Source organism: Ostrea edulis, chromosome 2, assembly GCF_947568905.1.
Source record: "Ostrea edulis chromosome 2, xbOstEdul1.1, whole genome shotgun sequence".
Lineage (NCBI taxonomy): Eukaryota > Metazoa > Mollusca > Bivalvia > Ostreida > Ostreidae > Ostrea > Ostrea edulis.
In genome coordinates, this window is record NC_079165.1 from 64,117,584 (window position 1) to 64,261,762 (window position 144,179).

Genomic DNA, 144,179 nt, shown 5'->3' on the forward strand with positions numbered 1-144,179 from the left:
ACGCCTTATTTAACCGTGGTACGGCGATCGTTTGTGCAAGGGAGATTATTCGTCGAGATAATACTGGATAGGTGTGAAGCTAAGTTTCGAAAGTAATTTCGTACGTAAATATAAAGAAAAATCACTGTCCGGGTAGGAATGTTGCTGAATTGGTGTGTGGAATTGGCGCAAATCTTGTTTATATTGCACTAAAACAACTCACAAGGTAACTCACAACCATACACAAACCGTAGTGTACTTTCAACCCCCCCCCCCTCTTTACCAATTAGCGTTTTTCCTGATGACTATGAATGGGATGGAACGGCCTACGATGCTACATGTGTTTGTGTTATATAATAAGTGATGAATAATATAATTACAATGAAATTATATTAATATATTTAGCATGCGATAATTCATCCTGTGACATAACATTTGTATGAAAACTCAGACGTTAGAATCAGAAAACAACAAAAGGATATAAAATTTAATAAATTAAATTTTACAGATTTTTTATTTGAGTACTGAGGGAAGATGGTACGAGTACGTAATCAAGTTTGTGGACGACGCCGTTGGTAGCGCTGATGTCGGCCTGATGCACGCGGTGTCCATCTACCAGTACACTTCCTGTAAAATGAATGTGGATATTTTAAAAGTTAAAACCGAGCATTTCGGAAGTATCACTACCTTTGGCAACAGCTGTATTGGTTTTCCCTTTTGAACCTGTAGTATATGAAAGAACCATTTCTATAGTTGTATGAAAGGGGAAGTCAATCCAAAAGATTTCTACATGATAAATGATAGGATTAATTATATGATAAAGATTTGTCATACTATTATGTTGATATACGGCCTAGATAAGCTTCAGTACTAATTTGGAAACGTTAAAAAATTAAAATCCCCACTATCTATAGAGGCTGCCATGATGTGGAACTCTTTTGTATTCAAGACCACAAAAATCAATAATTTTGACGTCACGCCGTCTGTTCCGGTTTTGATGAGATGCTAAGATCACCAAAGATGTGCATGTGGTAGATCTTACGAATAAATAGGCTGATGCCTTCCTGTCAAGCTGTTAATTACTCTAATGCGAAGGGGAGATGTGAAAAAAGTTTTTTTCTCGAAATTCCCAACCAAGTCATTTGAAGAAAAAAACTACGTAAACTGTGGATCCATCATTTGCGTAATGACAAGTTGAGATTCAAGACATGTTTACCGTCTGCCTGGTCTGCGACCCGACTGAACGTCTTCTTTTCTTAATTTCTTCTTGCGAAAGAACGGGCTCAAATCTATACGGCACCAAACTTAACTGTTCGTGACTTGTCATGTTTACAGTGCTACTGATGAAATAAACCGGAACAGACGGTGTGACGTCTTAAATTAAACACCAATGGCCGCTCTCTTAGAATATACAGGTCTGCTCCGAGAATCGGCGAAGGCAGAGATTATGGCAATGACAGCTATTCTTAACTTTTATTTTCTAGTGACCTTGGCCTTGGTTGTACGACCCCTAAGGAGGCCCATGGGTCACATGGCTCACCTGAGTCACCCTGACCTTGCCATTGTTAAGCTGTTTTGTTTTTAAAAGGTTCTTTTATCGATCTTTATTCCCATGAAAAAATTGACCCATATTGTGGCCCTGACCTAGCTTTAAAGGTTCACAACATAATTGAAAATCAATTCAAATAGCAAACAAATCCCTCAACACCAACATGATCTTGCTCATGGTATGATATGAAGACCTTATCATAAGAAATCTATATACAAAATATGTAAGCTCTATTTTAAATAGTTCAGAAGATATTAAATAGGTAAGATTTTTATTAAGATAGGAAGGTCACAATGTCAAGCTTCACAAAATAAAAAGGTCTTGCCATAAAGAAACTGTATACAAAATATGAAAGCTCTACCTTAAATAGTTCAGGAGATATTGAATAAGTCAGGTTTTTTTTTTAAAAAGTAGGTCAAACTCCAAGGTCAAAAGATCAAACATCATTGTGTACAAGATCTTGCCATAAAGAATCTATATACAAAATATGAAAGCCACACCTAAAATAGTTCCAAATATATTAAATAGGTTATGTTTTCTTAAAGTAAGTCAAACTCCGAGTTTTGAAGGTCACAGGGTCAAAAATCATGATATCAAATGAAAGGTCTTGTCATTAGAAATATATATACAAAATATGAAAGATCTACCTTAAATAGATCAGGAGATATTAAATAGGCAATATTTTTATTAAAAGTAAGTCAAACTTCCAGGTCTAGGTCACAAGGTCATACACCATTGCATCACATGAAAGGTCTTTTCTGGCCCAGTGATTCTTGGGAAGATGATTTTTAAAGATTTCCCCATTATATTTACATGTAAAACTTTGATCCCCTATTGTGGCGCCACCCTGCACCCGGGACCCATTATTTGAACAAACTTGAATCTGCTCTTTATCAGGAAGCTTCCATGTAAGTTTCAGCTTTCTGGCCCAGTGATTCTTAAGAAGAGTTTTAAATGACCCCACCCTATTTTTGCATTTTCATGATTATCTCCCCTTTGGATGGGACACGACCCTTCATTTGAACAAACTTGAATTCACTTGGTTTATATTGTTTAACGTTCCTCTCGAGAAACTGTTACCCATATGGAGACGTCACCATTGCCGGTGAAGGGCTGCAAAATTTAGGTCTATGCTCGGTGCTCATGGCCATTGAGCAGGGAGGGTTCTTTATCGTGCCACACCTGCTGTAACACGGGACCTCGGATTTTGCTGTCCCATCTGAAGGACCGCCCCATTTAGTCGCCTCTTGCGACAAGCAAGGGGTACTGAGGACCTCTAACCCGGATCCCCACGGGACGAAAGACTCATAATAGTCGAGCGTTTCGATAGGGACTAGTCATATTCAATGTAGTTTTTTGCTGACCTTGATATTGTCTAAATGACCTTGGACGGGGATCACGGCACATCCTCATGTATTTATGCTGGGAATACATGTATTACTAGTACATGTATGTTAAGGCAGGTAGGATTCAACGAGGGAGGGTGGGGGTGACTGGCTGTCCCACTTTGTTGACAACGATCAATTTCCTTTATTTTCATAAATGCAAATAGAGATATAATGAGTGATTCCACCTATTATTGATAGTAGTAGTGAATAAGAAGAATGTAAGATTATAGTTAGCGAAGTACCCCCCCCCCACCCCCCCCCCCCCCCCCCCCAAGTTCAGTGAATAAATTCGTGGCACCTTTATTTGAAACTCCGTTTACCTGTTCAAGATATAGGGCTCAAGGCGGGTGTGACCGGCCGACAAGGGATGCTTACTCCTCCTAGGAACCTGATCCCACCTCTGGTATATCTCCAGGGATCCTTGTTTGCCCAACTCTCTATTCTGTATTGCTTACAGAATTTATGAGATTGATCACTGTTCGTTATCTTCACCTTTCATGAATAACTCGCCCACTTCTCCCCTCTCCGGAGTTACAATTTTGTAGTTTGAACAAAACACCTTTTTATGCAAGTTATCACCTGCAGCCCCCCCCCCCCCCCCCCCCCCCCCCCCCCCCCCCCCCATGAAAAACGATGCTACGGTCCAGTATATGTTTTAAGAATCTACAGATTATTTCATAGTAATGAATCTTTAAAATATTAGGTGCACTATTTGCATTGCATGCAACATTTAAATACATAGAGTTTGGACAAAATCCAAAATCAAATTATATCTACGGAAATACAGAGGACCGGACAATATGGTGACATCAACATAATCCCCTCCCTTCGTTTTTGAGAGTAAACCAATGTTTCTACGTACTATCATACTTAAAATAGTACAAAAATGCCATTAACTACACTGACCGAAGAATGATTGATAAATCCTGACTCTGTCGGCCTCTTCTAAAGTATGGAAAGAACCACTGTGCATTCCTTTAGAGTACAGAGTACCGTGTAGAATGTGGTATTTTAGAACATCTGGAAAACAAAATGATGTACATTTTATAAAACTGTTTTTAAACATAAACATGTCCGTTATTTCTATACTATACCAGTTCGGACACCACGGCATACACTCATACATGTAAGTAACACCCAGTAATTTACTGGTATCAATACTTGTTTTCCTGACTATTGATATTCAACACTAGTGGAGCAGAGTTGTCTTCAGAGTTCACTTCTATGTTGTTACAGACCTATTTCGTTCTCTTGAGAGTTTCTACCTATGGCCTACTGATGACGTTTACTACTAGTAATTTGGTGACATGACCCAACTTGGGTAATGTTGCCTTCTCTTTATAGCTTTTTGACTGAATTGATCGATCAGATCGAACAACACTTACTAAAAAAGTCTGCAAGAAGATATCTGCTTCTTGACCCGCCCCAGATTGAGCGGTGTGATAACATTGGGGATGTTCTAATCATTTCCCCACACATTTCTGACTAAATCATGTCTGACTCAGTACCTCTGTTGTGATGCCTTCGTCACACCTTTAACCCATGACATGCAACTACGATGTAGAGAAAGTTGTGGGGGAAATGATTTCAAGAAGATTTGGTCATTTGGCCATTTTCGAGTAGTCTAGGCAGAATAATCCAGCAAAGCATGCCGGTTGTTTGTTTTTATTCAATAATATGTTAATAACCATCCACTGGTGTTTGAAACAATTTCTCAGGAAGCAAGCTAATCGAAATCCATTACACAGGCACGATATGTCGTCGATTTCTTTAGAAAGTAAAAATCAGTGCATGCAAAATGACGTTCAAGGAACATATTCAGTCGCTTCTCATTCAGATTTCACAAACGTGATTGCCAAGCATCAATTTGCAAGCATCACGGGATATGAGTCTATTTCACATTAGGCATTGACAGAAAGAAAAACCCTCATAGCTTAACGTACGACATGCCATGCATCGGTCAACATTTGCGACACGTCAACGATAGCTGATGACGCCTCTACATGTGTAAAAAAAATAAATAAATGGGACGCAAAACAAAATAAAACGTTCGGATTGCTCTGAAAGTACATTTGTAACAATATTGTTTTACTCGAAAACGGAACCGGAATTTTGTTGACTTGGCAATCAGCCATCATGGAGGAAAAAAAGTTGACATCATTGAGAGAAAAGTACAAAAGATACACATATGTCTCTTTAAACTCCTGAAATCACAAACTTCACATCCTCAAATACTATAGTTGTTTGCATGTTTAGCTGTTTTCCGCCGCACTCAACAATTTTTCAGTTATCTGGTGGCGCCCAGTTTGTATTGGTGGAAGAGAGAACCCAGACACAATGTACCTGGGAAGAGACCACCGACTTTCCGAAAGTAAACTGGGAAACTTTCTCACTTACCGGCGCGAGCGGGATTCGAACCCGCGCCGACCAGAGGTGAGAGGCCGTGTGATTTTGAGCGCGATGCTCTAACCACTCGGCCACGGGAATTATAGAACAATTGCTAAATCTATTAGCAGTAGACACGTTCATCGACTACAAGAATAAACAGTTAGGCTATTTGGAAATGTATTTCTAATATTGAAATCTACGACTAAAAAGTATCTGGGGAATTTATAACTTCATAAAATACTACGAATACACGGTGGAATAATTAAGAAATTTGAACAAGAGTACCGCAAATGCGCCCGTCGGAAAGTGAAAGGCATGGAGGCATATTGTGAATTCTGAATTGATACAACACACATTCTGAATAGAAAAGCCTTAAAGTAGGTCATGGTGCACCAATCCATCTGACATATGAACTGATTATGTATTTCGCTGAGAGTGATGTTGTGACAAAATGTCGGTGAAATATTTACCATTCTATGATGATAAAAAGTCCAGGATACCATTTGATCTACTGTTAGCCGTAAAGTAGGTCATGTGCACCAATTAAGTTGAAATGTTTAAAATGTGAACTCATTACGTATTTCTCTGAGAGGGAGGTTGTGACTAAATTTCAGAGCAATACATGTAACCATACAAAAAAAAAATCTGTAAAACTGTTTGACCTACTTCTGCCCATAAAATACTGTAGGTCATAGTGCACCAATCCAGCTGAAATGCTAAATGCACTTGTCTTCCTCCAAGAAGGAGCCTGAGACCAAATTTCAGCGCATTATCTGTATTCGTAATGAAAAAATCCCGGGAAACTGTTTGACCTATTTTTAGCCAAAAAGTAAGTCAAGGACGGACCAATCCAGCTGAAATGCAAACTGAACTTGTAATCCTCCTAGAGGAAACCTGTGACTAAATATCGGGGCATAATGTAAAAAAAGCCCAGAAAACTGACATATTTTAGCCCAAAAGTAGGACAAGGATGGACCAATACAGTTGAAATGCAAACTGAACTTGTAATCCTCCAAGAGGAAACCTGTGACTAAATTTCAAGGCAATATCTGTATCCATAATGAAAAAAATCCCGGAAAATTGTTTGACCTATTTTTAGCCCTAAAGTAGGTCAAGGATAGGCCAATCCAGCTGAAAAGCAAACTGAACTTGTATTCCTCCAAGAGGAAACCTGTGACTAAATTTTAGGGCAATATCTGTACCAATAATGAAAAAAGCCAGGAATACTGTTTGACCTACTTTTAGTTCTAATGTAGGTCACGGACGGACGGACCAATCCTGCTAAAAAGCAAACCGAACTTGTATTCCTCTGAAAGGAAGCTTATGTGTAAATTTCAGGGCAATATCTGTATCTGTATGAAGAAAGTCCGGAAAACTGTTTGACCTACTTATAGCCCTAAAGTAGGTCATGGTTGGACTAATCCAGCTGAAATGCAAACTCACTTTTACAATTTTTGAGGGAGAAATTATTACCAAATTTCAAAGTTGTACATGCATCCGTTAAGGAAAAAAGTTCGGAAAACATGACACCTTACGGACGGACAGGCAGCCAGACGTATGGGCAGCGCCATAACGTCTAATGACGGGCGTATAAAAATGCATGTATTAAAAGCACAAAGATTACCTCCTAAAAGTGCAGGGTTCTGTAGAAGTTTGTTTACAGTGTCGTTGCCAAGTCTATTGAAAGCAGCATCAGTTGGTGCCAACAGAGTGATTGGTCCATCTACAAAAAAATTAACATAAATATAAACATAAACAAACATAAACAATGCAATACTCTGAGAGTATTGCATGGCAATACATAGTCCCCTATTTTTCTACGTCCAAGGGCCATAACTTAATGGAAAATCAACGGACCAAAATAAAATTTGAACTTGATCTGTAACTTGTTATGACAAAGCAACGTACCAAATATCAAATGAATATCTGCAAGCACAACCAAAAAAAGTCCAGAAAACTGATAATTCATGCTATTTTTCTTAGTCCAAGGGCTATAACTAAGTGAAAAATCAACGGACCGAGACGAAATTCAAACTTGATCTGTAACTTGTTTTGACAAATAATGTACCTAATATCAAATGAATATCTGCAGGCACAACCAAAAAAAGTCTGGAAAACTGATAATTCATGCTATTTTTGTAAGTCAAGGGCCATAACTAAGTGAAAAATCGACGGACCGAGACGAAATTCGAACTTGATCTGTAACTTGTTATGGCAAAGCGACATACCAAATATAAAATAAATATCTGCAAGAACAAAGGTGCGGAAAACTGGACTGACGGATAGAGGGAATGCAAACCTAAAGTCCCCTAGACTTCGTCGGTAGGGGACTAAAAATCAACGGACCGAGGCGATATTCAAACGTGATCTGTAACTTGTTATGACAAAGCAATGTACCAAATATCAAATGAATATCTGCAAGCACAACCAAACAAGTTTGGAAAACTGATAATTCATGCTATTTTTCTAAGTCCAAGGGCCATAACTAAGTGAAAAATCAACGGACCAAGACGAAGTTCGAACTTGATCTGTAACTTGTTATGGCAAAGCGACATACCAAATATAAAATAAATATCTGCAAGAACAGAGAAAAAAGTCATTTCAGGGGGAGACATATTGATTTTGTACTTTCTGTCTGTCTGTCTACCACAAAATCTTGTGAACGCTTCTCCTCCTATATGGCTTATCGGATAGGCTTGAAACTTTGTACAATGCTTCATTGCCATATTGGTGGGACAGGATCCAATTATTTTCCTAAATGTTATAGTGGATCTACATTGTAAGAGGGGTGTAGGATATAAAATAGCTTGTGAACACTTATCCTCCTATATCACTTATCTGATAGACTTGAAACTTTGTACAATGCTTCATTGTCATTTGTAGATGTACATATTGGTGGGACGGGAAGATCCAATTATTTTCCTAAATGTTATAGTGGATCTACATTGTAAGAGGGGTGTAGGATATAAAATAGCTTGTGAACACTTATCCTCCTATATCACTTATCTGATAGACTTGAAACTTTGTACAATGCTTCATTGTCATTTGTAGATGTACATATTGGTGGGACGGGAAGATCCAATTATTTTCCTAAAAGCGCTTGTGATCGCTTCTCCTATATCGTTTATCCGATAGACTTGATATTTTATACAATACTTCAATGCCATTTGCACATGTGCATTTTGTAGGGGCAGGGGATTCAATTGCTATCCTTAAAGTAATAGTGGATCTCATATGCAAACGTCACCATTGCCGGTGAAGGTCTACAAAATTTAGGCCTATGCTCGGCGCTTACGACATTTGAGCAAAAAGGGATCTTTACCGTGCCACACATGCTGTGACATGGGGCTTCGCTTTTTGCTGTCTCGTCTGATGGACCGCCCCATTTAGTCGCCTCTTATGACAAGCAAAGGGTTCTGGGGACCTATTCTATCCCGGATCCCAACGAGCCTTTGTTGCCATATCTTACTTTATTTAGTTAGTAGATAGTGCTGGTTTAAAATATCTAAAATATGTGGATGATTAATGTTTATTTTGCTTATTGACTGCAGACAAGACAGGGAATGAAGAATGTAAGGTTACCAGTGAGGGCAGTAACTAGTCCAGCTGCCTTGGCAGCAGCGATGAGAGTGTTGAAGGAGCCATCTTGAGAAAGGACCTCCACAATATTTCCAACAGGTGGCATTAAAACCTTTTCGATACGATGGATAACCCCATTGGACGCCATCTTGTCGGGATAGGTAATACGTGCTCCCTCGACGGTGAGTGCGTGCTACAATAATATTTATGAAAGGTGAAGATGACGAACAGTGATCAATCTCATAACTCCTATAAGCAATACAAAATAGAGACTTGGGCAAACACGGACCCCTGGATATACCAGTGGTGGGATCAGGTGCCTAGGATGAGTAAGCATCCCTTGTCGACCGGTCACATCCGCCGTGAGCCCTATACTTTGATCTTGTAAACGGAGTTATCCATAGTCAAAATACATTTCCTTAATTAACTTATTTGTATAATAGACGATGCGTTCAGTGGACAATGCGTCGTAGACTTTAAAACTCGGAATGAAGAGAACTGTAACAAAGATTAGCTAAGCAATATTTGTTTTAGACACCTACTCGTGCTGCATAGTAATAGTTGACACGTAGCTTGTCTCCCTTAAGACTGTCCAACATTAACTCGTTCACATATAGGTCGGGATTAACTTTGTACTGTCCGCTGACTACGTGGTATTTCAAAATATCCGCCAGCTTGTCAGTGTCCGCTTTCAAATTATTGAGGGTATCATTGCCAAGCAAATTGAAGGCGTGATTGTCTGGGGCAAAGATGGTGAAAGGACCTGAAAAAGTAAACTATATTTTAATAAATACGATGGTTAGAGATTTCCGTTGTTTTCTACTTAACGAATATTGTGAAGGCACAATTTATGAACGTCAATTACCAGATTGATAAGTATTGAAAACAAATCAAACGGGATTTCTCACCACAGATATATAAATTACAAGGAACACGTGGTGGTAAAATGAAAATGCGACAATAAAACATTCAGTGATATGAATTGTATAACAGCTTCTGCTGTTCTATTGATTTAGAAAGCCCATTTATGAAAGCCAAACTATGAAATATGATGGTATAATCACACGAAAACGCCTTCTAACCTCCCTGGGAGAGAGCCTCGGTCAGACCGGCTGCGTCAATAAGGTCCACCAGGATACTCTGTAGTGAACTGGTCTTCAGGGTGTCCACGAGGTTGCCCAGGGCGGTGGGAGAGCCCTGCCCAAGGGCCAGACCTAGAAGAGGGAAAATGAAGAGGTAGTTCATCACACTAACAATGTGCTGACGTTTGGACAGAAACAGATCGAAAGTAATGGGAAAGGAAAGATTAAGCCCACGTGTTGGATTGGCTGATAAGGACCACGATATCCACGAACAGAAGTCCTGAACAGTTACATATTTTACTCCCTTCTTGTCCTCCTTCTTCACGATTTCAAACGTGGAGATATCGATTCTTTGGATCTCCATTCGTCAGTCAGCTTGTTTGTCCGTGACTCCGCCACAAACACTTTAATATGGCCCGTAACTTTGAATCGAGCTATACATTTCTTCTGTCTACACATTTCAATTGATACCAACTTGAAATGATACCCTCAAGCCTCACAGGGGGCATCTTTGAAACTGTTTGTTTACTTGATTATGGTTTGATTTTCTATATTATAATTATGTCTGTAAAGCATTCTACAATATATATAGCAATATCATTGATCGATTATTGTTTACACCGTTCTGGCAATATTTCAGCCATTTTACGGCGGTATAGCAATATGTATTTGATTGTAAGTACTATTAAGTAAAATATGCGTTAACGGTAGTTGAAATGATTTTTTTTTCTGTTCTGGTACATCTTATGCAGTGTCGATTTATCAGTTGGCAATAAATAAAACAAATAAATAAAACATTCTAATTACCACACATATGTTTTAATATACAGATTTATTACGGTTCACCGTTTGCTTTTATTTCGCCTCCACAAAAAGATTTGCCAAAATGAAATCATTCAGTTGTTTTCATCGAGCGATGTCTCCCATATATTTTCTCGATAGGTCTTCCAAGCCACATACTATAGATCACTTATTTCGCCTGACCATATTTTTACGTGGATACAATGATGTATTTTTCACGCGACAACTTTCGCGAATCATTATTTAATGTCCTCTATATATAAGACCTCAATTTTCGCGAATTGCTAGTCTCGCGATATTACGCGTAAATGTTCTCGGGAATGAAATGCGATTTGCAGTATGTGGTTTTCTTAAGTGTTAATAATATTCTTTCACGTCTTTACTGCCTTGTTTATATTTATGTTTATTTATTCTATGTAAAAACGTTAAACCTATGAACTGTATGGTTCTTGGTAATAAACAATACAATACAATACTGCATTGTATTTGTATAGCTATATAGTGTTTGAATTAGAGTAATTACTTTAAAAACAGTTATGGTGCTTTTACTCAAATGTTCTCAACTGCGCCCTTAGAGGTCAAGTTATAGATCTTCGAAAACCTTACGCGTTATCAGTCATGACAGATAAGACAGCCCAGGATAATAAAGTGCCACTAAGAGTACAACCAAGAGCCATGAAGCTGTTCATCGTGTTGTCGGTTTGCCTCGCTGTTTCCACAGCATACCCCAACCTTGTGGACCTTGCCAACGCAAATAATGCTACAACGCTGGTGGGCCTCCTCAACAGTGCCGGGTTAGCCGATATTCTTAAAGACCCAAGTCAAGGTATTTGAAATTGGTGGTAAAGGAAAACGTTGACAACTTATTTTAAAATGTACAGCCGCTACGTTTGGTGATCATTATACTTCTAACATTCTTATTCGAATACTATCACATTGATCCACATTTTCTGATATTTTAATTCCAAAGACATTTCTCGATAAAACGTGAAGCAGAAAAGAAATCTCTCTTTTTTTTTTTATACCTTCCAATCCTTCATATTACAATGTATCAATATTATATTCACAACAGATGCCGTCTCCATATGAGTGAACGATTCTCTAGAGGAACTTTAAACAATATAAAATCAATATTCACAGCAGTATTTAGTAGTAAAATTTGTTTTAAGTGTAATATAGCTATTTATCTTCTCAAATAGATTGAAGAATCAATTGCAAATTCTTAGCACATCCTCTCGTGTACACGTATACGTGTACATACATTTGACCTAAGGACATGGTTCATTTATGTAATTTTTACCTGGTAAATGAAAGTATGCCAATGCAGCTATAAAACTATAGATTTCTAATCAGGTATATGTTTTAAAAATGGACAAGAAGGGTGTATCTTGAACAGCATGTTTTCCCTATTTTTTCAAAAACCTCCAGTGTCTCGTTTGTGCAGAACTATCCCGATTTGTGTAGCGCAATTTCACATTCCCTGCCTTGACCACCAGTTTAATTTCATTTAGATATATTAAATCCCTTCTCGCGTTCTTCGAGGTAGAAGGTTTTGAATTATCTACGAATCGGAAGGTGTAAAGTCTAATACTAGTAGTTAAGTTGTCTTCAAGACAGTTTTTAACACATCGTAATCCAATTGTGTCATGTGGACAAGATGTGTTTAAAGGGAATAATTCTGCATATGCTGAATTTCTAAATTAATTCATTTATTCAAGAATTATTAGATATTAGGACAGGAATTCATCTACGTGTAACCTTTTAAATGCATGCGCTTTTGTTGAATCAACTTTTCCTACGAGTGTATAAGTTTATTATAGTTTTCACACCTTTATAGAATGGTAAAATGAAATGCTATGTGTATTGGTGAATTTTAGGACCGTTCACACTGCTTGCTCCATCTGATGCAGCTTTTGCCAAAGTTCCATCAGCAGATTTACAGGCTTTGAAAGCAGACAATGCACAACTTCAGGAAGTATTGAAATACCATGTGATGAAAGGCGAGGTCTTCGAATGGGATCTTGTAAACCATGAAGTCATTCCAAGTTTGAATGGACATTCCATTCGTGTCTACGTGCGATCATCTTCAAATGCTCAAGTAAGCCGTTAGTATTAAGGATATTTTATGTATTCATTATGATTGAATTTCTATTCATGAAAATACGGTTTGCGTTAATTATTGTATGGTTTTATAGTCAACTTACTTCAATCAAGCAAAAGTTGTGATTTCGGAGTTACAAGCCTCAAATGGTGTGCTCTACCTTATTGATGAAGTACTTAACATGCCAGAGGGAACCATTGACGATATCATCATGAACCCAGACTATTCCATCAACAACTTTATGGATTTCATTAAGGAGGCTAAACTCACTAACATATTCAACAGAACTACTGGTGAGAGAGGAAAACAAAGAGACAAAAAGACTGACTTCACATACGTAAATGAGCTCATGTTTTAGAAACTGACACATTCTTTTTCCTCAGGTAACAGATATACAATGTTTGTTCCTACCAACCAAGCTCTTGCTTCTATGGACCAAGGATTCTTGACTCAAATTAAGAACAGTTATATAAATGCACGACGTAAGTTAATTCCTAGATGACTGATGTCTTCTACACGAACAAATATAATCCGTATTGCAGCGTATAGTGTACAATTTGAATAAGCAACTAAAAGTAAGTGTTCATTTGGACATATTTGAATTCAAAACCACACAGCTTGTGTAAAGCACTGTTGTCTTGCTTTTCCAGACTTGGTCGACTACCATGTCCATCCTGGAACCTCACACGCAACAAGTATTCTAGGATTTTCTGGTCGTTTGTCCACAATGTACAGAGGACACTATATCAATCTTTCACAAGATGGTTAGTATAAACAGTTGATGTATAGACAAAATATTTAGTCGTGAGTATATTCTCGAGAGAAGTTTTCTCATTAGTGCAACAGCGAATTATGGAGAATTTCTCTAAAACCAATCATCTTATACCCCTTTTCTAGAACAACATGATGTTTGAGTACATGTTATCATTCAAATAATTTAGACTTAAAAGTAAACGATGCTTGTCAGTGGTAAAAGTATCGAGCTTCAATTCAAATAACATTTACTCTTCATTTACTTCCAGCCAACAACAACACAGTACTGAATAATGTAGCCAAAATAATACAGGCTGACATTGAAGCCGAGGATGGAGTGGTCCACATCATATCTCACGTACTTATTCCCTCTACTCTGTCTTCTGGTCTAGGCGGTGTTGTCGGATAAATTAATCATTCAAGAAATATATTGGAAAATGTCCACAATAGTCCTGAGTTATTATTTAGATAACATTGCTAGGTTTGTCGGTCGATATAAAATCAAAAGTAATACTTTATTATGTGAGCACAAAGCGCGACTAGAGACTTATAGATATATGATTTTAGCGACAAACTGAAGTTTTGTGATATTACTTGATCGAACAATCGTTTAATTCAGTAAGCGATATTAATTGAAATCAAACGATTTGTTTGAAGTGACACCACATCCTCAATCGAATAAATGGTATTACTTTAATGATACGCATATAAACTTCCTCTTTTTAAAGACACATGTAACACATATCTAATCAGTGTTTTCACTAGATGACTGAACAATATCTGTTCATCACATGAAAATGTAAAGATAACCAACAATGATCAATCCCATAACTTCCATAAAGAATATAAAATTAATAAGACAAACTCATACCCCTGGACATCCAAAGGTGGGATCAGGTGCCTAGAAGGAGTAAGCATTCCCTGTCGACTGGTCACGCCCGCCATAAGCCCTTCATCTCGATCAGGTAAACAGAGTAATCCGAAGTAAAAGTCAGTGTGCAAAGAACGGCATCAATTGGTATGAAACATGTCAAACAGCATTTTACCCTATGGCAGGTTGTATTGGTAAATTAGATCGTCATACCGACCATAAAATGTGCAGAATTATGACTTTAAACGAGAGTAATGAAACCCTTGTAACATCAACTTATTTATCAGTATCCTACCTCCTCGATTTAAAAACTGATCATATGTAGAACAAACTCTTTCGTGTCGAATCAGTTGACCATGTAGTTTTTAGTTTTCACATGTTTAGGGATATGTCGGAACCACAGGCAATTGCATCGCTTGGGGTCGAATTTACTATATAAAGAGTAAAGGTACAGAACTCTAAATATAGGGTACCCAAGTTAGCTGATGTAAAAACAATACATTAATTGATATAAAATTCTACTTTGTATTTTAATTTATTCATACATAATCAATCTACATTACTACCTAAGTTCATCCCGAAATTCTGTATATTTCCCAAGATATGCAGAAATGAACTCGGAAAAATGCCTATTATTTTTTGGTTGACTTTTAGCTGGGCCCTGACACTATACGACTACACAGAGTGTTTGAGCATTGCAACAAGCTATCAAATAGAATGTGCAGCATAAAATATCATTTCTAAAATGAATTTCTTACCCCAATTCATAAAATGAAGTCCGTAATAGCTCCAAATGACTGAAATGTTTTAAACCGTCTGTACTTTCACAATCCCAACCATTAACGGTAGTTACGACTAATTACCCAAAAGAGATGGAAGGACCCATAACGATTTAGAGATTCAAATACTAATATTTATCAATATTGATTCATTATAGTACATAAATTATGCTAATAACAAGTCTTTATAAATATACAAATGTCTTATTATGTCTATTTTTATCTAAATCACATTAAAACAGGTGTTCGACGATTGATAATAATGATGTCAATGTGGGTAGTTAGTGGCACCGATGAAAATGCCTGATATTAAAATGAAAGTACAGACGGTTTAAAATTTTCAAAACCAACTGTACTCACCAGCTTATCAAACTGAAAAGTACATGTATTTGATGGAGAATGGAGATTTTTTTTATTTGAGCGAGCGAGGTGCATGTTCATTGTAATTCATATGAGAAGCAATATGTGTCATATACACGTATAAGGTACCGACTCCGTACTAAAAATAAAACAAACCCACACACACTCTACAAATTTCCTGACTTTTAAAGCATGAAATATTCGTACCAAATTCATTCCCTCTCCTCTCTATGATACACACTGCTACACAATATAACACGTGTAGTTTTTCCGTTCTAAAGATGTCTTTAATATTGTTAGAAAGTTAACTGGTAGTCCAGATGGAATTTTACATATCTTCAATCGAAACGTATTTCAGACAAGGTTTTTCCCCCAGGCGGTCACAATTTCCCCCTCTAAACTTTTTCTATCATTGTATCCTTTACATATGACTACATACTATATTATGTCATTTCCTCTTACCTTTGACTTCCCGTTGGGATCCAGTTTAGAATAGGTCTTCAGTATTCCTTGCTTGTCATGGGGGCGACTAAATGTGGTGGTGCTTCGGATGAGACCACTAAAACCAAGGCCCCGTGTCATAGCAGGTGTGACACGAAAAAAATCCCTCCCAGCTCAAAGGCCGCAAGCGCCGAGCATTGGTCTATATTTTGCAGCCCTTCCCCGACAACGGTGCCATCTCCATATGAGTGAAAAATTCTCGAGTCGGATGTTAAATAATATTCATCCATCCAGTCAGCTTACGTTTGACTCGCGAGTGTCAGAATAAAGTTCTGTTCATGCGTGTCTCTGTGCCGTCCAATCTAACCGTACTCTATCTCATCACCATCGTCGTCATCATTATCAACAACATCATCAATGTCACTTTTGGTTGTTTCTTGCGTAACGTCTCACTCTAAAACTTTTCACTCATATGGAGACGTCACCAAGACCGGTGAAGGGCTTTAAATTTAGGCCTATGCTCGGCGCTTATGGCCATTGCGCAGTGAGGGTTCTTTAGCGTGCCACACCTACTGTGACACAGGTCATCCGTATTTAAGGTAATCTCCGAGGACCCGTGACATCCACACCTGTTGCCGAGCGTTTGGCGATGGAACTGTCACTACTTGTTTTAACGACTTAGGTCTGTCGCGGCCGGGATTCGAACCCCGGACTTCCGTATGCGGGGCGAACGCTCTAACCTCTCGGCCACCGCGGCGGTTTGTCACTTTTGGAATCTGAGAGTTAGAAATATCACTATTTGAAAGAAAATTTCACTTTTGCTAAATTAATATGAGTGTACCCCCCAAACTACGCTTACTACTGTCTATTGCCATATTTTCTTCATCTATTCCTTATTTTTTTAACTTTCGGAAATATTACATGTATGATACATATATGTATATTTAATTGCTGTTACAAAATTTAGAAATTCATTTCAAAACTAGTTCTAATTGTAACGGGGACCGTTACAGATGTTCCCCAAACCTCCCCCAATTAAAAAGTGATGTCCTTGTGAATCTATAGGAAAAAATCATTTTATTTTAGCCTTTAATTACATGTAGTACGTTCAATATGGTCATTTCAGTACCAAGAAATGAAAGAAAGCGTTGCACGTGCATACACGCGCACGCGTGTATGATTCCGAATTTTTGTTGATGTCGTTCAACAGGCATTTGTATCATATACCCACAGTATGAATTTCATAACGTTTCCACCAAATATAAGGAAGCTATAGCGATTTTAAAATCGTCCAATCAGAAATCAGCACACGTGCATGCACGTGCTGAGCAGTAATTCTAACCACAGCAATTTGTAAGGAGTACCAAGATACATCTAAACCCCTAATATGAATAGAATTTGATGAAAAACAAAAACGTTATCGTCCTTTAAAAATTGAACATTTAAAAAACGTTGCACGCGCATGCGCGTGTGCGTTGGCATTTTTTGTTACACCAACATATAGATACACATATTGTCTACATATGCTGTGAATATCATCTCATTCGCTTCATAAATAAGATAGTTACAAACGTTTTAGCATTATCCAATCAAAATGAAGTGCATGCGCGTGCAAATTGGTAATTTTGACCATGTAAATCAGTTAAGGGTCTCAATATCTACCTATGATATGAATTTCAAGCCATTTCAATGAACAACAAAAAAGTTAGACTGATTCCAAAGTTAGCGTACAAATTTTGTAATGCACGTGCACGCGCATGCGTGCGCGTGCTGGCAAAATAACTATTATTTTTCATATGTACAAATGATATACTATCATCCTATTTAGGTTTTATATCGCTTCCTTCAATATTCTGATTTTCCATTTTTTGTACCAAAATTGCAATGCACGTGCGCGCGCGTGCATGCACGTGCAAACAAAATGACTATCACTATGCACATCTACAAACGCTATACTATCATCCTGGAAAGTTTCATATCGATCCCTTTTGTAGTTTCTGAGAACACTACCGGACAAAAAAGTACCGGAGAAAAAGAATAATAATAATAATAATAACTAGTTCTAATTGTAACGGGGACCGTTACATATGTTCCCCAAACCTCCCCCAATTAAAAAATGATGTTTTTGTGAATCTATAGCAAAAAATCATTTTATTTTAGCCTTTAATTACATGTAGTAAGTTCAATATGGTCATTTCAGTACCAAAAAATGAAAGAAAGCGTTGCACGCGCATGCGTGTATGATTCCGAATTTTTGTTGATGTCGTTCAACAGGCATGTGTATCATATACCCACAGTGTGAATTTCATAACGTTTCCATCAAATATAAGGAAGTTATAGCGATTTTAAAATCGTCCAATCAGAATTCAGCACACGTGCATGCACGTGCTGAGCAGTAATTCTAACCACAGCAATTTGTAAGGAGTACCAAGACACATCTAAACCATTAATATCAATTGAATTTGATGAAAAACAAAAACGTTATCGTCCTTTAAAATTTGAACATTTAAAAACCGTTGCACGCGCATGCGCGTGTACGTTGGCATTTTTTTGTTACACCAATATATAGATACTCATATTGTCTACGTATGCTGTGAATATCATCTCATTCGCTTCATAAATAAGATAGTTACAAACGTTTGAGTATTATCCAATCAAAATGAAGCGCACGTGCATGCGCGTGCAAATTGGTAATTTTGACCATGCAAATCAGTTAAGGGTCTCAATATCTACCTATGATATGAATTTCAAGCCATTTCAATGAACAACAAAAAAGTTAGACTGATTCCAAAGTTAGTGTACAAATTTTGGAATGCGCGTGCACGCGCATGCGTGCGCGTGCTGACAAAATAACTATTATTTTTCATATGTACAAATGATATACTATCATCCTATTTAGGTTTTATATCCATTCCTTTAATATTCTGATTTTCCATTTTTTGTACCAAAATTGCAATGCACGTGCGCGCGCGTGCATGCACGTGCAGACAAAATGACTATCACTATGCACATCTACAAACGCTATACTATCATCCTGGAAAGTTTCATATCGATCCTTTCTGTAGTTTCTGAGAACACTACCGGACAAAAAAGTACCGGAGAAAAAGAATAATAACTAGTTCTAATTGTAACGGGGACCGTTACATATGTTCCCCAAACCTCCCCCAATTAAAAAGTGATGTCCTTTTAAATCTATAGCAAAAAATCATTTTATTTTAGTCTTTAATTACATGTAGTACATTCAATATGGTCATTTCAGTACCAAGAAATGAAAGAATGCGTTGCACGTGCATGCACGCGCACGCGTGTACGATTCCGAATTTTTGTTGATGTCGTTCAACAGGCATTTGTATCATATACCCACAGTATGAATTTCATAACGTTTCCACCAAATATAAGAAAGTTATAGCGATTTTAAAATCGTCCAATCAGAATTCAGCACACGTGCATACACGTGCTGAGCAGTAATTCTAACCACAGTAATTTGTAAGGAGTACCAAGACACATCTAAACCATTAATATCAATAGAATTTGATGAAAAACAAAAACCTTATCGTCCTTTAAAAATTGAACATTTAAAAAACGTTGCACGCGCATGCGCGTGTACGTTGGCATTTTTTTATTACACCAATATATAGATACACATATTGTCTACTTATGCTGTGAATATCATCTCATTCGCTTCATAAATAAGATAGTTACAAACGTTTTAGTATTATCCAATCAAAATGAAGCGCACGTGCATGCGCGTGCAAATTGGTAATTTTGACCATGCAAATCAGTTAAGGGTCTCAATATCTACCTATGATATGAATTTCAAGCCATTTCAATGAACAACAAAAAAGTTAGACTGATTCCAAAGTTAGTGTACAAATTTTGGAATGCGCGTGCACGCGCATGCGTGCGCGTGCTGACAAAATAACTATTATTTTTCATATGTAGAAATCATATACTATCATCCTAATTAGGTTTTATATCGCTTCCTTCAATATTCTAATTTTCCATTTTTTGTACCAAAATTGCAATGCACGTGAGCGCGCGTGCATGCACGTGCAGACAAAATGACTATGACTATGCACATCTACAAACGCTATACTATCATCCTGGAAAGTTTCATATCAATCCCTTTTGTAGTTTCTGAGAACACTACCGGACAAAAAAGTACCGGAGAAAAAGAATAATAATAATAATAATAACTAGTTCTAATTGTAACGGGGACCGTTACATATGTTCCCCAAACCTCCCCCAATTAAAAAGTGATGTCCTTGTGAATCTATAGGAAAAAATCATTTTATTTTATCCTTTAATTACATGTAGTACGTTCAATATGGTCATTTCAGTACCAAGAAATGAAAGAAAGCGTTGCACGTGCATACACGCGCATGCGTGTACGATTCCGAATTTTTGTTTATGTCGTTCAACAGGCATTTGTATCATATACCCACAGTATGAATTTCGTAACCTTTCCACCACATATAATGAAGTTATAGCGATTTCAAAATCGTCCAATCAGAATTCAGCACACGTGCATACATGTGCTGAGCAGTAATTCTAACCACAGCAATTTGTAAGGAGTACCAAGACACATCTAAATCCCTAATATCAATAGAATTTGATGAAAAACAAAAACGTTATCGTACTTTAAATATTGAACATTTGAAAAACGTTGCACGCGCATGCACGTGTGCGTTGGCATTTTTTGTTACACCAAAATATAGATACACATATTGTCTACGTATGCTGTGAATATCATCTCATTCGCTTCATAAATAAGATAGTTACAGACGTTTTAGTACTATCCAATCAAAATGAAGCGCACGTGCATGCGCGTGCAAATTGGTAATTTTGACCATGCAAATCAGTTAAGGGTCTCAATATCTACTTATGATATGAATATCAAGCCATTTCAATGAAGAACAAAAAAGTTAGACTGATTCCAAAGTTAGAGTACAAATTTTGTAATGCACGTGCACGCGCATGCGTGCGCGTGCAGACAAAATAAATATCATTTTTGATATCTACAAATGATATACTACCATCATATCTAGCTTTCATATCGATCCCTTTAATATTCTGATTTTCCATTTTTTGTACCAAAATTGCAATGCACGAGCGCGCGCGTGCATGCACGTGAAGACAAAATGACTATCACTATGCACATTTACAAACGCTATACTATCATCCTGGAAAGTTTCATATCGATCCCTTTTGTAGTTTCTGAGAACACTACCGGACAAAAAAGTACCGGAGAAAAAGAATAATAATAATAATAATAATAATAATAATAATAATAAGAAACAGAGTAAAAACAATATGTTCCCAAACTTTGTTTGGGGAACATAATAATAACTAGTTCTAATTGTAACGGGGACCGTTACAGATGTTCCCCAAACCTCCCCCAATTAAAAAGTGATGTCCTTGTGAATCCATAGGAAAAAATCATTTTATTTTAGCCTTTAATTACATGTAGTACGTTCAATATGGTCATTTCAGTACCAAGAAATGAAAGAAAGTGTTGCACGTGCATACACGCGCACGCGTGTATGATTCCGAATTTTTGTTGATGTCGTTCAACAGGCATTTGTATCATATACCCACAGTATGAATTTCATAACGTTTCCACCAAATATAAGGAAGTTATAGCGATTTTAAAATCGTCCAATCAGAAATCAGCACACGTGCATGCACGTGCTGAGCAGTAATTCTAACCACAGCAATTTGTAAGGAGTACCAAGATACATCTAAACCCCTAATATGAATAGAATTTGATGAAAAACAAAAACGTTATCGTCCTTTAAAAATTGAACATTTAAAAAACGTTGCACGCGCATGCGCGTGTGCGTTGGCATTTTTTGTTACACCAACATATAGATACACATATTGTCTACATATGCTGTGAATATCATCTCATTCGCTTCATAAATAAGATAGTTACAAACGTTTTAGCATTATCCAATCAAAATGAAGCGCACGTGCATGTGCGTGCAAATTGGTAATTTTGACCATGTAAATCAGTTAAGGGTCTCAATATCTACCTATGATATGAATTTCAAGCCATTTCAATGAACAACAAAAAAGTTAGACTGATTCCAAAGTTAGTGTACAAATTTTGTAATGCGCGTGCACGCGCATGCGTGCGCGTGCTGGCAAAATAACTATTATTTTTCATATGTACAAATGATATACTATCATCCTATTTAGGTTTTATATCGCTTCCTTCAATATTCTGATTTTCCATTTTTTGTACCAAAATTGCAATGCACGTGCGCGCGTGTGCATGCACGTGCAAACAAAATGACTATCACTATGCACATCTACAAACGCTATACTATCATCCTGGAAAGTTTCATATCGATCCCTTTTGTAGTTTCTGAGAACACTACCGGACAAAAAAGTACCGGAGAAAAAGAATAATAATAATAATAATAATAATAATAATAATAATAATAATAAGAAACAGAGTAAAAACAATATGTTCCCAAACTTTGTTTGGGGAACATAATAATAAGAAACAGAGTAAAAACAATATGTTCCCAAACTTTGTTTGGGGAACATAATAATAACTAGTTCTAATTGTAACGGGGACCGTTACATATGTTCCCCAAACCTCGCCCAATCAAAAAGTGATGTCCTTGTGAATCTATAGCAAAAAATCATTTTATTTTATCCTTTAATTACATGTAGTACGTTCAATATGGTCATTTTAGTACCAAAAAATAAAAGAAAGCGTTGCACGCGCATACACGCGCACGCGTGTATGATTCCGAATTTTTGTTGATGTCGTTCAACAGGCATGTGTATCATATACCCACAGTGTGAATTTCATAACGTTTCCACCAAATATAAGGAAGTTATAGCGATTTTAAAATCCTCCAATCAGAATTCAGCACACGTGCATGCACGTGCTGAGCAGTAATTCTAACCACAGCAATTTGTAAGGAGTACCAAGACACATCTAAAACATTAATATCAATAGAATTTGATGAAAAACAAAAACGTTCTCGTCCTTTAAAAATTGAACATTTAAAAAACATTGCACGCGCATGCGCGTGTGCGTTGGCATTTTTTTTGTTACACCAATATATAGATACTCATATTGTCTACGTATGCTGTGAATATCATCTCATTCGCTTCAATAATAAGATAGTTACAAACGTTTTAGTATTATCCAATCAAAATGAAGCGCACGTGCATGTGCGTGCAAATTGGTAATTTTGACCATGCAAATCAGTTAAGGGTCTCAATATCTACTGATGATATGAATATCAAGCCATTTGAATGAAGAACAAAAAAGTTAGACTGATTCCAAAGTTAGAGTACAAATTTTGTAATGCACGTGCACGCGCATGCATGCGCGTGCAGAAAAAATAAATATCATTTTTGATATCTACAAATGATATACTATCATCCTATTTAGGTTTCATATCGATCCCTTTAATATTCTGATTTTCCATTTTTTGTACCAAAATTGCAGTGCACGTGCGCGCGCGTGCATGCACGTGCAGACAAAATGACTATCACTATGCACATCTACAAATGCTATACTATCATCCTGGAAAGTTTCATATCGATCCCTTTTGTAGTTTCTGAGAACACTACCGGACAAAAAAGTACCGGAGAAAAAGAATAATAATAATAATAATAATAATAATAATAATAAGAAACAGAGTAAAAACAATATGTTCCCAAACTTTGTTTGGGGAACATAATAACTAGTTCTAATTGTAACGGGGACCGTTACATATGTTCCCCAAACCTCCCCCAAATAAAATGTGATGTCCTTGTGAATCTATAGCAAAAAGTCATTTTATTTTAGCCTTTAATTACATGTAGTACGTTTAATATGGTCATTTCAGTACCAAGAAATGAAAGAAAGCGTTGCACGTGCATACACGCGCACGCGTGTATGATTCCGAATTTCTGTTGATGTCGTTCAACAGGCATTTGTATCATATACCCACAGTATGAATTTCATAATGTTTCCACCAAATATAAGGAAGTTATAGCGATTTTAAAATCGTCCAATCAGAATTCAGCACACGTGCATGCACGTGCTGAGCAGTAATTCTAACCACAGCAATTTGTAAGGAGTACCAAGACACATCTAAAACCTGAATATCAATAGAATTTCATGAAAAACAAAAACGTTATCGTCCTTTAAAAATCGAACATTTGAAAAACGTCGCACGCGCATGCGCGTGTGCATTGGCATTTTTTGTTACACCAATATATACATACACATATTGTCTACGTATGCTGTGAATATCAACTCATTCGCTTCATAAATAAGATAGTTACAAACGTTTTAGTACTATCCAATCAAAATGAAGCGCACGTGCATGCGCGTGCAAATTGGTAATTTTGACCATGCAAATCAGTTAAGGGTCTCAATATCTACCTATGATATGAATATCAAGCCATTTCAATAAACAACAAAAAAGTTAGACTGATTCCAAAGTTAGTGTACAAATTTTGTAATGCACGTGCACGCACATGCGTGCGCGTGCTGACAAAATAAATATCATTTTTGATATCTACAAATGATATACTACCATGATATTTAGGTTTCATATCGATCCCTTTAATATTCTGATTTTCCATTTTTTGTACCAAAATTGCAGTGCACGTGCACGCGCGTGCATGCACGTGCAGACAAAATGACTATCACTATGCACATCTACAAACGCTATACTATCATCCTGGAAAGTTTCATATCGATCCCTTTTGTAGTTTCTGAGAACACTACCGGATAAAAAAGTACCGGAGAAAAAGAATAATAATAATAATAATAATAATAACTAGTTCTAATTGTAACGGGGACCATTACAGATGTTCCCCAAACCTCCCCCCATTAAAAAGTGATGTCCTTGTCAATCTATAGGAAAAAATCATTTTATTTTAGCCTTTAATTACATGTAGTACGTTCAATATGGTCATTTCAGTACCAAGAAATGAAAGAAAGCGTTGCACGTGCATACACGCGCACGCGTGTATGATTCCGAATTTTTGTTGATGTCGTTCAACAGGCATTTGTATCATATACCCACATTATGAATTTCATAACGTTTCCACCAAATATAAGGAAGTTATAGCGATTTTAAAATCGTCCAATCAGAAATCAGCACACGTGCATGCACGTGCTGAGCAGTAATTCTAACCACAGCAATTTGTAAGGAGTACCAAGATACATCTAAACCCCTAATATGAATAGAATTTGATGAAAAACAAAAACGTTATCGTCCTTTAAAAATTGAACATTTAAAAAAACGTTGCACGCGCATGCGCGTGTGCGTTGGCATTTTTTGTTACACCAACATATAGATACACATATTGTCTACATATGCTGTGAATATCATCTCATTCGCTTCATAAATAAGATAGTTACAAACGTTTTAGTATTATCCAATCAAAATGAAGCGCACGTGCATGCGCGTGCAAATTGGTAATTTTGACCATGTAAATCAGTTAAGGGTCTCAATATCTACCTATGATATGAATTTCAAGCCATTTCAATGAAGAACAAAAAAGTTAGACTGATTCCAAAGTTAGCGTACAAATTTTGTAATGCGTGTGCACGCGCATGCGTGCGCGTGCTGACAAAATAACTATTATTTTTCATATGCACAAATGATATACTATCATCCTATTTAGGTTTTATATCGCTTCCTTCAATATTCTGATTTTCCATTTTTTGTACCAAAATTGCAATGCACGTGCGCGCGCGTGCATGCACGTGCAAACAAAACGACTATCACTATGCACATCTACAAACGCTATACTATCATCCTGGAAAGTTTCATATCGATCCCTTTTGTAGTTTCTGAGAACACTACCGGACAAAAAAGTACCGGAGAAAAAGAATAATAACTAGTTCTAATTGTAACGGGGACCGTTACATATGTTCCCCAAACCTCCCCCAATTAAAAAGTGATGTCCTTGTGAATATATAGCAAACAATCATTTTATTTTAGCCTTTAATTACATGTAGTACGTTCAATATGGTCATTTCAGTACCAAAAAATGAAAGAAAGCGTTGCACGCGCATACAGGCGCACGCGTGTATGATTCAGAATTTTTGTTGATGTCGTTCAACAGGCATATGTATCATATACCCACAGTGTGAATTTCATAACGTTTCCACCAAATACAAGGAAGTTATAGCGATTTTAAAATCCTCCAATCAGAATTCAGCACACGTGCATGCACGTGCTTAGCAGTAATTCTAACCACAGCAATTTGTAAGGAGTACCAAGACACATCTAAACCATTAATATCAATAGAATTTGATGAAAAACAAAAACGTTATCGTCCTTTAAAAATTGAACATTTAAAAAACGTTGCACGCGCATGCGCGTGTGCCGTGGCATTTTTTTGTTACACCAATATATAGATACACATATTGTCTACATATGCTGTGAATATCATCTCATTCGCTTCATAAATAAGATAGTTACAAACGTTTGAGTATTATCCAATCAAAATGAAGCGCACGTGCATGCGCGTGCAAATAGGTAATTTTGACCATGCAAATCAGTTAAGGGTCTCAATATCTATCTATGATATGAATTTCAAGCCATTTCAATGAACAACAAAAAAGTTAGACTGATTCCAAAGTTAGTGTACAAATTTTGTAATGCACGTGCACGCGCATGCGTGCGCGTGCTGACAAAATAACTATTATTTTTCATATGTACGAATGATATACTATCATCCTAGTTAGGTTTTATATCGCTTCCTCCAATATTCTGATTTTCCATTTTTTGTACCAAAATTGCAATGCACGTGCGCGCGCGTGCATGCACATGCAGACAAAATGACTATCACTATGCACATCTACAAACGCTATACTATCATCCTGGAAAGTTTCATATCGATCCCTTTTGTAGTTTCTGAGAACACTACCGGACAAAAAAGTACCGGAGAAAAAGAATAATAATAATAACTAGAAGAGATCTCGTTGCGCACAACGAGTAGGTCTTCCGTCAAAATTCAGAAAAGCTGAGACATGACGGTAAAGTAAAATTCATGCACTAAGATTTCTAGTTACAGCATTTGACGAGAAAATTCTAGTAAGATGACTAGTATTCTGGCCAACAAAATCACAAATTACACAATATACGCCTTTAATTCTGGCAATAAGGAAATGAAGATGTAGATGAACACGTTCGCTTCTATGACTTATTACAAAATATTAATAGTTTCTGAGATATTCTCTTAAACCTTTGGACCCTTCTGGGCCCCTAATTTAAAGGGCCAGCCCCTTTTGCTTGATATCGTAAGAAAGGCCTTGTCATTTTAAACATTTTTTGTTCAACAAGTATTTAGAAATTCTTTACCGTTCTCGAGTTATCTTTACAAGAAATTTTTAGGGGCCGATCTGTAGCTCCCTAACGGGGCCACATACGGAAAAAACGAAATGTACATATTGTTTAGATCATCATTCTGAACAACTTTTGTTCAATAATGCTTTTCAAAAAATATGTCGTTTTCAAGATATGAGGCGTCAAATATTTACGATTTTGGCCCTTAAAATCTCTAATTACGTAACATATGACCTACTTTTTGATTTGATAAGATCAAGCTCGTTGAGATGAACATTTCCGCTTCTACAACTTATTATAAAATATTAATAGTTTCTGAGATATTCTCAAAAACATTTGGACCCTTCTGAACCCCTAATTTAAAGGGCCAGCCCGTTTTGCTTGCTATCGTAAGAAAGGCCTTGTCATTTTAAACATTTTTTGCTCAACAAGTATTTAGAAATTCTTTACCGTTCTCGAGTTATCTGTACAAGAAATATTTAGGGGCCAAACTGTAGCTCCCTAACGGGGCCACATAGGGAAAAAACGAAATGTACATATTGTTTAGATTATCATTCTGAACAACTTTTGTTCAATAATGCTTTTCAAAATATTTGTCGTTTTCAAGATATGAGGCGTCAATTATTTATGATTTTGGCCCTTAAAATCCCTTATTACGTAACATATGACTTACTTTTTGATTTGATAAGAACAAGCTCGTTTAGATGAACATTTCCGCTTCAATGACTTATTACAAAAAAATAATAGTTTCTGAGATATTCTCATAAACCTTTGGACCCTTCTGGGCCCCTAATTTAAAGGGTCAGCCCCTTTTGCTTGATATCGTAAGAAAGGTCATGACATTTCAAACATTTTTTGTTCAACAAGTATTTAGAAATTCTTTACCGTTCTCGAGTTATTTCTAGAAGTAATTTTTAGGGGCCAAACTGTATCTCCCTAACGGGGCCACATAGGGTAAAAACGAAATATGCATATTGTTCAGATCATCATTCTGAACAACTTTTGTTCTTTATTGCTTTTCAAAATATTTGTCGTTTTCGAGATACAAGGGGTAAAAATTTTATGGTTTTGGCCCTTAAAATCCCTTATTACGTAACATATGACCTAAATTTTTATATGAATAGATTTGAATTGTTGAGATGAACATTTTTTGTTCTTTGACTTATACCAAAATATTAACGATTTCTGAGATATTTGATCTAGACTTTGAGCCCTTTTAGATCCCTAATTTAAGGGGCTAGCCCCTACATCTTGATATTTTCGAAAAGATCTCGTAAATGTGCACAACTTTTGTTCTACATGTCTTAACAAAATATTTGCAAGAAAAAAGATATTGGAGATCAAAGGTCAAAAATCGCCGAAATCGGCGAAAAATTTTGGCATCCATTTTTTCAGGTCCAGGCGAGCCTTTAGGCAAATCGCCTCCGGTAAAATCGAATCCCCCACAAATCTTCTAAAATGTTTACTCTATCTTGTGTAGAAATTTCAAAACTCTAGCTTCAAAGCTAACGGAGGAGATGCGTGGACAACAAGGCCCTTCAAAAAGTCACTAAAAGAGAGATAACTCCTGACCGGAAGTGACGTCAAGCACGAAATTTTGCAAGAAAAGTCTCGTCACCAAAAGACATCTTTCCTGAAAATTTCGTGAAAATCGATCGAGAAATGGCTGAGAAAAACGCGTGTACTACCAAGGAAAATAATAATAATAATAACTAGACACGATCTCGTTGCGAGCAACGAGTAGGTCTTCCGTCCGATTTGTTGATGCACTCGGAGTTAAAAAAAAAAAAAAAGACAAATGAGTCCCAATTTAGTTTCCGACTTTAAGACACTTTAGATATAATCAATTTTTCATATCATAAGCTTCTGAAGCAAAGTTGCGGTGAAATTCGTTTGAAATTCGACTCTCCAGGCGAGCCATAAGGCCCGCGGGCCTATTTCTTGATGTCATTTGTTAGCCCTCTATAGACTCAACAACATTAGTTCTATATGTCTTTACAAAATATTTACCTGTAAAAAGTTATTGAGATCGACCGATATCGACAAAAAATCGACTTTACAGGCGAGCCATTAGGACCATAGGCCTATTTCTTGATATCAATCGATAGATCTCGATAAACTGAACAACTTTTGTTCAATATGTCCTTACAAAATATTTACCAGTTACAAGTTTTTGAAATCGACTGATATCGACTAAAATCGACTCTACAGGCGAGCCATGAGGCCCACAGACCCATTTTTTGATATTCATCGATAGGTTATGACACATTGAACAACTTTTGTTCAATAATGCTTTTCAAAAAATATGTCGTTTTAAAGATATGAAGTGTCAAATATTTACGATTTTGGCCCTTAAAATCTCTAATTACGTAACATATGACCTACTTTTTGATTTGATAAGATCAAGCTCGTTGAGATGAACATTTCCGCTTCTACAACTTATTATAAAATATTAATAGTTTCTGAGATATTCTCAAAAACATTTGGACCCTTCTGAACCCCTAATTTAAAGGGCCAGCCCGTTTTGCTTGATATCGTAAGAAAGGCCTTGTCATTTTAAACATTTTTTGCTCAACAAGTATTTAGAAATTCTTTACCGTTCTCGAGTTATCTGTACAAGAAATATTTAGGGGCCAAACTGTAGCTCCCTAACGGGGCCACATAGGGAAAAAACGAAATGTACATATTGTTTAGATTATCATTCTGAACAACTTTTGTTCAATAATGCTTTTCAAAATATTTGTCGTTTTCAAGATATGAGGCGTCAATTATTTATGATTTTGGCCCTTAAAATCCCTTATTACGTAACATATGACCTACTTTTTGATTTGATAAGAACAAGCTCGTTTAGATGAACATTTCCGCTTCAATGACTTATTTCAAAATATTAATAGTTTCTGAGATATTCTCATAAACCTTTGGACCCTTCTGGGCCCCTAATTTAAAGGGTCAGCCCCTTTTGCTTGATATCGTAAGAAAGGTCATGACATTTCATACATTTTTTGTTCAACAAGTATTTAGAAATTCTTTACCGTTCTCGAGTTATTTCTAGAAGTAATTTTTAGGGGCCAAACTGTATCTCCCTAACGGGGCCACATAGGGTAAAAACGAAATATGCATATTGTTCAGATCATCATTCTGAACAACTTTTGTTCTTTATTGCTTTTCAAAATATTTGTCGTTTTCGAGATACAAGGGGTAAAAAATTTATGCTTTTGGCCCTTAAAATCCCTTATTACGTAACATATGACCTAAATTTTTATCTGAATAGATTTGGATTGTTGAGATGAACATTTTTTGTTCTTTGACTTATACCAAAATATTAACGATTTTTGAGATATTTGATCTAGACTTTGAGCCCTTCTAGATCCCTAATTTAAGGGGCTAGCCCCTAAATCTTGATATTTTCGACAAGATCTCGTAAATGTGCACAACTTTTGTTCTACATGTCTTAACAAAATATTTGCAAGAAAAAAGATATTGGAGATCAAAGGTCAAAAATCGCCGAAATCGGCGAAAAATTTTGGCATCCATTTTTTCAGGTCCAGGCGAGCGTTCAGGCAAATCGCCTCCGGTAAAATCGAATCCCCCACAAATCTTCTAAAATGTTTACTCTATCTTGTGTAGAAATTTCAAGACTCTAGCTTCAAAACTAACGGAGGAGATGCGTGGACAACAAGGCCCTTCAAAAAGTCACTAAAAGAGAGATAACTCCTGACCGGAAGTGACGTCAAGCACGAAATTTTGCAAGCAAAGTCTCGTCACCAAAAGACATCTTTCCTGAAAATTTCGTGAAAATCGATCGAGAAATGGCTGAGAAAAACGCGTGTACTACCAAGGAAAATAATAATAATAATAATAATGAAGAAGAAGAACGCGAACAATAATAGTAAGGTCTTCCGCAGGAGACGGAAGACCTTAATAATAATAATAAGAAACAGAGTAAAACCAATATGTTCCCAAACTTCGTTTGGGGAACATAATAATAATAATAACTAGAAACTCATTACTAGTAATGAGTAGGTCTTCCGTTAGACCACTTCCGGTAAAGAGCTTTCTGTTCCTACGAAAACCATTTAAATATATCAGAAAATGTGCCTTAAGAATGAATGAGAAATGTATTATCGAATTTTTTACTCATTTCTCGTAACTTCCGGTGATGACCGGAAGTACTTTTATGATGCGTTTTCCTATAAATGACAGCGACTCTTTACTGTCTATATTCCCTGAAAATTTCACGTCTCTATCTGAAAGAGTTCTCAGCAAAAAGAAGTAGACTAAAGAAAGAAAAAGTAGTAGGTTACTACCGACCGGAAGTCAATTTTGAAAAAGAAAATGATCCAAACTCTAGAAGTTGATACTTTTATTATGACATGTGAAAATCATATGAAAGACTTCAAATATACGCAAGATTTATGGTGACAAAGAGATGAAAAGTAAAAAGTTATTTTATCAAGAAACCGGAAGTAGTTGTTTTGACTACCAACGGAGTCAATATTCTTTTGACACTTTCAAAGAGACTTAATAAACTAGTATAGGTTTCAATTTACAAGAAAAAGTTTGAAATTTGCGATTCTTTCAATCACTTCCGGTGACAACAGGAAGTGACGGTCGACATGTTCAACCCTCTACTGCACGACTGCAAACAGAGATTTATAATTCCTGAATAATTGATGAACCTATATTTTACCTTTTCCAAGAAAAATGCTGGACAAAATTCCTTTTGAGAAACAGAAAATCGCCCATATTTTCCGACCGGAAGTGAATTTTGTAAAAACAAAAATAGTTATAGGAAGGTCCTTTCATAAGACATTATTCCTGAAAATTTCAAGAAAATCTATCCACCATCTCTGAGAAATCACTCGAAGAAATCGGAAAATCGACATTTTTCAAATACTTCCGGTATAGACCGGAAGTGACAGACGAAAAAATTGAATGTATGTGTACAATGGACTAATGTTAGTTGATCAACTCTACAAGTTTCAAGCATCTATCTATATTCATTATTGAGAAACTGAAAAAACAAGGTTTGAATATGTCCACCCCATATCTCACGACCGGAAGTGAATTTTACAAAACTATTTAAATTTGCACTAGACATTTATAATGTCTATAACATATGTAAAATTCAAATCATTAACTTGTTTTATGACCGAGATTTATGGCACTGAAAAATGAGAGAATGAATAGTTTTTCTTTCATATAACCGGAAGTTGGAGATTCAACTTCCGGTGGGGTCAATAGTTTTTGAGAATTAGAACGAGACCTAATAAACCGATATAGGTTTCAATTTGAAAGAAAAAAGTTTGAAATTTATGATTTATTAATCACTTCCGGTGACGACCGGAAGTGATGGCGGACATTCTTACCCCCCTACTGCACGCCTACAAAGTGAGATCTATTAAGTCTGAAATTTTGGTGACTCTATCTTTTACCGTTTCTGAGAAAAACGATTGACAACGCAAACAGCTCATAAGCCGTATTTGCCGACCAGAAGTGAATTTTACAAAATTATTTGACGTTACTCTAGACATTTATAGTGACTATAATATACGTAAAACTCAACTCATTAACTAGTTTCATGACCGAGATTTATGGCACTGAAAAATGAGAGAATGAATAGTCTTTCTTTGATATAACCGGAAGTTGGAGATTCCACTTCCGGTGGGGTCAACATTTTTTGAGAATTAGAACGAGATATAGTAAACCAAAGTAGGTTTCAATTCGAAAGAAAAAAGTTTGAAATTGATGATTTATTTGATCACTTCCGGTGACGACCGGAAGTGACGGCGACAAAAAATATTACGTGCATGCACCATAGAGAAAATAGATCTATCATCCCTGAAAGTTTCATTCGATTATCTTTAGTGGTTTTCAAGTTTACCCCCGGACAAAGTTTCTTTCAAAAACCGGAAAATCGGACGTATCTGACGAACGGAAGTGAATTTTGAAAAAATGAAAAAAATGCCTCGAGGTACCATCGTTCCCTATAACCTGTGAAAGTTTCAGGTAAATCCATCCAACGGTCTCGGAGACGAAAGGGAAAAAATAATAATAATAATAACTAGTTCTAATTGTAACGGGGACCGTTACAGATGTTCCCCAAACCTCCCCCAATTAAAAAGTGATGTCCTTGTGAATCTATAGGAAAAAATCATTTTATTTTAGCCTTTAATTACATGTAGTACGTTCAATATGGTCATTTCAGTACCAAGAAATGAAAGAAAGCGTTGCACGTGCATACACGCGCACGCGTGTATGATTCCGAATTTTTGTTGATGTCGTTCAACAGGCATTTGTATCATATACCCACAGTATGAATTTCATAACGTTTCCACCAAATATAAGGAAGTTATAGCGATTTTAAAATCGTCCAATCAGAAATCAGCACACGTGCATGCACGTGATGAGCAGTAATTCTAACCACAGCAATTTGTAAGGAGTACCGAGATACATCTAAACTCCTAATATGAATAGAATTTGATGAAAAACAAAAACGTTATCGTCCTTTAAAAATTGAACATTTAAAAAACGTTGCACGCGCATGCGCGTGTGCGTTGGCATTTTTTGTTACACCAACATATAGATACACATATTGTCTACATATGCTGTGAATATCATCTCATTCGCTTCATAAATAAGATAGTTACAAACGTTTTAGCATTATCCAATCAAAATGAAGCGCACGTGCATGCGCGTGCAAATTGGTAATTTTGACCATGTAAATCAGTTAAGGGTCTCAATATCTACCTATGATATGAATTTCAAGCCATTTCAATCAACAACAAAAAAGTTAGACTGATTCCAAAGTTAGCGTACAAATTTTGTAATGCGCGTGCACGCGCATGCGTGCGCGTGCTGGCAAAATAACTATTATTTTTCATATGTACAAATGATATACTATCATCCTATTTAGGTTTTATATCGCTTCCTTCAATATTCTGATTTTCAATTTTTTGTACCAAAATTGCAATGCACGTGCGCGCGCGTGCATGCACGTGCAAACAAAATGACTATCACTATGCACATCTACAAACGCTATACTATCATCCTGGAAAGTTTCATATCGATCCCTTTTGTAGTTTCTGAGAACACTACCGGACAAAAAAGTACCGGAGAAAAAGAATAATAATAATAATAATAATAACTAGTTCTAATTGTAACGGGGACCGTTACAGATGTTCCCCAAACCTCCCCCAATTAAAAAGTGATGTCCTTGTGAATCTATAGGAAAAAATCATTTTATTTTAGCCTTTAATTACATGTAGTACGTTCAATATGGTCATTTCAGTACCAAGAAATGAAAGAAAGCGTTGCACGTGCATACACGCGCACGCGTGTATTATTCCGAATTTTTGTTGATGTCGTTCAACAGGAATTTGTATCATATACCCACAGTATGAATTTCATAACGTTTCCACCAAATATAAGGAAGTTATAGCGATTTTAAAATCGTCCAATCAGAAATCAGCACACGTGCATGCACGTGCTGAGCAGCAATTCTAACCACAGCAATTTGTAAGGAGTACCAAGATACATCTAAACCCCTAATATGAATAGAATTTGATGAAAAACAAAAACGTTATCGTCCTTTAAAAATTGAACATTTAAAAAACGTTGCACGCGCATGCGCGTGTGCGTTGGCATTTTTTGTTACACCAACATATAGATACACATATTGTCTACATATGCTGTGAATATCATCTCATTCGCTTCATAAATAAGATAGTTACAAACGTTTTAGCATTATCCAATCAAAATGAAGCGCACGAGCATGCGCGTGCAAATTGGTAATTTTGACCATGTAAATCAGTTAAGGGTCTCAATATCTACCTATGATATGAATTTCAAGCCATTTCAATGAACAACAAAAAAGTTAGACTGATTCCAAAGTTAGCGTACACATTTTGTAATGCGCGTGCACGCGCATGCGTGCGCGTGCTGGCAAAATAACTATTATTTTTCATATGTACAAATGATATACTATCATCCTATTTAGGTTTTATATCGCTTCCTTCAATATTCTGATTTTCCATTTTTTGTACCAAAATTGCAATGTACGTGCGCGCGCGTGCATGCACGTGCAAACAAAATGACTATCACTATGCACATCTACAAACGCTATACTATCATCCTGGAAAGTTTCATATCGATCCCTTTTGTAGTTTCTGAGAACACTACCGGACAAAAAAGTACCGGAGAAAAAGAATAATAATAATAATAATAATAATAAGAAACAGAGTAAAAACAATATGTTCCCAAACTTTGTTTGGGGAACATAATAATAATAAGAAACAGAGTAAAAACAATATGTTCCCAAACTTTGTTTGGGGAACATAATAACTAGATACTCATTACTAGTAATGAGTAGGTCTTCCGTTAGACCACTTCCAGTAAAGAGCTTTCTATTCCTACGAAAACCATTTAAATGTATCAGAAAATGTGCCTTAACAATGAATGAGAAATGTATTATCGAATTTTTTACTCCTTTCTCATAACTTCCGGTGACGACCGGAAGTACTATTCAGATGCGTTTTCCTATAAATGACATCGATTCTTTACTGTCTATATTCCCTGAAAATTTCACGTCTCTATCTGAAAGAGTTCTCAACAAAAACAAGTAGACTAAAGAAAGAAAAAGTAAAAAGTTACTACCGACCGGAAGTCAATTTTGAAAAAGAAAATGATCCAAACTCTAGAAGTTGATACTTTTATTAAGACATGTGAAAATCATATGAAAGACTTCAAATATAAGCGAGATTTATGGGGACAAAGAGACGAAAAGTAAAAAGATATTTTATCAAGAATCCGGAAGTAGTCGTTTTGACTACCGACAGAGTCAATATTCTTTTGACACTTTGAAAGAGAGTTAATAAACTAGTATAGGTTTCAATTTAAAGGAAAAAGTTTGAAATTTGCGATTCTTTCCATCACTTCCGGTGACGACAGGAAGTGACGGTCGACATGTTCAACCCCCTACTGCACGCCTAGAAACGGAGATTAATCATCCCTGAATATTTGATGAACCTATATTTTACCTTTTCCAAGAAAAATGCTGGACAAAATTCCTTTTGAGAAACAGAAAATCGGCCATATTTTCCGACCGGAAGTGAATTTTGTAAAAACAAAAAGAATTATAGCAAGGTCATTTCATCAGACATTATTCCTGAAAATATCAAGAAAATATATCCAGACTCGAAGAAATCGGAAAATCAACATTTTTTCAAATACTTCCGGTAGAGACCGGAAGTGACGGATGAAAAAATTGAATGTATGTGTACATTGGACTAATGTTAGTTGATCAACTCTACAAGTTTCAAGCATCTATCTATATTCATTATTGAGAAAGTGAAAAGACAATGTTTGAATATGTCCACCCCATATCTCACGACCGGAAGTGAATTTTACAAAACTATTTATATATACTGTAGACATTTATAGTATCTATAACATATATAAAATTCAAATCATTAACTTGTTTCATGACCGAGATTTATGGCACTGAAAAATGAGAGAATGAATAGTCTTTCTTTGATATAACCGGAAGTTGGAAATTCAACTTCCGGTGGGGTCAACATTTTTTGAGAATTAGAACGAGACCTAGAAAACTGATATAGGTTTCAATTTGAAAGAAAAAAGTTTGAAATTTAGGATTCATTAATCACTTCCGGTGACGACCGGAAGTGACGGCCGACATTCTTAACCTCCTCCTGCACGCCTACAAAGTGAGATCTATTCACTCTGAAAATTTGGTGACTCTATCTTTTACTGTTTCTGAGAAAAACGCTAGACAACGAAAACAGCTAATAAGCCGTATTTGCCGACCGGAAGTGAATTCTACAAAAATATTTGACGTTACTCTAGACATTTATAGTGACTATAATATATGTAAAACTCAACTCATTAACTAGTTTCATGACCGAGATTTATGGCACTGAAAAATGAGAGAATGAGTGGGCTTTCTTTGATATAACCGGAAGTTGAAGATTCAACTTCCGGTGGGGTCAACATTTTTTGAGAATTAGAACGAGATATAATAAACCAAAGTAGGTTTCAATTTGAAAGAAAAAAGTTTGAAATTGATGATTTATTTAATCACTTCCGGTGACGACCGCAAGTGACGGCGACAAAAAATAATACGTGCATGCACCATAGAGAAAATAGATCTATCATCCCTGAAAGTTTCATTCGATTATCTTTAGTGGTTTTCAAGTTTACCCCCGGACAAAGTTTCTTTCAAAAACCGGAAAATCGGACGTATCTGACGAACGGAAGTGAATTTTGAAAAAATGAAAAAAATGCCTCGAGGTACCATCGTTGTCTATAACCTGTGAAAGTTTCAGGAAAATCCATCCAGCGGTCTCGGAGACGAAAGGGAAAAAAAAAAAAATAATAATAATAATAAACAGTAGAATCACTAGAAGGTCTTCCGTTGGAAACGGAAGACCTTAATAATAATAATAAACAGTAGAATCACTAGAAGGTCTTCCGTTGGAGACGGAAGACCTTAATAATAATAATAAACAGTAGAATCACTAGAAGGGCTTCCGTTGGAGACGGAAGACCTTAATAACTAGATGCGATCTCGTTGCGAGCAACGAGTGGGTCTTCCGTCCAATTTTAGATGTGATGAGATAAGAATTTGACTGAGATTTTCGTTCATAAATAATGATACAAATATATTGTCTAGACGTACAATTTAGCTTCGGTAATGTTTTACAAATATTGATCATTTAAGTGCTATGAATTAAAGAATCCCTGCCGCTCTCGGCCACTAATGAAAGGGGTCAGCCTTTTTTTCGACAAAAAAGTTAATAATGTTATTTACTGCGATACAAATTCGACTGATCAGGCAAGTCATGTCGCCCGGAGGCCTTTTTTTTAAATATCATTCTAGATATACCTCGCAAAACTGAACAAATTTTGTTCTACATGTCCTATTAAAATTTTCTTGAGAAAAAAGTTATTGATTGCGACATTTATCAGACTGTTAAGGCGAGTCATAAGGCCCGTGGGCCTTTTTCTTGATATCGTTTGAAAGATCTTGCAAAACTGAACAACTTTTGTTCTACATGTCTTATCAAAAGTTTTTCGAGAAAAAAGTTATTGATTGTGACATTAATCAAACTGTTCAGGCGAGCCATGAGGCCCGTTCGCCTTTTTCATAATGTTGTTCGAAAGATCTTACAAAACTGAACAACTTTTGTTCTAGATGTCTTATTAAAAGTTTCTTGACAAAAATGTTATAGCTTGCAACAATAACCTAACTGTTCAGGTGAGCCATGAGACCTTCAGGCCTATTTCTTAACATTGTTAGTTAACGCTTGCGAAACTGAACAACTTTTGTTCTACATGTCTTGTCAAAAGTTTCTCGAGAAAAAAGTTATCAATGTTATTAATTGTGATACAATTCGACTGTTCAGGCGAGCCATGACGCCCTGAGGCCTAGTTTTTGATATCATTAGATAGATCTTGCAAAACTAAACAACTTTTATTCTACATGTCTTATCAAAAGTTTCGTGAGAAAAAAGTTAATCATTGTAACAGAAATTCAATGGTTCAGGCGAGCCATGAGGCCTATGGGCCCATTTCTTGATATGACACGAAAGATCTCAATAAACTGTACAACTTTTGTTATATATGTCTAAGCAAAATATTTACGAATAAAATGTTATGATTTAAAACGTGGAAAAAAATGGAACACTTTTTTAAACTCCATTTTCGACCCCTACCGAGCTTCCATACTAGGCACTTCCGGAAATTTTTAAAACCGATGTGCACAACTACAACATGTCGTCTAACATCACTGAAAATTTCAGCACTCTAGCTTTTATCGTTTTTGAGATTTTGGCTGGACAAAATGGTCATCTGAAAATCGATAAAAGGGGGATAACTTCCAACCGGAAGTGAATTTTCAAAAATCCAAAAAAAAGATATAATCTTCAAATAGCAATGTAAAAACCCTTAAAATTTGAAGTAAATCGGTCAAGCCATCTCTGAGAAATCCTCTGCACAAAATCGGTAAGGAAAAAAAAGAATAATAATAACTAGATGCGATCTCGTTGCGAGCAACGAGTGGGTCTTCCGTCCAATTTTAGATGTGATGAGATAAGAATTTGACTGAGATTTTCGTTCATAAATAATGATACAAATATATTGTCTAGACGTACAATTTAGCTTCGGTAATGTTTTACAAATATTGATCATTTAAGTGCTATGAATTAAAGAATCCCTGCCGCTCTCGGCCACTAATGAAAGGGGTCAGCCTTTTTTTCGACAAAAAAGTTAATAATGTTATTTACTGCGATACAAATTCAACTGATCAGGCAAGTCATGTCGCCCGGAGGCCTTTTTTTATTTTTATATCATTCTAGATATACCTCGCAAAACTGAACAAATTTTGTTCTACATGTCCTATTAAAATTTTCTTGAGAAAAAAGTTATTGATTGCGACATTTATCTGACTGTTAAGGTGAGTCATTAGGCCCGTGGGCCTTTTTCTTGATATCGTTTGAAAGATCTTGCAAAACTGAACAACTTTTGTTCTACATGTCTTATCAAAAGTTTTTCGAGAAAAAAGTTATTGATTGTGACATTAATCAAACTGTTCAGGCGAGCCATGAGGCCCGTTCTCCTTTTTCATGATGTTGTTCGAAAGATCTTGCAAAACTGAACAACTTTTGTTCTAGATGTCTTATTAAAAGTTTCTTGACAAAAATGTTATAGCTTGCAACAATAACCCAACTGTTCAGGTGAGCCATGAGACCTTCAGGCCTATTTCTTAACATCGTTAGTTAACGCTTGCGAAACTGAACAACTTTTGTTCTACATGTCTTGTCAAAAGTTTCTCGAGAAAAAAGTTATCAATATTATTAATTGTGATACAATTCGACTGTTCAGGCGAGCCATGACGCCCTGAGGCCTAGTTTTTGATATCATTAGATAGATCTTGCAAAACTAAACAACTTTTATTCTACATGTCTTATCAAAAGTTTCGTGAGAAAAAAGTTAATCATTGTAACAGAAATTCAATGGTTCAGGCGAGCCATGAGGCCTATGGGCCCATTTCTTGATATGACACGAAAGATCTCAATAAACTGTACAACTTTTGTTATATATGTCTAAGCAAAATATTTACGAATAAAATGTTATGATTTAAAACGTGGAAAAAAATGGAACACTTTTTTAAACTCCATTTTCGACCCCTACCGAGCTTCCATACTAGGCACTTCCGGAAATTTTTAAAACCGATGTGCACAACTACAACATGTCGTCTAACATCACTGAAAATTTCAGCACTCTAGCTTTTATCGTTTTTGAGATTTTGGCTGGACAAAATGGTCATCTGAAAATCGATAAAAGGGAGATAACTTCCAACCGGAAGTGAATTTTCAAAAATCCAAAAAAAAGATATAAACTTCAAATAGCAATGTATCAACCCTTAAAATTTGAAGTAAATCGGTCAAGCCATCTCTGAGAAATCCTCTGCACAAAATCGGTAAGGAAAAAAAAAAGAATAAAAATAATAATAACTAGTGATCCTAATTGTTCGCGAACAATTAGAGGGCTTTCCACCTACAATGATTTAAAAAAAGATATTTAAAAATATTTAAGATGATATACGAATCTCAAAATGACCAAGAAAATATAATTAATAATTTTAACGATGACCTTGACCTTTGACCTTGACCTCATTTTGAAGGTCAAAGGTCATTGCTCTTAATGCAAGTGATCCCATGTCTCTATCTATATTAATGTAAAAGCTATAAGCTTAAAAAATGTTAATCAAGACATTCAGGGGCAATAATTTGTTTAGGGGTTTTCGGTTACTTTCGGTTAGCTTATCAATGCTAAAAATACTTTGAAAGACCTTGAAAATGGAAAAAAATTAATTTTGATGATGACCTTGACCTTTGACCTTGACCTCATTTTGAAGGTCAAAGGTCATTGGTCCTAATGCAAGTGGTCCCATGTCTCTATCTATATTAATATAAAAGTTATAGGCTTAAATAATGATATTGGAGACTTTCAGGGGCAATAACTATGCTTAAGGGTTTTTGTATCCCTTTGATTATTTTTTCTTTGCAAGAAGGTTTTACTGTGAATTCATTAGCGAAGGTTTCATGTTTCTATGACTTTCCGTTAAGTAGGAGTAGCGATAACAAGGTTTTCGACGCGAGTCTCCGAAATTCACAGAAGGGTCAGAGTTCAAAGTTGTAATGCATACTATCAAAACCAATCAAGAAGTCAATACTTACCCATATAATATTTCAACGCTATCTTAAGCAGGAAAAAGAGTATAAAAAGTGCTATTTTTTCCTCCTTTCTGATGACCTTGACCTTTGACCTTGACCTAATTTTCAAGGTCAAAGGTCACTGATCCTATTCCAGTTGGTCCCATGTCTCTACGACAAACCGTGCTCAAGCTCGACATGTTTTACGAATAAATCGCAAAACATAGAGAGGCATTAACTCCCCTTAGGGGACACCGAATCCCTTCATTTTAAATTCTTCGCTTCTACTAATTACCCTCTATGTTTTAGAAAAGGTTTCATCCTCCTATCATTTACGGTTACAAAGTAGAAGTGCTAACAATGATTTCTGCGAAAGGTCAAATAACTCCGTAAGGGGTCAAAGTTCAATTACGCAGGGTGAACTGTATTCGTTTCTCAAGAAGTACTATATGATGGACTATAAAGTTTTTCGATAAGTCTTAAGACGAAAATTTTTTTTGACGGCAGGAAAATAATAATAATAACTAGTGATCCTAATTGTTCGCGAACAATTAGAGGGCTTCCCACCTTCTAGCGGTTTTTCAGTAGTGTTGAAATGCTAAAAGCCCCCCCCCCTACCCCATCCCACCCTTACCCAAAAAAAAAAAAAAAAAAAAAAATTGATTTGGCTAGAAAAGAAATTCAAATTTGCCGCCTAAATTTGAGTGTTGAGGTGTGTTCAATGCTTGGTTTCGCATTAAGTACCCGTCAAATTTGAGGGAGAAAAGGGGTGTGGGTGTTGGGTAGCCAGCACATATGCACATATCAGGTAAAAGTGTAATGGGACTTGTGCAGGTGTTTGGGGTGACTTTAGACCTGTTAGATGTGATATTTGGAGGTGCAAAGAAACCGGATGTGCCATTTTCCTAGATTGTAGTAACTGCTGGTGCATGCTGGGAGTCTATACAAGCCTCATGTTGTCAGATGTTGTGAAGATGCACTGGATTTGACCGTGTGTGTTGTGGATTGTGGAATTGAATATACAGTTTGTAATGGCTCATCCTATGTGTTCTAATTCACGGAGACAATGTCTTTCAGTCATTTCACCCAAGGAGGCATGCATATACGGATTGATAGGCTTTGACAACAAACAACCAAAATGGCGGCCGGTGAATTAGAAAGTGTCTGAGTGCATGTAGGATATCTGAACGGAGAATAGGAGTACTGCATCCCATCTGATCCTGCAGGTAAGTGTTTATTTGTTTACAATGACAGTCGGGATGGAATGTCAATGAGTTCAACTGTCAAGTAAAGTTGCATCATCATTATAAAAAAAAAAAACTTAGTCTTTATGTTGATGCAGGCAGACAATTGAATCTGGCCTATGTCTTTTCATGAATGTAAATGGAATTCATGTTTGATTGACAAGACAGTCAAGAAATGGAAGAAGTGGGTGTAGGTCAGATGTGTAGGTGTAGGTCAGATTAGCTAGAATCCTGTAATTGTTGCATGGCATGAGACCGGTCAAAATAGTGTATTGAAACAGCTGATCACAATCAGATCACTTGAAGGGTGGGGGATTTCTTCCTTGGGGACGACAGGCGTGATGGGTGGGTTGGCCTTACTCGTGGAGACTGGCCCCTGGATGCGTGACCTTGACCTTTGACCTTGACCCACTTTCAAGGTCAAACCTCAAAAATCCTGTTGTTGGGCATGAAACCGGTCAAAATAGTGTATTATAAACAGCTGATGACAGACAGATCACTTGAAGGGTGGGGGGTTTCTTCCTTGGGGACGACAGGCGTGATGGGTGGGTTGGCCTTACTCGTGGAGACTGGCCCCTGGATGCGTGACCTTGACCTTTGACCTTGACCCACTTTCAAGGTCAAACCTCAAAAACACATGGGGGAGAAAGTGTGACCTTGACCTTTGACCTTGACCTCATTTTGAAGGTCAGAGAGGTCACGGGGCTTCGTTTAAGTGGTCCCGCATCCCTATCTACATCCGTGAAGAAGTTGTGGGCTCGAACGACGACGTCGGAGACTTTCGGGGGCGAGAACCGTGCTTCGGGGTTCTCGGTTTCCCTCGGTCAACTTTTCTGTGCGAGAGCGTTTCATCTGGAATTCGTCGGCGAAGGTCTCGCCTCTCCATGACTTGCGGTCTAGTGAGAGTAGCGATAACGGGGTTTTCGACGTTAAGTCGCCGCCATTCGCAGAGTGGTCAAAGTTCAGAGTTGACATTCGTGATGCCGAGACTGGTCCAAAATTCCTTGCTGACCCATGTGATATTTCGATGCTATCTGAAGCGTGAAAGAGCGTATAAAAAGTGCCATTTTCTTGCCATTCTGGATGACCTTGACCTTTGACCTTGACCTACTTTTTCAAGGTCAAGGTCACCCAACCCGTCCCAGTGGGTTCCGTCTCTCTACGACGAAGACTTTAGGAGTCGTCAATTTGTAGGGGACAAATCGCAAAACATGAGGGGGCATTGACTCCCTTTAGGGGACACCGAATCCCTTCATTTGAAATTCTTCGCTTCTACTAATTACCCTCTATGTTTTAGAAAAGGTTTCATCCTCCTATCATTTACGGTTACAAAGTAGAAGTGCTAACAATGATTTCTGCGAAAGGTCAAATAACTCCGTAAGGGGTCAAAGTTCAATTACGCAGGGTGAACTGTATTCGTTTCTCAAGAAGTACTATATGATGGACTATAAAGTTTTTCGATAAGTCTTAAGACGAAGATTTTTTTTGACGGCAGGAAAATAATAATAATAATAATAATAATAAACAGAACAATAACAATAGGACTTTCCACTGAAAGGTGGAAAGCCCTAATAAACAGAACAATAACAATAGGACTTTCCACAGAAAGGTGGAAAGCCCTAATAATAATAAGAAAAGTGAAAAATCAACAATAGAATAATAGAAGGTTCTTCCGCTGAAGACGGAAGAGAAGACGGAAGACCCTAATAATAATAATAAGAAAAGTGAAAAATCAACAATAGAATAATAGAAGGTTCTTCCGCTGAAGACGGAAGACCCTAATAAGAAACAGAGTAAAACCAATATGTTCCCAAACTTTGTTTGGGGAACATAATTAAGGATTATCTCCCTCATGCATAGCTCTTATCCTTGGACGAATTTGGCTCCACTTTTTTGGCACGCTGCTTTGGCTATATTTAGCTCTAAAACTTCATAGTTATTTCGGATTTCAAAGATTTCGGTTGAGCATCACTGAAGAGACATTACTTGTCGAAATGCGCATCTGGTGCATCAAAATTGGTACCGTATAAGTTTTACATATATACACTATTGCTAATTACCACAGGAACAGTTACAAGCAAGGTGAAGATAACGAACAGTGATCAATCTCATAACTCCTATAAGCAATACAAAATAGATAGTTGGGCAAACACGGACCCCTGGACACACCAGAGGTGGGATCAGGTGCCTAGGAGGAATAAGCATCCCCTGTTGACCGGTCACACCCGCCGTGAGCCCTTTATCCCGGTCAGGTAAACGGAGTCAAAATTAGTGTGCCAAGAACGGCTTAACAATCGGTATGAAACACGTCAGACAGCATTTGACCCAATGATAGGTTGTATTGACGAACTAGATTGTTATAACGACCATAGAATTTGCGAAATGCTGACTTAATATTGTGTTCTCCAAAGATCCCCTCGTTTACTGAGAGATTCCATTTTCAGAAAGTTATATTGAATTGTACAATGGGTACTTGAATTAGATACAGTGAAAATTTCACTTTATTTCCTCCGTTTATTTGAGAGCCAAGTGCACGCTCGATGTCAGTTATTTTGAGAAGGCTACGCATCTGGTGCATCAAAATTGGTACCGTATAAGTTTTACATTATGACCCCTGGGTCGAGGCCTCTGCTGGTGGACTGTTAGTCCTCGAGGGTCTCTACAGCCCAGTAGCTAAGTACTTCGTTACTAACTTGAAAATACGGATGCATATTTAATTGCTGTTATAAAATTTAGAAATTCATTTCAAAATTAAGGATTATCTCCCTCATGCATAGCTCTTATCCTTGGACGAATTTGGCTCCACTTTTTTGGCACGCTGTTTTTGGCTATATTTAGCTCTAAAACTTCATAGTTATTTCGGATTTCAAACATTTCGGTTGAGCATCACTAAAGAGACATTATTTGTCGAAATGCGCATCTGGTGCATCAAAATTGGTACCGTATAAGTTTTACTTTGTGAAACGTCTCATGATGTACCTATATCGCAACTTTCACACCATTGCATTAACAAACAAATCTGTTGTAGAAATATAGGCCTCATCTAATCAAAATTCGGCACAATTGCATGTGCGTGGTTGTGAGTACCCTGACCATGCCGATATGTTACAAGTCTTAATTCATAGATTCCATCATTTTAAAGAAAGTTATGGTAATTTTAAAATCGTCAATCAGAACTGAAAATGAATTTAACCATAAGAAAGAGAAAGAAATACTTGAGCAGTTTCTGAGAAACCCCGGACGAAAAAGTGTCAGAGAAAAATAAGAAATATGATATGTTTCCAAACAAAGTTTATAATTATATCAATCTCAGATAAGGTTAAATACTTTGGGAAATATAAGCATACGAATCTTATAAAAAGTTATTCAATATTAATGTAGAGGCAATTTGTTTTTCTGTTCAATTGTACTATATGATATCACGGCAAGAAACAATACAAAACAAAAACATGCTAAATTCAGGTTCCAAATGTTACCAAGTACCAAAATCGCCTTTGTCTTCAAACATTGCTTTTCAGATGACACAGTTTACACCTTATACAATAGGTTGATATTTGCTATTGCCTCAACTCGTCTTTTAGTCCCCTACCAACGAGGTCGAAGGGGGCTTTAGGTTTGCGCTCTGTCCGTCAGTTCAGTTTTCCGCACTTTTTTCTCTGTTTTTGCAATGAAGTTACCAAATTTGATATTTGGTAGGTTGCTTTGCCATGACAAGTTACATATCAAGTTTGAATTTCAAGGGCCTCCGTGGCCGAGTGGTTAGATCATCGCGCTCAAAAATCACACGGCCTCTCACCTCTGTCGGCGCGGGTACGAATCCCGCTCGCGCCGGTAAGTGAGAAAGTTTCCCAGTTTACTTTCGGAAGGTCGGTGGTCTCTTTCCAGGTACATTGTATCTGGGTTCTCTCTTCCACCAATAAAAACTGGGCGAATCCAGATAAGTGAAAAATTGTTGAGTGTGGCGGAAAACATCAATCAATCAATCAATCGATCGGTGTGTTGATTATTTACTTAGTTATGACCCTTGGACTTGGAAAAATACGAGGGTTCTTCGATATGTAATGTGTATTGTACCACAGTGCGATAACACTTTGCACGATGTCGTGGATGATGATACTCTTGAATAGCTCTATTTAATACCTTTCCAACGGTATAAACACTAACCTTTCGCTCCACATAGTTTTTAAACTTATAGTCATTTCAATAGAGCCAGTCCATGACCACTGTTGTAAAATGGTTGGGAAACGGGTTGAGAATATTGAAGAAATTAGAGCTTATATAAATGTTCGCACAAAAGTCGCTCATTCGGTAATGCAGATTTTTACTGAATTGGGGGAAGTTTATGAGTCTGATAATGTATCTTATGAGACAGTTCGTAGGTGGAGAAAGAAGTTTCTGACTGGCACAGAGTCCGTCAAAGATGCAGCAAAATCAGGCCGACCTGTGACTGTAACAGGCAAGGCAAATGTCTCAAAAGTCAGGGAAATAATTGAAAGTGATGGCAGATACACGATTCGTGATATTGCCAAAGCTATTGGCATATCGCTATCGCGGGTGCATTTCATTTTGAAGCGTATTTATTAAGTACGAAAGATTTCTGCCAGATGGATACCACATATTTTGACAAATGACCAAAAAACGGGTACGAGTACAAACCGCTAAACAATTGCTCAAAATGGTTCCCAAATTCAATGAAAGACAATTCACTCTTCCACGCCCCGCCCACCGATGACAACGAACGTCACATGTTTTCAGATTCCGTCAACTTATGTAAACAACATGGCGGGCGATTTCGATCTTATACAGGATACCTTTTCAATCGCCTCGTTTACTCGTGAATTTTCACAGAACAGTCCGTCAAAGGGTTTGACATACTTCAGAGAAGGTTATGTTCACATAATTTCAGTGGGTAAAAACGCAGAAGAAACAGTAATTATAACTTATTTGTTAGCGCTAGATGCTTTCGCTGCATTTGAAGTAAAGAAACACTACATCGTCTAACCATCGAATTGCAGGATTCGGCTGCCATCGATGCTTACTGTTCATGCACAGCTGGGTTAATATTACGAAACGTTTTCCGAGTTTTGAATAATTGTTTTGTTACGGAATTGACGATGTTTGTTGTTCGGTTGAAACTGAATAACTATATCATATATGCTGCGTTGACCGGTTCAATAAAATGTTTCATCTGCTTGCTTGCTTTTGCATCTTTTATTTTACTATTATTTATGATTTACTTATGAAAAACAGTTAAATATTATCAAGAATTTACATTGCAGCTCAAATACCATCTGTGATCTCCATTAAATGTTCAACTTCAGTTATACTTGAATGGATATTGTAGATCTAGATATCTACATTGAGATATTTACATGCATATTTTTTTTTAATGGTAATGGGTTAATTAGATCATTCCGAGTTTTTATTCCACGTCCACCCAAATATCTATTTCTATTTAAAAAAAAAACCAACTTGCAAATCAACAGAAAGAATGTGTACAATGTTTGATAGACATCACCATTTTGACAGTACAGTCAAGAACATGTTAAATGACACACAATAGAAAACTTGGATTATAAACAAGAATATTATAAAGACTCGGACCAAAAAAAACAATTTCCTGTTCGTAAAACATCTGTTTTAATTAGTTACCCAACCTCTTGTACTATAGTACATATTGTAATTACATAGGATCAGCAACACAATATAATACTTAGTTAAAGGAGTAGTTTATCATAAATAGGACAATAAATTAAGTACCACATGGTTTTTTTATTTTCAACAAATAATTCAAAACTATGGAATAATCATTGTTCTTTAAGAATAAATGGTTTACAATATCTGTCTATTTTAATTGTCAATGAATCAGCACAAATTCGTACATTTTCTTAGTTGTGAGCATTCACACATTTCGAAGGAAAATTTAAGTAATCTACTATTTTATATTCATCATAATGTAAGTTTTCCCAAAGTTAGACATAAATTTACCCTCTTATAAAATGTTTATCATTTTAAATAAATTCCTCACATTGTATACAAGTAGTACACAATGAATTCACATGCTCTACAATTTTCTCTTCAACCCTGGGTTTGCCCAAGAGTTAGTAGGGTGCAAACTATCCAACTTTATTGATGTCTCCATATATATATACATATACTAACTGGTGGGAATACACCGACAGAGATACAGAGGTGCAGACATATTTCCCCTGGTTCTTTGGATATCGTGTAACCTTTGTCTGCCATAATGAATTCCCCTTCCAGAATAATTCAACCCACCATCAGTTAACAAAGGAGTTTGTAAAATCCACTATTCTCTGTAACAGCAACATCTGACATAGATCCAGTAAATAATTCACCAACAAATATGATAATAATAATAGCCTTTATTTATCCAAGATAACACAAATTAGCATACAGCTAGCTTCCATTGTGTCCCCTAAAGGATCACAATCCACAAGTCCCCTTTAGGTTGTAGCTGATTTGTAGTCAAAATGTATAATTTGTAACTGTAGTTTTAAAGAAGATTGTTTCTGTGATTTCCTTTCTGCACAATCAATGATAGCGATGATTGTTGGGAATTGAGCTTTTATTCAGTTGTCATGTTGTTAATATCATTCCTATAGGACTATATTGAAACACAACCTAACACAACATAAGGTCAATTCAGGCACAGAATATATCACTGATACACTGTGTTGAAATACAAAATCTTGATGCCAAGTCCTTGATTTCAAAATTATGTCTCAGCCTCATCAGTGTTAATAACAACTGCGATTGTTTTGTCATATTTGTTATGTCCCTCCTTTTTTTACACACTGGGGAATTTGCTCAGATGTATAAAAAAAACTCTAACAAAGTACAAAATGTGGCATGTCTGAAATTGATATAATATAAAAACAACCCTGGTTTTTTTTTTCTCTTGCTGTAGAGTACTGTTAATGTCAAAAGGGGTGGCCTGTTGGTGGGGTTAATCTTGGGCTTCCATTGATAACTGGAGTTGCAGATGATGATTAAGTATGCTCTGTTGATGAAAGGCATTTTCTGCTGTTGTTAACTGGTTTTGTAAATTCTCTGACTTGTGCTGTTGTTACAAGTATATCCAATGAATCTATAAAGAAACAACAACAATTTTTTTTAGCATTTGGAAGTAAAGCATAGATGATGAGAGGGGCCATGGAATTTTAAAAGGTGACCTGACCTATTACATGAAAGATCCTATGCATACATTACACCCAACAATTTATTAGCTACTTATAAAATTTCAGTTTGCTCGAATTATTATGAAATCTAAATTCGAATTTAAAACCATTTATTACAAAATATATATGGACATAAATTCTATTGATATTTAAAAACTTTGACCACGGGATTAGTCTGATTACTGAAACTTTAGAACTTTATCCCCTGGTATGATCTATTGTAGGAATTATGGAACGAAAACCTTGAATATGGCGCTCTTACAGTCATGTTATGATATGTATGGCTGAGCAGGGAAAATTTAAGACATAAGACCAGAAACTGCATATATATTGGTGTAAACATTAAATTAATTGACCCTAGATATGAAAATAGTTTAGATAGGGGATTCTTTTTAATAGATAATATTATAGTAAAAAAAAAAAAGTATTGTGTAGCTCTTAGCACAGGTGCTTGGGTTCATGACCCCCCCCCCTCCCTTGAATAACCTAGCTACACGAATTGTTATATTCAATGGGGGAAATTCTTAAAAAGAGCTATTTTGGGGTATGCATGACATTGTTGACATGCATTAGTAGGATTTTCAACAAGAAATAATTTAAATCAAGTCGTGCAGGTTATTCGGCCAATTCGGGAGAAGGGGGGGGGGGGTCCTGAACCCAAGCACCTGTAGCTCTTAGTACATGTATACACATGACATGGGCATGTATTATTATCAGTCCCTGATTTAACTATTACTATTAACTAATACATAATTGTCTGCTAAGAATAACTTACTTTGTGTGCCGGTCCATTCTGCTCTTACTGTGGGGCCTACCGCACGCCTTTATCCAACGTAAACATTAATCTTTATGTGATTTTGGGTTTGGAAATGGGATAAACATTACTTCTAGTATCCTTTCTGGGTAACGTGAATCACTGTTGCATTTCCCCGATGCACACAATTCCACCAATTTTATGAGAACTCGAAGTAATCAGGCTAAAACATCTGTACCTCAAAACCTCCGTCATCATAAGTTTTGACGGAGGTAATGGCGGACATTTTCTTCCGCGATTCTGATTGACTGTGCGGAGATGATAACCGCACCTCCCCTGACGACAGTGGAAGCGTGAATTTGCAAACATTGTTACTGATGACGAAACATGGGTTCACTATTTCGAACCACTAAGAAAAATTTGGAAACAAAATATGGCTAACTAAACACGGTAGAAGGCCTGTAATTACCGAAAGAACCATAAGCACAAAGAAGGTTCTTTATTGCATATTCTTCTCGTGTGATGGTATAGTCGTACAAATTCCGGTATCGAAGGGCAAAAGTGTTACAGGTCGGCATTACCGAGATGTTATACTAAAAAGCTCTAGAAATACTATCATAAACGACGCCCTGTGTCAGGATTTAGGCATGTTCGTCTACTTCATGATAATGCTCCATCACTTACATCTGAGCTTGTGAAGCAATTTTTGAAGTCGGAGAAGGTCACCGTCTTGCTACACCCACCATACTCTCCAGATCTAGCCCCATGTGACTTTTTCCTTTTTCCAAAACGTAAAAAGTTCTCATCTGGTCGTCGTTACAACTCTTGGCTTGGCAATCAGTCCGTGCCTCAGAGATCTACCTAAATCAGCGTACCGTGACGCATTTCAGAAATGGATTCAGAGATTGAAATTATGTATTTCAAACCGCGGAGAATACTTTGAAGGGATGTAATGTTCATTTCACTATTTGAGTCGACTGCTAATAAACATTATATATCGAACAACCCTCGTAGCATGAATATAAGTTTTCCTAGACTTTTTTTTTGTTGTGCTTGCAGATATTCATTTCATATTTGGTACATTACTTTTCTATAAAAAGTTACAGATCAAGTTTGAATTTCGTCTTGGTCCGTTGATTTTTCACGAAGTTTGGTCCTTGGACTTAGAAAAATAGCATGAATTATCAGTTTTCCGGACTTTTTTTAGTGTGCTTGCAGATATTCATTTGATATTTGGTACATTGCTTTGCTATAGCAAATTACAGAACAAATTCGAATATTTCGTCTCGGTCCGTTGATTTTTCATTAAGTTATGGCCCTTGGACATAGAAAAATAGCATGAATTGTTAGTTTACATCCAAGTTTCTTATTTCTGTAGATAAGAGTGCTACACTCATTAAGACTTCTAGCATAGTAATACAACAATGTAGCTAAATTATTCATGATCACCTATATTTCACAGTTTATTGACTTGATTAAAGACCTAAACCTAATTATAAATTTGTCTTTTTTCCTGATCTAGTCTCTACTGGAATAGTAGTTAGTTTCCAACCATTCCTATCCTGGTTCCCCAATATTCCCTTTTACCATAATTTACATAGTGAACTTTGAATATTGTTGTGGTACAGTGATTTTTGCAACTGGTAGGGGACTACTTATTGCCATGCAATACTATCATTATACTTGTTTTCATAGCCTTTTGAATATACCATATTCCATTTGCTTGTATTAAATTTGACAATATCTTGCTTTAGTCATTTGATGTCGTTTTGCTCACCCATTCCCCGGGATTATTTTGTTCGTTGTTTAAGTCCCAGTTGAGAATCTTTTACTCAAACAGGGGCATCATTAGCTGTAGGTAAAATACCGCAAAGTTTGATCACATCGAGAAAGTAACAAATGCATTATGCAATTACATTTTGAATAGACAATATGAAAACAGTTCGCATATTAAAGCCATTTTTAATAAATCATTGGTGAGTTCAGCTCACCTGTGAAGGACATGGACATTTGTGTTTAATTAAATGAGAACAGTATTTATTCGTACAGGTATATACTTTATGTGAATATCTGTGATTTCTTGTTGAATCAACAATGGGTGGAAGAGAAAGTCGTACAGAAGGATAACAAGCCCTACAAACAGTCTGATGGATTTCGATTTGCATCGTACTTTAATTAATATGACAAACTTAAATCCTCGGAAAGAGTCGGACCGAATTCTAACTCGGACTTTGATACATGTATCATCTAAGAGAGATCTACGTACTATGCAACTACATATGCCACAAATGGTGTAAATCAAATGTGGATTCTAAAAAAAAATCTAAGGAACTTTTTAGTAAACTTGAAATCGCAAAACTTTTCTCAAATCAACAACATCAAAACATGTGACTTTTCAACATTTTACACGACCATTCCTCACGATAAATTAAAGACTAGACTTTTTGACATCATAGACATTTGCTTCTTCATCAAAAAAGGAAAACGTTGTTAGCTGACATTTTTTATATTCATATGAAGCAGAATTTATTAAAAAAACTTCTACGTGAGAGGAAAATAATCTATTGCTGTGGGCTTCAATTCGACATTTAGATATATTGACGACATATTATATACATGTATTACCAAAAATAATTTTCATTCATATGTCTCTTCGATATATCCCAGTGAACTCGAAATAAAAGACACAACAGAGTCGTCCACTTCTGCTTCATACTTAGATATTTTATTGAAAGTAGATATTAACGACAAACTAACAACTCAACTTTATGACAAAGGGATGATTTCAGCTTCTCCATCGTCAACTTCCCATATTTATGTAGCAATACTCCATTATCACCTGGATATGGTGTTTATATCTCTCAACTGATTCGATACGCAAGAGCTTGATTTGCTTATGGTAAGTTTTTAAATCAAGACATGCTACTGACTAAAAAGTTGATGGTGCAGGGGTTCCAACAGTCTCGTTTAAAGTCAACATTTCGCAAATTCTATTGTCGTTATAATGATCTAATAAAATCTATCATTGGGTGACGTGTTCATACCGATTGCTAGGCCGTTCTTGGCACACTGATTTTGACTATGGATAACCCCGTTTACCTGATCAACGTATTGAACTCACGGCGGGTATGACCGGTTGACAGGAGATGCTTACTCCTCATAGGCACCTGATCCCACTTCTGGTATATCCAGGGGTCCGTGTTTGCCTTACTATCTAATTTGTATTGCTTATAGGAGTTATGAGATTGATCACTGTTTGTTATCCTCACCTTTCATCCACGTCAAACGAAATGATTGATTGATTGATTGATGTTTTCCGCCACACTCGACAATTTTTCACTTATCTGGTGGCGTCCAGTTTATTTATTGATGGAAGAGAGAACCCAGATACAATGTATCTGGGAAGAGACCACCGACCTTCCGAAAGTAAACTGGGAAACTTTCTCACTTACCGGCGCGAGCGAAATGAAAAAAAGAGTAATCATTCGGATACAAGATGACTACATGGCACATGGACTGTGAAACAGATACGGACACTGAAAAAGTTACAGATTGCTAATGTGTAGCAACCATTTTGTGACAATCGGGTAAACTCTTTTAACTTCTATTTTGCTTTGTGTTGAATTGGTTTACACGAAAAGTGAAGACAACGAACTTGACGTTCCCTACGCTCATCTTTGTCATATAACTTTTCCTCCTTTTGTTCTTTTATCTGTATTTGAAACGTTTTTCCGATTCCATTTAATTTAAGAAATAAAGTTCACGTTTTTGTGGTTGTTGAAAGATAACACCGGAGGTCGATAAATGTTGCTTTTCAAACAAAAGAGCCGATACGTTACAGAAACAAAAAACTTTTTTCAATTTTACTATGGTTCATAAATATACTCTATGCAGCTACGGATTAGGTCTCGTCGTGGCAGCTTCCAAAACGGAATACATACATGATTTTTTTTCTGAGAAGAAAGGTGATATTATAGAATCTACTATTTTGAAAGATATTTTAAATATTCAATTTTATGTTGACGGATTATGTCAATGAAAGGTGAAGATAACGATAAATAATCAATCTCTTATACGATGTAATTATCTGTTCTGGTCCAACTAAAGCGGTCAACTTGTCTTTACAAAGATTGTTTACACTTGTATCGATCCCGGAACGCAGATGATTGCATTTTTGTTGAATTCAAATATCCTTCAGTCATTTTTAAATTTGTTTGTAACATACATTGATTAATTCTTATAATCGTAATAATGTTATCAGTTTTGAATTTTAAATCGTTGTATCAGCAAAATACGAATTTTAAAAACAATAGGTTGAATGGCGGTAAAGGTATAAAACAGGTTTACATCTAACAGCTGTTTTAAGGCAATACACTACGCCTAATCAAGTCGAAGACATGAAACTGATATGGTCTCATTAAGTGTTAATTCTAAATTCTTATGTTTATTTTTTTCTCGTGGAAGTTTGATATGTATCACTGTTTTTATGATATATTTATTAATCGGTATGTATCGGAGAATAATGCACGCGACATTTATTTTATCTCTGCAATAACCATGGTAGAACTGTATTCAGTTTTCATGCTCTTACATGTGTATATACCCACAACTGTCAAAAATTGATTGCAAGTACATTGTAACGTCGCCAAAATTATAAAAAATTAAATAAAAGACAATTTCGGCACACTACAAAAACACCTCAGTCAAAATAGATTTTACATCTTTAATCTTGAACAAGCATCAAATCATTTTCATAAGTTTCTACATTATAAACATGATAAACAATAATGGCGTACAGTGGCTTCACTACAAACCAGCGAAATCCCAGTTCTCACAGTTAATCACCGACTCCAAACACATGTTTGAACCCCGAAACTGACACGCATACATCGCACGAACGTCCCCGCCATCATCAGATTTAGATCTGATTATGCAAAGTTTTCTACAGACAGTCCCGTGTCATGTCGATCTGCTATGGCCGCATCTTGTGTCGAGTTTTCTTCGTCTGCCAGATGCTGCGCGTAGCCCCATGACAACGAGCAAACAAATAGAGTGGTGGATCTAATTACTTTACGTTTCAAATAAATTATCAAATGTTACAATGCAATCACTTCAGATACAAATTGTTAAACATTTAAATGTAATTATCCTCTACATATCGTAACAACATGTATATTGAATCAACTCACTGTATTTTTCCCATGGTAACCACTCTATTGACAGTTATGTTTGAGTGAGAATTTCGTTAAGTTGATACAACTTGTGTCCATACCTCCTGTACATGTATTTATACAATGATATTTACATTTCCAATGTTTGTACCTTTGATATGTTTACAAATTTTGAAATTAGTCATTCCCTAATGAATAAGCTACAGTTGTTAACAATAAAGCCGTCGAGAAGCGTCGCAGTTTAAAAAATGCAATTTATTTCTTAAAACTAATGTATGATTAAATCTAACAAATTTTGACATATGTAATTTTCTTTATCGTGCGAACGCTAACTGTAATATAACACCTCCGTTTTTAATATAAGTGGGTTTTTTTTTCACTTCTAACATCATGCGCTTGGCAAATAAACAGTTCTCATTTCAAAGTTCTAATGTCAGGCACTTGACAAATAAACAGTTCTCATTTAAAACTTCTAATGTCAGGCGCTTGGCAAATAAACAGTTCTCATTTGAAACGTCCTAGCTTATGCAGTTGCCTGGGATCCAACCCATGGCCTCCCGGTTTCCAAGTGAGCGCTCTACCTACAAGGCTACCGCAACCAGTTCAGTACTACCGTTCCGATAACAGCGTGTCACTTAACTGGATCAGTATTGGTCGATCGTGCAAATGCTTGGACTAGGCTTCTTATAGATATCAAAGACACTTGTTTTTACATTTGTTCTCAATGACCAATCACGCATAGCTTATAGCGTGGTAATCCAAACTCACTTTTATTGAAACCACACGGCCAGTCAGTGAGTGAAATTTGCACGCTCGATCAAACGAAGTGGCAGACTGTTACTGGAACAATTGTTAATTCAACATATATGTAAATCTTTATCATATATGTTAATTGCTTTTTTTGGTATAATACGTTTCAAGTCTTGCTCATATAAAACCAATGTCAACCTACATATGTACATCGATGTTCTGAGCTTAATTGGTTTAAAAAGATGGGTGGGTGGGTATCCGTCTTGTTGTTATTTAGATTTTAATATGAATATACTGCTGCATGAGCTCCATTTTGACATGGATGGTCTGTATTCATGATACATATATTCTATTTTGCTTGCTTCTGAATTTCTTCAAACTTGCTCGTTTATGTAACGCTGATAAGGCTTTCAAATCAACGTGTTCGTACATGTGAAAAACAGGCTATATAAATCGCCACCTAATAATAATGACCAGTATAACGACTTAAAAATGGAGACAATGATTATAATCCAGGTACGTGACTTTGAGTTTGTAATGCTTATTTGGGGGTGGGGTGGGTGGTGGTGGTCGTGGTACAAAATTAACTTTAAAAAAGTCGTAACGTTGATTACATTATTTTGTCAATATGTACTACTCTTGTTATCAGTGATAATGAGATTTTCAGGTTTTCTGTATATTCCTGTAAATCCTATATATATCACACTTTGCACTGGGAGCCATAGTTTGAGTAAATTTCCAATAGAATCCACATTGAATAAGCTTACGTATTTGAGAAGTTGTACCATATTCATCAGAATTTCATGAATATATATTTCAATAGTATTTAAAATCACGCCTATAATAATGTACGCAATGAACGTGTAGTCTTACTTTTGCCATAGCGATGATTTGAACAGAATATATTGACCGTATACTGAAGAGTCTTGGATAAGAGTACCACAGGGACTGTTTGTTTTATGTAAAAGATTGGTAAATATTCGTTCTTGTAAGATTCACACCTCTGTTGTGGCGCCAGCCAGGTTCCAAAGGCCATGACCTGAACACTAATACAATGAAAATGTGACACGTGTTCTGAAAAGATTTTTCAAAGATACTTTTCGATAAATGGTATAGTGATACTAACTTTAATGGCCGATCCTGATCCTCTGTACCCTAACTAAATGCTATAGAATAATTAGGCCTACACTGTACATTCATACCTTGTTTGATTTCTAAGTCGAAGATTTTTGCAATTTCCTGAACATCTCCCTCTGAAAATGAGTACTGTCTGTCTTTTGAGCAAATTGGAATCCCCTTTGCAAAATTGTGCGTTAAGGCTAGTTAAATAGGCCAAACTATTTTTGAGAAGTCGAAAATGTTACCGTTCACCGACCGTCAGACAACTAACAAACTTCGATCAGAAAACATATTAAAGATTCAGATGTAACCGCCAAAAATTTACAACGAGTTTCTTAGTTTAACGCTATAAATAATGTCTTTAATTCGATCACCCAAAATTGAAATACTTTTAAGAATTTTTGTTGAAAACATTCGATCTATAAAATTGTACTGCAGTGCAGGACACCCTATCCTACATGTAGAACATGTTTACATCTTAAACGAACTTGGTTTTAATTCCATTTAGAAATCCATTTTATACTCTAAGTTTTTTTTCCAGAAGAAGAAATTCTGCAATTTACACATAATTTCATATCCCAGTCAATTGGACAAATAACTTTGAATTACCGTACCTACATTGTATACTGGATTCCAAAACTTAACAAAAATCCTTACAGAGATACATTACAAGATGAAGGAAATGTTCTATCAAACCCCTATATTTACTTCTCGCAAAAGTATTTTAAAACTCCTGTGAAGGAGAGACTTCAGATGTATTGAGCCACAACATATGTGAGAAGTTGTGTAAATCAAATGTGGATTCTCAAAAATTCCAAAGTAATTTGAGTTAGTTTAAAATAGCAAATTAAACTTTTCAAAATCAACAACAGCGTACAAATTTTCAACACTTTACACAATCATTTCTCACTATAAATTAATATTAGGCTATTTAACATAGTAAATAACTGCTTCAATAAAAATGGGAAATATTTATATTCATCTGATTCTACGCACTAGTACTCTGAAATTGATATTGAAAATATGCTGGAGTTCTTTATTGGCAATATATATCTACGTGGTCTTTGGTGATCAACATTCTGTTGGAATTTCCATATCTAACTGCGGCCTTCAACTCGGCATTAAGATACACCGACAACGTTTTATCTATAAACAATTCCCACTTTCATTAATATGAACTCGAAATAAAAGACACTCAGATTCTTTCATATTTGGATATTTTTATTTAACATGGATGTCAATGACAAACTAACACCTCAACTATATGACAATGGATGACTTCAACTTCTTCACCGTCAACTTCCCATATTTATATATCAATATTCCATTATCACATGTATATGGTGTTTATGTCTCTCAACTGATTCCATACGCGAGGGCATGTTCTGCTGATGGTCTATTTTAAGTGAAGGAAATCTGCTGAGAAGAAGTTTATGTTGCAGGGGATTCCACAATCTTGTTTAAAGCCAGTATGTCGCAAATTCAATGGTTCTCAGATTTAATTTGCAAAATCAACCTGTCATTAGGTCGAATGCTGTCTGACGTATCTCATATCAATTGTTAGACCATTCTTTACATACTAAGTTTGACTTCGTATTACCTCGCTTACCCGATAAATACATAGGGCTCAAGGCGGGTGTGACCAGTAAACAGGGGATGCTTACTCCTCCTAGGCACCTGATTCCACCTCTGGTCTTTCCAGATGTACGTGGCTACCTTACTCTCAATTTTGTATTCGTTATATCTTCGAATTTTCACTATTATCCCCTCGCAATTTATAACAAAGGGGGGATTTAGTAACAAGACCGTTCTTTTGTGGTTGAACATAACGCTGACCTCTGACATACGCTAGAGGCTGGAATGTTTTGCTTAATGGATTTGATACTTCACATAAAGCTTTCTTATCAAGAGGGGAATGATCTCATTGATTTTGGGTTCAAAGGTTAAGGTCATTAGGAGACTTAATAGACAAAACCTACATAGTGAAGGCTTTTGATTTTTAAATACAGTATCGGTTTTATCATACTTTAATGATTTTATAAAGTATATCAAGAACATATGTTTGATGTTTGAAACACTATCCTACTTTGTATTTACATGTACTTCCATATGCAATGTTCATCATGACCATTACTATTGTATTGTGACTAAGATCATCTACTTAATTAGATATACTACTCCATAACGTATTGCTTTTAGATATTCTTGTTTGGAATAAGCAAAGCGTTCATGTTGAGTGCTGATTCTTGTAAGTCTCCGCCTGTAGCCAATGGATACCAGAACACGAGATACAACGGACTCTGGTATGAGGTATCTAAGGCCCAGACAGCTGGCGGAGCGTTCTTTGAGAAGGACTGTGTATGTACGACTATCGACGTGCAACCTGTGCCCTCAGCAACCAACGGAGATTCTAAAGCCATCAACAGCTGCCGGAAGATTACACCCACGGGGAACTTTATGAATGCGACAGGTCCGTGTCTCTAACAAACTTCTCAGTCTCCGGACTGTCATAATATAATATTTGCATAGATATACAAAAATCCAAACAAGTTTAAAAAGAAAGAAATTGGGATCTGTACTAGAATTGTGATTAGATATTACATGTACTGATTTGCTCCTATATAAATCATTTGCTTATTCACGGATGAAAACATTTGATCTTCTATAGAATGAAACCTGTAAACTCCTGTCTGAGTTTATTCTTTATAAAAACAATTTACGCTTGAAATAGTATCAAATATTTTAGAACACCATGTATAGTATTTCCTTTCACGTTGAAAGTCGTATATGACAAGCAGAAAAAAACACATAAAATCATCGGTATAGTCTTCCGAAATAAAGCCATTAAGTATGATGCATTTTTAAAGCGGTTTATACAGCACAACAACACCAAAGCCATTTACATCTTTTAAATTGGTCAGCCATTGATTTTATTCTCTAGATTTGCTGTTATCTACTAATATTTTCACCATGTAGTTAAAGAAACAATTAACGATGATTACAGGAACATTATCGAACGAGGGTCCTTTGGGTCACTGGAAGGAGGGTTTCTTCCCCGGAGCTCCTAAGGTAAGCTATTGACCTTAACCCAGAATTTTCATTGGTAAGTTATTGAATTTAGTAAATTAATGACTTCTTTCCGGGACTCCTTAAGGAAGCTTATGACTTTCCCGAAACAGATAAGCTCAGAGGACATTTTATTAAATATTACCCACTCCAATTAAAACTACATCTTATATGGAAAGTTTTTCCCTCCCACTATTAAACATTTGAACAACTTGTCAGACCACATTTCAAATGCTTCTGGATTTCATTTAAACGTCTCTTGAAAGAAAAATTATCAGAAACTCAAATGTGTGATAACTATTAATTCTGTTGAAAATGCTTATCAATATTTTTTTTCCTACTTGCTTTATTTACTTTTCCCTTTCTAGTGTAACTATATCATGAGTTAAATCCAATTTACATATGACAATTGCAATGATATACTTGTACATGCAAGTATTTCGATGTACAGACTTTATGAAATTATTTAATTATTTATGAAATTATTTAAACAATAAAATGTTCTCTTTGTTGTTTCATCGGGTGATGAAGGTAGCTAGCATTGCAGAAAAAATTCATAACTCACATAAGCGGGTTATGCAAAAATTTTATGCAATGATTGATACCTTCATCACCCAATAAAACAGCAAAGAAAGACATTTTGTGTTAATATCTATATTTCTATGTATTTGTTAAAATATAAATTAGAATTAAGCTATAAAATATTATATGGTTGACACATTTGTTACATTAAACGGAACAGTCAATGCACCCTTTGACCTTGATGACGCTCCATATTTAGTAATGATTATGCAGACGGGTGGTACTAGAAAAACCGGATCGAACTAGTTTGCAACAAACATGTATTCAATGTATGATGAAAGCAATGTCAATTTCAAAAGAAATATAAGAGAAAAGATTCAATGAATATAAATATTACAACATGAATGTATACGTTGTATCCTTAATAAGGAAAATACTCGTATAGACATCGATGCCTGCTGCCATATCCCATTATGCATTCAGTACATACTGAAATATGTTTTTAAAAAAGAATTCTATCTAGGAGAACCTGGTAAGATTATCGTTTCTTCTTGGGAACATCTAAGGAAGCCAATGGCTACTATCCCTAGGTAAGCTAACTGACTTCTTCCCTGGAGCTATTAATTAGATAAACTAACGTCTTGACTTCTTCCTGGCCTGGACATCCAAAGGAAGTTAATGAAGTTTTCAAAGTATACCTCTACTATATGAAAAGGTGAAGATTACGAATAGTGATCAATCTCATTACTCCTATAAGGAATAACAAAATAGAGAGTTGGGCAAACACGGAGCCCTGGATATACCAGAAGAGAGACCATGCGCATAGAAGGAGTAAGCATCCGCTGTCGACCGGTCACACCCACCGTGAGTCCAATACCTTGATAAGATAAACGGAGTAATCTGTAATCAAAATCAGTGTACCACAAACGGCCTAACAATTGGTATGAAACACGTCAGACAGCATTTGACCCAATGACAGGTTGCATTGACAAACTATATTACACATGTATTATAAGACCATAGAATTTGCTAAATGCTGACTTTAAACGAAATTGTTGAAACTCATGTAACATCAACATGTTTGTCAGTAACATGTTTCGATTTAAAAACTGATCATACGCGGAACAAGCTCTTGCGTATTTAATCAGCTGAGAGATATAAACACCATATGCGTGTGATAATGGAATATTGTGAAATAAATATGGGAGGTTGATGATGTAGAAACTAAAATCGTCAGTAAGTATTATCTAGTAATGTCTAACAGGGTACTACAGATATATTACCCCATAACGTGTCATACACTTTTATCAAAATGCATTTGTAGAGATGATATTTCAGAATTGTTCTAGGTTTATTGGGGTGTTGATCCCATTTTCCTTTGCAGGGAATGGTAAGAGTTCTGTGACATGTAGTGATTTATAATTACAGGCAGATTACACCATCATTTATCTGACAGACAATGTGGCAGTGGAGTACGATTGCAGTTCCTTCCTGGGGCTTTATACGAACTATTGCATCCATATTCTGTCACGAACCCCCACCATATCTTCTGACGAGGAGGACGCCGCTATCAAATACGCCGAGAGTTTAGGATTAAACACTCAAAATTTACCATTTCACAAAACCTTACAAGAAGGATGCTGGTGAAGATTAGATAGACAGTTATACTATTATGTATAATTACAAGATATACTCATTTGTAGAATATGACAAAAATCGCAATGAACATTTCCTTGAATGTCCTATCGATAAAGTTTACTCATTTTGTGTAAAAGAATGCAAATAATATTTTTTGTCTTGTGTAATATAATTGCACAAAGCGACTCATTTCATTGTAGCATTTAAGGAATAAAGTTCTAATTCGATTGAATCACTCTTCGTTATATATCTTCAATTTTCGTTAAAAGGATATATACAATGGTATCGCGAAGTAATTTGTACACATATAATCGACGAAGGCGATGACGCAGAAATCATTCCAATCTTCAATTTCTATATAACATCATAATACGAACTAAACCTGCAGTCCATGTATTTTGTAATTTACTCCGTTCCTCTTTAGTCCCCAAACGATCAAGTCGAAGGGAACTTTTGGTTTGCACTCCGTCCGTCTTTCTCTCTGTCAGTCAGTCCGGCAAATCAGTTTTCTCCACTTTCATTCGTTTTAGGTCACCTGAGTTTACTCAGGTGACCTCTTGCAATTGTTTGTCGTTCGTCGTCTTGCGTTAACAATTGAACATTTTAAACTTTTTCTTCATAACTACTATTCCAATTCTTTTCAAATTTAGTATGAAGCATCTTTAGGACAAGGGGGCATAAATTGTACATTTCAGGACTCCTGGAGCCCTATGGGCGGGGAAAAACTGCCCAAAACTGACCAATTTTAAATAATCTTCTACTCTAGAACCACACATGTTTAAGAAAAATTAAATGCATAGTGATGTGGAGCAGGAAGGCCTCTACCAAAATTGTAAATTTCATGATCCCCGGGGTAGGGGATTTGATTCCAGGGCGGGACCAAACTTACTATATATTGCTTATGTGTAAAACACTTATATAGAATCTTTAGTGCTATTGGTACTAAATTGAAACTAAACGGATATTTGGAAAGAGCAGGTAGTCCTTCACCAAAATCGTAAATTCGATGATCCCAGGGGTAGAGTTTCGGTATTAGGGTGGGGCCAAAATGGTCAATTATGAAATGTGTGAACACTAGAATTTTTTTAATTCTTCTTCATAACTACATGTACCATTCCACTTTTCAAAATTGATATGAAGCATCTTTGGAACAAGAGAGACATGAATTGTAAATTTCAGGATTCCTGCATCCCTGGGGCCTTAGGGGCGGGATAACAACTGCCCAAAATTGACCAATTATCAAAAATCTTATTCTCTAGAACCGCACATGTTTAAGAAAACTAAATGCATAGTGATGTAGAGCAGGAATGCATCTGCCAAAATTGTAAATTCATGATACATGGGGTAGGGGTTCTGACCCCAGGGCGAGGCCAAACTTACTATATAGTGTTTATATGTAAAACACTTAAATGACATCTTTAGTGCTAATAATACTAAATTGAAACTAAATGGATATTTAGAAAGAACAGGTAGTCATTCACCAAAATTGTAAATTTTATGACCCCAGGGGTTGGGTTTTTTTAAGTATCGGGGTGGGGCCAAAATGGTCAGTTGTTAAATTTGTGAGTACTAGAAATTTTTAACTTCTTGATAACTACCATTCCAATTCTTTTCAAATTGAAAAGTTGACTTGTTTAAAATTCTTGACAAGTAAATAAAAATTGCAAAATCTTTAAAATCCTAAATCGAACAAGATTGGCTTCAAAGTAGTTGTGGGCCAATACATTTTTGCGAACGGTAGGGAAATTTTGTATTGCCATGTAGTACTCTCAAAATGCTTGTTTGAAAGTAAATCTTTCTGGTATAACTTGAACATTTACTTGCGTGTCACAGTTTATATCGAAAATTATAAACAATAAATCATGGAAGAACAAAACATCGATAAATGTAAATATTACTATACAGGATATTGTGAAAAAACATTTCATAAAAGGGTTAAAGGTCCATGTCCGGAAACTGATTCACTTTGAATGAGTTGGATGAATTGGTGTGGTACTCAGATGGATTAACCCCCTTGATGGTACAGCGCTATGCCGTTCAATTTACCAAAGGATGGTGGTCCCACTGGGGTCTCTCCAGAACCGTCTTTATTCAACCTTACAACTCCACTGAAATGATAGATTAATACTTACTTTCAGATTTTCTACTGAAAAAGGCATACTCAGTCGAAAACAGTAAATACATTTACAGTAATTAATTTTATGAATGTTGCTAGTTTCAGGGCTGCTATAGCTAAGAGGAAGGAAGTGGGGAGTACAAGTATGTTTGAGTCCCAATCTCTTAATCTTACAAACCTTAGAAATGAAACTTATATGCATGCACAATTCACCGAAATTTGCGTGATGCCCCCATTAGTTTTGAGCTTCTGAGTTTCTTTGGCGGCCCCCAACTACTAAACATTTATGTTGAATATAAAAAACTTACTGCAGAAACGTATTATGTTAAGTATTAAAGAGCAAATAGACTTCTAAGATGGTCGTTTTGCCACACATGTGTTAAGTGAGAGATCATTCTTGCACATACCCTACATTCAGTGGAATTTAAATGCCTACAAGTGAGGGTTAATAGGTAAAGAAATTAACAATGATTTAATCAAATGAATGAAACAGTTAAGATGATGTAATGTTTAGGCTTTTCGGGATATTTTTATGGGTTTTCCCTTCCTCTTGCCATAGTAGTATACATGGTTTTTCAAAAAGCATAGTGTAAAGTCACCATTAAATTTAAAGGTTGGTTTTCAAAACACACTTCAAATTGCTCTGACGATGTTCATACATACTCTTTGGTCCAATCAGAGACATATAGATATTGGGAGTCAACATCGATTCCAAAGAAGTGGGCCCCTGCATCTTGAAAAATCATCTTCCTGTTTTGTCCATTGGTGTCCATTACCTCAATTTTATTTGTTCCAGCATCACACAGATACAACTTATTTGCTGTAAGAAGATTAAACATCCTTATTAGTATCTATTGTCTGAATGTTCTGCATCCGCAGAAATTAATTTTGAAAAGAAGGCTAGCACTCACTACTTCCGTCATAGACGAGTCCATTGGGATATTTAAGCCCCGAGTCTATAAGAGTTTGACGATTCGTGCCATCATAGTTCGATTTTTCAATCTTTGGATGAACACCCCAGTCTGTCCAGAAAACGATTCTAGATAACACAAACAAAACAATTCTAGATAACACAAAACAAAACAATTGAACATAACACAAAACAATTCTAGATAACACAAACAAAACAATTCTAGATAACACAAACAAAACAATTCTAGATAACACAAACAAAACAATTCTAGATAACACAAACAAAACAATTCTAGATAACACAAACAAAACAATTCTAGATAACACAAACAAAACAATTCTAGATAACACAAACAAAACGATTCAACATAACACAAAACAATTCTAGATAACACAAACAAAACGATTCAACATAACACAAAACAATTCTAGATAACACAAACAAAACGATTCAACATAACACAAAACAATTCTAGATAACACAAACAAAACGATTCAACATAACACAAACAAAACAATTGAACATAACACAAAACAATTCTAGATAACACAAACAAAACAATTCTAGATAACACAAACAAAACAATTCTAGATAACACAAACAAAACAATTCTAGATAACACAAAACAATTCTAGATAACACAAACAAAACAATTGAACATAACACAAAACAATTCTAGATAACACAAACAAAACGATTCTAGATAACACAAACAAAACAATTCTAGATAACACAAACAAAACAATTCTAGATAACACAAACAAAACAATTCAACATAACACAAACAAAACAATTTAACATAACACAAACAAAACGATTCAACATAACACAAAACAACACGATTGATTAAAACATTTCTGCACTCAAATCAAACAGTATATGATTACAAACCTGCTATTAATGTGTGATGGCACGACTGTTTTTGCCAAAAGAAAAACTAATGTAATTATTTGTTTAGTAAAAATAAGCAAGTGATTCACTAACTCACGGGCACCAGAAGCTCAATGACCAAAATGTTCATCTGAGTCACTTTAGTCCAGCTGTTCTTTAGATGACTATATAAAAGATGTTTATCCTCTTCGGATGAGACCGCAAAAACCGAGGTCCCGTGTCACAGCAGGAGCCGGTTTGATACGATAAAGATCCCTCCCTGCTCAAAGGCCGTAAGCGCCGAGCACAGGCCTAAATTTTGCAGCCCTTCACCGGCAGTGGTGACGTATCCATATGAGTGAAATATTCTCAATAGGGACGTTAAACAATATTAAATCAATCAATTAATCTTTATTCTCACAAAAAGGTTTGACACCATAATCCACCTTACTTAACTGAACTTAAATCCTCATCACACAGTGGTGCTTCAGTATCAATATTGTTAACACAGCCTTGCTGTTTTGGATCAAATCTGTATGACATAGAAAAATCGGACCGACATGCTACATGTATATGGAATCTTCCGCAATCTGGTTAAAATCAGATCCTTTAATCCGTTCACATAAATTGCTACACAAGGATCTGAAGTAGCCCAACAGAGGGTCACGTCCGCATGACCTTTTGTTTGTAATATTAATGAAAACTATCAGCCAATCAGATTGCGACATATAGATAATGATGTCCCAATTCATTTGTAAACAAGTCAGTGATTCTCTCCCACAAAGTTTACTCCACAGAAACTATGTGCTGGCATAAGGATTTTCAAAATTTTTGCAATTATGTCTAATTTATTCGATTCATAAGCAACAAAACGTACGACATGAAATACAACCAAATTTGATAAGTTATCAATTAAGATTCATGTATGAATAGTGATGGGTACAATTTAAATAGTTGTCACGATGACTGATGAAGTGATATTTGGTCGACTGGTTGTATATAAAAGGTCCCACTATATTTTTGCTATTTCTTAATTATCAACCCTTTGAAAAAGGGGTGATCCTTTATTTGAACAATTTCAAATTCCCTTCATCCAATAATGCTTTATGACAAGTTTTGTTGAACTTAGCCCTGTGGTTCTGGAGGAGTTAAAATGTGTAAAGTTTATAGAGGGACATACAGACAGAGAGATTGATGTCGGACAACAGTTGGTCAGAAAACCTAACTTGGGATGATAGCTCAAGAGAGCTAAAAATATATTTCAGTATCTTACCAAGAAAATATAGCAAACAAAGAAAGATAACATAAAGTGAAGTTGGGCAAACACGGGGCCCTGGATATATAATAGATTGGGCGGTCCTTCGGATGGGACCGCAAAAGGTACTATAAAGATATTTCCCCGATCAAAGGCCGTGGGTTCTGAGCATACATGTATGCCTAAATTTTGCAGCCCTTCATCGGCAATGGTGGTGTCTCCATATAAATGAACAATTCTCGAGTGGGTCGTTAAACAATATATACCCAACCAACTACACCTCCAATGGAAAAGGAACCGAACATTCATGATGAAAATATCATACGAGGTGTTTATAACACAGACAGGTTTGTAAAACTATTTTAAGGAATCTTTTTCTAAGACAAATCGATCATGTCAATATAATCATGATTTTTAAACCGTTTGGATTATATTGCATGAATATGAGTGCGAACTTTCAAAAACATAAAAACATGCAATACTACCTCCTTCTCTGCCCATCAAACATGCACATGTAAACCAAGTAAAAAAGAAAAAGAAAAATCCTTACCGATTAGCCACATCTAAGGTCACAGATCTAGGTTCATCAAGATTTGTGTTGGTGACATTGACTGCATTAGAACCATCCATTCCCATTTTAACAATTACATCATTTCCGGTGTCAGTATAGAATATCAGTCTGTTTTGTAGATCTAAAGTTAAGCCATCAGGTACGGCAGCTGAAATAAATGGACAGAAATTGCAGAAAATGTATGTATTTTTTGCGAAAGTATACAGTTACTACGAAAGTATATGTACATTGAATTGCAACAATTACCACTATTGAGACGTCTTAGGATCTTTTCGTTGGTTCCATCTAACTTGGTGCTTTTAATCATGTGCAGGACTACGTCTGTATAGTATACTATGTGTGCCAATGGGTCATAGTCTATTGCTATTGGGGTGCGCACTGCAGACTGAGGAATAGCAGAGTAACTACCGGTCTCTAAGTCCATCCTGTAAATCTCCTGAATATATGAGTCCGCCACCAGCACAAAGTCTCGAATAGTGTTTAGGTCTAGAACAATATATCAATTGAATGAAGCAGAAGAAAGGTAATGCAAGACAAATATAAACAAACGCAAAATATTCCAAGTCGATTGCATAACAAAAATTAACCCGAATCTTCGATCATCCTAGATTTTGATATACATGCAAGTATTGGTGTACTTGGGCTGACAATGGAAACTCAGTCTAGATGTTTCAACACAGGATCTCCCGATGCAAACTTACCAAATGTACAGTTCACCCCTGCGTCCTCGTTATGACCGCAGTTGTGAACACCCCAGTCACCGATGTGTGTACACTGAGCGATGTGAGATTCCTCCCCTGTGCAATTGACGTCATCCAAGAAAATAATGATAGAGCTGTCTGTTCCATAGTACGCCCGAGAAACGGCCTTCGCTCCAGTCCTAGTATTTTTTAAAATTCATTTCAGTAAGGTATTAGTTTGATCATCATCCAAAATTAACAAACACTCCAAGTTAACTATAACTATAATCTTCTCTAACCCACGTTTATAAAGCCGTTTCGCAATAACGATTGTTTCAAATCAAACGAACATTACTAGATTAAAACCTATAAATTATCTATACATGGTGTCAACAACGTGAGGGATAGTAAAACGTAAACTTACTTTCCAAATCCCATCATTTCGCAGACGACCTTGGCCTCTCTGTCATCCCACATGTCGTCACAAATCGTTCCCCATTCCCCGTTTATGTAAACCTCCACCAGACCTTCATTGCTGTACCCTCTTCCAACAAGACGGACAAAAATATGACTCTCGTCTACTATTATAGGTGAGGGAGTGACTACACCTACAAAGTAATTGAAGTATATATATATATATATATATATATATATATATATATATATATAACTTTTATTCTAATACCATTCTATAATTATGTTCCTTTGAAGTGTCAACCCTGCATATGGACATATATTGTAGGTTGTGGGAGATTTTTCTCCGTAGTTTCACTACCTGATATTGCATCATGATATCAAATATATCATCTAGAACATTGCAAATCATATACTGAGATGTGGGGACACTGCTGTTTCTTTATAGATATTAAACCTATCGCATCTGCTTAATTTTTTCTTCAAATTCCCGGCTGCACTAAAGGACTGACATTTACTTATGTATTAGAGATTTCAACCTTTAACTAAATTTTTCATATCAGAACAATTTCTGTTTTTGAGCTTTTGTCCTTCTTTGTGTATCACACACCGAGGATCTCGTTGCAATTCAGATATGGGAAAACCCCACCTGGTATTCCATATCCGTATTTGTGGACCTTGATGTCCGCCAGCTGTCGGAACCCACGGGGTCCGATTTGTATCTGTCCGCTGCCATCTTTGTTGACCCTCATTACTGTTCTGGAAAATAAATGCAGAAAACGAGAGGTAGAACCGACACAATGCTACCCAAGTGGCTATTAACAAAACGACATATATATATGAATGTATTCACTCTCGATTCCAGTCAGTGTAATATAGGTATTGTTGATAGGGTGACACGGCAAAGAAGTGTGCTGCTGGATCGGTTAATATGACGGTACGACTGCTTCCATCTGGTTGCATAGCTTCGATTTTGTGTGTACCAGCATCCACAAAATATAGGCGATTCTCTACGAGTATAATATCACAATCACTCAGCTTATCTTACACAAAGCTATGAGTATACTGTGGAATAATCATTGTTCGTGGGGATTGATGTTCGTGGATTTAGTAGGTCACTCTTGCCTACGAATTTAGGTTTCCTCGAACATTTTTTTTAAACAGGGTAGATTATCTCTCCTAGTGACATCGTATCGCTTAACCACGAAATTACGTCCCTACGAACCAACAAAATGTTGCTTACCCACGAACATTGGGCCCCCACGAATTAGAATAAATCCACAGTAATACCACAATCACTCAGCGTATCCAACACAATACTATGATAAAAATGTTATGATTGGTTTCATTTCTTTGAATATTTACCTGTATAATCGTATGCAAGACCATTTGGCCATTTTAAATTGGTTGATGCAAGTGTTTGTCTGCTGCCACCGGCATAATTTGCCCTCTCGATCTTCGGACTTGAACCCCAGTCTGTCCAATAAATCATTCTGAAATAGATTTGTTCAAAATTCTAATAAATGCATACACTTTAATCAGAAAATCCATATATGATATGATATTGCTTTTTCAACTTTGTGATATCTTACTGTGTGGCGGGAACAAGAGCCAAATCACGTGGCTCGTCCAAACTTTGATTCACGATTATTTGATATCCGCTTCCGTCCAAGTTAATCGAGGCAATGAGATTATTTCCTGTGTCCGCATAGAATAGCTTACGATTGATTGGGTCGACCTGGATTTTTTCCAAATCAGCATCTAAGTAAATTGAGATGTGAAAGTCAGATATATGGTTTTTAAACTCAGTCTTCTTTGACGGATTGCAGGAGTTCGTCGTGATGGTTGTACTATGTTTGTAGGGATTTGGATGTTGTATTATTGAATATGTACATGTTACTCGAGAGTTCTGTTCTGATTAGAATGCGTGTAATGGATCTTGCATTTAAAATAATTTACAGTTTAGATATGAATTCTTTGAAAGTGGTAAGTAATCACGTGATTATCTTTTTTTGTTGAATTACATGTTTATGTGAATGAGTCAGAGTGTGAAAGTAGTGCGCGTGTTTCTAAAGAAGTTACTTGTTACATTGCGATTGCATTCATTGTGTGTGTGGTATATGATAATAAATGTTTTTGTTGAGATAACAATAAGAGCAGTAAATGTATGATTCCAAGTAAAGAGAGTTTGACATAAACAACCCTGTTAGTTTGAGTTTTATTGTCTGTATAGTGACTTATCACACTAAGTAAAATTATGTTGATTTAGAGCAATTTACTGTCAACATTATGATGATGCATTTTTGAAGTGATTCATCGTATTTTTTTCATATAATATTGTTGAATCTTGAATAAATATGATCTTTTTACGATCTCGCCAATGTAAACTAAGAATAGAATAAGAATATCACACCCAGCAGTAAAGTACTTTCGGTGCAAATCCAAAGTCATTGAAAATATCAGTAATTTAGATTTGATGACGCAGATGCAGATCCATTCGTTCTGAATGGAAATGAGTTCAATCTACCAATGTTTGCCAGATAAGATAACAAAGCATTAAAAAGTGAACCCCTGCTACATGTATACATGTAGGGAGTAAGTGTGAATATGTAACACTCAATGGTTAAATTGGAAGAGGACACACACACCCATCACACGATCATGTAATGTGGATGTTCGGACCTAGTCATAGATACGTATTTTTATATATTCTGCTCACGGCGGGTGTGAGCGGTTTACAGGGGATACTAACTCCTCCTAAGCACCTGATCCCACCTATGGTATGTCTAGGAATCCGTATTTGCCATCTCTGAATTTTGTATTCTCTATAGGATTTATGAGTTAATCACTGTTCGTTATTTTCCATTATTCATTTTAGTCATTTTTACAGCTTCCAGTGTATAATATGCCATTTTAAAACACCTAATGTTATAAACATTGATAGGTCATAGTGACGTTATTTTGAATGATACAATATTTTCACAAAGCTATCTGCGCATGAATAATATTTTTGTTTGTTTATTTATTTACGTGAAAGGGTGAAAATGGCAAACTGTCAAAGGAATACAAAATTGAGAGTTGGGCAAACACAGATCCCTGGATATATCGGAGGTAGAATCAGGTTCCTTGGAGGAGTAAGCATACCCTGTCGATGGTTCACACCTGCCGTGAGCCCTATATCATGCTCAAGTAAATGGTGTAATCCGTAGTCAAAATCAGTATGCCAAGAACCGCCTAGTAATTTATATGAAACCCGTCAGACAGCATTTGACCCAATGGCAGGGTGTATAGAGTTTTTCACAAACGTAGAGACGTCTTCAGTTTCAAGTGAAATGCCTTAAAATTTAACATATCCATGCACATACGATCGTAGCAGAAAGGGATCTTTAACATACCAACGCTGACCTTGACATTGGACCGTTTTAAGGCCATATTTGAAATACCCGTGATTGTTAATACCGAGTACTTGGAGATGGAACAGTCACAACCTACATGTATGTTAGATGTCTAAGGTTTGACGCGGATTCGAAATTGAGAATCAAACCTAGACCTCCCAGTTGCAAATCGAGTGACCTAACATATAGGCTACCGCGTTAAAACAATAATACCATCATAAAATTAACAACTCAACTTCATGAGAAACGAGAGGACTTCGATTTTCCATCGCCAATTTCCCATATTTATGTAGCAAAATTCCAACATCACCAACATATGGTGTTTATATAGCTTAACTGATTCAATACGGAAGAGGTTGTTCTGCGTATGATCAGTTTTTAAATCGATTGCTTGATTTGCTGTTTTCCGCCACACTCACCAATTTTTCAGTTATCTGGTGTCGCTAAGTTTTTATTGGTGGAAGAGAGAACCCAGATACAATGTATCTGGGAAGAGACCACCGGCCTTCAGAAAGTAAACTGGGAAACTTTCTCACTTACCGGCGCCAGCAGGTTTCGAACTCGCGCCGAGCAGAGGTGAGAAGTCATGTGATTTTGAGCGCGGTGTTCTAACCACTCGGTTACTGAGGCCTGCAGTTTTTAAATCGAGGCAGGCTACTGACAAATAAGTTGATGTTACAGTGGTTTCAAAATTCTCGTTTAAAGACAACATTTTGTCAATTCTTTAGTCGTAATAACCATCTAATTTACCGATACAGCCTGTCCATGGGTGAAATGCTGTCTGACTTGTTTAATACGAATTGTTAGGTTGTTCTTTACATTCTGATTTTGACTATAGATTACTCCATTTACCTGGTGAATATATAGGGCTCACAGCGGGTGTTATTGGTCGACAGGGGATGCTTTCTCTTCCTAGAAACCTAATCCTACCTCTGGTATATCCCGGGGACCGTGTTTGACCTGCTCTTAATTTTGTTTTCTTCATGAAATTGATTACTGTTCCTTATGTTCACCTTTTGATGTACATGTATTTATGGTAAATATTGGTCAGTTTGTTGATTATTTGGTGTGTCAACTAATCTTATGTCGAAATTCCCAGACATTGCCTCGAAAGTTTGATATCTTTTTTCGTAATATGGAGATGAAATGTAGCAATAACGATATTTTCTCTTCTCTCATAAAACAAGATGATTATGAGACGAAAAAGGTTTTACTTGATATTAATCGACTTTCGTAGAAAACAATATACTTTCACAAGCTTTCGTATAAAAATACCACTATATCATAAACATTCATAGGGGATCCATTCAGTGTAATTCAAGACGTGTACCCGAAAAAAGTATGAAAAATTGTTTCAAACTAGAAGCTACAAAAGAACGTACTTGAATCTAGTTGTTTCAGTTCTCTCACGTCTGTACCACTAAAATGCACGCTCATCAGCTGTTTGAGTTTATAATCCACAAAGTATATTCTTCCATCGGTCGCATCATAATCGAAAGCTGTGGGCGTGTACAAATTGTTCATTGGAATGGGGACGTAACTCTGGGTGTTCAAGTCCATTCGAAAAATAACTCCGCCAAGACCGGTATCCAGCAAGAATATTATGTTGTCTTCTCTGCTTGCTAAAATGAAGACGAACAAAATAAAAATATCTGAAATGATTTCTAACAGACAATTATCTTTTCGTATATTATTTAATTCAACATAGTGACTACTTTTTCAATAAGATGCAACAAAGATGTAATTACAGAAATGTTACAAACACCGATATAACATCATTGCTCGATGTGTATACATGTATATAAAGAAAACACATTCCATGTACATAATCACACTAAATTAATTGACCACAACTTATAGCCCCTAACACTACCAGATGTACCCATAAATCTTCACCCACCAGAGTTACAGATGACTCCTGCATCTTCGTTGTGTCCACAATCGTGAACTCCCCATCCATTGAAATGACACAGGTCGATGCTTGCTTCTGTTCCTGTACAGTTCACTTCGTCCATAAATATCTTGGCATATTGTGGAGCCCCTCCAAACAGTGTGCCCTGTGCCCCACCTGATCCACTCCTGAAAATTACTAATATATACAAACATGTTCCACAATTTCGAAATCTACTTTCGGCATTCTGAAAACATGTACGACTTCGAATTTTGAATTGCCGCATAAGTTGATGGAGTGTTCTCTGTGGATCGGGAAGCCGACGCTAAGATTTGAATTCAAACTAGGCCATATCTGACATATCCATTTAGATAGTTACTGTTCCTTTGCCAAGCTTCCAGCATGAGAATGAAAGTCATGAGACTTTCGGATGAGACATTAATCAAAACAGTAAAACATTCTCTGATGTCATGGCATACGTGTAAGTAATTTGACATTCTAATACAACAGGTATGTTTAAAATTATTCTTGGATTCATAGAGGAATCCGGAATTTTTTTTACAGAAAGAAAGCACGTTCTGTTCAAGTACCTGCTATATCCCAGCATTCCACAGACAACCTGGGCTTCATTACCGCCCCATCCATCATCACAAATTGAGCCCCATATACCACCATGGAAAACTTCAACACGTCCCTCATAAGCATTGGATCCACCCAGTAAACGAACGTACGTGGGACTAGTTGTAGCTGCCGTTGGATTGGTGGTTCCTGTGGCTGTGAATTAATATAGCCTCTACTGGTTAGTTGGAATGCGATAAACTAATTATATTCCAATAAGAGCAATACTTTTATGATTAAAGTTTTCAACAGTTATGGTATAATTAAAAAAAAAAAGCAAACTGAGCCTGTGTGCTATAACAAATGACATAATGCAGCGGGAACTACAATATCGTCTTCTTTTTTTATATAGATTATTTCTGGTGCGAATGTTTGGCACACAAATTCGATCATAAAATTAAGAAATGGACATATGAGTACATACTTGTACAATTACAGACAAAATATGCGTATGTAGACAAGCACAGAGAGCGTACTACGTCTATTCATTGTTATATTTACAGAAGCGAAAGGTGTCTGGTGACTGTTAATTAATCGAAATTATATATTATGATTACCATGAAGAACTACATTGACATTCGTGATTTTTACTATAGCTTTATACTTGAAATAAGAAAGGTAGCATGAAATTTTTATGCCCCTGTATTCGAAGATTCTGGTGCATATAGTTTTGGGTCTGTCTGTTGGTTCATAAAAACTTAAACGCTTAGACCGAAGGCTTTCATATTTCATCTCATGACCTTTACCTTGGAGTTTGACCTACTTTCGAAAACCTGAACATTGGCCATATCTTTTTGAATATTTAGTGCTAGGGCATTCATATTTCACATGTATATTCCCTGTGACAAGCTATTTATTGTACCATTTTTACTTTGTCATACGGGAGCATCAGTGTTTCACAAACACATCTTGTTCTATATGTTGTACCACCGACTGCTCCTGTAAAATGCAGATTTCAGTAAGCTGTCAAAATACACTTTAAACACACTGAAAATGGGCGGATACATATATACAAGACGTCTACAGGCCTTATCAGTCACCTGAGTATTAGTTAAAAGTATATTTAGCCCCAAAGGCTACAAAATCTAGACAAAAGGTTCGTGATCTACTAAATTCTAATATTTGACAGCTGTATAAATACCCATACTGATGAGAGACTTTACATAATATTAATACTTTATGATTATTCAGAACCCTAAGGTTGCAAAATTCACAATTTTGGTACATCCCTCTTTGCTTTTCCTAAATATGCATTTAGTTTTATACAGTATCAGCAAAATCAGAGAAGTCTTTCAAAAGATGAAGACAATAATTACTGATAATTGTGGCCGCACCCTGCAACCAAGAGCATTATCCCTGGAATTATGAAATTTACAAGTTTGTTAAAAGGCTACTTGCTCCATCTCAATATTCATTTACTTTCAATGTATAATCAATAGCATTAAGGATGTTATTTAAATGTTTTAAACAGAAACACTTTTTTTTTTTACCAAGTTTGGCCCCACCCTGGAATCAGAACTTTAACACAGGGTGTCATAGAATTTGTAAATTTGGTCGGTGTCTCCTTGTTCTAATTGACTCTGTATTTAGTTTTTCTTACATGTGCGGCTGTAAATGAGAAGATTTGTCAAAATGGGTCTATGTTTGGCAACTCAACTGCATGACAAACGGGATGATTTCAGCTTCTCCATCATCAACTTCCCATATTTATGTAGCAATATTCCATTATCACCTGCACTTGGTGGTTATATCTCTCAACTGATTCGATACACAAGAGCTTGTTCTGCGTATGGTCAGTTTTTAAATCGAGGAAAGCTACTGACAAGTTGATGGAACAAAGGTTTCAACATTCTTGATGTTTGACGTGTTTCATACCGATTGTTAGGCCGTTCTTGGCACACTGATTTTGACTACGGATAACTCCGTTTACCTTATCAGGATATAGGGCTCATGGCGGGTGTGACCGGTTAACAGAGGATGCTTACTCCTACTAGGCATCTGATCCCACCTCTGGTGTGTCCAGGGTTCCGTGTTTGACCAACTATCTATTTTGTATTGCTTATGAGGACCCCTGGATATACCAGAGGTTGGATCAGGTGCCTATGAGGAGTAACCATCCCCTGTCAACCAGTAACACCCGCTGTGAGCCCTATATCTTGATCAAGTACACGGAGTTATCCGTAGTCAAAATCACAGAATCAAGAACAACTTGTTTGTCAGTAGCCTGCTTTGATTTAAAAACATAAGCAGAACAAGCTCTTGCACATCGAATCAGTTGAGAGATATAAATACCATATGCAGGTGATAATGGAAAAATATGCTTAAACATTGCACATGCGTAGTGCATTCAACAAAAGAATCATTAATTAAAAAAGATGACACATTAGCAGATCAAACTAAATTTTGTAAAAAGTGAAGCTCGCCACTAGGCATCAATTCCGGTATTGCGAGTTGGGGGCCGTGCAAAAACTTAGTGGGAGAACACGTACGTGTACTTATAATGTCCATTATCATGTCCAAATTACAACTCGCTGAGCACATGTAAATACACTTTCAAGGTTATATACTCAAGGTATACATACATTATGCGTTTTCAGCGTTTTTTGGGAACATGACCGGGTATGCATACGTGAACCGTATTAAGTGTTTCTTGGGAACACGAACAGGGTATCTTCTTTGTTCTACTACCCACAGAGGTTCACGTCCTCAGAGATTTATACCACTTCTGCTTAAGTTGACTATAACATTTTCATTTGTTTTACTTACCTTCACAAAGTTTCCTGTCAAGCTAACTATGTTCTATTCATCTTCATAGAGTCGACTGTTACAGTTATTTGTTTTACTCACCTCCACATAGTCGACAGTTACAGTTATCTGTTCTACTCACCTCCACAGAGTCGACTGTTACAGTTATCTGTTCTACTCACCTCCACAGAGTCGACTGCTACAGTTATATGTTCTACTCACCTCCACAGAGTCGACAGTTACAGTTATCTGTTCTACTCACCTCCACAGAGTCGACTGTTACAGTTATCTGTTCTACTCACCTCCACAGAGTCGACAGTTACAGTTATCTGTTCTACTCACCTCCACAGAGTCGACAGTTACAGTTATCTGTTCTACTCACCTCCACAGAGTCGACTGCTACAGTTATTTGTTTTACTCACCTCCACAGAGTCGACTGTTACAGTTATTTGTTTTACTCACCTCCACAGAGTCGACTGTTACAGTTATCTGTTCTACTCACCTCCACAGAGTCGACTGTTACAGTTATTTGTTCGACAACATTTGTTACAATGGGTATCCAATGCACGGACGTTCCTCCTCTTTCCAACAGCAGCACCAGAAAGGGCGTCACATACCTATATCAAATTGAGTACATTACATGTAATGCATAAAAGAAAGGTGGAAATAACGTACAGTGATCAATCTCATAACTCCTATAAGCAATACAAAATAGAGAGTTGAGCAAACACGGACCCCTGGATATACCAGAGGTGTGATCAGGTGCAAAGGAGGAGTAAACATACCCTGTTAACCAGTCACACCCACCATGAGCCATATATTTTGATTAGGTAAACGGTGTTTCTTCCTAAAAATCTAAATCTCAATCAGATGTTTCACTTACCGCTGATGGACGGCAGCCCATGGAGTACACAGTGGATTGGAATATTAGGGATGTGGTGTGAGATTGTGTGTAGCATACCTGTAAGAGGTAACGGATATACACATTTGTAGCTACTTCATTCATTCTACAGCGAAAACCAAGGTATCAACAGACTATTTCATACATATATTATATAAATATACTTACACTGTATATAGATATAATGATGTGCTTAAAATATGCTTTACCTCGTTAGCCTGACACGTGACAACACGTGAACATTGTGCCGGATCTGCAATGTTGCTGCATTCATAACATGTTTGTAAGGCGGCTGTAATTAACAAGGATATTTTACCATCATTATTGCACCTGAAATTGTTGGAATTTTCTATTTTCCTTCGTAAATCATTTATTCATTTGCAAACTTCAACACCTTAGGTGAAGTTTCAAGATATTGACTGATTGACTTGTAACTGAGATGAACCACCACCGGACTGACACAAAATACGTAAGTGTGTATGTAAAACTTATACGGTACCAATTTTGATGCACCAGATGCGCATTTCGACAAATAATGTCTCTTCAGTGATGCTCAACCGAAATGTTTGATGAAATCCGAAATAACTATGAAGTTTTAGATCTAAATATAGCCAAAAACAGCGTGCCAAAAAAGTGGAGCCAAATTCGTCCAAGGATAAGAGCTATGCATGAGGGAGATAATCCTTAAATTTGTAATGAATTTCTAAATTTTATAACAGCAATTAAATATACATCCGTATTTTCAAGCTAGTAACGAAGTACACTGTACTTAGCTACTGGGCTGTAGAGACCTCGGGGACTAACAGTCCACCAGCAGAGGCCTCGACCCAGGGGTCATCATGTAAAACTTATACGGTACCAATTTTGATGCACCAGATGCGCACTTCGACAAATAATGTCTCTTCAGTGATGCTCAACCGAAATGTTTGAAATCCGAAATAACTATGAAGTTTTAGAGCTAAATATAGCCAAAAACAGCGTGCCAAAAATGTCTATCTGACTTATAACTATGTTACCATGATTACCAAAATGAATATTGCAAAATATGTCAGAAATAGCGGCCACATATTTTCTCAAATAAGTAAATAATACCCAATGTGCAACCTATGGTATATTTTAGATTGCACCTATAATTTTGCTCAATCATAAAGTGGGGAATGGTCTTCAGGGTACAATACAACAAAAATTAAAAACGTTCGACTTTGCTAGGTTTGATTGCATACTACTTTGTAAAATTGAAATAAAAATAATGACAGATATTTTCCGAACTCATATCCATAGAAGAAAAGGGTTTAAATAGATATACTCGTCAATGACAAAGGTTCTTATCAATAACTGATTGGTACATTCTATACAGACTGAAACATATCCATGTCTAATTATGACAAGCAGTGGTGATCATGATAGTCGATAATCAACAAACTCTTGTCTTACCCTTCTTGTCTCTTGATATGGAAGCAGAACAGGATATAAACAATCCTGAAAATAGGAATCAGTAAAGCATATTGAGAAAACAAAGTAAACTCTCAAACATAATAGCAAAGAAATTGTTCAAAGCAAAAATAATTTCTCGCAAACCTGCTAGTAAGATAATGGAACTTTGTCTCATGGTCATCCAATCTTCAAATGTTCCATCTGACGCTAGCCAGAAATTTTTATGCTAAGATAAGAACTTCAGTGTTATAGTCGTGTGCAAAGGTTATCGCTACTTTTTGTACCATCTTCTAATAAACAAATGCGTGTAGTAAAACGATCTAAATCTAAACAGTTCATATCAAAGCTTGTCATCAAATATTTGTTAATTCATCATCATTTAAAAGAATCTGGATGCTTACATAATCGGTGATTTAAGTAGCTACAACGTACTTCATTGTAAGGTTATTTAGTAAGACCTGACATTTGTACTGTAATGTACATATTATCAGACTGTTCTACGGTGAACTTCCTCAATGTGGACATTCTATCTGTTGTTGTCGTTGTAGGAAAACCCCAAAATACACTACATCTCGGTCAAGTTTGAAATCCTGATTATTATTTCATCGGTGCTTTTATTGTAAACATTGTGCACAATAATATGAAATAAATAAAGGCATATAAATGAAAATAAAAACACCTTGATCATAACACACTAGGTTGTTTTTACATTAAAGAGGTTCGCACCTGACATTTGGAGTAATGAATAATTATTGTGTATTTCATTTCTATGTTGAAGGAGAATTAGGAAATTGAAAAGAAATACTGGGGGTCGCAATGCTTGTTACTGAGCTACAGTGTTCTAAAGAAGACCTTTTTGCATTTAAAATTTATTCAATTAATCTTCATTTGTCTGTTGGTGTCAACACAATATAAGCAACACAAATCAATCATTACATACAATAGATTCATAATCATGTCTTCTAACAATACAGATTTTTTTTTTTTAATTTAATACACGTAATAGAAATAAATAATGATATTTTTGCATCTGATATACGAAAACAATCATGATATCAAATTTGAGAGTTTCAAAAGATATATCAGGAGTGATGTCAATTTCTAAAATTTCACATAATTTTCAAGGTCTTGTCTTAAAATTTAAAATAGAACTAAAAAAGTGGGGGTTGGAGACCAATTTTTTCTAATTATTGGCAAAAATACTGAATTTTCATACAAAATTTCGAGTAAATTAATATAAACCTTTTTAAGAATTGGTGTTCTGTTTGGAAAAATATATCAATCAATCAAATTAATGAATTACAACATTTCATATAGTTTCAAATCTCATTTACTTGTATCAAAATTATAAAAATGAAATACACGTATAGGAGTATAAAAATAGAAGATATATTAGATGAAACATAAACTGTACTATCACGCAAATTTAGAACTTTTTTGAGTGATCAATCCTTCCGCCACAAAAATATAGTCCCTGCAAAACCCTTTCAAAATGTGAATTGACACAATTTTTTTCAACTGGAAAGGGTTCAGTAATAGATGTGTAATATATTTGCATCAATGGGACCAGTGTTGAATCAGTAAATGCGTAATTGCATCATGTGCAGTTGTGCTCGAAAGCTAAGGAGCAATTTTCCTTAACAACGAATATTTCATATATGCTATGCGCACACATGCATATAAAATGCTGTCTTTGCTGCTGCAAATATAGTTAATTTAATAGATCAAAAGATGCCTCTGTATTTTCTCCGTTCTCATTGCGGGCTTCTACTCTAAGTTCAGTGTTGCTGAAGGTCATGGAAACCGTTGCTAACCGCTCTAGCCCCCAACCAGGAACGTCGATGCCCAATTCACCAAGACAAATGCATTCATTTTCTTCGTCAAACCAATCGATCTCTGAATCATCGCTGTCTCCTTCATCTTCGTCGATGAACATTGGATCAGGGTGTTTTGAAATATATACTTTGAAAGTAATTCTGGTTTGATCTGGTTCAGTGACAACATATTCTCTATCTATCTGTGGGACCCCAACTTTAATCTGCTTATTGATTTCAACATGCTTATCAAACACTCCATTGCATAACACATCCCCAGTGCTTGTCTCAATTCGTCTAGACAAATCGTGTTTGTCTTCATCAAATGGAATCATCGTTGCGATACCATATGTATATTTGCTAACCCTGTACTCAATGGTGATTGGATCGTGGCCAAATATCACCGCTCCTTTCAAAACAGATAGTCCAGCCTCGTTCGGGACAACTACTTTCTTATTCTTGAATGCTCTCGTTATCGCGTTACGAAGCATCGGTGATTCGGAGTAACCGCCAACCATCAGAATGTAAGTTGCTTTGTTGACAGCCGGAATCTGTGCAAGACGTTTCAGACGATCCACGATATGGTTCACAGAATTCGCAAAAAGACCTTTAGCAATATTGGCACTCATTCGGAGTTTGTCTCCCATCCAAGATACTTCAGTTTTGTATTTCGAATTTTTCTTCAGGGCGTCTTTGATGTCGCACTTTTTTGAAGCTTTAAATGTTTCATTCAAACTGATTGGAACTTTAAAAGTTATTTTCTCCTCTGAATCTGGTGTAATCGTGCGCTTTTTCACTTCAAAATCTCTAAAAAGTTCTAGCATGTCGTACTTGTGTTCCTTGCAAAATTCATCCATGACTTTCTTTCCAACAATATCTTGTAGCAATTCCCTGAATGCTTCATCAACTTTTATTCCACCCCAGTCCCCTCCATTTGCTTTGTGAATTTCTTTAAGACTGCCATTGTGTTGCACCTGATGCACGGTAATATCAATGGTACCACCTAGAAAAGTGATAACAAAGACCCGTGTGTAAGTGTACAAAGTATCAATACGAAATTTTGCATTCGAAATAAAGGAAATATGTAGTTTGGAATACCCCCTGCATCAAGCACAATGTAGGTTGAACCAGAAGAGAAAACGTTGAATCCCTTCTCGGAACCGGTCATTTTCTCTATAGGCACGTGTTTGCAAAAGAGGGACGCAGCTTCTGGCTCTAATGATATAATCAACTGATCCTTTCCGATCCCTGCCTGATAAGTAATGAATATGATTATTAGACAGAAAGATCAATTTTGATTCAACAAAACGGTATTCAGTTTTGGTCGCTTTAAAAGCGTTAACATTTTCAAAAGACAACAAAGGGGCGTTTCTTTCATGTTTTTGAACAAAGTTGCCCTGTTCGTGAGCGCCCATCAAGAACATGTGAATGTGTATATGTGCTTTGAAATAAATAGCTTCATGTAATTTTCGCACAACAGAAAGATGGCATGTAAGTTAATGCATCACATAGGCTATCGAAAACGTAAACATGACTCAAACTGTTTCCATTTAATTCGAAATCTTTATTCCCACTACACTATCGAGTAGTCTGAGACTATATTCCCCTATGATACCAACAGATGAAAATGTGAAGATAACGAACAGTGATCAATTTCGTAAGAAAGAATACAAAATTAAAGATAGGACAAACACGGACCCCTAGACACACCATAAGGATAAGGTGCCTTAGAGGAGTAAGCAATATCCTGTTGACCGATCACACCCGCCGTAAGCCATATATCTTGATCAGGTAAACGTAGTAATCTGTATTCAAAATCAGCATAAAAACGGTCTAACAAATGATATGAAACACGTCAGATTGTATTCAACCCAATGACAGATCGTATTTGTGAATAAGATCACAATAACGTTCATACAGTTGTGAAATGCTGACTGTTGAAACCCCTGTAACATCAACTTATTTGTCAGCATCCTACCAATATGTAGGTTTTTCGTTTTGAAAACATGTATGCGAGAGAGTATTGGCATTGTTTTTTGGTCATCCTAAGTCTTAAAGTGACCTATTGTAATTGCTCTGCATCCGTCGTCGTGCATCATCTTTTAACAATTGAACATTTTTAACTTCTTAATTATAACTACCACTCCAATTGTTCTCAAATTTGGTATGAAGTATCTTTAGGAAAAGGGGCATCAATTATAAATTCCATCACCCCTTCAGCCCAGGGGCCTTCGGAACTGCCACAAATCGTCTCTACAATCGCACATCTATAAGAAAATCTAAATGCATAGTCAAGTAAAGCAGGAAGGCCTCTACCAAAATTGTAAATTTTATGATACCCGGGGTAGCGGTTCTGACTCCAGATCTGGGCCAAACCTGGTATAAAGTGTTTATCTGTAAAACATTTCAATAACATTTTCATCAATGTTATTTATATACTTCATGTAAATTGAAATTAAATGGATATTTAGAAGAAGGAAATTGTCCTTTACGAAAATTTTAAATTTCATGATCACAGGGAAAGTGGCTTTAGTTTCAGAATGGGGCTAAACTTATCCTAGTGATTATTGCCTTTATCATTTGAAAGACTTCTTGAACTTGCTGACACTATATAAATACTAAATGCATATATAGGAAAACCAGAAAAGGGTGTTTCAAAATTATGAATTTCACAACTCCAAGGGTTTTAACTCTAGAGCGGGTCCAAGATAGTTATATAGTGTTATGATATATATTACAATATGTAAAGTCTTTCATCAATATGGCCACTCGGGAGCATTTATGCTTTTTAAAAGAACACACCTTGTTTTATACTGCTACGGAATATTAGAATTTAGCTTAGATATGTAGAAAATGAAAAGTATTCTAGATTTCATAACCCTTTGGTCTAGTAATTATTTTAAGAAATACTTGGGTGATCTATAAGGTCTGCGGGTCTCCTGTTTAGTCTTAATTAACGAACGTAAAAAATACTACTTTATATACTGTTATTTCATAGAACATTCAAGAAAACAATGTGATAATGTTCGGGCATCAGTTCTGGACAGGAATCAATCTGTTTATCCCTGTATACTGTTAATAGTACACCACACTAGAATGAGTTTGAGATTTAAAGGATGTGTATCTGTGTAGTTTAATCTAGAACTCTCAAGAACAAAAATAAACTCGAGTATAGCACATTTCCCCTCATTTTTAAAGTTGTATGGTCCGAATTTTGACATTTTTTCGATCTTGTAAAACCGCTGTTAAATCATCACATGTACGTATTTATGAGGCTGTACGACATGTCTTTCATTACTTTACCTGTTTGAACCAGAATTACTTGATTTCAAATCGGTGTTTACTAACAACCGTCACTCGGCCATTTCAAGTGTCAGTCACGTGTGTAGTTCAAACTTTCAGATCATCGGTGATCTTACCTGTGTAAAGCTGTGTATTTTGTTACAACAGTACCGTGCCACAAGTTTAATAGAAATAAAAATATCAAATACCTCTTCGTAATTCGTTGTTTTACGCTCTTTCAGTCTTAAAATTAGACAATTCCGTGTGAGCATGTTGAAATTCCCCGACACGCGCTTGGAGCTATTTATAGACGCCTAACAGGCAATGTATAATGCGTCATCCAGAACACATCGGGCCTTTCACCGAAAAACACCGTGTTTTGGGTGAAAGGCCTGAGGTTTTCCGGATGATTTATATATGTACCACACTATATTTACTTTCTAAATAATATTCTCACTGTTTTCTTTTACATGCAGATGTTTTCAAGCATGTAATTAAGGTAAAGTTAATAACTTTAAACACTAATTAATCTGCTTGATTATGTACAAAACTAATACATGAACATCGGATCATACAACTTTAAGATACTGTATGTTTTTGAATAAGTAACATAAAAGACAATAAAACGTACGCCTAATTACATCTATCTTTCTCTATAGTGTATTCTTTGTTTTCTAAACACCTGATTATTCATGAAAAAGTGAAGAGAACGAACAGTGATGAATCTCATAAATCCCATAAAGAAGACAAAATTGAGAGTAGGGCAAACATGGACACACCAGAGGTGGGTCAGGTTCTAGGAGGAGTAAGCATCCCCTGTTAACTGGTCACACCCGCCATGAACCCATTATCTTGACTAGGTAAACGGGGTAATTCATAGTCCAAATAATTATGCAAAGAAATACCTAACAATTAGTATGACAACAACGTCAGACAACATTCGACCTAACGACAGATTGTATTTGCTAATAAGATCATTACTACGACCATAGACCTTGCGAATTACCTAATTCAAACAAAACTGTTAAAACCCCTCTAACATTTAACTTCTTTGTCAGTAGCTTGCCTCGGTTTTTAATAATCACACGCAGAACTTGTTCTCGAGTATGGAATAAGTACAAAGACATGAACACCATATACAGGCGATAATGGAATATTGCTTCATAAATATGTGAAGTTGACGATGGATAAGCTGACGTCATCCCGCTGGTTATAACGATGATTTGACAATAATATAATATTTTACCATCTCGGCTGCCTCCCTCATAAATTGTTTGGCAGGGTCAGTCCAAATGGCAGGAACAGTGATTACAAACAGAATATCTTCTATATCCAGTGACGTCTGTTGACTTTTACATTTATCAACCAGATGATTTTTTAGATGTTTGATAACCTCTGAAAAGACTTTCATAGCATCCATTTGTTTACCATTATCAGCTTCCAGTTTGAAGTCTCTTCTAATTCCCTACAACAAAACATCCAACCGCTATTAATTGATCAATTTTGTGTTCTGTGATAATACGTATTCAATATTAATCTACAGTATTTAAATCTTACTATTTGTTTGTAAAGATTCATCTTAAATCTCTTGAAGAACATCCAGTCATGATGTTCATCGTCCAAGGCAAGTTCGGAATATTTGTCCTCTGCTTCGAATCCACACTTATGGAAGTTGCCATATTTGTCAAACAGGACACAACTGGATGTTTTCAGTGACTGGAGACCGCCACTCCCCGCCGTCCAGGTGAATGTGGAACACTTAGTGGGATCCTTCTCGTATTCATGGAGGAAGGAAAAGGCGTAGCCAGAGTACGTTGTACCAAAATCAATGGCTGCCACAATCAAATGATTTCCCGATGCCATAGTGGGGTCAAAATTCTAAAATCATTCAAAGTGTATATTAACATTAGTTTTTATCTCACCAGATATAAGAGCCCAAGAGAAACTCAACGTTTTATAGTACACATGGGAATGAGAATGCCTGGGAATGGGGGTGGGATGAGGATTCATTTGAAATGTATAAGCAGTAGAAGCTTATACTTTTTACAACGGATCCACATGACCGGAAAATGAACAAGTGAAGATAACAAAGAGTGACCTATCTCATAAATCCTATAAAAGATGAAATTAAGAGAAAAGAAAACACGGATTCCTGGACACACCAGAGGTGGTATCAGATGCATAAAAGGATGATTAAGCATCCCCTGTTGACCGGTCACAACCGTCATGAGCCCTCAATCTTGATCGGGTAAACGGAGTAATCCGTAGTTAAAATCAGTATGTAAAGAATGGTTTAGCAATTGGAATGAAACGTGTCAGACAGCATTCGCATGAATGCGACGTAACCATGGACTAATCTCAATTATATAAAGTCAATGTCATTTGAAGGGGGGAAAGAATATTTCAACTATGAATTCCTGATATTACATAAAACACGAATTTACAGGACTTTTCTTGAAATAACGATTGTATTTCACAAGAATACGTCATTTATGAATCTAACTAAAGATCATTTTGACAAGATAGTATTACCAAAGTACGAAATTCTAGCCTGGCATATGACTTTGAAACTTAGAAACAATGAAAGTTTACATGTGATTCTAATGTTGCTAATGACCAAAAACAAACTTGTCACGATTTGCGGAAGGCACAGGGTTCTCCATGGGTCATTTTACGTGGCGGCCCCGCCAATGTTAAATATCTTAGCGCCACATTTCAAAAACTCCCGCCACAGTTCCCCCATATAGTATAATTTCAGCGCCATAATTAGATCCACCAGAGCGACAGTAAGCAAAGGTCGTAACTCTTCATGCTTACACTGGAGACGGTTATCTTTTTCATTTATTTCAATTTAAACAGTATTTTATTATGAATAACATAACAAGGATTAGGCAGCAGGCAATGCCTATATAAGCCTTCTCCTTTAAAGTACAAGGTAAAGTCCACATAATTATACACACAAGAAATTACAATATACATATGAAGTAAAAGGATAATAAGTCATTCCAAATATAATGATTATATAAGTATTATGATTTCTTGATATGAATAATAGGCTAACAAAATAGAAATGTGGGGTGGTTAATGGGATCTAAATGACATACAAAAGAGAAAAAATGAAATCAATTAAAAATAGTGGAAGAATTTTTTTTATTTATCTGTTTGTAGTTGAAGCGGAACGTAATTACTCTAACTGCTTACGGAGGGATCGTTATCAGTAAGTTGGTCAGTGATTACTGTGTAAGCATGAAGTATAAACTGTTTTCATTTTTACTTCTGCATTACATTTGTTTCGGTCGAGTTAAATAGTGCAATCATCTGGTAGATTGTACAACAGTCGAGTTAAATAGTGCAATCATCTGGTAGATTGTACAACGCTCACGAAATTTATTGGAAACAATTTGTAGTCTATCAAAAATTAAGTTATCATAATTACACAATTTATTTAATAAGCCAGTGTATATATACATGTATCTTATAGATATTTAAATATGCCTGCAACTTTTTAAATATATTTTAATCTATTGTAGATCGATTCTCATTTTAACCACAACAGCAGTGTTCTGGAAGAAGAACAGACAGTTTCCATAGAATTCTCTTATGGACACAGATATGTCTGGAATCCTTCTAAGAGCATAGGTTAGAACTACAATCACATATACCCAAATCTCACTCAAACTGTCACACCTTCGCATGGTTGTACCAGCTTCAACAGCAGGTATGGCTTTGCTACATTTAATAAATTAATGTTTTTCAGATTGTGAGGGAGGGTTGGTGTCATTAATACAATAAAGGGCCCTTGAAGGAACAGCCACAGCAATAAAGTGTTGAACTGTCTCATGCTTGTCTCAACACAAAGACCTGGTGTTGAACTGTCTCATGCTTGTCTCAACACAAAGACCTGGCTCCGTTGAATTTTCTTTTGAAGAACCTATCACAATTTTGAAAGGACATGAAGTTAGACTAATCAATGTTTATGTTGTTTTAAACAATTAAATAGTGTGAGTAATGTTCAATACTCTTGTTTAATATGTTTACTACAGACCTGATCTCGACAAAATGTCATGAATATAAAAACTCGGACCTGCATGTGTACGCGCTTTCCTCCACAATTAAATTTCAGATGATGGAGAGCCCTGGGGCATATTTTGTTAGTGTACAACTGCCAAATCTAGGATATAGGATTGGTGTAAGGTCACAATAAAAGAGTTTTATTCTAAACGCAAAATAATTCATTTGAACATGACCATAGGTCTATTAAGCAAACTGGACCCCCATCTCATCACCCTCCATGCTCTAACTTACTTTTCATTTAACTTTTCTGTAAGACATGAATTGTTTAAATCCAAAATAAACCCACGGAGGGTTGTCACAGTAGGATGCCTCAGTATCCAAGCATTCGAGGCATAAACTGCTGAGTTAAATGTTTATAATTCATCCTCATAACATTGTAGTTTGTAAACTCTATTTTACTATATACAGTAGGTCTTCCACGTATGTCACATTAATATCATTATCCACATCCATCGTGAACAAACATAAACTTTAGATACTAGTATATTGATTAAAAATGCAGGAGTTTTTGTCAAATGGCCGTCTTTGAGGAAAGACTGCAATCACTAAACGAAATTGTGTGCCAAGAGACAATTAGAATAATAACTTTATTATTTAATAATCAATAAAAGAAAAGAAAAATAAACAACCAGTGATGATTATGACGCGTTGTTATAAATGATTTTGCTTATACACGCAGATTAAACATAGATAAACTCTCTTTCTCTGTCTTTCTCTCTCTCTCTTCGATTCAGTGAGGCCTTTGTACTGTGTATCTTTAATTGAAAAGAATTTGTTTTAATCAATTTCCTGTATATTCCCATATAAAACTTGTATCCTATCCTACCGCCGGGCCATGATTTGAACAATCTTGAATCTTCTCTGTCTGAGTGTCAGGAAGCTTTCATGTAAATTTCCACTTTTCTGGATCAGTGATTCTTGAAAGATTTTTCTTATATAACAGCATGTAAAATGTTTACCCCTATTGTGGCCCTACCCGTGGTGACCATGATTTGAACAAACTTACGTCAGGAAACTTTCACGTAAATTTCCACTTTTCTGGTCAAGCGATTCCTGAGAAAAAAAATTGAAACTAGAGTTTTGCTATACATCAGCATGTAAAAATTTGATCCACTATTGTGGCCCTCCCTATCCCCGACAATCATGATTTGGACAAACTTGAATCCACTCTATGTCAGGAAGCTTTCATATATATTTCAATTTTTCTGGGTCATTGGTTCTTGAGAAGACTAGTTTTAAAAGATTTTCCTATACATATTCGCATGTAAAACTTTCATCCCCTATTGTAGCCCCACCCTATGTCAGGAAGCTTTCATGTATATTTAAAATTTTCTGGTCCAGTAGATCTTGAGAAAATTTTGAAAGATTTTCCTATATATCAGCATATGAAACTTCCATCCCACATTGTGGCCCCACCCTACCTCCGAGGCCAATGATCTGAACAAACATAAATCCACACTATATCAGGAAGCTTCCACTTTTCTGGCCCAGTGGTTCTTGAGAGGAGTTTAAATGACCCCACCCTATTTTTGCCTACTCTTGATTATCTCCCCTTTGAACGGACATAACCCTTCATTTGAACAAACTTGACTTCCCTTTTCCCAAGAATGATTAGTGCCAAGTTTTTAGATTGAAATTGGCTCAGTGGTTCTAGAGAATAAGGTATAAATGTGAAAAGTTAAAGGACAAAAAGATTTCTTACTCTCAACGCAATATCTATATTACCATGAAAGGTGAAGATAACAAACTGTGATCAATCTCATAACTTCCACAAGCAATACAAATAGAGAATACTACATGTAAGTAATAATTATGAACTCGATTTTGTTCTTTAATTGATGACTGATAATAATTATGAACTCGAGTTTTGTTCTTTAATTGATAATTGATAATAATTATGAACTCGAGTTTTGTTCTTTAATTGATAATAATTATGAACTCGAGTTTTGTTCTTTAATTGATAATAATTATGAACTCGAGTTTTGTTCTTTAATTGATAATAATTATGAACTCGAGTTTTGTTCTTTAATTCCGGGTAATGGGGAGAGAGAGCTGTATTATGCTCTTAATATGCTTTGAATATAATAAACATTTACTTATTGTAGTTTTCATGTTTAAACCTATTTTTCATATATTAGAGTTGATTAATTAATAAATCGAGTCCACAATTGCTATATAGTAGTATCGATAATCCTGTTATATAATAAAATAGACACACAAACTAATTCCGGATAAAACCGAACTCAACCTCGATCTTATTTTGAACATATCACATTAAAAGAGCTGCAATTTAGGTCACAAAGGTTATAAAATTTAACGGATTTATCTTCTTATTTAAATCTTGCATTATCAAGGTAAATACGGGTATACTCTACCATGCCTCCCTCAGAGGGCCGCTTCATAACATTGCATAATTTTGCTGAGTAGCCGTCCGGGGAACACATCTTCGTGTTCCATATTTTCAACCATTTACCGACATTTATCCTTCATTAGTATTTTATTGTATAATACCATCTATCTATTCTGGATTTCATCGTTACTCTCTCGCACAAAACATACTTTATATAATTCAATGTGATTTTCATATTTTCATTTGTCAACAAATGTACCGGCGAGTGGGAGTGAGTAAGAGTGCAAATGTCCGGTGCCTGTGACATACCCCGGTAGTACTGCGTTGTGAGCGCAGATATTCACATGATTAAAATAATGCGTCCGTTTAGGTCAGAAAATATGTTGTTTAGCTATGTGCATTCAATTTTACAACGATCGGTGTGTTCATGTTTTTATATAACGTTTATATTGTAAATCAAAGACATATATATACACTATAATGCTCTCATTAAAATTCTTATTTGCTTTGACATTATGTCGCAGGATAAAGAAATTGTTTCGCAATTGCCTTGATGTTTGAAAGGTATGAAAATTTTATAGAAGCGAGAACAAGAAGCGAGGGTCGAAAACGTGTACAGGTTAGAACCCTGCCCTCTATAACGTTTTCTTACTTTATCCAAATAACACTTGCAAGTTACTTGTAATATTCAAAATCAATTTTTTTATTAATCCATTCTACTTTCATTTCTGTCTGAATTCTAAGCTGTAAAAATAGACGTGCTAAATCTATCAAGATTCATATACGTGCATTGTTCATAACTGCACCGCATTCATGAACGAATGGCGATGAATACAATTTGTAAAGACATCAAAGGCAAAATCATTGAAAATGTAATTTAAAGATACATGTAGTAATAATATATTTATTGGATAGCGTTTTATGCCGATTTTTGTGATATTGCAGTCATTTTTCTAACTCTTAACAGAAATACAAAATACTATCTCCATTACTTTTTTAAAATTATTTCATGTACCAATGTATGTTAAATAAATATAGGTAGCCGATTATTCCACGGACACCTTATAATTCAACAATGCTGTACACGGTCAAACTAAAACGAAAGTTCGTAAATTTTTGTAGTTTACAACAATAACAACGCAATGATACATGTAAATGTCTTATACATTGCACCTTAAATGTACATATTGCTGATGATATTATAACGCAGATGTAAGGTTAAATAAACATGGAACAATATACCTACATTTGTGCAATACCTACCACTTTATCAATCAATCCGGAAGTTCTTGGCAGATTCTCTGAATTCTATTATAAGAATGTCTATTTTATCGACGCTGGTTCAATAGATTTAACACACTTGACAAATACCCGCTCAAGCGCGGGTACATGTAACATTTACCGCCGTTGTGTACCCTAATATAGAAACAGGAAAACCCCAGACTGTATAGCAAGGCAGAGACATACAATTGTATGTTATATATGTGATCAAGGGTACAAGAATGTTATTTGTTTATTGTTACTTGTGATAAAAGTTTCTATTTCATAAATTAGCCTGGTAAAATAATACAAGTGGTATATATATATATATATATATATATATATATATATATATATATATATAATCCAAATAGAAAGAGTTGATATCACACAGTCAAATTAATTCAATGAAAAAGCAGGAAAATATGCAGTTCTCAATAAAAAAAAAAAAAAAAGCAGGAAAATATGTATGCTCTTTTTTTATTGAATAATATATATATATATATATATATATATATATATATATATATATATAGTATAGTTTATTTATTTATAGTGACATGTGTATATTCACAAACATTATGTTAACAGACAGTGTAAAAATAAATCGGGCCTATATGCCACTTTAAACACAAAACTTACATGCAGTACATAAAGAAGAGAGAGAAAAGGACAGCGTTAAGAAATCAAGGGAAAAACATGAATATATATATATATATATATATATATATACATGTATATATATATATATCGTTCGTCTCGGTGTAGTGTGTGTACAATGTACCGTTTTAAAGTTTTCATTAGACAATGGTTGTACACACATTCATTCCACAAACCACGTGATTCATGTTTTGATCTCTGTTTAAATAACATCAATTCAATGTAACCTGTGAAATGATTCCCCTGAAAAAGATATCAATTCAATGATTCCCCTGAAAATGATCATGTTCATCAATAGTCACGGCTTTGTGAAGGTTCAACATAACGTAACAACTAAGTACTGGATGTGAATGCATGTGTTAAAACAAGAGTGAAAGTGTATTTCATCAAGAACCTAATAAAATCTGAGACGTTAGTTAGAGCAAGCCTGAAGGAACGACAACTCCGGATAGAAATTGGATCAAACCCATACGAATCCACGTCACAAAGGCGTCATAAACTACATACCTCTTGTGAAGTGGCGAAAATAAATTATCGCACAATATTTGCGATGCACAGCTTTCCATATTTTCAACATCCTGGATCTGAAACGATGCTCTTATAACACCACAATGATTTAGAAAAAAAAACCTAACGTTTTTTTATCACATCTATAAAGAAGATGCTGCCGAGGCAAGATGCTATTGTCAAATACAATTGAAAATCAAAATTGAAAACAAATGCCTGAAGTGAAATTGAGTTGCCTGCGATTCCCTCGGTTGTAAGTAGAGAGAATTGCGATGAGGATTAGATATTTAATATTGATTAAATTAATCAGTATCCAAACTTTTTTCTTTAAAAAATATAGACACCAAATGATTAAAACAGTGTTTCTTACTGTAACAGAATGCTGGATTAAGAATGAGGTTAATAGCCCGTCTATTCCAGTGAAACAACCATCACCCAGAAGATGACATTTAATTCTAAAACATAATGGCAGCATTATCGCATTTGACGGGGAATGACCTCCGGGATCGAGAAAAGTTGTTTTGAAAATATAAAATGCGAGGCGAAGCAAACGTCCTCGACCTCAGAGGTCATTTCTCATCCATTGTGATGACAAGACTATATACATAAATTCACACACTGAACTTAAAGATTGCCTGAATTTGCCATATATTGATTTAGACAGCGTTTGAAAGAATATTTCCATTGCATTAAATGTTCTTTGTAAACATTGATATCGAATAAATAAACAGATAAAGATTTCTGACGATAAACCATACTGACGTGTGTTTAAAGAATAAGTAATGGTCATCTTCTAGCATCCGAGTAATATTCACATTATCAAATAGATGGGCGGTCCTTCTGTCACGAGTGCGCAGAGCGCACGAGTGAGAGAAGGACCGCCCATCTCTTTGATAATATGAATTTTACGAGGATGCTAGAAGATGACCGACTTGTCACATATTTCGAAAGCTTCTCATTTTACATTATTGAACCATGCATTCAATACAATGGTAGATTGCCATATACATGTACATTTACCCGTAAAACAGCAAAACTAACTTAACGAAAACTGATTATCCCTGTTATTATCAATTACATATTGGTGGCTTCATAAATTATTTTTCAGGAATGTAATTCTATACATGCATTTGTACAAATGTTTTAAGAAAACATGTATAACACAGATATTAAAATACGAAAAGGATTAAAGACTTGCATTAGCAAACTCTTTTTATATGAGAGAGAGAGAGAGAGAGAGAGAGAGAGAGAACTATTTAACATTGTCACATATTTAGTGATTTTCTTTTGTTGTTCAGGAATTGTATCTGGTTATCATCAACAGGGTCTTGTTATCGCATATGTGATAATACGAGCTCCTCCCACCTTGTTATCGCATGGGCGGTACTGACATCAGAATTACACAATAGAAACAAGACAGGGATAATCAGTTTTCGTGAAGTTACTTTTACCGTTTCACGGGTAAAGCTAGCTGCAATAATGTAGCCCTATCAATTTTTTTTTTAATTCTGACGTTTTCGGGATAGGGCTACAATTCCATAGGATCTCCGTAATGGTGCAAAATAATTTTATGAATAACCGATAATAAACTCTGTGTATTAGTCCCAAATGTTGTTTACACCAAAAGGAGTACCAACTTTGTGCTCGGGCATGTCTAATAAAGGTGTTTTTCATTAAATACAATGTACAGCATGCAAAATTCTTCGTCTGCTCCGCCATGCTTGTTATCGCGAGATCTCGTAGGTGGATCTAATGAAAAACCTAAGCATTGACAATCAGCGCGAAAATGTAGTTACTCGAGCCACTTCGACAAAGAAAGGAAAATCATATTGTTGCAGAAAGAATTTACACTCTGCTGTTCGGTTTTTAACTTGATATTAAATTCAAACCTTTTCAATACCGACGAAATAGCTTTCGCCTCCATACTTTTCCATTGATGTAAATACTACCTTATATGGCGTATGCAAATGACTTGACAATCGGAAGTTTATACTTCAGTACATCAAACATGGCGCACAAATATAAATCGAGAAATTGGAATTTATCGAAATTGTTGAAAACGGTAGAATAGAGCCTCACAAATCTTAAGTTGCAGGTTGTAAATTTATATATTGACTAAGAAACATAGAATATCATTTTATTTACGTAAAGAAAGTCAGGAAATGTTTAGAATGAGCGCAAATGTTGCGGGAGTGAATCACTCCCGCATTTGCACCATTACGGAGATCCTAAGGAGTTGTAGCCCTCTCCTAAAAAAAACAAAACAAAACAAAATCAGAGAGGGCTACATTATTGCAGCTAGGGTAAAGCGTGCGCCGATCGATGTCTGGGGCGTTGAAGCAGACATGAAGTGTTATGTAACAGATATAACCTGTGACTGTTTTTTAGACAGTAATATTAAATAGCTCGCTCTCTCTCTCTCTTTCTCTCTCTCTCTCTCTCATTTTATAAAGAGTTTGATAATGCCAGTCTTTAAATCCTTTTCCTACTTTAATATTTCTGTTATACATGTTTTCTTAAAACATTTGTACAAATACATGTATAGAATTAAATTCCTGAAAAATAATTTATGAAGCCGCCAATATGTGATTGATACTAACAGGGATAATCAGTTTTCGGTAAGTTAGTGGTGCTGTTACACGGGTAAAGCGTGCGCCGATCGATGTCTGGGGCGTTGAAGCAGACAGGTTGATTGATTGAGCAAATGTTTAGAATGATCGAAAATGTTGCGGGAGTGAATCACTCCCGTATTTGCACCATTACGGAGATCCTAAGGAGTTGTAGCCTCCCCCCCCCTCCCCTAAAAAAAATCGGGAGAGGGCTACATTATCGCAGCTAACATAAATGGTGTCAAACCCAAATCTTGCATGCATCAGCAATACTGCAGATGGACTGTTACATAGATTTACATAGATTCAAACGGTCTTTAAAAGATCTCTCTCTCTCTCTCTCTCTCTCTCTCTCTCAACAGTCATATTGCTTACCTTAAGATTGATTGATTGATTTTATATTGTTTAACGTCTCTCTCGAGAATTTTTCACTCATATGGAGTCGTGCGTACTTTAAGACAAATATGCCAACAATATACCTAACCAAGAGCAAACATCTTTCCAAGACACACTTATCAAATTGAATAAATTATGCAATGTCTTAGGCTTAAAGTACATTTGTATATTTAATAAGCAGGTGAGATTTTATGCATACGTAACGCGGGTTTTCTGGTCAATGGTATGATTTAAGATAGCTTACCAAAAGAAATTCACGATATAGACACAAAATGCCATTTTCAAATATGTTTATATTAACAATATAGTACAATGCGGTACAACACAATATATATATTAAAGATTTTCTTGCACGCTTTTAAGGATAGCCCTCACTAAAAAAAAAACAACTTTACAGAGGCACACTACTTGTTATACAGTCGGGTCAAATCAGAACTTTCGATTGCTCTTTTTAAAGCCTTTATCAAAAGTTCTTCATAATTTCTGTCATAACAATACATGCATTATAAACTTCTTTATTTGCGCGCGTCTCTCCTCGCTGTTATCCATTCGGATACCGCCTTGTCATAATCTACAGTATCTTCCGTGATACCCACTGTTCGTAACACCTCGTTCAAATCAGGCCAATCAGCTGGATGGTTTTCAAGGTGCTGAAAAAAATATGTTTTTAAATCTATTGTATGTAGATAGATAACTTTGAAGATTTATTCAGTGGCTACCAAAATTTAAAGATAATTATCTTTTTGATATGAATATTTAGCTTGCGTGGTTTATCATAATAAGTTAAAAAATTGAAAGAGAGAGAGAATACGAAAACGGTTGATGAACATTGTTATACCTGGAATAATATACGTCCATCCTGATCAAGAAGTACTGTACCCCCTTGCATCCAGCTATCCCCTGCCAAGTGCGATGTTTCTATGCCTAGCCTGAGTCCTAAAATTATTGAGAGCGAGTTTAAACACTCAAATCCGTAAATATCATTGGGTAGCACCATGAACGAATCCATCGAAACACAATGCTGACGAATATGACGGTAAGTTATTTAGATGATGGTGAAACCTACATACAATAAACTAAAATCATCTTTGGATGCAGAAAGGTTCTCGCCTTCACATCAGAAAGTCCCATTGTACGTTTTTCGCAGAAAATATACGTAGGCAGAGAACTCCGGTTTCCGAAATAAGAGTATCATGTATGTGAGCTAATTATACCTTGTAAACATTATGATTATTTCAACTTTTGATACGGAATTTCCATACAATATATTTGCCTTTACATGTATACTCTGTGCAATACATGTGCATATTCATAAATGACAAATAGAGTCCATTAGTACGAATTTAGGATTGGGAAATTCCACTGATGGAACAAGATTCGCAGCTTTGTCAAGTTTTAGACAACGTACTTGTTCTAGGGGTGGGATTTCCCTATCTCACACAAATGAATAATGAAGGATTATTTTCCTCATATTTAATTCACATTTTTAGCACATTAATTCAGAAGCTTTAAGAAAATTCAAAATCCGCATTTGAACGTAAATGCAAAAACTAATTCAAAATTAGAAGAGAACAATTTTCCGATTTGGTCGCAACAACCAATCGGAAATCTTCGGATGCCTCGAGTGTTCGAGAATAGTCCCGATTGGTGTAGGACAGAGAAATCTCAAAGGATAGAATTTGTCAGTTTCACACTGGTAATGATGTGAAAATAATAAAATCCTTTATTTGATAAGTGGGTATATATATAGATTATATTCCACTAAGGAGAAAGATTCGCAGTCTAGGACTGTCCTAGACAGCGAATCGTGTTCAAGAGGTGGTATTTTCCTAACCCATTACCATATGAGTAAATAAAGAAGGGTTTTTTCTCTCACATTTTGCCCAGTGAAGTGCATTTTAGTAACTATGACAAATTTCAAACTTTTCAAATTCCTCATTTGAACTTGAAAACAAAAACTAATTGCACAAAAAGAGCATAAAATGCAAAGTAAAAAACCCCAAGACTGTCCCCAGAAAGCTTTATCAAATCGCAAATATGAACAAAACAATACAGAATATTTTACTTCATCATGCAATGTAAATCATAGAAAGTATATGACATCGAAGTCAGCAGAGAATCATCAGGATTGTCTTGCACCGGGAAACATTGTCCTACACTGGTAATTATATGAGAAATAAAAGTATATTCGTAAAAAGAGATTGAAATCTGTACTTACCCTCCATTATACCACCGAAACCGTATCTCATTGCTCCCTGCCAAAGCGGCATGACAAGGGAGCGAAAACGCCCACTTTTCATTTGAAATAACTTGTACAGGGCTATTGTTGGATCTGTGTATAATTCACCAGAAATAGGAACTGTAGGGCTACGAACAAATTCCTCCAGTTGTTCGGCGGTGGAAGATCCGACAAACACAAGCCTAGTCTGGTGTTTCTCCAACAAGTCTGCTAGAGGTGACAGGGCTTGCATTTTCAGCTGGCTGTTAGTTAAAATGACATCAAAGATTTGTATAAACATTTCACAAATGTACTGTCGTACGCTGCTCGATGTATTAAAAGTTTGGATGCATGTTCAAACTACATGTACATATCAATTATGCTCTTAAAGGCACATGCTAAGTACTCTAAATTTTGTATATGAGATAGACCAATGTTCGTTATCTTCATGTTTTCATTCTGTTAGCAAACTATTCTAATTTTACATGTAAATAACTCCTCATTTACCACAATTATATCTAGAAATTACAAATTGTTACAGTAACAAACCCACATTTTGACTATCTTAAAAGGTCCAAGTTTTCATTTCTTTTTGTTTGAGGGGATATTTGCAGTCAAAAGTGCATACATATCCAATATAATAATGGTCTTACAGTTGGACTGCGTCACTTTTCTTCCTACTTTCGGACATACCTATACCCATGTTTACCTTTAACACACAACTGTCACAAGTGATTTCGGGGGTATTTTGTAAAACTTTACAAATAACTTACCAAGCAATTCACGCAAAGTTTCGAAGGAATACTATTAGAGAATATTTCATGTCTCCTGTAGGCAATATTTCGGCTCCATTTGTTGCCCCTTTATTGTGTTTGATAAGTGAAAGTTCTGTTAACGCTGCGACAAACGAGTTCGCCATTGCTCACTGTAGACTAATCTCTACAGCTTCGCACAAAAGTGGTATCGACACGACGTATGTACAAGTGAGAATTGCCAATTTTGTACATTTATGTTTATGTTTCATAACAATTGAATCCAATTCATTTATTTGAATATCATCACAATTTTACAACGGTATACAGATACTTGCATGTAAGATGAAACTTGAAAGCACAAGACATCATGTTTTGCCACTATTCTCTTTAGAGAAGCCGAGAGGCCTTCTCTTCGCAAGCATGCAATTTATGTTTTGATTCTGCAAAACATGTAAATGCCGGAGTCGGTGACGGTTTATGCTTTGACCTACCTTTCGACTCAGATGTACCTGGATTTACGCAAGTTAGTTTCCTTTTTATTATTATTAATTATTTGAAGATATCTTTAATTGAATTCTTGCGCGCACCAATGAATTGATATTTCCAAATAATTTAAGATATCTTCAATTATTTGAATTTATGTTAATTTAGCACATAAGTTCATGTACCCATCTACCGGCGGGTGTGTATAGATCTACCGGCGGGCGTGTATAGATCTACCAGCTCAAGAGTCTGTTGTCGTATATATGAAAATTCTAAAGAAAAAAAAAGTATATACTTAAATTTCTTAAGCACATTCTTAGCTAAGTAAGATGATTAAGTTCCGTTGAATAAAACTTCTAAGCAACATGCTTAGTCATATCGTACTCTATTGAACTACGCCATTGTTATGTCAATAGTCACTTCCGCTTTCATTTAAATGTAAACAAAAGCATGTGTAAATTGGAAATCATAAATAAATAAGCTTATTATATACGGGAAAATAAAGTATTCTCCTTATTAAATCAACCATTTTAAGATCTATTTTGATCAGAATTTTTGTTTATTATCGATGACGTGTCTACTATCGTCTGCTACAAAAAAAAAAAAAAAAAGAAGAGATGGCTGATGAAGGTAAGGGAGCGAAGAAAAGGAAACTAAATTGGACGAAAGATGAATGCTTATATCTATATCGCCCAATGGAGGAAACGAAAGAGATCATACGTGCCAAGTTTAGCATGGGAGTCACCACTTTGTAGAAAAGAGAGGCATGACGAAATATTGCCCACAAAATCAACGCTAGCTGCTCTACCGTGCGAACTGTTGAGGAGGTAGAAAAGAAATTGCACTTATTGATATTGTGTTACGATATAAACATTCAATGATACATGTATACATAAATCCAAAGATCCAAAACCACATAAAAAAGAAAGTTACAATAGACTGGCAAATAATACCATGATATGCAGAACATTTTTCAGCTGACAGCGTCGCCTATCTTGCCAGTATGACGTTATTTCCTCCGAAAGGAGTGGGTCAATGTTTAATTTACAATTCGGGATGAATGAAATGATTTATTACACAGGCGTACGAAACACGGAGGAAGGGGGGATCCCTCCATTTTGACGTATACATGTGATATACATGTTAACTTATTCCTTCCCTGTAAATCATATGAAGACCACCGACTAAAGGTTTCAGATAATTTTATTTTTTGTTGAATTGTTAAATGTTTAACCGGCCGCCGGCTTCCACTTTGAAAAACGCTATAAGTTCTAGCTTTAATAGCCGCTGGGAATGAAAATAAGTTCATTTACATTCACAGGGGTGGACCGGCAGGAAGCCAAATATACGCCCTTAGCAGAGACAGTTGCGAATGTCATTGGCGCGGACAATGTCAGCATCTCGAGGATTCCTGGAGCCATAGACACTACGTACACATACCTGTTGCTCGATGCTGAGACAACTCAGACGACCAGTAAGTGTTAAATTTAATGTGACCCCAGAATGTTCTCGTTGGTTTGCTTTATACGATATCAGGAAAAATGTTTATTGCTGAATTTTGACAATTTTTTTCAAGTCCACAGGTAACCGACATTATGATCACTACCAGCGAAAGTGGAGATCACACAGTACAAAGGTGAGATCACACAGTACAAAGGTGAGATCACAACAGTACAAAGGTGAGATCACAACAGTACAAAGGTGAGATCACAACAGTACAAAGGTGAGATCACAACAGTACAAAGGTGAGATCACAACAGTACAAAGGTGAGATCACAACAGTACAAAGGTGAGATCACAACAGTACAAAGGTGAGATCACAACAGTACAAAGGTGAGATCACAACAGTACAAAGGTGCACGAGATGAGCCATCTAGCGATTCCAATGTATCACAGATGTTCGCATATTAGCGCACTGCAAAAAAAGAAAACGGAACAGGAAGTTGAACATATTGGGCTTCAAAATTATCTTTTAAGATTACAAGTGAAGAAGTTAGAAAAGGAATTAGAAATATGGATCATATTTAAAGGTTATTGGTACTCCGTACTAGTGTTTATAGTAATACATGTACAGAACCAGTTACGTCAGAACCGCCAGTACTTAAGTCAAATATCCATGTACATGTATATCCATATCCTTGAATTTACATGTAGTACTGTGCTTATTCTATAATCAATTAAGTGTTGAATAATTTGCAAATAAATGTAATGAATTTACATGAAATGAGTTGAAACGATGTGGTTTCTGTAGACGTGGTCGTCATCGATATTATGGAAAGCTGCGACGCCATGGACAGCATTGTTCTCATCAACATTGTCGTCGTTGTCTTCATCTCCTTTTGGAAGGGGGGTGTTAAATAATTTTGCTATGTTATGAAGAACTCCGCACGCTGTGATAATTTCGCTGACTCTCTGTGGGCTTTGTCGAATCTCCACGTGTAAAATGTAGAACATTAACTTCTTTTTAGCTGCCCATTTCTTCTTTCGACGACTGTTCGAGTGCACAGAATAAAAAATTAAAACTTGAAACTACGAGAAATTTTCAAAGAGGAAAAGTGTTAACTACTTATATTCACACTTTTTCCACTTTGGAAATTTATGTTGAAAAGAAATGATTTAAATTATTTAATAACTAGATACTAAATGTCAGAGTTTGACATCGGTTTCAGTCATTTTTGATTGTGAGATTTTTGCCTTTTTGATTTGTTTCATTCTTAACGGGATTTCTGAGTGTGAAGTTGCGCAATGCGGAGTTGTGCAGATGTAATGTGCTTTCAATTCTCCTTTTTCCAGAAAATTATGATGAATGAGATGGATCATCTCTAATTAGACCAAGAGTTTCTCAATCCGCGAAGCTATACATTATATGCAAATTATGTGTAAAGGGAGAGGTAGGTGTGATCAACGATTGCACTATACGGTTACTTGTAATTTTGGATATTACATATATACAGAATAAAATTCTTCTTACATGTACTTATATTCAATCCATTAAACGAACAACAGCAAAATTAATTGTAGATCAATATAACATGATAATTAGTATATCGCGCTGGTAACTTAAAACGCGGAGTTTGTTTATTTTGCACTCATTCCGTATTCTTTGGAGTGACACGTCAATTTCGTTTATACATGCCATATGCCATAATGTATGTGACATAGGTGGTTAACGTTTTTAATTAATTTTCAAAATAAATCGAAAATCCATCAATACTTTACTCTTTAAATAAGTGGATTCCCAGTATTTTTATTGTTAAAATGCCGCCAAACATCTACATGTACAATCGTGTATTTCGTGCAGCATTTGTCAAAATTACTTCACAATTAAAATGACGTTATATTTGAAACCGCTATGACAATATTACTTCAGTGGAAATAATAATTTAGAATATTGAAAGGAATTTGTCACAATAAGATATGTAAATGTTGTGAAATCTGCAGTGGTGTACATAATTTTAGACCTATTATACTGGGTTTGCAGTCCATCTGCTGGGTTCAAAAATGGTGTCAACAGCCATCTTTTAACGGATATCCACTATCGCCGAGTAATGACATTTCACGGGCAAGAGCCGTCTGTTAAAAATGTGAAACAAGCCACTTTCTCTCAGGATTCTGACATCATGTGTTGCACCAGGCCATGTGGAAACCAGATCTAAAATCCTATGATTAGCATCAGAAACAATCTGTACATTGATGCTGTGGAAATTCTTACGGTTAACAAACTCGACCTCATGCTCACTAGGTGCAATAATTCGAACATGGGTGCCATCAATCGCCCCTATCACCCCTGGAAATTTAGCTATGCCGAAAAAATCTGTTCGATGAAAAGTGAAGATAACGAACAGTAATCAATCTCGTATCTCCTATAAGCAATACAAAATAGAGATTTGGGCAAACACGGGCCCCTGGATATACCAGAGGTGGGATCAGGTGCCTAGGAGGAGTAAGCATCCTCTGTCGACCGGTCACATCCGCCGTGAGCCCTATATCTTGATCAGGTAAACGAAGTTATCCGTAGTCAAAATTAATGTACCAACAACGGCCTAACAATCGGTATGAAACAAGCCAGACAGTATTTGACCCAATGATAGGTTGTATTGGCAAACTAGATGGTTATAACGACAATACAATTTGCGAAATGCTAACTTTAAACGAGATTGTTGGAACCCCTGCACTACCAACTTGTTTGTCAGTAGCCTACCTCGATTTAAAAACTGACCATACGCAGAACAAGCTCTTGCGTATCGAATCAGTTGAGAGATATAAACACCATATGCAGGGGATAATGTAATAATGCTATGTAAATATGGGAATTTGACGATGGAGAAGCTGAAATCATCCCGTTTGTCATAAAGTTGAGTTGTTAATATCTACTTTCAATAAAATATCTAAGTATGAAGCAGAAGTGGACGACTATGTGGTGTCTTTTATTTCGAGTTCACTGGGATATATTGAATCGACAAATGAATGAAAATTATTATTAATAATAGATAATACATCGTCGATATATCTAAATGTCGAATTGATGGCCACAGCAAGATATTTTTTCTTCTCACGTAGAAGTTTTTGAATGAATTCTGCTTCATGGGAATATGAATCGGGTCAGCTAATAAAGGAGCACAATTCGTGCGCATGGGGATTCTGTTGGAAGACCTGATCACCAAAGACCACGAAGATATTGTAAATGAGGAATTCCAGCATATTTTTTTTTTATTTCAACGTCAGAGTACTTGTGCGTGGAATCAGAGTGGCGTTTAACAAAGTAATATTTTGTATGACCTATCACTAGATAGGAATATTTGCGTTTTCCATTTTTGTTGAGGAAGCAACTGTCTATGATGTCAAAAAGTCTAGTCTTTAATTTATCGTGAGGAATGGTCGTGTAAAGTGTTGAAAAGTCGTATGTTTTGATGTTGTGGATTTTAGAAAACTATTGTGACTTCAAGTTTACTAAAAGTTCTTTTAATTTTGTTTTAGAATCCACACCACTCTTGGTATATGTAATCGCACAGTATGTTTGAAGTTTGTCCTTCACAGCTGTTAATATTTTCGTGAGGAGCAAAGATAGGGGCTTGGTAGAACATTTACTGGATCCAGCAATGTAACTTTGTTTGTAAGGGTTTTTATGAAGTTTAGGAATCCAGTATAGGTACTGTAACTCATATTCATCCGACCCATTGACTAGGATATTAAATATGTTTATAACTGAAGCATGGTTTTGAAGAATTTCGTCGTTTGGAAGGGCAGTTGGAGTATAGGCACGATTACCAAAAATGGAAGAAATGCCATGTTCGTTCAAAATGCAGTTGTAATAATGAGCCATACAAACAAAGACAATGTTGCTACTAGCTTTGTAAGCTGGAACCAAAACATATTCCTCATGTAACCTATCTAATTCTTTTATCACTTCTGGTTTATTAAACACAGAAGGATAGACGGTACGTACTTTTGTTTTCATATGCCTGATGCGGGATTTTAATATTCCTCTTATACTTTTAATAAGAAATAAACTTCATAAGGGTATGGACCGCGACGTGCAATGAAGTATGTTGGCGTGGAGCGTCGCAGGTCATATCCTATAGCATTTTCAAAAATGAAATGTATTTCGAAAATACATTTGTATATCTCATTCGTGATTATCTTCAAGCATTCTCGATCAACTACTGATAAACTTTCCTTATTGTGACGTCAAATAATCAGTCCTCTGTGTGTGTATTGAAGTATGGTAGTTACCATGATAGCAGATTACGACAGGCATCAAGGACAGTAGCACTGCACAATGAAGAATGCGCATTTTGATACAGTTTGCTGACGTTAGAATTGATATAAAGTCGATCACACACACACACAAAAAAACCCTGAACATGAATTATAACTATAGACTCACACGAGATAAAGTCATATTTTAATATGATTCTTCCTTCTGGAAAATGCCAACACGACTCTTGTTGGGTCGATAAACCGAGAGCAATAAATCACGTGATTGAACGTTATTTTTTTGACAATGATGTAGCTGCGGATTGACTCTTAATCGTGATAAGGCAATGATAAGATGTAGCAGGTTGCACAATTCCCGAATCTCCTCCGCCATATCTACACTCTTTCTCAGACCTGTCAACGGGTTATTGACCAATTCACCAAAACACACGGACGTATATACGAAAAAGATTAAACAACTTTTGATTATTAGAAATCAAATTAACTTGGAGACATGATGATTGCTACGCATCAGATTGTCGTAGTCTGAAGAAATGAATAAACGAGCCGTTTGTTGCTGTAGACTATTTTCACGCCTGTATTGTTACTAAAGCGATTTCTTTTGAAAACCGATGGCTTTAATTTAAATGTTTTCCCCTTCTGTGTCTGGAAGTCTTTCGTTTCATTTCATAAGGTCCTTTAATTTCCGGTGAAGGATGGACTATTTCGTGATGAAATAACAGTAGACCAGAACAGGAAGCGGCAGATTTTAACACTAATCCAAAGATTTCGTACAATAGAGAAATCTGGCAACAAATGAGGAAAATTACAAGACTAAAATCCTAAGTAGTAGATCGGGATCCGGGAAAATCCATTTTACATATTATTGCTGATGGGAGGGATAATATCACAGCTCGAATAAATAATTTGGCGTAGAATACTTCTCTTTTTTATTCTGGCACTACACATATATATCTATATACATACATATATAAACTGACAAAGGATAAACGAAAGACGTTAGAAAATATTATAAAAATAGCACCAAATTGACTCTGAATTGAACGATGGATCGATGAAAACACAAGGTCACCGGTGGTGGATATATAGTGATACAATATTTGGCAACTGGCAGAAAGACAAAAATGGGAGCCACCTACAATGTATGAAACAAAAGGACACTCTTATTTGATAAGAAACATGTTAAAAGTATACAAGTACTACAATAAGCTACTCCTATATACAAATGTAACGAAAGTGTTGAAGTCTTCCTATGGTTAGATAAGTTGATGCTTTTTTCCCTAAAGTTGTTTTCACAGGAAAGCACTGTTTGTAAACGTTCCAATGAGACAATGCATATTCTTGATTGTATGCACGACGAATATTTAACAAACCGGAATTTGTTTATACTTTCGCATGTACATACAGCATGTATATGTAGATGAAAATCTTACTGAAAATTGTTTATACATGTATCAGTAACCAGATATTTCACGGTAATGAGCAAGTCAGAATACGGCTTCGCTGAGGGATGCACTACAGAAAGTTCACTTCCAAATGCCATACTATTTACAACTCCAAAACCAAAGAGTTCGGACAAGTTAGGGAATCACAATTGACAGCTGTATATATGTTCAGACATTTTAACCATTACCTGGGAAAACTGGTAATGTACAGCTGGATGATCTTGGTGATTGAGGTAGAATTAGGTGTTAGCTCTCATCGTTTCAATGTTTTATAACACTCTTATTCACTGCAAAAGTAGAATGAAAAACATGTTATAAACGAATATTTTTTTAAAATAAAAGAACAGACGATCTTCAGTTGACAGTTAATGCTATGGTGATAAGGTAAAGATAACGAACAATGATCAATCTCATAACTCTCACAAGGAATACAAAATTAAGACTTGGGCAAACACGGACCCTTGGACATACCAGAGGTGGGATGAGGTGCCTAGGAGTAAGCATTCCCAGTCGACAGGTCACACGGTTAAGATATAGGACCTATATCTTGATCAGATAAACGTTAAAGTGTTATTCTTTCTCAATAAAAAATCCCCTCTTCTTTTTCGTACTCTATTCCTCTATTCACAGCACAAGTCCATCTCGTTCTTACACCTTTATTTATGCCTTAACTCTGCTCAGTTAAGAACATGTCTATTTCTTGTTTTACTTACCTATAGTATAGGCACCTTATTTATCGCATAGCAGGACATTTTAGTCTCTTGTTTATCTATCTTTGTACCTAATTTCTTACCTAGCAGAACACGTTAGCCTTTTGCCGACCTGTCTTTGTACCTTATTTCTTACCTACCAGAACATGTCAGTTTCTTGATTGCATACCTACATTTCTTGTTTAGTAGAACATGCCGTTCTCTTGTTTACCTTATTTTTGACTTAGCAGGACACGTCAGTGACCGTCTCTTGTTTGACATACCTTTGACTTTTGTCATTTGTTTAATTCACAGTTTTATCTTTCTCACAAGACAGAACTATTTCAGGTTATACCCTTCTTCTAGATGTATTCATTCTCTAGTAGGAAGTCCCTTGTTTAACCCTTAACAGACATGCCAATTTATTACTTTGTCTTCCTTGTTTTCCTCTTATCCATTCACTTGCAGAATTACCTACCTTTGTATCTTATTTCTCTTCTGATAGGACACTTAATGTTCTGAAAATAAAACACATGTTATTAATAATTTTGTGTATATCCTGTTCACGGTGAACTCTCGAAGACCTGAAAATCACTTCGCTAAAACCGTAATTCATTACGCGTTCCATTAGACGTAGTTTTATGGAAAAGAAAGTCATGGATTTTTTATGAAGGTGTTCGCACTGAGCGAGTTTTACTGTTCACGTATGGCTTTTAGAACTTATTAGCATAGTAATTGAATGCTTTCTCAAACACCATTTGTAATTAAATTAATGGTGTTACACTCTTATTTTCAACGTCAAGTTACTGTTTTACATAGTATGCTATGTCTTTATGTAACTTTTCACAATGTATTAACAGTGGCGGATTTAGAGAAGACTTTACAAGGGTTTCACCCCACCCCACCCCCCGCTCCCCCTGGTTGAACATTTGTAACATAACGGCCTTTTTAAAACCATTTTGGAGTTATCTTCCCCTAACACGGATTGTAATCTGTTTTTGAAAATTTCTGGATCCTCCTCTGGTTAACACTAACACTTTTGGGATTCCAATACGTGTATCATCTAGGTTATCCTCTAATTGTTGATATGGTTAGGTTAATTTATGCTCGCTGATCGCGTTGTTTTGTCTCTAATACAGACCATTGTGATTAGGCTAGATTTATTACTCCGAGATTGTTTATCGGCCAATTTATTGTCTATTGTGAATTTTCTAAAAAACAATTTATATTGATGCGCCGGGGTAGAGATAGCGATGTTCCCTTACATCAAAGTTATCTGTCATCTTGCGAGGAATGCCATCAACAGTTTAAGGTTGAAATTAAACCGAGGAAAATATTTGAATGGCCAATACAGCGACAGTGTTCTGATGAAAGATGAAACACATATTGTCTCGGGACAGGGTAATTACTGTACCCCGTAGATGAAGGTCTTCGATCCAATCAAACTATAGCGTGACCACTCTGTTTAATTAATAACTACAAATAAAAAATGGCTAAAAGTTGCACTCTCTGTGTTGCAAGAAGAATCGATTCTGAAGTTAGCTGCCAACAAACTTACGACGTTGGGGCCATTTACAAAGACCAGCGCTGGAACGGAGTGTCGCAGAGTATACAAAAAAGGAGGATTGGCTGATAGTAGATCTGAACAGGATGCTGAATTGTGAAAACAAATCTTACTGTAATCTATCTTTATTCCGTTACAAATATAACGTTTCAAAAGAAGAAAAAATCAGAAATTGCACTTTCTGATATTGAATTAATTAACTGTTATAGTGTTACATGTCAGTGAAAATAATGTTCATGAAACACACATTTATCAGCAGTATACATGTATCAGCATGTGGTTTTGTATTCTGTATATGACTTTCGTGTCATGTACTGGCCATTTAACGGTGGTAGTGCACCAAACAGATCATATCTTGAACCTTGCACATTTCATCCATTTTTAATGTTACTTGTCATGAGCTTGCTACCTTTTGTGATAAATGTACATCCTGTCGACGGTAAAATTCCACTGTTACAACAGATATTGACGTTTTGCAAAATCCATTATGATATGCTTTAATAATGATTCTAAAAATCGCATTATATCTATTCTAACTAAATTAGAAATATTTTGCTGTGTCGTGACAAAATACATTTCCGAAAACTTGATCACCGACTGTTCACTTGGAACATTTAGGAAAACACATGTGTTCACAAGATTCATGAAAATTTCATCTCTTATTGAGACTCTTGTTTGGCAGAAGCGTCATCGTCTGGTTAGAATAAATTCGCACTACATGAGATTGCTTTCATGAAAAGGGTGAAGATAACGAACAGTAATCAACTCATAAATCCTATAAAGAATACATTATTGAGAGCAGGGCAAACACGAATCCCTGGAAACACCAGAGGTGAGATTAGGTGCCTAGGAGGAGTAAAGAAACACCAGAGGTGGGATTAGGTGCCTAGGAGGAGTAAAGAAACACCAGAGGTGGGATTAGGTGCCTAGGAGGAATAAAGAAACACCAGAGGTGGGATTAGGTGCCTAGGAGGAGTAAAGAAACACCAGAGGTGGGATTAGGTGCCTAGGAGGGGTAAAGAAACACCAGAGGTGGGATTAGGTGCCTAGGAGGAGTAAAGAAACACCAGAGGTGGGATTAGGTGCCTAGGAGGAGTAAAGAAACACCAGAGGTGGGATTAGGTGCCTAGGAGGGGTAAAGAAACACCAGAGGTGGGATTAGGTGCCTAGGAGGAGTAAAGAAACACCAGAGGTGGGATTAGGTGCCTAGGAGGAGTAAAGAAAAACCTGAGAGAGAATAAGGTGCATATGAATAAGGAAACACTAGAGAGGGGATAAGGTGCCTAGGAGGAGTAAAGAAACACCAGAGAGGGAATAAGGTGTATATGAGGAGTAATGAAACACCAGAGAGGGGATAAGGTGTATATGAGGAGTAATGAAACACCAGAGAGAGGATAAGGTGCCTAGGAGGAGTAAAGAAACACCAGAGAGAGGATAAGGTGCATATGAGGAGTAATGAAACACCAGTGAGGGGATGAGGTGCATATAAGGAGTAATGAAACACCAGAGAGGGGATAAGGTACATATGAGGAGTTATGAAACACCAGAGAGGGGATAATATGCCTAGGAGTACTAAAGAAACACCAGATAGGGGATAAGGTGCATATGAGGAGTAATGAAACACCAGAGAGGGGATAAGGTGCATATGAGGAGTAATGAAACACCAGAGAGGGGATAAGTTGCATATGAGGAGTAATGAAACACCAAAGAGGGGATAAGGTGCATATGAGGAGTAATGAAACACCAGAGAGGGGATAAGGTGCCTAGGAGGAGTAAAGAAACGCCACCTGAGGTGGGGGTAAAGTAAGGCAACATCAGATGTAGGATCAGGTGCCGAGGGGATGTAAGCATCATTGTACATCTGTATCCTTGTGGTTCCTGGGAGGACGTTATTGAGGGTTAATGGGTCACCACCGGAGTTATAAGGTACCCTATTGTAATGATTTTGACCGTGTAGGTGCGCTGGCATTTGAACATTATTATCTTTTTTTAGATAATGAAATTCACACTGCATTTCATCACTATTTACAGTGATCTTGACCTTCATTTTTTTCTTGTTCGACCTTTAATAGATATATATAAGTTATACAGGAGTTTCGAAATAAGTGGCAGTCCTGCATATTACATTGCAAAGACAAAGTATCTTTCAACAAGATCTTTCTAAATAGCTGGTTTATTGTACAAAATGAATGGCATTGCATAAGAATGATACCTTTAAAGATCTTATTTATATTTTTAAAACAGATTTCAGTAGGCAGTGGGGGATATAATGACACTTTATGACAGTTCCAGAGCTGCAAATCTAATGATTAATACAACGCGGAAAAGCACTGCAGAATGTCACTAGTCTCCCGGGGCGAAGAAATCAGTCACATTTCAATCGAAAGCCACATTCCATCTTTAGTAATATTTCACACTATATGCACCTATTGGTATTCAAATGGTATTTTATGCACTACCTAGTATAAGTGAATGACCACAGGATGTCCAAACGTCAACATGTACTGTGTGAGCTTTATTATTGAAACCATACACGGTGAATCTTCACGATTCCTCCGTCTAACTATTTTGTCTGAACCATAACTTTTTAATGGAGGCTTATTTAAAGTGCAAACTTGGCACAAATGTTGCTGGTGGACAGATGATGTGGCATGACCCTGACCAAGGTCATGGGTACATCACACCAAGGTTGAACTATTTATCCGAACCATAGCTACATGTTTGTATGGAGATACATTTCATACTAAGCACACATGTTGCTTGTGGCATGACCCTAATCCAAGGTCAATGGTAAAAAAGGTTGGAAATAAGTCTTCTAGCAATCACGTTATAAAACAGAAACAACTGAAGGTTATTCTCCTCACAATGTTTGTCAATGGCTAGGTGGTGTGATAAAAACCTTTACTCGAAGTCATTTGGTTTTAATGTAGATCAATGATTGATTGATTGATTGTATATTGTTTAACGTCCTGGTCGAGAATTTTTCACTCATATCCTGGAGGAGTCTGTAAATGTGTAATCCATAGATTGTAGAAGTTTGAATTTAATATTCAATTATTCTGTTACAGGCATTCTTTATTATTATAAGAGCTGATGGTTGAGGTTACAAGTCGCACAATGGTTGCTTAGTATACTAATAGCTAATTGGTGCGATAACCTTAACCAAAAGTTATTTCATCAAGGTCAATTAGAATCAGACTGGTCTGTATATATGCATTTTAAAAATTAGTACACAAAGTTTCATGAAAATCTGTGAGATAGCATGTGCCTGATATCATAATGAACAACCTCTTGAATATGCTGTATTATGAATATTTAATTTCTTTTATGGAAATAAATGTACACAACTTGCTTGCACCAGTGATGTAAATGGGATTTTGATACCTTTTATCCCTTTGAATAGCAGGATTGAAACTTCAAATCATGCAATGTACCATTCTCTAACACACCATCAGAAAAGGGCACATGTAATTTGACTTTTCCAACTTTAATCTTGGTTTTTCCAACAAGTTGATCATATCAAGTTAAAATTTTGTCGGTATCTTTACACTATAGGACCTATTCATTTTGTCTGTCGGTATGTTTACATTTCATGGCCTTTTTACTTTGTCAGTATGTTTACACTGTATGACCTATTTACTTTGTCAGTATGTTTATACTTTATGACCTATTTAGTTTGTCAGTATGTTTACATTGTATGACCCTATTTACTTTGTCAGTATGTTTATACTTTATGACCTATTTACTTTGTCAGTATGTTTACATTGTATGACCTATTTACTTTGTCAGTATGTTTACACTGTATAACCTATTTACTTTGTCAGTATGTTTACACTGTATGACCTATTTACTTTGTCAGTATGTTTACACTGTATAACCTATTTACTTTGTCAGTATGTTTACACTGTATAACCTATTTACTTTGTCAGTATGTTTATACTGTATAACCTATTTACTTTGTCAGTATGTTTACACTGTATGACCTATTTACTTTGTCAGTATGTTTACATTGTATGACCTATTTACTTTGTCAGTATGTTTACACTGTATGACCTATTTACTTTGTCAGTATGTTTACACTGTATGACCTATTTACTTTGTCAGTATGTTTGCACTGTATGATATATTTACTTTGTCAGTATGTTTACATTGTATGACCTATTTACTTTGTCAGTATGTTTACACTGTATGACCTATTTACTTTGTCAGTATGTTTACACTGTATGACCTATTTACTTTGTCAGTATGTTTACACTGTACGACCTATTTACTTTGTCAGTATGTTTACATTGTATGACCTATTTACTTTGTCAGTATGTTTACACTGTATGACCTATTTATTACAAGGTCCTACAGTGTAAACATATGACAAACTACATTTGTAAATAGGCTATACAGTGTAATCATACAGACAAATTAGACCCTACTGTGTAAATCTACTGACTGGTCTACAAAAAAGTTGACAAAATTGAACCTGACATATTTAACGTAAAAGTCGGAAAAAACAAAATTCAATTGGAAAAGTTTAATTAAACGTTGGAAAAGCTAAGATTTAAGTTGGAAATTCCAAGATTAAAGTTAGAAAAGCCAAGATTAAAGTTGGAAAAGCTCAGATTAAAGTTCGAAATTCCAAGGTTAAATTGAAAAAAGTCAACATTAAAGTTGACCTTTTGTGAGACAACAAATTATAATGATGTGCCCCTAATACGCTTCCGTATTTCACCTTTCATTGATAACTGAAATCAAGTCGCCCATATGTTCCAAATCAGGAACACTACCGTCACAGCTGGGGAGGAGTAACAATCACATTATCTGTCCTCCCACATTACCGTCACAGCTGGGGAGGAGTAACAGTCACATTATCTGTCCTCCCACATTACCGTCACAGCTGGGGAGGAGTAACAGTCACATTATCTGTCCTCCCACATGTAACTGTCGTTTTCGCGAAATGCTAAGGAAGATCGTTATCTTGAAAGTGGTCGGTTCATATTTTATTTATTCAAAATTTATGAAGCAATGTCATTGAAAGTAAATCTTTGAAATAATCAAGAATATTGATCACCTAAAGTACATATTGAAGAAGTTTTTAAAAACTCATCGGGATGTTGCAAATAAGCAATTTCAATGTTCTTTGCATGTTGCTTCAATACATCTGGTAGATGGTGTTAGATTTATTGATTTGAGTTTAAAACATATACTCTTTTAAACGTGCATACCTAGAGCTATCCTTTATCGATGGGTGGACACATTAAACAGTAACCTGCATACTGATTATACATCAACTCGGCTAATAACAACATAATCTAGTGATTTTCTATTATACTATATTGACTTAGACTGTAACATATCTAAGTAACTTATTGTTTATCTGCTAAAATAACGGCGCTCAGTAAATTGTTATATAGAATAAAACTATAAGGATTCCTAGTAATCTGTTATATGGGCGAAGACTATAAAATCTTACTTTAACTGTTGTATAGGCGACGACTATAAAATCTAGCTTTAACCTGTTGTATAGGCGAAGACTATAAAATCTTGCTTTAACCTGTTGTATAGGCGAAGACTATAAAATCTTGCTTTAACCTGTTGTATAGGCGAAGACTATAAAATCTTACTTTAACCTGTTGTATAGGCGAAGACTATAAAATCTTGCTTTAACCTGTTGTATAGGCGAAGACTATAAAATCTTGCTTTAACCTGTTGTATAGGCGAAGACTATAAATTCTTACTTTAACCTGTTGTATAGGCGAATACTATAAAATCTTACTTTAACCTGTTGTATAGGTGAAGACTATAAAATCTTGCTTTAACCTGTTGTATAGGCGAAGACTATAAAATCTAGCTTTAACCTGTTGTATAAGCGAAGACTATAAAATTTTGCTTTAACTTTAACCTGTTGTATAGGCGAAGACTATAAAATCTACTTTTAACTTGTTGTATAAGCGAAGACTCTAAAATCTAGCTTTAACCTGTTGTATAGGCGAAGACTATAAAATCTGGCTTTAACTTTAACCTGTTGTATAGGCGAAGACTCTAAAATCTAGCTTTAACCTGTTGTATAGGCGAAGACTATAAAATCTGGCTTTAACCTAATGTATAGGCGAAGGCTATTAAATCTTACTTTAACCTGTTGTATAGGCGATGGCTATAAAATCTTACTTTAACCTGTTGTATAGGCGAAGACTATAAAAAAAAAATGTTTCTCATATATCATTAGAAGTTTCATTAACCTCAGTAAAGACTGCAAAACTTGATTAATGTTTTGCAGTCGTGGCGTAGTACATGTAATACATAATGTCGGACAAAATCTCACATTGGACAAACCTTTCTAACATTGGTATCCCGTGGGGATCCGGGTTAGAATAGATCTCAGTACCCCCTTGCTTGTCGTAAGAGGCGACTAAATGAGGCGGTCCTTCGGATGAAACCGCAAAAACCGAGATCCCGTGTCACAGCAGGTGTGGCACGATAAAGATCCCTCCCTGCTCAATGGCCATAAGCGCCGATCATAGGCCTAAATTTTGCAGCCCTTCACCGGCAGTGGTGACGTCTCCATATGAGTGAAATAATCTCGAGAGCGACCTTAAACAATATTCAATCAATCTAACATCGGTGAGAATATAAAATCTTTCAGTAAGCTGTTGTAAAGACTAGACTAAAGATGAAGTTTCTCAATCAGTGGTAAGGGCGTTCGCTTCGTGACCGGGACGTGTTGAGTTCGTGTTTCTGCCTTGCCTGAGTGATACCAAGACTTGAAAATAGGTAGTGATTGCTCCTTCGACAAACGCTCGGCGTTTAGAAGTGAGAGTTCTGGATCTTTCGGATGAAATGTGGGAGCGTTGGCACGTCAGAGAAACCTCAAGATTAAGACTATAACATCTTCCAATGAGCTATAGATGAGGACTATATCGTCTCTTAAAAATTGTTGTACAGAAGATACATATATTAGCAAGCTTTTGTTTAGACTAAATCATTAGATAAAGTATCTCAGCAAGCTTTTGTATGGACTAAGATATTAGATAAAGTATCTCAGTAAGGTTTTGTATAGACTAAGACATTAGATAAAGTATCTCAGTAAGCTTTTGTATGGATTACGACATTAGATAAAGTATCTCAGTAAGCTTTTGTTTAGCTAAGACATTAGATAAAGTATCTCAGTAAGGTTTTGTATGGATTACGACATTAGATAAAGTATCTCAGTAAGCTTTTGTATAGACTAAGACATTAGATAAAGTATCTCAGTAAGCTTTTGTATGGATTACGACATTAGATAAAGTATCTCAGTAAGGTTTTGTATGGACTAAGACAATAGATAAAGTATCTCTGTAAGCTTTTGTATGGATTACGACATTAGATAAAGTATCTCAGTAAGGTTTTGTATGGACTAAGACAATAGATAAAGTATCTCTGTAAGCTTTTGTATGGATTACGACATTAGATAAAGTATCTCAGTAAACTTTTGTATGGATTACGACATTAGATAAAGTATCTCAGTAAGCTTTTGTATAGACTAAGACATTGGATAAAGTATCTCAGTAAGCTTTTGTATAGACTAAGACATTAGATAAAGTATCTCTGTAAGCTTTTGTATGGACTAAGACATTAGATAAAGTATCTCAGTAAGCTTTTGTATAGACTAAGACATTAGATAAAGTATCTCAGTAAGCTTTTGTATGGATTACGACATTAGATAAAGTATCTCAGTAAGCTTTTGTATAGACTAAGACATTAGATAAAGTATCTCAGTAAGCTTTTGTATAGACTAAGACATTAGATAAAGTATCTCTGTAAGCTTTTGTATAGACTAAGACATTAGATAAGGTATCTCAGTAAGCTTTTGTATAGACTAAGACATTAGATAAAGTATCTCAGTAAGCTTTTGTATGGATTACGACATTAGATAAAGTATCTCAGTAAGGTTTTATATTGATTACGACATTAGATAAAGTATCTCTGTAAGCTTTTGTATAGACTAAGACATTAGATAAAGTATCTCAGTAAGCTTTTGTATAGACTAAGACATTAGATAAAGTATCTCAGTAAGGTTTTGTATGGATTACGACATTAGATAAAGTATCTCTATCAGCTTTTGTATAGACTAAGACATTATATAAAGTATCTCAGTAAGCTTTTGTATAGACTAAGACATTAGATAAAGTATCTCAGTAAGCTTTTGTATAGACTAAGACATTAGATAAAGTATCTCAATAAGATTTTGTATAGACTAAGACATTAGATAAAGTATCTCTGTAAGCTTTTGTATAGACTAAGACATTAGATAAAGTATCTCTGTAAGCTTTTGTATGGACTAAGACATTAGATAAAGTATCTCAGTAAGCTTTTGTATAGACTAAGACATTAGATAAAGTATCTCAGCAAGCTTTTGTATGGATTACGACATTATATAAAGTATCTCAGGAAGCTTTTGTATAGACTAAGACATTAGATAAAGTATCTCAGTAAGGTTTTGTATGGATTACGACATTAGATAAAGTATCTCAGTAAGCTTTTGTATAGACTAAGACATTAGATAAAGTATCTCAGTAAGGTTTTGTATGGACTAAGACAATAGATAAAGTATCTCTGTAAGCTTTTGTATGGATTACGACATTAGATAAAGTATCTCAGTAAGCTTTGGTAGAAACTGAGAAAATGTATTCCAGTATTTCAGTCACCTGCTATATAGAGTTAAATATGACCGTCTCCCAGAAAATTGTTGGATAGACAAAGACTAATACGACTCTCAGTAGGATGTTGCCACTTAGCAGTTTGAATTTTGATTGCGTTGAAATTTAAGAACAACTGCTTAAATGTTGGAGCATACTAATCGTTTGTGTTGAGGAATAGTTTGGACATAAAACAGACTCATTCTGCTGTCCTTGAACCCAATTATAGACATCTCATTGATGGAAACTTAAGATAATGAGGCCAACATTCTTTATGGTGTAGGGTATTTGATCACAATTAGTGACTACGTTTAAAACTAATTTTGTTTCCATTTCCATCGATTGCTTATCATTCACAACGTCTAATTATTTCCTCGTACTTTTCAGAGTATTATTTCTTTAAGCAGTATGTCTTTGACAAGTTACAATTACGGAGTTTTCTTCTCAATATAGTCATAAAACAGAACTTTGGTTTAATTCTGTTGCCATTTAAAAGGTGTCATGATTTACAAAAATGTTGTGAATTCGAAACACAGTCAGATATGTCTTTAACAACTTTAACTTCTGCAATAAAAATCTCCGCTTTGTCTTTTTAGTGCAGTCATAAAATGGAATGGTTGAATTTTGTAACAGTTAAAACGTGTGTTGATTTAGGAAAAGAAAACGTGAAGACAACGAATACCGATCAATCTAAAAAAAAAAAAACCCAACTCAACAACTAGAAAGAATACAAAATTGAGAGTAGGATAAACACGGGCCCCAGGAAACACAAACGGTAACATCAGGCATAGATTTCAAAAGAAAAAAGCTCAAGTCGAAATGTGGATTTTAAGTCTAGAATTTTACTCAAATTTTGACGACTCAAAAGAAAAGATTTTTGAGGGAAATTTAAGTAAGATGACTAGGAGGAGTAAGCACCCCCTCTCGACCGACCACATCCGCCATGAGCCCTATATCTTGATCATACGCAGAACATGCACTCGCGTATCGAAGCAGTTAAGAGTAAAAAACAATCACACATGTATGTAGTTGATAATGGAATATTGTTACAATGACGGGAAGTGGACGGTAGAGAAGCTGACGTAATCCCGTTTGTCCTAAATTTGAGTTGTTAGTTACCCCTTAAAGTCTTAGTAAAATAATTAAATATGAAGCAGATGTGGAAGACTTATGTGTCTTCTATTTCGAGTTCACTGGGATATACCGGTATATATATATAATCGACATATGAATGAAAGTGAATATTGTTTAAAGGTGTATCTAGATGTCGAGTTAAAGACCACAGCAAGAAAATTCTTTTTTTAATACATTTTAAAAATACAAAAATAGGTCAGCTAATTGAGGAGCACAGTCTGTGCCCATATGTTCCAACAGACTGTTGAAAGATTTAATTTTGAAAGACTTTGTAAATATTGTCAATGAGGAACTCCAGCATCTTTTAATATCAACTTCAGAGTACATGTGCGAAAAATTAACTCGGAGATACCCGGTATTTATTTCTTGTGGTCAATCTGTGATTTCAAATTTACTGAAATTGCGTTTGAATTTTTAAGAATTTGCATTTGATTTACACAGCATCCTTCACAGCAAGTAATATTTTCGTGAGGAGGAGAGGGACTTAATAGAACATTTACTGCGTCTTGCATCGCATCATTTTGTAATGGTTTTTGTGACGTACCGGAATCCAGTATAAGTACGGTAACTCAAATTCATCCGTCTCATTAACTGGGATAATGAATGTGTATAAATTTAGAGAATAAGACGAACTCTCTTAAGGTGCCAGTGCAGCGGCCCTCAATCTACCTGTCTGGCGCGGGTACATGTAGATGCCGGGAGTAAGACTGGCTCCCTTAATGTGATCACCAACAGTGCCTAGCGTATTTCTGTTTTGGTGGTGGCCTAGTATCACGTCTAACAACAGTACGCCAGTAGTACTGGGAAGTGAGATAGGAAGATGGTCAGCAAACGGTCATTCCAGCGAGGTTATCACGTCTCGGCTTCAACCTGGACGTCTTCCTTTGGGGTCCCGTTTGCGCCCGCAGGCGTGAACCTATGACAGGCAAGTGTGGGGATATGGCCGTCGATGACGGTTCACTTCCGAGAGGTCGAAACCAATTGTCGGACGGTCAGACCTCTTCCAGACTGCCTTTAACCTACTGGAAATCCAAGCAGCTAGTAGGCCAGCCATTCTCATTCTCTTGCGACCTCGTAGTAGTGAGAGTCGGGTAACTCAGAATAGCGAGAAACTGAGCGTTACCACTGAAAAGTTTCAGACGAAAGTGTTACTGCTTCCCAAATGGGGTGCAAAAGTCTCAGTGCGCTGGGGTGGATCAGTGGTAACAGGGTAGTCGTGTGGCTTATGACAGGTCCCCTCCGTAATTCGCTTTAGACTAGTGTCTGGTGTTGGTAGGGGACTTGCGATCAATGGGACCCGAATGCTCGGAAATTCAGAAGTCTTGGCGCCTATTACATATACCAACACCCATTAAAGCCATACAGCAACCCTGATGAGGTTGCAAAGACCCTAACCTTGCGGGTCGCCCGCTCACACTGGGGAGCAAGAAATCTTAGGGTCCGTTTGGAGATGAAATAAGTCCGGCAGTGTCGGGAACCGACCGGATCAATGTAACCAACCTTCCCCCAGTGGTTACCGCAAATTGGTCTAAAACGCCAAACGGTGTTTGCTATCACCAAAAGGAGGTTCACTCTGTGGAGTACTTCCCCGACTGCCCACGTGGGGCTAGGCACGAAATATGAGCCATGTTCAAGGGCATACGCCTTATCTGTCATGGTACCAAGAATTTCGTCTTTTGAAAAGGAACTTGGAGTGCAGGTTGGAGTGTGAATATATTGGTATGTTACCTTCAAGAATTTCACCACGTTCAACTTATATTGAATAGTCCGCATAATGTATCCACTATTTACCATACTTTTATGTTTGCATGGGCCTTAATATTATATTTTACTGTCTAGGGAGAAGCAGATGTATGACAGAAAAGCCTTACCGTATCGATATTGGTCCTGACTGTTCGCCTGTGTAGGGACTGGGTAGGTCGGATATTGTCAAACATGAATGCCTGTGGGTTCTCGGGGGTATCCCTTCTCAGTGTCCGCAGTGCGTTCAACTGTGACCACAATAGAAATGTTACAGTACATGCCTGTATTAAGGTGGTCCATTACACTAAAACTTTATTTAATGGTTCGTTAAAACACTTCTTACATAGTATGATTTCAGCATCGAAACTCTCAATCATTTCATGATTTTTTCGTGATTTTATCCAGGATGATGAAAAGGTGTTTGTTAGCAAATAAGAGATTTCAAATTTCAAACATCGCTTTGATTTGATCCTTGATATAAATATCTGATAAAACCTGCGAGGACGACTCTTGTAAATGTTTTAATTTTTTTGATAAAAAAAATATCTTTAAAAATTATAACGGTGTTTTTATTTGTTGATATTTTGTAAATCTACGACTAAAATCTTCAAGAAACATGTCATTTGGAAAAGGACATATCAGGCAAATATATTTTGGAAAGAAATTGAAATGAAGTTACAAAATTTCAGAAATATTGCTATTTTCTTATTTGAACCAAAACAGAAAAAAAAGTACCGATCCCGATCAAAATTAATATAAATTACGAAATAACCATATTGTTACTACTTTTATGCACTTTTCATCAAGAAATAAGTTTCCTTCATAAATTCATCTAATTTGTAAACCTGTTTACACCAATGGAACGTAGTTTTCTGATTACAATGTTCTTTATGAATTCCGATCGGCTTGCGTCAAATTTGAAAAATCGCAATATTTCTGATTTTTGGCCATTTCATTTCAATTTCATTATAAAATACATTTGTCCGATATATCTTTTCTCTAATTGACATGTTTGTTTTTCGTGTATTAAAAACTTTTTCATTTTTCATAGATATTTTTATTAAAGATAGAACGTGTTTGGGAGTCTTTTAGGTACGTTTAATTAGAAATTCATTTTATGCATCAAATCACAGCGAAATTTGGACTCTATTATTTGCAAACGAAACACCTTTTATATTGCTCCGAGAAAAAAATCATACAGTAAGTAATTGAGAGCTTACATGTATATCACTCTTTCGATGATGAAATCATACATTATACGAGGTGTTTTAACGAGCCATTAAATACAATTCCGGTGTAATGAGCCACCTTAAATGGTACCGGGACTTATGATACATTGGAGGTGTCCTGTATAGTCCGCGAGTACTCATAATATTCTGAAGATGGAACAAATATAAAAATTTCATCACAACATATATTAAAATACCATTATTTAAAACCATTTAAGATAATATAAGCGACAAAATATGAACCTGATGTTTCCCCATGAAAACTGGCCTGTTGAGAAGTATCCACGTGACCGTCTCATAGCAACCAGGTTGTGTTACTGATCCATCATAGGTCATATATTGTAGGTTTTCTGGAAGAATGTTTTGGATCGAGAGCTCCTCTATAACAGTCGTATTACCTGCAAACACGAAACGTTGTACAGCATCTTCAAGTGATCACAAATAAAATGAAGAATGTTATGAAGATGTAACTTGCCTCTAAATTGAATGTTGTGGAGGACACTTGTTATTTTGCTAATCTCTGTGTGAGTTGTGTCTCTGGTTGCCTACAAATACAATTATTTCAGAATTTAGAAAAGCAATGTCGCTGTACATAAGACACTTACAGTTTTTGGCACTCTGTTTTTCCCTAAAATAGCTCCTTACAAGTTTATTATTTCGGATTTCAAAAATTTTGGTTGAGCATCACTGAAGAGACATTATTTGTCGAAATGCGCATCTGGTGCATCAAAATTGGTACCGTATAAGTTTTACATTACTACCACTTAGAAAATTACAGATAGCTCTTACTAAGTGTACCATAGATTAAAAGATGAGTTAACGACACGGTGTGCTTCTGAGTTTAATGTTTATATTTTAGATGCGTTTATATTATTACGAAGTGGTACATGTATACTTTTGGGATATGAAATCAATTTTCTCGTGTATAGTTTTATATTTTAGAAAACTATAAAATATTCATGTTTAGATAACTCTAAATTGTTAGAAAACTATCTAAATTAATATAGTTTCCTGCACTGGGATCGCGGATGTATGATTTAACATCTTGCGACTCATTTAACTTTCATAACTCTTTTGTGTTTGGTTTAGTTTCCAATATTGTGCAATAACTTGAACAACAAAGTAAATGAACGAAGTTAACCATGCAATTAAAAAATCACTTGGGGAATACATTAATCTTCTTAAATTAAATATTGATAGCTGCTAATCTTTTTTTTAAAAATCGAAATTGGGTTTCCTTTTCAGATCACACTAGTGTTTATTACTACTTGATACTCATGACATCGATAGCTGAGAAATTAAAGCATTTTAAAATCGTTTAAAATGTTATTTCTAATAAGTAAAAGAAATTAATTATCTGAACCCTTTTTTTATTAAAGATTTCTTCAACCAATCACTCTATCTTAAGAAATAAAATGGTTCTATACTTTGTTTAAGAGCTTTCCTCAACACAGTAATTGAAAAGGTTCTGTTTGTAAACTGTGTGATAGATCTGCTCCGGTATTTATACTTGGCATGGTGACTGCGGCTCTTGGTAAATCGGTAGTACTATTTCATTTAAATAAATACTATAATTGCAGATATTACAATTACACATCTTCTTTCGCTTCTTTCTTTATCATATGTGTCCATGGTTGTAAATACGAAATAACTAACGTATACATGATCGATCCCAATTTAAAAGAAGCATTTGGCGTAGTCTGATAGTTGTACCTTTACAAACAGACTGATGATAGTCAGCCCTCTGGGTGCACGTTCAGCAATAGTGTAGTTGTTGAATAGATCAGAATTATATGCCATTAGATGGACCTAAAAGAATTGAAGAATGACATTAATATATATAAACTGAAAACTTGAATAAGAAGAGGCATTAAAGCCAAATGCGCTAATAGTAAAATGTTAATCGAGTTTTATTATTGGATATATTTATTGCATCAAAAACTGGATTCTTTTTAATATATATATATATAGAGAGAGAGAGAGAGAGAGAGAGAGAGAGAGAGAGAGAGAGAGAGAGATATTTGTAAATGTGTGTGCGTGCGTGTAATTATCATTTGCAATGAATGGGATTGAACTACAGTCATGTATGTAAGTATGACAATAATGATTATTATTTTATATAATGAATGGGATTGAACAACAGGTAGGCAAGTTAAGCTTATGAAAAGCATGAAATTGAATCGGAATACACGATGCCAGTTATGTGACAAAAACCGCTAACCGATTTTGTCACTATGATAAAATTACTAACGACAGCATTATGGTTTATCCATGCTGGATCGACATTCCCAAGTGGAATATAAACAGTATGACAAATCGCCAGTTGAACGAAAACTAAACGTTGATGATCCAATCTTTTTGTTAACGAAGCTCTGAGCCGGAGTAAAGATCAGCACGTATTGAATGAACTTCATCTTACGCAGAATGGCGCGAGAAGAGTTCACATCGAAACTACATGGATGGCTACTTGCTGTAATGAAGTACTACATAAGATCATCATACATATAGGATAAGACATCCAATCCAGACGCCTTGTATAGATTGGGGTTTGCTCCGTAAATGAAGATTGAAGATATCTTTGATATGATCAATTTGTTATTAGAACTAGATGTCGGGTGACTCACTGTAACGTTATATTTAATAGTGTGGGTTTGTTTTGTTTTTTTACCTCAGCATCGAATCGTTTCCCATCTATGGTATGTTCTGTTCCCATCCCCTCTTTCCTTCCGAAGTGAAACTTTATCTGAGACAGCTTGTACACGTAGGGCAAAGGTCCCAATGATATGGTGACAGAATGAGTACCGCGGATGAAAAACGTGACGTCATTTCCTAAATTCGTCAATTTTCCTGAAACCTAAAACAAATCACCCATATACATTTTCATTCTGATAGACTCTAGATCTGGGATGTTTTAATTACCTTAATTTATTTTCATTCTGATAGACTCTAGATCTGGGATGTTTTAATTACCTTAATTTATTTTCATTCTGATAGACTCTAGATCTGGGATGTTTTAATTACCTTAATTTATTTTCATTCTGATAGACTCTAGATCTAGGATGTTTTAATTACCTTAATTTGAAAAATAAAATGTATTTTTCTTTTGATGTTATGTCTTCATATTCAATGCCCATGATTTTTTTAAAGACACATAACGAGAAAGATCTGAGAAAAGCCATTAGGCATAGTGTGATTGTTACCTTATTGCCCTTCACAACGATATGTTTAAGCCCCGGATCGAAGAGGAGACTCTCCGCCGAGATATTTATGGGAGACTGTAATTTTCCCTCGCTACAAAGTCTCCAGTCTTTATTCAAACTCCAATGAGATGGACCTATAGAGATAATTTGTCAACGTTGAGCAGAATATGTGTAGATTTAAGTGAAGCCTGATGAACCTTTAATATTTACTGATAGAGTATCATCTTATTTTACTCACCTGAAAAACCGGAGTACATCCACCAGTCGGTCCAATAGCCACAACCTTCAATGAGAAAGGTGAAGATAAATCATCTTAAGAAAACAAAATCGAGAACAGGGTAAACAAGGACCCCTGGAAACAACAGAAGTGAGATCAGGTGCCTAAGAGTAAACATCATCACTCCTGGAAACAACAGAAGTGGGATCAGGTGCCTAGGAGTAAACATCATCACTCCTGGAAACAACAGAAGTGGGATCAGGTGCCTAGGAGTAAACATCATCACCCCTGGAAACAACAGAAGTGGGATCAGGTGCCTAGGAGTAAACATCATCACCCCTGGAAACAACAGAAGTGGGATCAGGTGCCTAGGAGTAAACATCATCACCCCTGGAAACAACAGAAGTGGGATCAGGTGCCTAGGAGTAAACATCATCACCCCTGGAAACAACAGAAGTGGGATCAGGTGCCTAGGAGTAAACATCATCACCCCTGGGAACAACAGAAGTGGGATCAGGTGCTTAGGAGTAAACATCATCACCCCTGGAAACAACAGAAGTGGGATCAGGTGCCTAGGAGTAAACATCATCACCCCTGGAAACAACAGAAGTGGGATCAGGTGCCTAGGAGTAAACATCATCTATCTTGATCAAGCAAACGGAGTAATTCGTAATCAAAATCCGTGTGTAAAGAACAGCCTAACAATTGGTAAATATATGACCCACGTCAGACACCATTCAACCTAATGACATGTTGTTCAGATTAATATACATGTATATTATAACGACCGTAGAAATTTCCAAATATTCCATATGTAGTTGATAATCTTTAACTCCACATATTTATGTAGCAATATTAAAATATTGCTACATAAATATGTGGAGTTGGCGATGGAGAAGCTGAAATCATCCCGCATGTTTTCAGATTGAGTTGTTAGTATTCCGTTAACGTCTATGTTCAGTAAAACATCAAAATATGAAACAAATGTGGAAGACTTTGCAGGGACTTTTTGTTCTGGAAACACCCTTACACATAGTTTTGAATTTCCGATGGTTTTGCCTTTGATATCATTACAAATTGTAATGATAGCCATTTATCCATGAACGCGCTGCAGTTGTAAATAATGCGCGTGTAAATCTGGATAAATATACATGTAGTACGTCTATGTTAACGGTGGGGAATTCCAATACAAATGAAAGTAGAGTGTAAATATAAGAAATAAATTTCATTTATGAAAAACATGAGAATATGAACTGTACCGCTTCACGGCGGCATACTTTTCATGCAGTGCTATGAACTTAAAAGTATTTGAATTTGAAATCATGAAGTAAGGAGTACATAATGTATATGTAATAAGGAGTGCATCATGTATATATAATGTTAAAGCAAAACTGTAAGTCACACACACAAATTGTTGCTCAAACCGGGGAGGGGGTGCATTCTCTAACATGATAATTCCTATGGATCTAGGTGTGTTGTAAACAACATGCTGTGTGCGGCAAGCGTTTCGTGTACCTTTTGTTAAGTGTCTTTTTCTGATAAAGAAATCTATCTTTATGCAATGAAAATAGAATAAATAATTGACAGGTAACGAAAATCAATAAAACTATGATATGTTCTCTTGGTCGTTTACTAACATGCAATGGTACCGTTTTGAAGATGCCCAATTACATGACTATTTAACGATCGTATTAATTTACTCTGTACAAAATTTACCATCTTCCACGGGCTGAAGGTTTTTTTTCTCTTTGGGGATGAAAGTTCTTTTTATCAACAAATAGTTATTTCCATCCGACAAAATAATCGAAAAAATACGTTGACAAAGTTTGGTGTAGAGATAAGAAGTCCTCAAAACTGCAATTTTAACCGCGGATGAATTAGCGTCTTTCAGTATGCTCGGTAGAATACAGCCTTGATAAACAGAGTTTTCAACATTGTTCAATGTTTGATCAATACATAGTTTTTAGTTTAATGATGTGTTTCCCAGCATATGATGGTCCTACCAATATTCAGTGTGACTTTATAATATCAGGTCACTGGGCATTGAAGTTGCCTGGTCGTTTTCCCACAACAGGATAATGGTTACAAAATTAATTCATACACGCTTTACACAGTTGGTATTTGAGTGTCATAAGATTCAAAGTTAGTTTTGGTGGTTTTGTTTTATAGATAATGCTGCGACCTTGTAAATTTATTTGAGTCGCCCAAATGAAAACCAAAACAATTTCCTTTTAACGAAAAACTATAATTATCACTTTGAAGTCATGCAGTATAGTATGAAGGACTAATAAAAGGAATAAAAATTTGAAACAAGGAATAGTATAGAGGGCACTTTTTCATTGCACCAGTGAGTAATACCTCCCTTTATAACCATAAAATGAAACTATCTACTCGATGGCGATGTAAATTTGAAAAGCGATGTAAATAATTAATATATGCATATCATTTACATTTATATGACCATTTTGATTTTCGGTACCATGATTCAGTAAAATGAAAAAGATAAAATTTTAATGACTTCTAATGAGCAAAGAAACGTGATACTGAGGATTGGTGAGCGAGTGGTCTTGCATGCTTTATTTCCCACTTGCGCGAACGTTCATCTTCTGTCCCATAATGGTAATACATCGTTCCCTCTCCTCATCGTAAAACCAGACAATCTGTTCATTACACTTTTTTTTTTGCAAAAATGTATTTGTCTCTTTAGTCAAATGAACCCCAAAAACGATCCTGAAACTATATCATAAACAGTGAAAGAATTACCAAAAGTCAGGAAATGTGTCTCAGTTTTATATTCATTCGGAATAACCTTATTTGCACTTAAATTCTAATATTTCTTTGTCCACATCCCCTAGGGATGTTAAAAAGACCACCAGTGTGGTATGATGGAGGATAACTCGTTATAGAATACCACCAGATGGTCATATATTTGTCGTGGAAATGTGTAAGGGCTTTTTGTTGTCTGGGCAATGAAAGCTTCTTTTGACTGGCTTGATTGAATTCTGCCAAAGAGTTGTCTTTATGTATAAACAACGTTAAATGAGTTTCTTTGGGCGTCTTTATCGATTATTGAGATAAATGTTATATCTATATATTTTAAAACACGTGACAGCGAACAACTACAAGTCGTTGAAGGAACAATTTCTCCATAACATTGAAATTATTATAATTTACTATCCTCAGTAATTTCGGACTAAGTTGTCGTCTCAAGATTTTCCACCAAAAATATAAAATATTATCAAATACATGTATATTTCATTCTAATGTAATCTAAATGTTGATTAGTTAATGCAATGAGGTTAGAGACAATACTTTCGATTGTGATGTCATGGTAGAATGACACAAACATGTAACGTAAACAATTCGTGACGTATTTTATAAACAAAAAACAAAAAAAACGTCCGAAGTGAACATCAATGCTATGTTCACACTATCACGATTCGCGCCACGATTAACGTGGTGATCCTATCAAATCTTATCAGATCGATATTTTGAGGTCAGTCGTGACAATCGTGTTGATCATAGAAAACGTTTTGACAGTCAAAATTTTTTCTACGATCAACACGATTAATTTTCAGTCGTTATGATCGCATCAGATCGTATTGCATCGTAACAAATCGCCACATATTGCATCTAATCGTGCTACCAAATCGTGATGATACCAGTCAATCTTTTACGAGGTAAACACCACGCTTTGTTGCAATGCGTTGCTATGTCCAACGATCTGTCACGATATTTATAGTAAATGCAAATGCCACGTTGTCATCAACTTCATCTTCCGCCATTTTCAGTGGTTGTGGGTTGTTTTGTTCACTTTTTAGATGTTAAAAAATTAAGTCAATGGTCAGCCGGGCTACATATATAGCCTACCCGTCGGGGTCCAATCGTAACTCAAACAGTGATCATCTTCGATCCTGATCGTCAAAGACATCGCGATTACAATCGTATCCTATCGTAACATAACGCATCGGTTCGTGATTAACATATCGTAACGTATACGAACGTATCTGTACATACACGATCGTCCCAAATCGGAAATCCGGATCGTGATGATCGTATAAGATTGAGGTCCAATCGTGAACTTGATCGGATAACGTACATGTATGTAGTCGTATCTGAACGAGTGTTCAGATCGTGGCAACAGAAATGTATCTATAGGGATCAAAGCGCAACAAATCGTATAAGAACGGATTAACTCACATCATCTCGTATCAAAACCTGAAATTCAAGAAAACTTCCGCGATCAGCTACGAATGGTCAATCGTGGCGTTCGTAACGGATCGCAAGACAGTGTGAAAGAGGCATTGACAGTTGCAAGTTTCCGTTTTACCTGATCTGCTTACAAGTTGCCGGTAAAACTGATTTTGCGACCGTTAGACCAGCATCACATCATCATATTCGAATAAAAACGCTTGTTAGGAGGGGACTTTAGGTTTGCACTGTTTGTCCGTCTGTCCGTCAAATCAGTTTTCCACATTTCCCCCACTTTTTCGTCATGTTTGCAGATATTCATCTGATATTTGGTACCTTGTCTTACCATAACATGTTGCAGACCAAGCTGAATTTTTGTTCCGGTCTAGTGATTGTTTGTTGAGTTATGGTCCTTGAACTTACAAAAAAAAATGGAATTTGAATTTGTTATATATGGTTTTTATTTTATGGGACCTGGTTACTAATATTGTTGATGCATGCTTATTCACGCAGATTACAGTGTATTACACAGACGACTTGACTTGGGGTCGATAGCGGGCAGGTATTGTTATGTGATGCTTACAGAATGCTTGTTATTTAAGAAATAACGACCACGTTGAAGGAATTCGTTGGCGAATAACCCCCTAAGTCGAGATATTTTCCAACAAAATATCGAGACTAAAGGAGTTATTCAACATTCTTGGGACGTCAACGTTATTGTTTATTGGGCATCGTGATACAATTAAATGAACCATTGTAACAACGGTGGACCGTAGTAGAATCCCCATCTTATATTGAAGTATTATAAGATTGTTTTTCTATTTTGTTCAAGTGTTGTTTTAAGTCTCATTTGAAAATTTTCCGTTCATATGATTTAAACGTCACGTGATGTGACATTTTTTAACGTACTCTTGGCGTTTAAGACCGTAGAAGTGAGGATTGTTATCCTGAGATTTTCACTTTCAATGTCAGGTGCTTGGTGAGAAAACAAACATTACTTCTTAGAAATGTCTCGGATTTGACTTTCGGTTGTGAAGCGAACCATTATCTTACATGTATCGTGGCCAGTCACTTAAAGTTATCAAAAATTGGAAGGGGGTACCGTTACACACATTATCTACGTAAATATATAATTATATTGTTAAATTCGAACATCCCCAATCCCCTATCATTATGGGTGTTCTATATGATTGAAAGTAAATTTGGCTTGAATTGGGATCGACCCCGTGTATTCTGCTCAGGAAGAGAGAGTTATACCAATTCAGGAGCCGAGATCTGAAATCATCACAAAATATCAATATCGTTTTAAAAAGTACAAAAAAAACCTTTACACAAATTTATCATCACTGTAGTCCAATTCTCCGTTTGTTCTGATCAGATCTGAAGCTAATATACGCCAGTTCTGGATATGACACTTTTTAATTAGGATCAGTAAGTGTTTTTACTAATCTCTCCGATGTGTTTGATAAGCTACCGCTATGATGGACCTCATTCCGCAGTTATGGTGTTACAGTACCTTTTACGGTTTAGAATGCTGAAGTACAATGAAATCAATGAAAAGTCAAAATGCGGTTGAGTACACAATGTTATAATATACACCAGTCCACGTGAACTTTACTACGGGGCTCTCCTCTGAAATTACCGTGTCATGATATGGTATAAATGTGAGATTAGCATATCTCGCTATGATCGTTTTTTTATATTACACCCGAGCTAAATCTCTTTGGGAATAGATGTCAACTCGATGGCCTCGAGTAATCTAAATGTTTGTCCCACATGTCATAAAAGTGACGCCAGTCGACATAATGTAACCCGACCCCAGTATTCAGTATTTGCTAAACAATATTGTAATTAAGTTTTTATCGCCACCCCTTTGGATAACGCATTGACAGTTCGCATGATGATAACGTAATTTTCGTCTGACACAGAACTCGGAAAATATAATTACAAACATGCGATTTATAATCATAAATTACCGAATAGTAAATATCACTGAATGTAATATGAAAAATAAATATCGAGTTAAGTTGTCGATTCTCCTACAATAATCAAGGTATATTGAAACACAATGAGGTATTTATTCAACCCAAGAGCGAATCCCCCAGGAGACAGTAATATTAGGCACCTAAATGTAAAAAGAATAATTTTACGAAATCCATTCGGCATCATTTTACAATGATCACAATAGGTAACTATTGTAGTAATTGATTTTAAGGTTGTTCCATTGTTTCGAATTCCACTGATACCAAGCTGATCATTGTTATTCAAGAAAACAATTAATTATTAATTGACGTGGCTAAATCAATCTTATTTTCTTCTAAAGTAAGTCATAAAACGAAATGAGTAGGCAGGCATGAATTAAACACATGTAAGACATGACCAAAGTAAAACTGTTTGCAACCAAAGAAATGCTTGCATGGCTCTTTCATCCCAGACATTTAACCCTCTCGTCAAAATACCGTAATCCTTCGACTTTTAATAGAGTATAACCTGCGGAGCATTCATAAATATATAGCATAAAGAATCTTAATTGACAGAAATTTATATGAACTTACAAAGTCTGATCTGGAAACATTGTAGGGTTTACAGACGGTTGATGTCGATCATAATGACGCCATCTCTCTCCTCAATCTCAATTTCAATGTATATCTATATGAATTAGTGTCACGTTTCTATTGCGATTCCACAGACGAACTAGAAAAAGGTCACAATTTTCCTAATAACGAAGACAGGATAATGTTAGGATCTGATGCGCAGAGTTCTAGGGAACTGTCTATCATTGAATGTGTAGTGGATTCCTCAAAATGCGTTTACTAAAGTCATTCACACAATTTATTGGGAGTTAATATATATTTCATTCACTTTTCATTCTATGATTTTTATTTATTTATTTATTTTTTTTTTTTATTTTTTTTTTTTGCTTTATCTACATTTCTCAATTAATTTTTTACCAGGTTTTGTGCAGGGCTTATTTGACACATTATCGATTCCGATCACAAACTCTGTCCGTTCTTCTGATTTATTTTACTAGCAGGTGCCCGAATCGGAACCGAGATTTGTAAGTTGTTGCTAATTATCAGATACTGATGACAAAAATTTCTCCTACGTGCTCTTGAGTGCAAATGGTTGTCGCTAAACAGCGGTCTGAGAACCACTACACCGTTCATCCTATTGCTTAAAACATCATTAATTTGTTGATACATTTATTTCAATGATGATAATAATTCATTAGCAAACGCTAAATTCCATAAAATTGCGACGCCGAATATCTATTAATCTGCACTGACTGATTTGTGGGCAAATAATTAGGTTCAATATGAGAAGCAAATAAAGAATACCGGTTTTAAAATGAAAATTAAAAGAAATCGATTTTGGATTTTCAGAAACAATACATACCTTTATGGAAAACAAATATTGTAATCAGCAGAGTCTTGGTGAAAGATGTTAATTCCATGATGGCAACTTGCGAAACTAACTCACAAGTTTTAACTTTAAAACTTTTTCCCAAGATGATAACCAATCTCAGCGTTCTTTTGTACAATAAAGTTTGACGGCACTGAACGTATGCTAATGGGGAAAATTATACGCATGGATCCTCCAGGCTGCCATCCCCTTACCAAATATTGTCACAACATTTCTAGTTATAATGCACAATGATAAAGAGCTATTCGATTGGATCAATAACAATTTTCATTATCCAATCAAGACTAGCTTTCATCGCGTTATTTAGAAATGGACATATCGCTGCTTCACCAAAATATCTGGAATACTACATGTATGACAAATGTAGAAATAGCTTCTGCGATGAATTCTGTTCAAAGCACACGGAAACCAGACATTACTCGTGACACTGCAATTCGAATTCTGGCTCACCGGAAATCTTTAGGGGTTATACGATTCCCCAACTTTCTTATCTCCTCCCGACGCTTTCCTTCACCGGTTCACCATGTGCAATTACTTCTCCAGTGAACCGCGATTCATTAACAATTTATCCAGCAGGCAACAGAAGTCACGCATATGTCCACTAAATCCCAAGTTCTGCTTCAATTCTGGAGATATCGGGAAAACTATTTATAAAGGAGATATAGAAATAGACGAAACATATATATGACTTAGTAGTATTAGATCACAATAATATATATCTTAGACAATAAGAATTGAAAGAAAAAATCGATTTTTAGAAAAAACTGCCTTAATTTTGTTACAATACAAATTACTATTAGGTTAAACGTTTAATGGGTTTCGCAACTGTGTAGTACAAAATTAAGTGAATTGAGTAAATTGTGCGAGTACGTTTTAACACAGTAACACATTTCGTTACTCCGTCAACGCCCAAGATGTGCAACGTGGTAAAAAGTAATATAAATCATGTTGTGTTTTCTCGTCCCGACAGCAGAGGTTGGAAAATCAATTTGTAGGCAATGCTATTTTATATGAAGATTCAATTTTCATTAGCGCATCTCGCGGGACTACCATTGGAATATTTGGGCCTTTGTTGCTGGAGATAAGAATAATTGAATGATGTGATATAATTAGTTTTTAAAAATGTTAGATGTAACCTACGCGTTGTAATTTCATTACTGCTTAATAAGTTGGAGATTGAATAAACACCCCTTTACAGTTACCTAATTGTAAATAAAGCACACGCTATACATCGGAAGATTCGACAAAACTATCTAGATTTTAAATGTAGCTAACTTCATTCAAACATGCAACTTGAAAAAGGATTGTTTTGGTCATGTAGTACAAAGGCCCTGTCCCCACGGAACCTCATCAAGCGCCGAATATGGCGAGTGTACACGTGGATAGTCTAACCTTAATAAAGGCGCCAACCCAACTTAATTAACCCCGTGGACTGTTCAAAGGCCAAATCACCACACCATTGGTGCTTGCAAAGGAATCTTACACATTTCAAATCCCCACATACTATTTATTTCAATTAGAAATTTCCCAATCAGTATGTTGTGGGAAAAGAAAACCATGATTGTGCCATCTTTAGAATATCCCTGTTTGCCATCTTCCAACTCCACTAAAATCCTAAATAGGTAGCCAAATATACTTTTTTCTTAAAGTTTACAGTTTTTGAAAATATGGGGTCTGAAAACCGAGGATCGAAATGGCGACAAGGATACCTGCCTCAATTGTGATAACAAGATGTAAGGGAAACATTGATTCGGGGAGATTTTCTCTACGGATGATAGAGCTCGTGAAGAAATTGTGTTTCTTTTCTTCTTTTTTTAAGTTCACATACAGCATATATATAATAATGGCTTTTTCACACAAGAACTTCACAATTCAAAAATTCTACATATATCTATACCCCAAAAACGAACTGCAGGGAGTACATATTGGCTTCATTTCGTGGTTCATTTAATTTTGAGAAAGCGATGATCACGCCTTGTATATATTTTGTTCATTATATTTTTGTGCTCTCTGCCAGTATCCTCACCCCCCCACCACCACCACCAAACAACTTTTGTAGGTGTAATGGTCTCCCTATATATGTTTCTCTTTTCTTCCATCCATCTGTTCTTGTGATAATTACTTTCATCTAGTTAAGTGTAGATTCGAGTAGGTGATCAGAAAGCTAAGCTATATTGTGTTACTCTGATTTGCATTCCCTCCTTTCTAGATCATGAACATTAGTAGAAATGGAGGTCAAAGGTATTTATATGTAACTTGAATTCGGTTGAAACTTGAATAATATTGGAACTCATGTCCTTCCGGTCTTCAGCAATACAAAATGTCAAATATATTCCAATGTTTATGAGCCTTTTGGTGGTATGTATTGGTACTATTCAGATAGGTCTGCTTTCTTCACTTTGTCATTTTATTTCTGAATTCGCTATTGCAATGTTAAGATTATTTGATATGCTATAATTGTTTTTTTTTAATTTGTGACATAATTGTCTCATTATTTATGGAGCTCGTGGATATACAAATATGCAATACAATTACCATCACCTTTCTCTAGATACCAATGTTGCGGCAGGTGGGGACGTAAAGTGTGATGTTAAAATCTGTTAATGGACTGATATTACTCACCAGAGACAGCACTTTTTCACTTATCGCCTACATATATAAATGAGGACATAATTTCTTCTAAGTGTCCTACTTTCACGGTTTGGTCTCAAATACGGCTGACTTTATATCTAATTCAACAGACAGCATTAAAATTGGCTTTTTAATCAAGTTCTGTGATAATGTACGGTAATATCACAACAAATGCATTGACTAACAGAATGATCTGGATGTGAATATTGCCAAAAATGGGTTTTAAGGCATTAAGCATAGCTGTTGCGCTTTTCGTCACCAATTGGCTTTCTACTTTCGTTTTCGCATTTCCGGCTAACCGTCACTAACTTTGAAAACAGGTCTATCTGACTGCTATCTTTCGATAAGTTATCAGACAGGGGACCAGTCTAACCTGATGTTGATTGTCAATCCCGTTAAGCATTTAGCTGGCAGACATACATGTATGTAGAACCACTCAAATCCAACATTACAAAACGCGAATTGAACTCAAGAAAAACCCCGTGTACACATAAACGTGCGAGATCTTGTATCCGATTTCTCTTTTTATCAAGTTTGTGATTAATTGCATATTCTAAACTGCTGCTAGTAAAAAAAAACACCATACTGGGATAGCACCTTGTTAATGTTGCTAAAGCCTCGCCAGAATTCACACGCTTAGCGCTATATATTCATTCGTTGGATAGAGTGAGAGGGCCTATATGGATTCTGATCGTATGTCTACCATGTAAACTTGTAACATTCTTACACATCCAAAATTATGAAGCAGAGTATACAATAATTGATAATTGGTCATCCAAAGTGCTTGATATGTTGTTAAATCGTTTTATAAATCATGGAGATTGCCTAGAGAAAATAAACTGTAGCGGTCTGTATGCAGCGTCCTTGGTTCACACAAATGACGTCACGTAACGCTGTAACGGTCCCGTGTTAAATAGCGTGTGTCGCTATATGATAATGTACATCTATGATATTACACAGTCAAATCACAGAAAAGTTAAAATTCTTCAACCATGTGCATCTCCTGAACCAGAAATTTGTAAATGTGCATGTACGAACTTTCAGATGAACTCCCATAGTATTTGACAGACTGTAAAACTGACAAAAATTGCATCGATCATTAGTTAATGTTCAAAGGTTGAAAATGATCGAATAACATTATGATAATCTTTTAAGCTTAGAAAAGTTTATAATAATTTACTTATTAATATACAAGGTATGTTACTGAAACAAGAGTATTTCAAATCTTCATAAGTACACGTCCTTCCCACTTCCCTATTATTTGCTTGTGTGAGGATATTTATCAATATAAAACAGCAAAAACGCGGTACAAATTAAATTAATCATAATCATCTCAGGAACACCAAGTCCTTACTATTTGGAACTGCAGCTAGATATTTATTTTTCCCAAAAAATAAAAACGAGTTTAGATGCCATTTTGAAACTTCAAATATCCGAGAGAGAAAAAATATCGGACCCATGGCTCTGTTTTTCCCGAAATTACTGATTTGGACAGAAGTGTTACTTTGAATTACCAAACGTTCGCACGGGAAAAATTAATAAAGAACATCAGTTTTGGAAAACAGTTTGTCCGGTATGTCATCATACACTACTGCAATGTACTGGCTGAATTGCCTCTTGTTAACCAATTCTAATATAATGACCACTTTAAAACCTTTTCCATTTAGTGTCCATCTCTTTGAATTAGAACAACTTTCGTGTGTAATTGTATACACTGCACTGGTAACTACAGTATTATCAATTCTACAGAATTCTTCACAGGATAATGTTTTACAAACTGATTCGTCAAGTTAGTTTTCTAAGCATTAATCGTACATATATTTATAATTCATTTACGCAAAGATTCCAAAAAACATTTTGAGTATGCCATAGATCGTTAGTATTTCTGAAATAAAATTAGAACGACACAGACTCCGGGTATTCTTACATGTAACAGAAAGGATAATCGCTCATTGAAAATCTGTGTAATCAGTCATTAAATATTGATGATGACCTTTCAGACCTCCAATACCGCGTCTAAATCGGGACCCTTTAATAACACACGTTTCTATTCTCTATATAATGTAAGACCAAACCATACCGCGTAGGAGGCATGTGTATTCAGACAGTAATTAAAGTGAATGTTTACGAAACAAGCAAGATGCACATAGAACGCACTGACGAGAAGACACATCATCGTCGATACCCAAATCTTTTGATTTTGATCGATAGAAAGATCAACACATGTAAATTCGTAACTGGTACTGAGAAATAATTCTAATCAGCACTCGGTTAAAAGATGGGAAAAGTTACTAAAGCTCACCATGCTCAGAGAATCAAAACTGGATTCGAGGGAGAATTACTGTACGAGTACTTATTTTAGCGTTGTTAAAATTTGGCTCAGTCTGAACTGATCCACCAGATAGCTTAATCTTGATCTAGCGCTTAATCTACCTAACATGGCTACGTCAACGAAGGAAATCACGAAAACTGAGTTTTCAGGTCGTATAGGGGCTTTAATGAATATTTGAAGGTATGTTTAGACACAAGTATAGTAGGAAAATATGTTTGGAATTTTCTGACATTACATTTATGAGACAGCAACACAAAAATACAACGATATCAGGCCTCAACCGTGCGCAGCTTTTTGTGCGCCGTAAATCGAAGGTTTTTATAAGGAGTGGATCTGTAGCTCTCTAATCTGTTCCAATATTTTCTCAGAGAGCTACAGTTCTGCAGCTATATAGCTGTAACCAAGCTTAATATGTAAACTTACGGTATCTAGTAAAACACGCTTGGAAATCCGTAACTCCTAAGGTCACTATCCCGCATCCCCAAATATGGGGTTGTACACGGTGTTGATGATTTCAAGTGAAAAGAGAAACCTGCGACTGTTTTGCTTTATGTCTAAACTTTCTACCCCAGAATCGATAGGGTGGTCAAACATATCCGATTACAAGTCGTTAAATGATTAACGATGACTTCAGGTGGATAAGGGAATCACTTAAGACCTGGCAATCATTTTACTATACCAGTGCTCTTGATGTTTAAGCTTTTGATCCCACAATCCTCATCCATCCCACAATCCTCATCTCATGGTGTGTCTGATTGTAAATTTTGGTGAACGTAAAAGGAAATTACTGATGGACCGAAAAACCTTTTCCAATATTAGTGTCCAGTTTACCTGTACATGACCTTAGACCCTTGGATCACAAAGTCGAACGGGTCATCATCATCTCATGGCGAATTTGTATGGACCAACACCCAGGCTTCAGTATCTACTCCACCGTTTTATTTGCCCAACCGTTTTGTGGGGGTATAAAAAGCAACTGGCTTGTTACCCAGCTTGTTTTATAGCCTTGTTGATAACTTCGATTACCAGTTCTTTCTGGCTTCTAAGACACTCGTAGAATACGATTACTATTAAATTTTCAATGATGATAGAAACACAGAGAAAATTTAAAAAAAACTATGTCTTCTATAGGAAGTACGTGTGATTCTTTAAACTGTTTTCCGTCTGTAATATTAATTATAGTAGGTCAGAAGTCATGAAAGTGTCTGTCCATAGTCGCAGAAAACCATGTCCCCGAGTAATTAATGTTACACATAACGGTGCCTAGTCATTTTAGTCTACTAACCAGAGTAATTAATGTTACAGAAAACAGTGCGTAGTCATTCTAGTCTACTAACCAGAGTAATTAATGTTACACATAACGGTGCGTAGTCATTCTAGTCTACTAACCAGAGTAATTAATGTTACAGATAACAGTGTGTAGTCATTCTAGTCTACTAACCAGAGTAATTAATGTTACACATAACAGTGCGTAGTCATTCTAGTCTACTAACCAGAGTAATTAATGTTACACATAACGGTGCGTAGTCATTCTAGTCTACTAACCAGAGTAATTAATGTTACAGATAACAGTGTGTAGTTATTCTAGTCTACTAACCAGAGTAATTAATGTTACAGATAACAGTAGGTAGTCATTTTAGTCTACTAACCAGAGTAATTAATGTTACAGATAACAGTGCGTAGTCATTCTAGTCTACTAACCAGAGTAATTAATGTTACAGATAACAGTGTGTAGTCATTCTAGTCTACTAACCAGAGTAATTAATGTTACACATAACGGTACGTAGTCATTCTAGTCTACTAACCAGAGTAATTAATGTTACAGATAACAGTGCGTAGTCATTCTAGATCTAGTCTACTAACCAGAGTAATTAATGTTACAGATAACAGTGTGTAGTCATTCTAGATCTAGTCTACTAACCAGAGTAATTAATGTTACAGATAACAGTGTGTAGTCATTCTAGTCTACTAACCAGAGTAATTAATGTTACACATAACAGTGCGTAGTCATTCTAGTCTACTAAATTTGGACTCGTATATTAAGACCTTCGTGCGGGAAATCCTTCGAGCGTATAATTTACATAATAGACAATAAAAATAAGTCATGTACTGTATTTCAAAGATTAATGGTAATTGGACTTCCCGAACTATAACTATACATGCGCCAGTTTACTGTTACTCACTGTGTGTACAGGTGTAAGTTTCACCTACATTTATCATTCAATAAAAACTAACCTGCATTTATCATTCAATAAAAACTAAATAATTATTTATGCAAAAGATCACAAAAAGCTAAAAATTGATGATAAAGTCGAAAATTGTTTTACGAAATCACTCCTAGGTACAACATACCACGTACTAGTTATAAAACAGTATTGCGAAATGCCACTTTTTTCGTAGGCGAGGAAAAATTGGCATAAAGAGTGCTAACTCGACTATTCATGAGTTTTGAATATGGGCATGATATTGTTCGAAAGTACATATTGCTCATCAAGCTGATTTCCCAGGTGGAACGTAACCCACGATGTGGCAATCCCCGTGTCTCCAACAACATATCTCCTTTGTTCTTGTCCTATTACTGATTCTGGTCGACGTCGAGTGGGTTACGCTTACATTCACCTGCAACTAAGATAAGAAATGAAATGGAATCCAATTAAATACACAACCTTGAATAACAAATATCCGTACTAGGGGTATATACTTGTACGAAAGTTTTCAATCGCGGAGGATACAAAGTACCAGCCATATCAGACTATTTAGAAGATCGTCTGATGAGCGATTTCAGAAGGTTGTGATCTGTAAAACAGATCAATCCGGCACGGCCAATAAAGAGCAATAAATAGTAATTATGTCTTTTCCAGACTATTTGTGTTTTCGTTCTGAAAGACGACGCAGATGAACATTTACAACATCGTGAAGACATTAAGCGATTATTTCTTTTCTCCATGTCAGTCATCAATATTGTTATCATGATTTCTTAATGTTGTAAGACAGAACTTATCGCGTGACCACTGCATTTAATGAAATATTAAATGATGTAACTGACGAGAACTGAAGAACAATCTTGGCAATATGGACATTTAATGTTATATTCAATAAAGATTTATGAAACTATCTTAATACAGATTTTTCTAGAGTTATGATATTGTTATTCAAGAGTACGTTGACCTACATGAAATTTGTCGCTCTGTTATTGTGAGGGATGAACGTAACTTGAGTTAAAGTTCTATGCCGTCACATTTCAGGTACAATCCACAATTCATCCTATCTTGTTTCCACAAAATACCTGGGGTATATTACCATGTCAGTTTTACAGTTAGCATGTTTTGGTACTTCCTGGCTTAGGAAAGTAAAAATGAAAATTAGATTGTTATGCATTACAAAAGGTTGTATACATGAACATTACGAAGTTATTGTAGCAAGGAAAGCGGAGAAAAATGTTTGGATTACTCGGAGATTGAGCTCGGAACCTTTGTATTACTAGTTAGGTAGTCTAACCACTGAGATGAGTAGACCGATATACAAAATCTAGTAATACTAATTTAAACATTTCAGAATACACACAAGAACTCTTGATATTGAAGAGATGAAAAATACATTTAAAAACAAATGACAGTAACTTTGCGTACCTTAAATTAATAGTCGTTCGTATATGAGTACATGTACAAACGTATAAAGGTTTCTCATACATACCGACTGTTTTACTACAGCTTGTATACGAAGAACCAGTAGTGAAGAATACAAAACTAAGAGTAGGGAAACACAGCCTTCTCGATACACCAGAGGTGGGATCAGGTGCCTAGGAGGGAGTAAGCGTCCCCTGTTGACCGTTCACACCCTCTATGAGACCTTTGTCTTGATCAGGTACATGTAAATGGAGTAATCCGTAGTCAAAAGCAGTATGTAAAGAACGGCCTAACAGTTGGTATGAAACACCTAAGACTACATTCGACCCAACGACGGATTGTATTTGCAAACGATTGATTGATTGTATCTTGTTTAACGTCCCCCTTGAGAATTTCTCACTCATATGGAGACGTCACCAATACCGGTGAAGGCTTCAAAGTTAGGCCTATGCTCGGCTTTTGCGGCCATTGAGCAGTGAGGGTTCTTTAGCGTGCCACACCTACTGTGACACGGGACATCCGTTTATAAGGTCATCTCCGAGGACCCGTGACATTCAGACGATGTCGAGCATTTGGCGATGGAACTGTCACTGCCTGTTTTGACGACTTAGGTCTGTCGCAGCCAGGTGTCTAACCCCGACCTTCCGCACGCGGGGCGAACGCTCTACCTCTAGACAATCGTGGCGGTATTTGCAAATGAGATCAGTACAACGACAATAGAATTTGTAATATACTGACTTCAAACGGGCTTGTTGAATGTCCCTGTAACATCAACTTATTTGTCAGTAAGTTTGCCTCGATTTAAAATTGATCATACGCAGAACATTCTCTCACGAATCGAGTCAGTTGAGAGACATAAACAACATATGCAGATGATAATGGAAATATGGGAAGTTGACAATGGAGTCTGGAGAAGCTGAAATCGTTGCGTTTATTATAAAGTTGAGTTGTCAGTTTGCCGTTAACATCTATGTTCAATAAAATATCCAAATATGAAGCAGATAAAGATTGTGGTGTCTTTTATTTCGAGTTCACTGGGATATATCGAATCAACATATGTATTCTTAA

The 144,179-nt window shown here is 35.9% G+C and overlaps 7 protein-coding genes and 1 long non-coding RNA gene across 10 annotated transcripts; 2 read left to right on the forward strand and 6 right to left on the reverse strand.

Annotated features, from left to right (window-relative positions):
• Positions 1–452: 452 nt before the first annotated feature.
• On the reverse strand, positions 453–10,237 carry LOC130052263 (transforming growth factor-beta-induced protein ig-h3-like). The gene is made up of 6 exons (XM_056156707.1): positions 9,966–10,237; positions 9,426–9,646; positions 8,887–9,076; positions 6,929–7,027; positions 3,823–3,936; positions 453–606 (listed from the first exon to the last, which is right to left on the reverse strand). The coding sequence occupies exons 1-6, from the start codon at positions 10,126–10,128 to the stop codon at positions 482–484; spliced, it is 912 nt and encodes a 303-aa protein (XP_056012682.1). The 5' UTR covers positions 10,129–10,237; the 3' UTR covers positions 453–481.
• A 1,139-nt stretch (positions 10,238–11,376) lies between these two features.
• On the forward strand, positions 11,377–14,062 carry LOC130052264 (periostin-like). Its single transcript, XM_056156709.1, has 6 exons — positions 11,377–11,592; positions 12,644–12,864; positions 12,962–13,160; positions 13,251–13,349; positions 13,518–13,631; positions 13,890–14,062. Exons 1-6 carry the CDS (start codon positions 11,385–11,387, stop codon positions 14,027–14,029), a joined length of 981 nt encoding a protein of 326 aa, XP_056012684.1. The 5' UTR covers positions 11,377–11,384; the 3' UTR covers positions 14,030–14,062.
• A 35,176-nt stretch (positions 14,063–49,238) lies between these two features.
• On the reverse strand, positions 49,239–51,104 carry LOC125678266 (uncharacterized). The gene is made up of 2 exons (XR_007371459.2): positions 50,848–51,104; positions 49,239–49,981 (listed from the first exon to the last, which is right to left on the reverse strand). It is a non-coding gene; the product is annotated as an uncharacterized LOC125678266 (long non-coding RNA).
• Positions 51,105–57,165: 6,061 nt separating this feature from the next.
• LOC130052265 (apolipoprotein D-like) lies at positions 57,166–63,324 on the forward strand. The gene is made up of 4 exons (XM_056156710.1): positions 57,166–57,263; positions 60,066–60,336; positions 60,871–60,935; positions 62,883–63,324. The coding sequence occupies exons 1-4, from the start codon at positions 57,240–57,242 to the stop codon at positions 63,099–63,101; spliced, it is 579 nt and encodes a 192-aa protein (XP_056012685.1). The 5' UTR covers positions 57,166–57,239; the 3' UTR covers positions 63,102–63,324.
• A 1,588-nt stretch (positions 63,325–64,912) lies between these two features.
• On the reverse strand, positions 64,913–81,351 carry LOC130052266 (low-density lipoprotein receptor-related protein 5-like). Its single transcript, XM_056156711.1, has 20 exons — positions 81,297–81,351; positions 81,040–81,182; positions 80,896–80,940; positions 79,671–79,753; positions 79,444–79,521; positions 79,063–79,177; positions 75,788–75,971; positions 75,207–75,385; positions 74,689–74,928; positions 71,504–71,672; positions 71,277–71,404; positions 70,765–70,921; positions 70,561–70,670; positions 69,922–70,105; positions 69,519–69,697; positions 69,064–69,303; positions 68,797–68,965; positions 66,120–66,247; positions 65,872–66,028; positions 64,913–65,200 (listed from the first exon to the last, which is right to left on the reverse strand). The coding sequence occupies exons 2-20, from the start codon at positions 81,074–81,076 to the stop codon at positions 65,098–65,100; spliced, it is 2,685 nt and encodes an 894-aa protein (XP_056012686.1). The 5' UTR covers positions 81,077–81,182; positions 81,297–81,351; the 3' UTR covers positions 64,913–65,097.
• A 397-nt stretch (positions 81,352–81,748) lies between these two features.
• On the reverse strand, positions 81,749–93,827 carry LOC130052267 (heat shock 70 kDa protein 12A-like). Of its 3 annotated transcripts, none has more exons than XM_056156712.1 (6): positions 93,679–93,763; positions 91,072–91,118; positions 87,549–87,869; positions 87,238–87,456; positions 83,808–83,961; positions 81,749–83,712 (listed from the first exon to the last, which is right to left on the reverse strand). In XM_056156712.1, the coding sequence occupies exons 3-6, from the start codon at positions 87,852–87,854 to the stop codon at positions 82,607–82,609; spliced, it is 1,785 nt and encodes a 594-aa protein (XP_056012687.1). In that variant the 5' UTR covers positions 87,855–87,869; positions 91,072–91,118; positions 93,679–93,763; the 3' UTR covers positions 81,749–82,606. The 3 variants fall into 3 exon arrangements, with proteins under 3 accessions (XP_056012687.1, XP_056012688.1, XP_056012689.1); XM_056156713.1 differs by having other exon boundaries at positions 93,662–93,719; XM_056156714.1 differs by lacking the exon at positions 91,072–91,118 and having other exon boundaries at positions 93,679–93,827.
• A 4,293-nt stretch (positions 93,828–98,120) lies between these two features.
• LOC130052268 (uncharacterized) lies at positions 98,121–101,016 on the reverse strand. Its single transcript, XM_056156716.1, has 4 exons — positions 100,839–101,016; positions 100,066–100,328; positions 98,686–98,783; positions 98,121–98,497 (listed from the first exon to the last, which is right to left on the reverse strand). The coding sequence occupies exons 2-4, from the start codon at positions 100,316–100,318 to the stop codon at positions 98,363–98,365; spliced, it is 486 nt and encodes a 161-aa protein (XP_056012691.1). The 5' UTR covers positions 100,319–100,328; positions 100,839–101,016; the 3' UTR covers positions 98,121–98,362.
• A 6,914-nt stretch (positions 101,017–107,930) lies between these two features.
• On the reverse strand, positions 107,931–134,840 carry LOC130052269 (carbonic anhydrase-related protein 10-like). Its single transcript, XM_056156717.1, has 11 exons — positions 134,496–134,840; positions 126,930–126,974; positions 126,692–126,825; positions 126,160–126,345; positions 125,205–125,300; positions 123,967–124,036; positions 123,735–123,889; positions 122,391–122,510; positions 109,634–109,673; positions 108,655–108,753; positions 107,931–108,156 (listed from the first exon to the last, which is right to left on the reverse strand). The coding sequence occupies exons 1-10, from the start codon at positions 134,551–134,553 to the stop codon at positions 108,728–108,730; spliced, it is 930 nt and encodes a 309-aa protein (XP_056012692.1). The 5' UTR covers positions 134,554–134,840; the 3' UTR covers positions 107,931–108,156; positions 108,655–108,727.
• Positions 134,841–144,179: the final 9,339 nt, after the last annotated feature.

Excerpts from the sequence above, each read along its gene's own strand:
- LOC130052268 (XM_056156716.1), bottom strand. The coding sequence starts at position 100,318 with ATGCAAGCCCTGTCACCTCTAGCAGACTTGTTGGAGAAACACCAGACT. Across the intron at positions 98,784-100,065 it reads TTTCGGTGGTATAATGGAGG|GACTCAGGCTAGGCATAGAA; the intron begins GTAAGTACAGAT and ends CAATAATTTTAG. Across the intron at positions 98,498-98,685 it reads ATGGACGTATATTATTCCAG|CACCTTGAAAACCATCCAGC; the intron begins GTATAACAATGT and ends TATTTTTTTCAG.
- LOC130052266 (XM_056156711.1), bottom strand. The coding sequence starts at position 81,076 with ATGACCATGAGACAAAGTTCCATTATCTTACTAGCAG. Across the intron at positions 69,698-69,921 it reads GAAATGATGGGATTTGGAAA|GACTGGAGCGAAGGCCGTTT; the intron begins GTAAGTTTACGT and ends AAAAAATACTAG. Across the intron at positions 69,304-69,518 it reads AGGGGTGAACTGTACATTTG|ACCTAAACACTATTCGAGAC; the intron begins GTAAGTTTGCAT and ends ATATTGTTCTAG.
- LOC130052267 (XM_056156714.1), bottom strand. The coding sequence starts at position 87,854 with ATGGCATCGGGAAATCATTTGATTGTGGCAGCCATTGATTTTGGTACA. Across the intron at positions 83,962-87,237 it reads TGAGGGAGGCAGCCGAGATG|GCAGGGATCGGAAAGGATCA; the intron begins GTAAAATATTAT and ends ATTACTTATCAG. Across the intron at positions 83,713-83,807 it reads CATTGTGCTTGATGCAGGGG|GTGGTACCATTGATATTACC; the intron begins GTATTCCAAACT and ends TCACTTTTCTAG.
- LOC130052269 (XM_056156717.1), bottom strand. The coding sequence starts at position 134,553 with ATGGAATTAACATCTTTCACCAAGACTCTGCTGATTACAATATTTGTT. Across the intron at positions 124,037-125,204 it reads TCATCAGTCTGTTTGTAAAG|GCAACCAGAGACACAACTCA; the intron begins GTACAACTATCA and ends TTGTATTTGTAG. Across the intron at positions 122,511-123,734 it reads TTTTCATGGGGAAACATCAG|TTGAACGCACTGCGGACACT; the intron begins GTTCATATTTTG and ends TTGTGGTCACAG.
- LOC130052265 (XM_056156710.1), top strand. The coding sequence starts at position 57,240 with ATGGAGACAATGATTATAATCCAG. Across the intron at positions 57,264-60,065 it reads AGACAATGATTATAATCCAG|ATATTCTTGTTTGGAATAAG; the intron begins GTACGTGACTTT and ends TATTGCTTTTAG. Across the intron at positions 60,337-60,870 it reads GAACTTTATGAATGCGACAG|GAACATTATCGAACGAGGGT; the intron begins GTCCGTGTCTCT and ends CGATGATTACAG.
- LOC130052264 (XM_056156709.1), top strand. The coding sequence starts at position 11,385 with ATGACAGATAAGACAGCCCAGGATAATAAAGTGCCACTAAGAGTACAA. Across the intron at positions 12,865-12,961 it reads GATCATCTTCAAATGCTCAA|TCAACTTACTTCAATCAAGC; the intron begins GTAAGCCGTTAG and ends ATGGTTTTATAG. Across the intron at positions 13,350-13,517 it reads CAGTTATATAAATGCACGAC|ACTTGGTCGACTACCATGTC; the intron begins GTAAGTTAATTC and ends TTGCTTTTCCAG.
- LOC130052263 (XM_056156707.1), bottom strand. The coding sequence starts at position 10,128 with ATGAACTACCTCTTCATTTTCCCTCTTCTAGGTCTGGCCCTTGGGCAG. Across the intron at positions 7,028-8,886 it reads ACTAGTTACTGCCCTCACTG|ATGGACCAATCACTCTGTTG; the intron begins GTAACCTTACAT and ends ATTTTTTTGTAG. Across the intron at positions 3,937-6,928 it reads GAACCCTGCACTTTTAGGAG|ATGTTCTAAAATACCACATT; the intron begins GTAATCTTTGTG and ends TTTGTTTTCCAG.